The 144,179-nt window shown below is 42.7% G+C and overlaps 4 protein-coding genes and 1 non-coding gene across 7 annotated transcripts; 4 read left to right on the top strand and 1 right to left on the bottom strand.

The window, feature by feature from the left end:
* The first annotated feature begins 9,007 nt into the window (after nt 1–9,007).
* On the top strand, nt 9,008–10,911 carry LOC117754254 (uncharacterized protein C11orf65-like). Its single transcript, XM_034573081.1, has 7 exons — nt 9,008–9,169; nt 9,265–9,357; nt 9,428–9,481; nt 9,558–9,767; nt 10,021–10,151; nt 10,526–10,690; nt 10,851–10,911. Exons 1-7 carry the CDS (start codon nt 9,008–9,010, stop codon nt 10,909–10,911), a joined length of 876 nt encoding a protein of 291 aa, XP_034428972.1.
* A 1,370-nt stretch (nt 10,912–12,281) lies between these two features.
* trnac-gca lies at nt 12,282–12,353 on the bottom strand. The gene has a single exon. It is a non-coding gene; the product is annotated as a tRNA-Cys (tRNA).
* A 184-nt stretch (nt 12,354–12,537) lies between these two features.
* On the top strand, nt 12,538–15,854 carry pomp (proteasome maturation protein). Its single transcript, XM_034572792.1, has 6 exons — nt 12,538–12,632; nt 12,924–13,021; nt 13,869–13,929; nt 15,150–15,251; nt 15,342–15,435; nt 15,529–15,854. The coding sequence occupies exons 1-6, from the start codon at nt 12,630–12,632 to the stop codon at nt 15,594–15,596; spliced, it is 426 nt and encodes a 141-aa protein (XP_034428683.1). The 5' UTR covers nt 12,538–12,629; the 3' UTR covers nt 15,597–15,854.
* A 978-nt stretch (nt 15,855–16,832) lies between these two features.
* LOC117754253 (homeodomain-interacting protein kinase 1-like) lies at nt 16,833–18,416 on the top strand. Its single transcript, XM_034573080.1, has 6 exons — nt 16,833–17,048; nt 17,226–17,417; nt 17,499–17,680; nt 17,847–17,970; nt 18,095–18,211; nt 18,300–18,416. Exons 1-6 carry the CDS (start codon nt 16,833–16,835, stop codon nt 18,414–18,416), a joined length of 948 nt encoding a protein of 315 aa, XP_034428971.1.
* Nucleotides 18,417–64,567: 46,151 nt separating this feature from the next.
* LOC117753898 (matrix metalloproteinase-16-like) lies at nt 64,568–133,677 on the top strand. 3 transcript variants are annotated; one of them, XM_034572399.1, is made up of 11 exons: nt 64,605–65,042; nt 83,966–84,114; nt 85,009–85,023; nt 85,296–85,418; nt 89,386–89,690; nt 109,872–110,033; nt 112,688–112,905; nt 121,986–122,124; nt 126,810–126,960; nt 127,234–127,349; nt 131,461–133,674. In XM_034572399.1, exons 1-11 carry the CDS (start codon nt 64,929–64,931, stop codon nt 131,793–131,795), a joined length of 1,827 nt encoding a protein of 608 aa, XP_034428290.1. In that variant the 5' UTR covers nt 64,605–64,928; the 3' UTR covers nt 131,796–133,674. The 3 variants fall into 3 exon arrangements, with proteins under 3 accessions (XP_034428291.1, XP_034428290.1, XP_034428289.1); XM_034572398.1 differs by having other exon boundaries at nt 64,606–65,042; nt 85,006–85,023; nt 131,461–133,677; XM_034572400.1 differs by lacking the exon at nt 85,009–85,023 and having other exon boundaries at nt 64,568–65,042; nt 131,461–132,865.
* Nucleotides 133,678–144,179: the final 10,502 nt, after the last annotated feature.

Here is a 144,179-nt window from a genome sequence, read left to right as displayed (position 1 = left end):
TATTGTGCACAATGCTGGTGAACTACCACTTGTACAATCTTTAAGTAGCACTTCCCACCTTGTTCATATCTATTAGGAGCTCCTCTCTTTGCCGTCTCCCCGCTGACACAGATACAGCGGAAGTTTCTAATAGACGGTGACTCATGGCAGACACGTGCAGTGCAGCACTCTTTGTGAAGTCTGGTAATGGATTTTGAGTCTGTCCACGACTTCCCGGAGAGCTGCTCACTCCAGCGGAGAGAGGAAGGGAAGACGAGTGTGAGCGGCGGGAGGCTAATATTAAAGGAAACAGGAACACATGTTAGTAAAGCTCCAGGTGTTGCTGACATGTTGATGCTTCAGTTTAGTCTGAGCACAGTTCACAGACCGAGCCACGTCCTCTATATGAAGGAAGAGGAAGCTTTTTAACTGGTGCTAAGTCATTTATGAGCAGGGTCGCAGAGGTTATGTTGGGGTCCATCATCAGCTGCTTCCCGTGTGAGAGCGTGTGACTGAGCAGCTGAGTGAGCGTCAGCAGAACTGTCACTGTTCTGGACGGCATAATACTAAGGTTTATACAGCTGTTTCTAATATTAACAGACAAAGGTCAGAGTATTAGGAACACCTCTGAATATAATGAATATCGAGGACATGACGTCTCCCAAAAAGTGAAGCCAAAAAATAGGGTTTCTGTCATTTTAGGTAGTTCTCATCAAACTGCTCAAAAGATTGGTTTTAATTATTTATTAGATGCTCTAAAAACAGGATGAAACGTTTTGATTGACAGCTGAGACTGACCTGCAATTGGACATGTGTATCAGCAGTGACCCAGAAACTGCAGGTCGGACTCTGGTGAATCAGACTCTGGCAACCATATCCAGGATATTCTGCAAACAGAAGGAAATGGTGTCTTTATAAACAGTCTATGCACCAAACAAATACCTGTATACAAGCAGTTTCTATTTATAATAAATCAGTTTATAAGATACTACAGCAACCATCAGTGAATAGCCCCAAAACATAATGAAACAAACATAATGAGTTGTCACTAAAGCTGCTTTCAGACATGCACTGTTTCTCCGTATTTTCTCGGGAGGAGGTGCATGTGTGAACACAGCAGGGGATCCCCCCCGCTGGACTCAGATGTCAAGAGAGTTTGTGGTGATAAGAGCTGACGATGGTGTCGGGGTGATGTAAAGAAAATCGCGTGATTTCGGGTTAATGCTTCACTTCCTGCCTCTGTCTGCTGCACCCGGCTGCTCCACCTGTCACCTGAATAATGCAGAGGATTTGATGCTGCTGTAAACGCGTCTGTGCAGAGAACCTCCCGCTGTGTTGTGCAACTACTGATTTCACCCGTAGGTCATGTCTAAAAAAACGCTTAATTATTAAGGAAGTGGTAATGAAGACCCTTAGAGGCTGCTTTGTTGAGCAGAGGATATTTGTTTTCATACAATTACATTGTGGTGGAAAACAGGAAGCTTCGTCTAATAAAGCCTTGAGTACTGTCAGGCTTCTGCCAAATGAATTCTAATAAGGAGACAAACAGGCAGCAGCCTCAGACTGGCTTCATGTGTTTGTGTTACTGTGTGTGAGCGTACGCACAGTATTCATGTGGACAATTTAAAACCAAGAACACTTGCCATCACCATCACAAGCTTCTTCAAATAGTTTTGTAGTTATTACATCTCTATACAAACTTATTTTTCATTTGAAGGAGACGACAGTGGAAGCATCACTACACCTCAGCAGGAACCGAGCGCTGAACTCGTGCCTCGCTCTCTGATTAACGTCTCCTCCTAGAGTGTTAGTTCTCAGTGGAGCTGTTTGGCAAATTTAAATGTGGTTACGTAAGAGTGTTGGACCTTGGAGGTATACACTCTGCTCAGCGTCATTGTAGTTGGCAATGCCGTGTCTTGAATTGAGCATTTCCTATAGATAATTAATACCTATGCAGTCTGTGCTTTGGCTGTTTGGGCTGAATAAACACAGAGTAGAAAAACACTCCAGAGATCACACTCGCACAAATAACAAGGTAAGAATTTACTCTGTATTCAGTTTGAATGTACCCTTATCTTCACAGTAGATGTACTATTAAAACACAAGAGGCAGTATGTGTTAGGCAGTAAGTATTAGGAGTAAAGTGTAATTTAGTTGTTATTGTAATTCAGAGTTGGTATTATTGAACTCTTACAGGGACTATTCCTCTTTCTTGGTGAAGAACCACAAACATGTCATCAGACTACAGCTGCTTTTAAAACCAGACATTACCACTGATACAGCCCAACTCATCGTAGAGGAGCGGTACACTGTTTGTTTGGCTCTGGTTTCACTGGGTTACAAACTTCCACAACAACAAGAGCTACTGTTCTCAGTATCTACGTGGCAACAACAAGATTAGAGCTAATTAACCAGCTGGAATAATGTGACGGAGCTCTGTTTTCCTTGTTCTTCACATTCCACTGACACTGTTTGAATGCGCCAAAAGTCCAGCATTAATTAATGAGTGGAAAAAAGAAGTGATCAAAACAAACGAGCCGGTTTAGGCCGACATTACTATTCAGCTCATGTGAAGAAAACAATGTTCGATCTTTTATTCAGTTGATGTTTTACGCAGAAGCGTCTGCACATGGAAACACAGCTGGGAGGAAAGAAGAATGCCTGGGTTACCATGCAGACAGACGGAGAGCTGGAAGAAGGCAAAGAAGGCAGATAACAGGCCCGGCAGAGAGCAAACAGACAGATGGAGGAGGATGAGATACAGCAGGTAGAGAGAATGAAGAAGGGAAAAAGAAAAGGTGCCGGGTTCGATCATTGATGGAGCAAAAGCAGAGAGACGGTGAGAAAACACTGGTTGCCCTCAGAAAGATGCTGCACCCGCAGCACCGATTATAGTCATCGGAGAGAGTCTTGATATACCACACGATCCTCCCGACCAATCACTGTTTGCCGTCTTTTACAACGTGCGTGACATCACCAGAAAGGAAGCGGCTATTTCTGTGGCAGCACTTTCACTCAATCATGATAATCCCTTGAAGGGTGTCACATCTCAACGAACCTGTCGTACCGTTCCACATTTTCCACCTTGTGTAAAGAGATGCAGGATCCATATTTTAACATCACAAGTGTGGACATTAATTCAAATGAGGGGTGGGGGGGTTGACGTGGCAGCTTTTTCTTCTCCATTATCTCCTCCTGTCCAACCTCAGCACGAGACCTTGAAGCCTTACTGCTGCTTCTTTGTTTGCTTCTGACTTGGTTATTTTGTTCTCCTTTCTGTCATTCTGTCCAACCTGCAGCCTCCTCCTCTACGATGCTACTTTGTAACTGCTCCACCTCCAGAAGCTTTGTATCTTCCTTTCACCTTTCATGATCACATCGTCCTTCTCTGGAACCTCCTCTTGCAGCCGACTCACCGTCCTCTGAGAATCAGTTTGCATTTACTGCAGGTCAGTGCTCAGCTGGGTTGTCGCACATTGATTTGGCCATTTTTTGTTTGTCCTTCGGAGGCAGCCTGAGCCTTCATCTTGCCATGTTCTTCCATCCAGAAATGTGTCCCCTCTCTTTGCACCGAAGCCGTCTCAAAAACACTTCCTTCTCTGCTCTCCCTCTCAGCCTCCTCCTCCCTGAACTTTTCATCCAGAGCAATTCACCTGTTCATGGTCTGTTCAGTCTTTTTGCAGCTGAGGCCAGGACTCCATCACTGACCTGAGTGTTGTGATCATGTCCTCAATGAAGGCTCAAGCGGATGGTGGTCATACTTTCACCTCTCTCATTTTTCCTTTGCTTGGTCTTTCCGCCGACCTCACAAGCAACTCTATCACTGTGGGATGACAGATACCATATCCACTTTAAACCCACACCACATATTTGAAAGCTGTTTGGAGAAGGGCACGTACTTTCAATAAATTCTTGGCAGGTGATTAGGATGAACCATTTGTATTTTACTGCTGCTGAGACCAGTCAGGAGGTGAGTAAAAACGTCTTTTCCTCTACACTTCTGCAATATTGCCTTGTGATGTTGAAAAAAGGACCCAGCCAAAGATGGATGAGGACAAAAGTATGATGGATGAACTGTTGTGGACTAAATGTTGTAATATCTGCACAGACAATATTCCAACCCTCACCTTTGGTCTCAAGCTCTTGGAGGTGACAGAAAAAACAAGATTGCAGATAGCAGCGGCTAAAATTAGTTTTCTCCCTTGGGTAGAAGAGAGCACAGAGTAGAGCCGCTGCTCTTTCATGTCGAAAGGGGACAGATGAAAGGGTCTGTCAAGCCTCCTGGAGAAGACCAGGGAGAAACTCGCTAAAGGGACTACATATCCCATATGGCCTGAGAATGTGTCAGGAGGTCTAGAATAGCCCACTTGGCCGACTACCTCCACGACTCGTGCCTGTTTAAGTGGAAGATATGGAAGGATGGACGGTGACGTGCAAATGTGTTAAGCTTGAACAAAAATGAAATTCATTTGTTTTATTTAATTTGAAAAACTGCCGTTGATGTATGTTTTTAAGCTTGTAAACAATTTTCTTTTTTCAAAGTGTGAAAGAATTCAGACCTTTGTTCGATTGTGTGAACTCCATAAAGTGATGGTGTGCTTGTGTCATTTCCATGCTGATGAGGGTTGATGGTTCCATGCTAGGGAGAAAATCAACCTGACTCTACTGGATCCAAGAATAATCATTATGTGAGCAAAGGAGGAAACTACACAGCGACAGAATGAGGCTAATGAGGAGGGAGGAGAAGAATCATTCACAGACACATAGACTCTGACTCTGGCACATCAAGTTAAAATGAACGGCTGATATATAAAATTTGAATACTGGTGGTAATGGTATGGATATGACATTTGTGTCATAGAAAGACACGATTTATGGATGGCTGGGTGGGTGATTGGCTGGATGGATGGATGGTTGGATGGATGGATGGGTGGGTGAGTGGGTGAAGGGGTGGGTGGGTGGATGGATGGGTGGATGGATGGATGGATGGACAGATGGGTGGGTTGGTGGGCTGTTGTGCTGTTAATAGGGAATATTTGCACAGGTAAAAGAAACTTGTTTACCTACGTAAAAATATCACTTCAATTGGTGACACACAAAGAAATTAACTTTGCTCAAATTAATACGTTATATTAACGCAATTAATATCAATTTAATATAATGATATTGAGTCAACAGTTTTTATTGATCACACACAAAAGTTATTTCAGGTACAAGCCTCTTTCCGCTCTGTCTGTACTAGATGTTTGTGATCAGGCCTTCTGTTGACTTGGCGGACAAACTCTAAGCTCATTGAAATACTAAATCAACAGATCATTGCTGAGCTGTTTTTCTCATAATCATACAATCCAGACAAAATCCTAAACCAACTTAATTTTACCACAAAACTGATCTAGAGCCCTCGTTTAGAAATGTTGACTTTTCTCTCCTGTCTGAGCATCACACATTTCAGTGTTACACCCGGGGGCCATATTTAGTAGGAGAATGAGTTGCTAAAAGATTTTTCACTGCATGTTCCGATGATGGGAACCAGTCTGATATAAAAAACCTCTCCTTGTTAGGACTCAAAAAGATAGAGAAACCCAAACCCCCCCTAACCCCCACCACCACCAGCCCGTTAAAACAAACAAGTCTGAAATACGAGGGAGACCTCTGCTTTGAATAAACATGAATTGAGTTATGCTACATACCCTCAGGCTCTGGTGAGGAAAATACATGGTTGGCATTTGCATAATGGACATTCTGTCTATATTCATATCAGTAAGTTTCCTGGTTTTTAATCAAACAGGATATGGGCCTCTGTTCTCTGCAAACCATATATATCCAGCAAGAAACACAGAGGAACTGAGACATTTTTAAAGAGAATGTTTAATCTTTAACTTGTAACTTTCTCCTTAAAGGCTCAGTTTGTAGTATTTTAGTGACATCTAGTGGTGAAGTTGCATGTTACAGCTCAATACCCTTCACCCCAGCCTCTCCTTCCAAACACGAAAGAGAACCTGTGGTAGCCTTCAGTTATCACAAAAGGTGATAAAAAGGTGTTTAGTCTGTCCTGTCTGGACTACTGTCAAAAACATGGCGGCCTCTGTAGAGAGGACCCACTCCCAATGTAAATATAAAGTATTTAAAAATAAAGGGCTCATTCTTGGGTAAAGAAAACTACAATTCGTACAATTGAGATGAAACACATGGGTGAAAACATCACTATAATTATTTTATATTAAATTTCCCAAATCTTACACACTGGACCTTTTAAATACACTTGTGAGTTTTTCCTTTGTTGAATGAGCAGAGACTGAAATTGTCAGCTCTGTTTGTCTTTTTCACCGGTGTATTTGTATTTAGACTGACTTCTCTCTCTCTCTCTCTCTCTCTCTCTCTCTCTCTCTCTCTCTCTCTCTCTCATACCATTATCGTAATCATTATTCACCCTATGTTTTACTTTTACAGCACCACCCATCAAACCTGATAAAGACAGACTCACAGAATGTGTTGCTTTAGTCTCAGTTGCATATAAAATATGACTGTGACTGGATTCCAATGTAACTGGGCTGATTAAGTTGTTTGGTCTTGTAAAATGAAACTGGACTTTGGCCTGAACTGACCTAAGCTGTGTTTTACCCGTGAAGTTTATTTTCTTTAGCATATGAATCACTGTAGCAACCAATACAGAATCTTCTTGCTGTGAGGCAACAGTGCTAACATGCCTCCCACCTACAATTATTTTCTTATTGACATTAGAAATATTAACTCTAAATATAAAATTGATCAAAACAGATATAAAATTCATGACAATGGTTGTCGGATGTTTTAAGCTGCAGACTAATTTAAGCCTTTCACACTTTCAGCCTCATACAGACACACAGTTTAAAGTTATTTTAACTACAGCAGCAACTCTGATGTGTGTTTTTGTTCTATACCAGAAAGAGTTCACACAACCTGCTAGAGACCCGGCTTCAATGTCTGACCATAGACTGTTCTGAGAGCATGGACTGTGTGTGTGTGTGTGTGTGTGTGTGTGTGTGTGTGTGTGTGTGTGTGTGTGTGTGTGTGTGTGTGTGTGTGTGTGTGTGTGTGTGTGTGTGTGTCTGTGTGTGTCCCCTGTGCATTGTTACTGTGAATTGTGTGAGTGATGGCAAGCAGAAGGAGCTGCTTGGTAAACAGCTCCCTCCAATGGCCGACAGGCAGAACAGTTCTGTTCACCTTTAAACTACAGGCAACAGGACTGAGGCTCAGATCAACTGCCTGTAAACCAAACAAAGAGGTGGTTTTATTCCAGGAGCCATCGCATTGTGAAAAATGTGCAGCAGAAGAAATTCTCTGTTTACCTGATACATGCACCTGTACCTGTTAAAACTGTTATGAGCATTTGTGCCGGTCTGGTCACTGTTATATAGCTCTTACATTTTCTAAGCTTTGTATCATTAGATTTTTAAAAGCATAATCTCTGTTTGCTTTTCTTGGCTTCCTTGAGGGAGGAATGAATAATTTTCAACTGAAGTCACTCCACCTTCAGAATAAAAGCACACCTGCTGTATGATATTCCAGTTTCCTGAGGCCAGAGAGTGACGCTGCCTTCATGAACAAGTTTGTGGTCAAATATCTCTGCATCTGTAGATCGTGTTTTCTGAGAGTGTCTCTGGAACTATACAGTTGTCTTTGATAACCTTGACAACTAAGGTTTTATTTCGAAGGCATCGTATTTTATTGTGGCTAGTTGCTAGGTAACCTAATGTGCCACCTGCTGTGATTTGGTAGATTGAATTATTAACAAAGGAAATCAAAAGGCCATGAGGTAATGTGTTCTTTTCTTTTTGTTATGTATTAACTCAAGGTTAAGTTTCACAGAGGTTAGTGTACGTTTGTGCAATTGGCTCTATTGTGTATTTAGTGGTGTTTTCTGTAACTCCCTCCGCTCTCCTGCCTACAACAAGAGCGCAGCAGCTTCTTACTGGTTTTAACAGACGACCTCACATCACCCCCACCCATGCTTCTCTTCATCGGCTCCCTGTTGGTTTTAGAATTGATTTTAAGATTTAACTGATCACGTTTAAAGCACGCTGGAGCCCGGCCCCAAGCTACATCACAGAAATGTTGTCCCCTTATGTGCCTGTTCGCAGCCTTAGATCCTCGGGTGGATCACTGCTGGCTGTTCCAAAGGCGAGTCTGAAAACTAAAGATGCCATCAGGGCCCCTCTGTGACTTCTTTTAAATCACTTCTTAAACCCCTTTTTTTCTAATCGTCTTTTCTAATTTAACTTTTTTTATTTATTTAATTATTTTATTGTCCCTCTACTGCTTTTATGTGATCAACTTTGTATGTGACATAGTTTTGACCACCTCAATGTTGATGTGTTGATTCCTGTCACATTGTTTCCTGCTGAATCTCTGGTATTTACCTTTTGCTTTGTTATCAAAGCACTTTGTAAACTCTGTTTTTAAGGGGCAACATAAATAAGTTTATTACTATTATTAATATTTTCTCGTAGCGGTAACATGGTGTTTTCTTTGAAAGTATTTATTTCCATAATAAATGTGGGCCAGGTTAAAATTCAACAAAATGTGTATTTCTTTTTCTTTGCTGCTACTTAGCATTTAACTCCCTGACAAAGTACAATTATTTAAATCATCATTATGGACTTCAGGTTCATGTTTCCATCAGGAAGCTTTCAATGTAATTTGTTATGTTATTTTATATTGCTGACGACACTGTTGACATTCAAATAATATAAACTTTTCCATCATCAGACTCAGACATCTCTTCTGAGCCTGTCAAGTCAAGGAAGTCAATTTTAACAATTTTATATTCAGGTTAAAACTTTATATTCAGGTTAAAATTGTATAAAATAAATGTAAACCCGTCATCAGTAAATCAGATAATAACTGTCACTGTTCAATACAGTAGGTAAGTATAAAGCTGCAGAAAATGAAAATAGTAGGTAAAGTATAGCTCAAAATTATACTCAAATACAGTACTCGAGTAAATTTAATTAAATTCCACATCATAAAACAAGGCTTCTCACAAAATATGCTGTTCAGAATTTTAAAATTAAAAGAAGGCAATCTTTTACACCTCCTCCTTTTCTTCTCCTCATCCTCCAGCTTCCAGGAAGGGGGCCCTGAGGAGCCCCAGCAGCCACTGCAGGAGACAGCAGCCACAATAATTCAGAGGGCCTGGAGAAGATATGTGGTGGGTGATCTTCTGCTGCTGCTGTGTTTATATACTCTTGTACTGACGACACAGGCATGCATCTTATACGACTCTATTTCCCCTCCCACATGTAGCACAGAGAAGTCTTCAGGTATTTCAAGCAGCTGATCAACCGTTGCAACCAGCGGGATCCACAGTCCATCCTGAAAACTGTCAATCCTCGAGAGGTAACCAACAATGCTTATCAATAAAAACAGGAATTAAAATAGATAGTGAGATGAGACTTTCCTGTTGCAGGCGGAGCTGCTGGATGCTGCTGCTGGGGTGTTCATCAGATTTCGACTCGGAGGGGTAAGCGTGTTGAATTCCTCCGCAGCGATGAGAACATGATGACAAACACATATACAAGCTCACATCTTGTCTTCAGATCACCTTTCCTCCCAGCATCTACTACAAGATCTTCACCCACCGGCCCATCGCAGATGTGTGCGCCAACAGCCCAAAGAACTACACCCAGCTGGGCCTTAAGAAGCCTGAGGCCCGGCAGAGCAACACTGGCTGGCCCCTGATGCAGGAGGAACGTACAGGGTGGTACCAGCGTATGGAAAACAACAGCTGGAGGGTGTTCTGCAAGACGGTGAATAACATGTCAACATATCTGCATATAGTCCTGACAAGATGAGGTTCGGTGTGTCGGAAATGACCCAGACAGCCTTGAAATAAAACAGCTACAACAGACATTAGGAAATAGCTGATAATACCAAGCAGTGTAATGCACATGTCCTATGAAACTGGTGATTTAATCCCGAACAGGATCAGATCAGACCTTTTGCCACGAAGAGCAAACGTTGTAAAGTCTGTGTTCTCAGGCTGCGTCTTCTCTCTGAAAGGTGCTTCCCATCGCTGAGCCCACGGAGTTCGGAGCAGACAAGAAGATGGACTTTCACTTCTCCAGGTTGCAGCGGCAGCAGGATGTGGAAAGGTGGAGGAAAAGGAGGAAAATTCAATGGCTGAGGCAAATGTGAGTTGTGGAAGCTAGTGTTAGCTAATATTAGACAGTTGGTGCCATCAGAGTGAGTTGGAGTGAATGTTCAGGAGGTTTTCTTTTGATCTGGCAGCCGTACCACCTCCTATCCCTCCCTCCATATAATACCAAGCAGTGTTACCAATAACTTACCTAGACAGTGGCACCCAACCACATTTTAATTTGAACTGCCACAATTTCATAATGAACCAAAACATTTTTTACACTCCTTCTGAGATCTCTAACCTGGTGTATGCAGCGCTATTTGCAGCTAATCTGCCACGTGCTTCCTTATGCTGTCATCCTACCACATGCTATGGTCCATAATGTTTGATAACTGAGAACAAGTTAGCTCTCTCCCATACACACAGGTATAACCATGGTCGGACTCATCCAGTGCATGGACACATGGTGAGCCGGGTGGGGAACTCAGCCCAGGAAGCAATGGACACCGCTGGAGAGAAGGGGGACAATGATGCGGAGGAGTGGGAGTTGGATGAGCTCCTGTCCTGGACCACCACTCTCAGCTTTGAGGAGTAAGACCCTCTGCTCACTGTCACAGGCACATGAGGATCAGATTCGTTTAACGTTTGTTAAAACTGGGTCAGACATGATGTGATTGTGCTGAATGGTTAATTCCTTCTCTGGATACATCCTATTCCTTATCATTCTAGCATGTTTTCATTGTTTGATTAGGTATATGAAGGACTGGAGTTGTTTGGCATGCAGTCACTCGTCTGAGCGGAGCAAAGGTTAAACTATTTCTGTATTACACAATTTCCTTCTTACAATCTGCAGTTCTGACAGCTTGTTGCTATTGCCACGGGTGTGACTAATATCTGTCACTTATTTATTGCTGTGTTGTACCTGCTGTACTACAGGCTGCTCATTGGATTAGAACTAACAAAGCATTGGTGTGTATTTTATCTCCTGTGAAAATCACCACGCCTTTGTTTACGTCTCATTTTATTTTGTTTTAACTTCTCCTTCTTTGTCGTTTTTTTCCCTCAAATTCTACATTTCTACAGATCTCCAGCCACATGAGTTTGCTGGTGTGTCTGATGATGAAAGTTCGACAGAGGAGAGTAAAATCATCAACATGTGTCATGCATGATCAATTCATGTCTTTGTCGTTGTTGTGTATTTCTGCTGTGTTCGCTGTGTCTGCACCTTTAATTACACTTAAACACTCGTCAAATCACTTTTTTGTGCACCTGTTTCTGCTCCTATGCCAATTGAAATTGACAAATTAAAAGACAAATTCAACAAATCATTTCATCTTGAAATAACTTTCATTGATGTTCAAAATCTTTTTCAATAAATAAAGTGATAGTGTGTCTCTGACAAACTAAGTGACAACTGAAGCAAACCCAGGCAGTTTTGCCTGAGCTGGAGGAAGTTACAGCCTCGAGTCCTAAAGGAGAAGTGAAACTTTGACTCAAGTCATTCAGGAAGAGAAAGAGAAAAAAACATCTAATGAAATAAATGAAAAGCACAATCTTATTTGTGGGGTTTTCTTTGGGCTGATCCCAAACTTTATAGACGCAACTGTACAACATTACATGGTTAGCATATATCACAGCGCCCAATTCCATTATCTCATAAAAAATTTACAGTTTGCATCCACTAATGATTGAGTTATGTTTTTCATGTAGCTTATTATGCAGTAGCTTCATAAATAATTCAGTTCCAGATTCTCGGTTGAAGACTTAGGAGGACAGAGCTTTTGAAACAAGCGCTCTGAGGCCCTGCCCGAGGAAGTGCAGCAGACTGACCTAATACTTTCCTTTAAAAGCTTAAAATTTACTTTTGTTGTACCACATTCCCTGATTTTACCTAAATCTAGTTCGTATTGTGTTGGGAGGTCATGCTCAAATTTCTGGCACAGGTTTAGTGTTTGTATTCCTTTATTTATTATTCTATAACTGAGTTTTTATTTGTATTTATGCTCTATATTATAACTAAAAAAGCCTCAGGATCATAAGATGTGACCTGTGCCAGAGATCCTATCATATCTATCAGGATCCATCACATCTTGACGAGTCAAATCATAATTTAAAGTGAATGTAGGATTATTTACATCAATACCATTAAAAGTAGAATGTTTAGAAAAATAATGTCAAAAGAAGGGGGCACCCGGATTTGAACCGGGGACCTCTTGATCTGCAGTCAAATGCTCTACCACTGAGCTATACCCCCACATAGAAACGAAAGTGGAACTTGGTTAATTTAACATTACCACAAATATATTTTATTGTATGTATGGACGTGATGTATCATAATTTGTGTTTAGGAAAACTACACACACATGCGCCTCAGTAGTAATGAACCGTGATCCCAGTTATCTCCCAGTAACACGGTTCTACACGCACACATTAAAGCGCTACCGGCCGAGAGCGGAAGTGTCGCACTTGATACGCGACTCGACCGGAAGCCGCAGCGGATTGAACAGAAAGTGGAAGAGACTCAATCACAATGGTAATGATGCTACATATATTGTACTTTTCTTCTTTTCTGCCCAACCTGAGCGTGTAGCTCACACTGCTGATGTTTTCTGTGGATGTTGGTTTTTATCTCAGTCCTCCGGCTCTTTGTCTGCGTCGGCGGAGGATGTTAGCGCTGGATTTGATTAGTCACTGCAGCTAATGCTAGCTAGCTAGCGCCGCTGGTAGTCGGTCAGACTCATGGCTTGTGTGCGTGGTGCTGTGTTAATGTGAGTGTGTGTTTGTTTCTGTGTTAATCATGTCTGTCTGTGTTTGTATCTGACAGAATACCCGAGGACTCCGATCTCAGCTGAAGGACAGTGTCCCGGTGGCAGGCCTCCATCCACAGGGACAGTATGGAATCCAGGACTCTCTGCGGAGCGGGTGAGTCTTAAACATTAATGAACTAATCTGGACACGAATAAGTTCAAATATATAAATCTACTAATGTGTAATTCATCGCAAGGCCCACCGTGGGCTGCACAGTCACGTGTCTGATTGTACTGCTGGCTAAACTGACACAGATACATGTCAATATATATCTCTTTGACTTTCAGTGTGCACATACTTTTATTATACTTTTGATTTATAAAGGTAATCTGTAGCAAACACACAGATTCTGTATGTTTGAGTTCATTTAGAATAGGTCTGAGCAATATAAAATACAAAATAACTATGATCCTAGTATAATTTGCCTCAATAGAAATATAACAAGGTTCAATATTTCAACCTTGTATATATATATTCCTTATCAATTGTGTAAGCCCAATTTCTGTCAAATTCCCCAATAACCATATTTACTGGATTTCTCATCTGTAACCGCTTATTTGTGATGTGTTTGATTTTTAAAAAATTTTTTTTATTGTGCCATGTACATTGTGCCAATATTATAACGGTAATGCAAGACACGATTATTTAGCAAAAGCACAAAAAATTTGATGTTTTGAAATAGGTTATGTGCTAGATGTTTGATTTGATAATAACCTCTCGATAGAAGACCTGTACACACACACAATGATTAAATGGATCAGGTGAAAGCTAATGCAACAGAGCTCCTATGTTAAAGGAATACATATTTTTTTTGTAACTCTTAAATCCAGTGTTAATGATGAAGTATTACACCTGCATGCAAAGAGTACCATCACAAATGTTAAGTTTATCATCCCATAATATTTCTGAAGCACATCAAACCTGCATGGTACCTGATTTTTGTTCTTCTGTGTCTGAGCAGATTTACCAGCGTAAAGAATGAGCTCCTGCCCAGCCACCCTCTGGAGCTGTCAGAAAAGAACGTGAGTCATTCTGAGCTGTGAGAAATGAATGAATCAATGAGCCAAATGTTTTCACTCATTCTGCCTGATCAGACCTCTAATGGTGGCTTCGATGCACACACTGGGACCATAATATTAATGTCTGTAAGTGCAGTGAGGTCAGTGACATGCTCACCTTCTACCTGCCCTGAACATCTATAAACACACCTTGAGATTCTGGGCCTTTAATAGTAATTACAATGGTAAGAATAGCATCCAGTTGGTTCAAGAGTCCATTAAACACTGTTGGCTTGTTTTCATGGCACATTCACAACAAGACTACCAGCAGCTCCCTCCTAACTGCAATGCAGCTACGATTAATGTTGTACTTGTTACTTACCATTTTTTATCTCGCATGACATGTCAGAATATGTCTTCATAGTACTGCAATCAGGGATGTTCCCATACCAGCACCATACAGGCCTCTGATTCAGCTGGAAAATGTTGGGGTCAGGGATTGGATTACACAAATATGCACTGATCTAATGCCAAGTCTTTAAAGTTTAAGTTTCACCTAGATATGGCTGCAGTTTTGTTTTTTTGCTGCTCCCAAACCGCAGTTGTGCTGTACTGCCACTCACAAGTACAGTTTTTTTTGTTTATGTTTTTTGGAGCGATAAAAAATAAGTGATTTTCGGTGCTGTAGTGTTAGCCAGAGCTAGCTAAAATGTCAGCGATTTGGAAGTGCACTATATGAACAAAAGTATTGGGACACACCTCTTAATCATTGAATTCAGGTGTTCAGTCTCATTGCCACAAGTGTATAAAATCAAGCACCTAGCCATGCAGTCTGCCTTTACAAACATTTGTGAAAGAATGGGTCGTTCTAAAGAGCTCAGTGAATTCGACGCTCTGCTGACTCAATAACTGCAGAGTTTCAAAACCTCCTCTGGCATTAACATCAGCACACAAACTGTGGGCCCGGAGCTTGATGAGCTTTATGGTTTCCATGGCCGAGTAGCGGCATGCAAGCTTTACATGACGAGCACATGCTGCTGTAATATATGTAAGCTGCTCGGGTGTTTCTAAACTCCAGCAAAAGCCATTTATATTCAGAAAACGTGCATTCATTTATGTGGCTTTTCACAGATACAACACAGGTTCGTGAAATTGCCAATCAGTACCCCAGCTCTCAGAGAACCTAATTTAAGGATATTAATGGGGTGGATGGTTACTGACAGTTGTGTTTTTGTCGTGTGCAGTTCCAGCTGAACCAGGACAAGTTGAATTTCTCGACTCTGAGAAACATCCAGGGTCTTCATGCTCCACTCAAACTGCAGATGGAGTACAGGGCAGCCAGACAGGTACTGCTTTTTACTCCTCTTCCTGCTCTTGTGTTTATTCATCAAACCTGGCCCTATGTCCTCATGTCTCTCCTTCTTTCCTCCTTCCAGATCCAGCGCCTGCCGTTCTTACAGAGCTCAAACCTCGCTCTAGATACGCTGCGAGGCAGCGACGAGTCCATCGGCTTCGAGGACATCCTCAACGGTCAGAACCTCATCCTGTCTGCACTGTCCCTCTCCGCAGTGATGTCTCTGAGAGTGAATTCTAACCTGTGTTTGTGTGTCTGTCACCTTTCAGATCCAGCCCAGAGTGAAATGATGGGAGAGCCTCACATGATGGTGGAATACAAACTGGGAATGTTGTGAAAAAGAAAAGAGACACAGATCCACACACACACATACACACACATATAGTTCATTATTTGTTTTAGTGGTTCATAAACAACAAGTCACCAACTCAGGCTCTGTGGAACTGTCATCATCTGGGAAGGACAGGGGATAAATGAGGGTGTGGGCGGGGTGGGGGCATATATCTGAAGATTTCCTGATCAGACACATTCAGTGCTGCTTTTGTATGATTCCAACCTGACAGTTATTTCTAATAAACTTCATAACTCTTCCTCTTGCTTTGGTCTCATTTGGCAAATGATTTAAGTGTTGTGGTGGAACCTGTTGGGGCTCAGATCATATTCTTGTGTCTTTAAAGGGATAGTTCACCCAGAAATGAAAATGCACTCATTATTTACTCACCCCTGTGCCGATGGAGGGGTGGGTGAAGTGTTTGTGTCCACATCAACTTTTGTTAGAGTCTCAGGGGTAAACGGTAGCAGCCGAATCCAATACAATTGAAGGCATTAGAGACTTATCTTCAGATGTAATAAAACAACAGAAAAAACATAACATGCCTTTCGACTCAAAACGAGGTCATTTACTCCGTGTATTAAGTCTAAAAAGTGGCTAAACTGGCAGACGTTAGCATTTCCAACGGTCCCTGAATACACCTCCTCGGAAGATATCAGCTGACATTTAGGCTTGAAACACTTTGAAATGATGCCATTTCGAGTCGAATTTGAATGTCGGGGCTCGCGGACACTTGTCCATGTCATTTTTACATTAAAGTCTTGCTGTTCAAATTCTTCTTAGCTCGGTTTATTGGTGAACGCCAAGGTGCATTACTGCCAAGGAATTGAACAAAGAAGAAGGTTAAAGACTTATTCTGAACCTTCACTTCTAAAATCTTCAAAGCCACTCCTAGAAATCTAAAATCTTCAAAGCCATTCAAGACATTTTTCATATTCAATATTCAAAGCCAATCCTATAAATCCTAAAAACTAATGCTATAGTTATTAGATCCTAAAAACGAATCCTATAATTGTAGAATTCATCCTATTGTTTAATTTCCTAATTTAGCAGATGACCAGTGTTTTTTAACATAACGGAGTGACGATCTTTGAATTTCACAAGTGCACCAGGATTGTATTCGTCTCAAGCTTTTCTTTTACATCCGGTGGAAACGTTTTTTGAGGAGAAACCTCAGAACAATTCCAAGCAAATTTCTCTCAGCTTTGAGCTCCAATGCAGGAGCAGATTTCCCATCTTACGATGGCTACCCAGATGTTGTCCATACAACCTGACAAGGATGAGCAGCTGGTCCTGGGCAGCCTCACCTCTGGATCCTCCACCTACCAAGTACAGTCCCTCATTGGGAAGGGGGCCTTTGGCAAAGTTGCCAAATGCTTGAGAATGGAGGACAAGAAGATAGTGGCCATAAAGATGATAAAGAAGCAAGGCTGTAATGAGAAACAGACAAACAGAGAGGTATGCTTATGATGATACTGTTTTAAAAATGCTAAAGTGGTACCATTTTTGTGATTTATCTTTGTAGTTTCCATCAATATTTTTTGAGAAACAATCAGTATTTGGAAAAATACATTAATGTGTGTCAATATAAACTAAAAATGTAAAATCTGTCTCTGATCTGTCATCTATATCCAGGTGGCTGCTCTGAAGAGCCTGAAATCTCTGGACCCAGACAAGTGCAACCTTGTCCGATGGTACCAGGAGTTCACGGACAAAGAACATGTCTGCCTGGTGTTTGAGTACCTGGAAAAAAGTCTGTATGATTTCATCAAGGAAAGAAATTCCAAACCTCTCCTTCTGATGGAGATCAGACCGATTGTCCAGCAGGTAGAACATCTCCCACTGCTTTTCTTTCAGCACGACTGAAAGAAACAACTGTCTAAATTAATGACTTTAAAATCTTTTCAGCTTGCCACCGCTCTCTATCACTTGAAGGCTGCTGGGCTGATACATGCAGACCTCAAGCCGGAAAATGTGATGCTGGTCAACCATCTACAGGAGCCCTTTAGAGTCAAAATTATTGACTTTGGCCTGGCCTGTAACATCTCAGCTGCCAGGACGGGCTCATATATTCAGAGCCTTTTTTTCCGGTGAGTAACTGGAACCATATTCGATCTCTTGGAATACAGACAGCTCCTCCTCAAGTGTTCACACAAATCACCAATCTCTTTTCGAGGAGTTTTAACTGAGGAATAAGAATGTCTGTCCAAATGTTTGAAATCCCTTTCATGGTTGATGATGTTTGTCCTCCGTCAGATCTCCAGAGATCATTTTGGGGTATCCATTCACAGAGGCCATAGACATGTGGTCACTGGGCTGCATCGCTGCCAGCATGTACCTCGGCACCTGGCTCTACCCTGGTAGAAGTGAATACGATATGGTACGTAATCTAGCATTTGAAGCTTACTCTTGAGAATCTGGTTTCATGTTTTGATTTAGGATGTAAAGTGTTCATATTATAGAAATGAATCCCAGCGTGACTTTATGCTGTTATGTATCTTCAGATCAGGTTCATATCGGCGACTCAGGGTCAGCCACCTCACAACCTTCTCTCCCTTGGGTCCAAAACTAGCCATTTTTTCCAGAGATTCAAAAACTCTACCACCTTGTGGCAACTGAAGGTACCAGAACACTATAAACAATTCACATGTGTACATGTTAGTCATGATAGGTACTTATCATTAGTAACACGTACACTGTCTACCACAGACCCCAGAGCAGATTCATAAGCAGACAGGGGTTCAGCCAAAAGAGACAAGGAGGATAAAGCTCAGCTCACTGGATGGCCTCCTGCACGTAGGTCTTCTCTTTGACTACTCAACATGAGCATATTTCTAAAGCGTGCATTCAATACACTAACAGACCTCCAGGAGAGGTGAGTGAAGATGCCTCAGACCTTAAACGTTTTTCATGTTTAAGATCCGGACCATTGACAGTAGAGGAGCAGATCTGATTGCGGAGAAAAGTGACTTGCGGATGTTTGTGGACTTGCTAAAGGAGATGCTTCAACTTGATGCCGCCAATCGGATGCCACCCCATCAGGTGCTGGAGCATCAGTTCACCTGCATGGTCCACTTGGTCAACCGGTACTCTCAAAGCTGCTAGTAAGTGATGGAACATTTTGAACATGTAAATTATTTTTCTCCATGAGGTCTCCACTTGTACCTTTGTTACACTATAGTACATTGACAATATATCTTTACCTATCTCACATGCATGATAAAATAAGCTGATGAAAGGATTCATTGTCTTGCAGTGTTAGGTCCTGCTATTCTGTGATGAAGATCTTCCAAAAATGATACAGCACCTCCTGACAGTGAAGCAGCTGCCCAGAGATCAGCGCCGGAGCCCTGCTCCATGACCACCAACCCTGAGCCCCACCACATTAAACCACATCCCTGCACCAGTCCTCAGACCTCAGATGTGGATGGGAATATGGGCACCACTACTGCTGCTCAGAAGAGCCATACGTACGTGACCTGCCCCAAATGCGTCAATGAGCATCCTGCCAGAAGCGCCAACCCCCCCCTTAAAGAGGACAATGACATGTCCAATCATGAGAAAAGTCATTTCCACAAAAGCTCTGCAGGACCACCCACACCAGCCTGCAGCAGCGGCAGCCATGGTTGCACGCAATCTCAACATAAACAATCTGACTGGAGAAGTCAAAGTCCTTCTCCTGGCTATGACACTGTGTTGCCGAGACAAACAGGACGGCGGAAGAAGAGACGAGCCAAAGGGTGATACTTCTGTGTAGCGCCATATAAACGTTCTATCTACCTATCTGTAGCAACTAGTGGACTTTCATTTCATTTATGTAAATGGTTTCACCTTTAACACCTGCTACTATCTCAGGCTACATAACGTTTTTGAAAATGGGATTTCAAATATGAAATAGCCTTTCTTCTAATACTCATTCCTGTCCTGCTCCACCCACTTATATACTGTTGTTGATGCATTGTCTATTTTCAATCCATCTTTTCCACATAAGATGCCGTATTAATAACTAATCCATATCCCAAATAGACTTCATTAGCTCATTGCTACACGATCCAAATTGTGTAGCAACTCTAGTGTGCATGTTTAACACAAACAAACTTGTCTTAATCAAGAGGACTTCTAACTTAGCTGGGTTACTGTCTTTTAAGTTTGGTTTTCAAGTTAAGTTCATATCTGAATAGATGCTGCTCCTCGTTGAAAACATGACCCCGTGTCGGGGAGTAAAAGGCTAGTCATGGCCGGCAGTGAGGGAGGGGAGAGAAGAAACGTAGAGGTTCTGTAACTCACTGTAGCAATCAATTGAAATCTCACCACCATCGGACCAACCGACAGATAGTAGGTTGTTGTCTGGTATTTATAGGGCAGCTCACAGAAAAGTGTATAAGTCAGGGTGTTGGGTCAAGGGTGGAGATGGCAAAGCAAATATACTTGTACTTGATAACATCTAGTACTAGTTGAAGTATCCAGTTCTGTCTGTATCGATGTTTAATACCGTGATTTACCACTGATTATGATTCGAGTGCAGCAGCAAAGGATTCTGGGATGTTTACACGAAACCGGAAGTACGTTGGTATAGAACCCGGGAAGGACTAAAGGCGAACATTACGTATTTATGTTGTTTTTTGGGAACACTCTTGGTCGCGGGTCAGACTTCACTCTCTGGGAAACTCGTTGTGTGTGAGACGGTTTTGAAAAATGTGCGAGTCAAAGACGAAATGCACGTCAAGAGAGAAATCCGCTTTCATCCACATTTAGATCCAGAAACCCCATACGCTGGGACAATACCGTCCCACAATTCTCTGCGGCAGTACCTTTTAAACTGTTGTGTTTGCACAAAGTGTATAATTTTTTCCCCAATTATTTTATTTATCAAAGACAGAATCTAAAACATCCAACATATCGACACATAAAATACATTATAAAGGATTGAAAAATGTAAACTCGTTGAAACTGAATTATAAAACAATGAATAAAAATAAAAAAAACGTAAGTGTTCTCTGAGCCTGTGATGATATGAAATAATGAATAAATGAAATGAAAATAAGTGTAAATACAGTTTGGTTGCAATGTATCCAACCAGGTGAATATCTGTCTTCAGAAGGTATTTTGTCTTCTTACCTTCTATTCAGTCCTGCTCTTCCTAAAAAAAAAATTAAAAATCCTTCTGCACCATAGACTGTATATAAAAGATATTACCCATCATGCACCTATGCCTGTGTCAGGCTCACAGGTGCTGCATGAAACCTGATGAAACACATTGTGAAATGTAATTGTTAAATGTCAGACATCAGGTGGAAGAGGCCGATCATATCAACACTAGCACATTGGTCATTCTACTGTATTACATTCTCTAAATGTTATACATGAAATAATGTGATCTGTGTAAATCATGCCTCCTGCTTTTGCATCTGTTTGAATATGTGTGTGAATGTGACTTGTACTGTAGACTAGAAAAGTGCTTTATAAATAGCTACAGTCCATTTACTCTCTGTGTCTTTTTGTGTCCATATCACTGTCACTGTTTGTCTCTATATATGTCTCTTTATTGCCTTTTCGTCCCCATCTGTCTCTTAATAGTCTTTCTCTCCATATGTCTTTGTCTCATGTCTTTGCTGGAACCTGTCTTCTCCTTTGTCCACTGAGGCTTGGATTAAACCTCCTGTATGTTCATTTGGACAAGGTGGACGTAGTCATCCTGGTTCAAATCCACACTTCAACCACAAGATGGCAGTGTCAGTCCACACTGGGACATTTAAATTAGTGATCCACCAGATTACCAGGGCCAGCTCTGGACAGTTCACTCTCAGCTCTTGGAGACAGGGGGGGGGGGGGGCTGATGTCTCTTTTCGTACATGGCGGGAAAGCAGCTTAGCACAAGGCCGTTAAAGACTCATGATGCCGTCTTTTGACAACAGATAACTCCCCCTGTGGGTCAGCTCAGGGCAGCTGCTGAACATAATGCATACTAATACAAACACAACATCCCCCAGTGACCTGTACACTCATATTACACAGAGGGAAATGGAGCAAATCCAGTGCCTCAAAGTACACAACAGGCAAAACGCTGCAGCTCAAAGCAGTGCATTGGACTAATCTGTTTATTTATGCATCGTGTCGTTAGGAACGAAAAGAAAACAGGAGAATAACATTAAAAACAAAGTCCTGAAGCTGAGAAGTCATCAACACCAGGAGGTTTTCCAGACTGAAAACAGTAAAAAGTCATATGTGCTCTTATTTCTGAACTGGAATGGCGTTCAGAGAGCGCATACCTCCGCCAAGGCTCAACTGTCCCCTTATGAAACCACATTTAATTTCTCTAAATCCAGATTTTTATTTGGATCTGCACGAAATCGCACACACTCAAATAAATATCAGTCCTGATTCTCTTTCATCAAGATCAATTCATTATTTTCTGAGGCGTCAATGAAAATGTTGAGAAAATAAAATGAAATTAAATTCCTGATCCCACTGATCCGGATCCACACCAAAATTGAATGGCTTTTTTTTCTCATATCACATCCTTCCATCATGATTCCGCTCCTGTCATGAACATCTGGAGAGACTGTTATGGATCATTTTAAAAGACCTTAGATGTTTTGAGGGGATTTGTATTGATTTAATTGTAATCTTCTTGTGTTTGGACTTTGGTTTTGTATATTTGTATGTTTGGACTTGTTTTTGTATTTATATCTCAATTGTTTGCACTTTGACATCATTATTTCCTGTTTCACTTTCCTTGTGTGTTTGTGTGACTTTCTTTACTTCCTGTCTTCGTCTCATTTTCCCGCTCCTGTCTGCACCTGAGTTCATTTATCTCCGCACCTTTATAAAGTCGCTGCTCCTCAGTGTCCTCGGTCAGTTTGTCTGTTAACAGCCTGGTTTTTCCTTGTGCTTCACCTTTGCTGGATTCTTTCTTGTTTGCTGTAGTTTTTTTTTTTACTTCTGACCTTTAAGCTTATTTCAGACACTACAAGTAGGACATTTTCCAGAGGTGCTGTATATGAAAAGAAGTCAGTAGTTCTGGACATTTTCCAAAACTTTTCCTGTCAGGGCCGTATGTCTGAGGCCTCCCATGTGAGAGTACAGCAATAAATTGTCCAGAAAATGCACAGAGAGTGAGTGGACATGTCGATGATGGTTCTAATAAACAACGAGCGGGTACAGGAAGTGTTTGAAATATTCTTCTGGTGAACCCCTGAACTTTCCTCTTGCAGGAGGCAGGATCACTTGAGAACACAGATCAGTTTTAGCTCTGGGACTCGGTGTCGCCCCCCCTCAGCTACTCATGTGTTCGTTCAGATGCACCGATCCTGGGAAACATTCACAGAACCACAGTGTGATTTTTCAACCTCAGCATTTCTTTCACTCTGTGTCTCAGTTTTTGGTCTCCAGCGCCAGCAGACACATAACATGCGCTTTAATTCCCACTCCAGACTCCAGGTCCTTGAGCGCTCGCAGAGCCCGTGAGGATGTCACGCGTTAGACAGGACACAGACGCTCCTCGCTGAAGTGCTCCCTAGCGTGGTAATTGCTCCACAAATCACAATGACTGCCGGGAGGAGAGGGGGGGGGGGGGGGGACTCTCACCTCCACTCACTGATGAGAGGGGGTTGCCATGGTCACATGCACTTCAACTTGCCGAGAAGGAGATTAGTCTTAATTAATGCTCATGATCAGCCATGTGTTTCACTTGAATGAACACAGCTTCAAACACCATCTTTTCCTCCATCACAACATGTCGTTGGCCTCCTCCTACTGTACGCTAAATGATTTCCTAACAGTGGAGTTTATTTCTATTTAAATCCGTGGTTAAGACTCGCTCCTCCTTCTTTTATTTACCTCGACAGGCCTCCACTGTCTTACTCTGACAACTTCCCATGCAGAGAGCGTCTCCCGGCCTTGAACCCACGTTCTCCACGCCGCCGTCTTTAAATAGCTGCTGATTGGAGCACTCAAATAGCTGCGTTCCTGCTGAGCGTTGGTGGGTGGTAGATGCTATTCATCACGTCGTTTCCCTCAGCCTCTTTATTGACGGTGTGCGCCTCAGCAGCACCCACTGACAACAACACTGGAGGCTCCGCTCCTCGCTCTTTCAGGCAGTTTGATTACATAAAGGCTGCTGGAGGTTTTGACCATTTTGAAGCAGTTAAACCCCAACAAGCTGAAAAACACGGGTCACAAGGGCAAATGCTTGGAAATGAGACAGAATGATATGAGCAGTCAAAACAGAAAACGTCTCCTCAGTTTGTTGTTGGTGCTAATCTCTCCCTCCGCCTCTCTCTTCATCCCTGCTTCTCAGTGGGTGGTGGATGTCTCTCCATCAATCATGGTGCAGTATCTAAGTCTGAGCCTGCACCCACACCCGGGAGACGACCAGCCCCCCTCCAACTCTTATCTAAGGTTTCCGCTTTACTTCTGCCCACTGCTGAACAACTATCAGACCAATCATAGGCTTTCATCTGAAAAGAGGCAGATTTGATAGGATGACTGACTGAGGAACAACGCTAAAGCCTTTTTCTTTAGCAAGCGAGATGATGCTGATGTGGAGACGTCTGTTGAATTCTCTATGGTGACAATATTAAATGAATTGGATGAAATATTTTCTGTAGCTACGTCACATTTTCCGATTCTCTGCTTGTTTGTACAAGCATTCACATAGACACCAATATTATGATTATTGACCTTATTTAGAAAAGGACATTGTCAATTCAAGGTAAAAGATGATTTACAGCGTTTTTGTTTGTTAATGTGGTTTAGTAATCTGGTCACGTATAAGTACAGGAAACATACTAAACATGTTGAAACCGTAGATTGCTTATAAAGAGGGATGAGATGAAAGCTCTAGCTGAAGTGGAGCCTAAACATCTTGATCACCCCCTGGTGGCTGGCTGCAGTATAGGTTATGAACTCCATCCCCTCCATTGTTGCATGGACTGAACTAAAAAAAAGTGTGCATCAAATAAGTTTTCTTCATGATGGTCCAAGTGCTTGTGCTTTTTTGTTTGGTTTTAGTTGTTTGATGCTATGAATACAGGGTGAAATGTCATGATAGCAGAGACTGGTTGTGTATTGACTTTGATACCACGGCTCCACTCCACGATCAATACTGTTCAGCGCAAGATGGTGCCACCCAGAATATTTTGGAGGCCTGTGGATGGACGACATATATTTATCTTTATTTGCAGTCTGTGATCCAGACATATTTGCAAAACTCCCTCTTTCCCATCTGCTATCGATGTCTGAGTGATGCTGTGAGATGTGTGAACGTTCAGAGGTAACATTTATAAAACAAGTTTATAAAAGTTTATTTCAAGTTTGACAAGAAAATACAAGAATAACAAAGCAGCTTATTTTTTTATTGGAGATACCACATTACTGCATTCTGCAGTATCAGAATTCTTTGGACATTATATGGGTTATATACTTTTTACTCAGTAAACTCGTGAATTTTATGAGTATCGTTTCATTGGGCAGAATAAGCAAAAACAATGTCACTTCTCATTATTATTATTATTATTATATTATTATTATTCCAACTATATCCTAAACACTGCAGCACTTCTTTAGGTCTGACTGTCATCTCGGTCACATGGCAGCCAAACCCTTTTCAGCAGTGCTGTGAAGTCTCCTTCATTCATCATGACAGATATTGCTCTGCTGCACTTTGCTGACTCTTACACGTGGACTTGTCCTTCAAATAAAACATATTCAGAGAAATTCATTCGGAGCAGCAGCAGCACTGTGACTCATGCGCTTTTGGTATAAAACACAGTTCAGAGATGAGTAACCCACCATAATTCCTCCCTGACACTGGGGGAGGCTCCTGTTCTCATCAAGAGTTGCCTTTTTAATGAGATGGAAAAGAGAGCCGCTCCGGCTAATGCGATGCGCTGATCCATCTTTATCAAGCACAACATCGAAAAGCCACGGCGGCATCCTCCGCAGCTGAACCGCCGCCAATAAAACCAATCAGAGCGTGGAGAGACCCCCCTGCGGCCACCGAGGGATGGTGGGAGGAGGAGAGAAGACAGGAGGGAGAAAGAGAGAGGGAGCAGGATCACACAAAGAGAGGAGGAGGAGGAAGAAGAAGAAGCCTTCCGTGATGCCTCTCAAGGACACAGGGGGAAGTCCTCCAAGGCACAGAAACTTGTCTTTACTGTCGCTCTCACATAAACGCAGCTCGGCCAATTACAGTGAGCCATAATATAAAAAGCATGGAGGGGGGAGTGATCCTGAATTCATTAAAAACATCTGTTGATTTATAGTGTTCACTTCTGAGGAGGTTCTAGGATGAACTGGAGTGACCCAATCCCAATGTCTGCACATTTTAAAACTCAACTTAAGTCAGTGATCTTGTAATTTTAACACCAAGGCCTGTCTCACAAATCACTGACCAATATTTAACATTAAAATGCATTACACAATAAACAAAATCATTTCTTTTATATTGTTTAGACCAGAGGTTTTCACTGCCTGTATATAAAGAAGAACGACAGGGCAGCTCCCCAAGAGTGAACCCAAAGCATCTTGATCACTACCTGGCTCCCGCCTCCTCCATGTTAATGGATGGGACATGGGCAAAACTTAAGATCCTTTCTTTAACCTTCTGCTAATAACACCTCACCAACCTGATTAAACTCATAACATGAGTCACCTCCAACTGTTCATATCCTTTATATTAATATGATTATGTAATTCCCTTGCTCAGCTGTCAATGAGATACTGTATATTTACTGCTGAGTTAATTGACCGACTATATTTACCTACTTAGTTCACATAAATATGCAAATCAAGGAGGTGAACATTCATTAAAATTAAAATGTTCTTATGTTTAGGTTTCAAATGTCTTTTTCTGCTTTTGAGCTTTGGTCGATTTGTTTGAGTTTAATCTTTGCAGCAACTGAATTATAGACTGTAAATAAAGGTGGATGACATCACAGCTTCAAAAGGTGAAGCCAAATCCTCTCAATCGCCACTAGAATAGGTTGCAACCCCCCCTCCTCCATGTTAGTGGATGGTACATGAACAAAACTAAAAAGTCAAAGTACACATCAAGTTAATTTTACTCAAAGATGGTTTCTGTCATTTTAGGGAATGTTCACACCACACTTTTTTTTCCATTTCGTTTGGTTTTAATTAGTTATTTGATGCCATAAAAATGGGGTAAAAAGTCCTGATTGACAGCTGAGACTGCCCATATATTAGTAGACACTCGCTCCTAATTTTGTCAAAAGCGTTATGGCGGCACCATAGCGGCACCCATTGGATATTTTGGCTTCGTTTTAGTAGACCGGGAAGAAGTGGAGACGTGTCGGCCGTCTTTATTTTCAGTCAATGCTCTGAATCAATGTGATGATTCACTCAAACAAACAGAGACACGCATTCCTCTGAGGTTCTGTTTGTCTCTGGGCAGAAACGTTGTCTGGAGGTTGGCACATTAACATTAACCCGGCTGAATTACTTTTTAAACCTCATCTAGAAAAAAACAGCTGCTGTGACAAGTGCGGCCGACATCTCGACCGGCGGGACCGTTAAGATCGACCGGTCCCTCGGTTCTGTGGGTAATTAATGAACCTCTTGTGAATTGTGGAAGGAGTTTCTCACGGTGCAGATGCACAGCGAGGGTTTAATGATTTGTCCGTCCCGTTTGAATCAATGCTTCCTCTGCACACCCGTCCAGCATCATCCCTCTCCTTCCTCCTCACGGGTACAGGTTCTGAGGCCGTGGGTGGCGAAAAAGTTATTCTTATCATACTCTCGCTCTGAAGTCGTCCCCCCCCACCCCCCCAAACCTCCGCTCCAAAACCCCCCAATGTGTCGAGGCCCTGCAGGCTGTCCTAACCCAATTTTACACCGGCCCACAATGTGTGGAGCTCTGCTGGGTCAACTCTTTATATTTTGTCTCTTTGTGGCTACTGTCCGTCATCACACAACACACAGTGCTGGATGACACAGAGGGTCTTCACATATCACACAGCGAGCTGGTTAGAAAGTGAAGTTTGAATCTTTAAGGCTGACTCATACATAAATGAGAATCCTTGTCTGAATTATACAAATAATGTGGCCAAATGCATCCCACCAGCTGATTATCCATATTGGACATGCTCTTAGTGAGTCCTGGTTTTACAGTGAAGTATTATAATAAAGTGTGATTAGTTGCATTAATAGCTCTCAGATGGATGAGATGCCTTTGTAAAATGTACCTGGATTAGAGGGTGGTTAGATCTTTTCTTCAGTTTTCATATTTTCAGACAGCTACATTTGATGCATGTACAAAGTGTTCAGACAGGCCTCGTGCAGAGCTGCTATATGAGGTTCCTGATAAATGTGACCACTGTATATCCTTGAATAAAAGTAAGTTTATGGACTCAACTAAATGCCAGGACTCTACAGTATGAAGCTGTGCATCTTCTGGTTCTGCAATAACAATAAAAATCGTTCTAAAAACAAATCTCTCCCGGTGAAAAAGGGGTGACACACACATAGATGACACAGGTGAAGATGTCAAGAGAGTTTGTGTTGCAGAGCAGACGCCAGAGTCGATGTGTTGTAAATAAAATCACACAATCCCCGCAGCAGAATTAATATGTCACTTCCTGCCTCTGCCTGCTGCACCACCCCTCACCTGAATCCTGCGGAGGATTTGTTGTTGTCGAGAATGTGTCTGTGCAGAAAACCTCCTGCTGTGTTGTTCAAGTGTAAAAGGCAAACTGCGGATTAAGTCTGGGCCAAATTCTCCGGACTTTATCCGCACGTCATGTCTGAAAACGGCTATAGAGCCAGAACAGATATTCAGGGTGAAGACTGGGAATGAAAACAGCCCCATTCTCCCTGCTCCAAGTCAGTGAACCATCAAACTCATTTTAAAGCTGATATTGTAAGTAAAAAAAAAGTTACATGTGTTGCTTTAATGTAATCAGTCACACCAGTGTGGCCTGACAGGCCAATTTATTCTGTTATGGATATTTATCATTATGTATTATGTTACGTCACCAGTGCTGGTTTTGATGTGGCTAATGTATTTGACAACACGAGCCAATTCCTTTAGCGTCATCATCCTTTAACAACCTGCTATGCTGAACCCTCTCCGCATCTATTAATGGACCGGTCTGATGACGAGGCCCCCTACTGGAAACTTTAGTGACTCGCTGTCACCCTGACCTTTATGCTAATGTGTAATGAACTCATGAAAGACTTGGAGAACAACATTTTGAGTCAGTGTATCAGTAACTGTCCAAACGACAGGGGGACAGGAACGAGCTGGAAATAGCAGCATGTAGCTGCAAGTGTGGAGGAAAAATATTGAACTACAAGACTGATTTGATTTGATATCAAGTCTTCCTGTACCAGTAGATTTAAACCATCGTAAGTGCTGTAGCTGATAATCCTACTTTAATCAATTCATCGTAATTTACAGATTCAGTGTCTAAGATTTGACAAAGTACCAGAAGCAGCAGAAGAACTAGTAGCAGCGGCGATATTGTTGTAATAATGATTATCAGCAGTAGTGATAGTAACAGCAGCAGCATTAGTTTTAATTGTAGTAGTTTTCAGGGCCAGATGTGGCCCCCGGGTTAATAATTAGTTTGACCCGAGAAGACGACTGCATGCTGGGAAACATGTAAGTAATGCAGGACTGGAAATGAGTAACTTTAAATATTTAATCAGGACAGGAAGTGTTAGACCTCACAGTGTTGTTTACGTGAGAATAAAAACTCCATGTGAACATTTAGCAACACTCCACAGGTACCGTTTAATTACAGTGCTACAGTCATGCCGAGGGCCGAGCTTCAAGGTGTAATGGAACATCTGAGACCAGCACAGCTGCTGCTTGGCTCTAAAATGTGACATTTATTCTGAAATATGTTGAGAGAGGATCTGATCAGATGTGGAAAATTGCAGCTTGTGTAGTAAGTATTTGGAACAGGGTCAAACAGCTTCCCTGCTCTGTCTACAGGTAAAGTAATCCCTCTCCCAGCTCCTCTAAAGCTCATGACTGAAGAATATCTTGTTTGTTTAATCCACATAAGACCAGTGTTCCTGTAGCTCCATCTGTAGCAGAAACAACAGTCAGCAACAAAGGGAACAACCATGCGTTTCTCAAAAATGATGAACCTGTTATGTAAGTCACAAACACACAAAAAATACTGAAATCATTTAGGAAAATCCCCCAATGCACCACAGCTATTCCACTCCACCCTCGTGAAACAGTCTGTCCCCTCTTAAGCTCCAGCGCTGGGTCATGTCAACCATTTGTTTCTGTTTAACCTTTCACATGAATGTGATGTACAGGAGCTGGAACCGATGCTGGCAGGTAGTTTGTGTTTTTGGAAGGTGTTTGTATTGTGTGTACGTATAGGTGTGTGTGTAGTGACTGTTCCACTGTGTAGTGCTCTACTCCTCCAACCCTGTTCCTGTAATGCAATGAGCTCCCCGGCCCATCGGTCTATGGCTAGAGGCTGCAGAGCGGCATCAGGCCTCCCATCACTCTCTGTCCCATCCACCCTCGCTGTGCTAACAACTGGGGCATGCGATCACGTTTGGAGATGTTGTGCTTCTCTCAAGAAGTTGCTCATTTGTCTCCCGACATTTGAAACGACTCGCAACATGTTGATTTTATACACACTTTATGAGCCGGTGCGGCAGGCAGGGGGGAAAGAAGGTTTTTGGAAAGAAATGAGCACACTGGCAGTCCAGTTCAATAAAACACAGCTCACAAGAAAGAGAGAGATCGTAAAAAGCTTCTGTCCATCTCTGAAATGTGTGTGGCTTCTTGTTTTGTTTCCTTCTGATTTTACGTTCTGGGTTTGCCACTTCACACACGTGCAGCAAAGGGCCAGCACCTGCGGATGTAAACTGCATCTGTCCATTCTTAGTTTCTACAGAATGGCAGCAAACATTGCAAGACCTGTTTCTCTTCTCCTCTCCCAGATAGCAAACAGATGTGGTCCACTTCAGACAATGATGTGACACTTCTGGCTTTGTTGCACAAAATGGATGTGAGCGCGAAGTGACCCAACTGGAAAATAGCAAATATGGCCCAAATATCCCAAAACAAATCTGAGTCTTTTTTGGCAAACATGCAGATGTCAAGGCAAAGTGTAATCTGGATGTGAACCTAAAGCGGTCCCATGTGGTAAAAAGAATGAACATGGCATCAGGACAGGCGGCTTCCATCTGTGGTCGTGGAGTTAATCACTGGGAAGTTGGATGACCCTGTAATAAGCAAACATCAAATGCAACTATGAATAAAGAGCACCACAGCAGAGGAACGATGGTTCGATGGCTGAGACTAAAAGACAGCATTTATACTCACACACACACGTGTCCCTGACGGTGTCTTTCACCATGTGGGCACAAGTGTGTGGGCCCAGTCACAGGCATAATGAAAGTTTTGGAAAATGCGCGGCAGACAGCGTCTTGACAAGCTGACAGCCTGCACATTAAGCAGCTCTGACAGGAATTCAATTACAAGACACATCACTTGTCGCCGCGTTGCTAACGGGTGTCACTCTCTCCTCTGAGCGACAGCGGTAAAAGCCCTATTTTGGGCTGTTAGATGTCTTTTTCACCATTTTTGTGTTTTCCATTAGTTGAAGAAGTCTGAGGAAAAAGCGGCAGCTTCGCCTCTTTGAGAAGATTAGAGTGAGTCCTCACTTAGCATGGCACATTTCGACTCCCGCTCCTCTCTGATTCGAATCCAAACATGTGCAAGTGGTTGTGCGTAAAAGAGGCAGGGGGGAGCAGGGAGTAATAAAAGCCTACCCGCTTTAAAGCTCATTGTTTTCATCTGCTGCTGTTGCTCCTTTGACATGCAAAGTGAGCATGCTGCTGATGTTTAAGTCACGTGTGAATCACGTCACACGACCGTGGCGTAGATCCGAGCTCTTACAGATGCTTGGCCTGTCGGAAACAACACACGTCTTAAAGGTATTCTTTAAATCGGATGAAGGGTTTTTAATCCTGGATGTTCAGTGATGGAGGCCAGAATATCATAAATCGAGTTGATTAGATCTCAAAAGTAAAAACAAAGAAACACCATCTTTGATCTCTTCCCTTTATTAAAGCCAAATAAGGTTGAGTAACGTGAGGTTTTCTTCAGGCACAGGGTGTTAGGAGGGTAAATGTGATATTTGGGGTGAAATCAGGTCACACACTTGATTGTGTCTGTCCTAATGACGCAGACTGTAGGTCGGCGTCCGCACCGCAGGCTGTTCAGGGATCAGCCTTCCACCCCCAGAGAGTTAAACTTAATCTCCCCCTGGAAGTCCTGATGAGATTTAAGTCGTCACTCTTCAAAACACCGCCAGCAGCGGCTCTGAGGGAGAAGTCAGGGGGAAAAAGTAAAAGTGTCTCCACATGAAGAGATTTCAAATCAGACGGGGATTAAAGGCCATGAAAACCTGAGGCTGACTGATGACATTACCCCTTAATCCGTTGGTGGCAGTATTGTCCTATTCTCCTTTGTTCTTGTTTGGGGAGGTGATTTGTGGTCGCTGTCGTCTGCTAAAGCAGTTTTTTCTTCACTGTTTGTTACAGCTTTTTTCAGGAGACTGACGTGGATTTGGAAGCTTAAATACTGTAGACTGACCACAGTCCCATCCCTTTTTTAACTTGATGTTTAAGATGATGGAAAACACACATGTATTATCAAGAAACAGCAGAAGTCTAAGGCCTGTGATTTACTTGCTGTTCAACCACGTGTATGTGAAGGCAACCAGCTGCATCGTGCACCTGCAATTGTTGACTTACTTGCTTAGGTACTACACTCACACTAAAGATTGTACAGCACTCCCCTCTAAACTCTTTGACTCAGACAGATCTCTCTAATTTTAAAATCAAGACAGAAAAAGCGACAATCCCACATAGGTAGCAGGTCACACCTAAGACTTTCAAAAGGATCTGCCATTTGTTGTCGCTGATGACGTGCCCACTCAGACGTGTCAGTCTCAGTTGTCAATCACGTGTCTGTTTTTATGGCATTAAAAACTGTATCTTATCAAAACCAAACTTACCGTGATTACAGTTGTTCCCCATCCTCATAGAGACAAAGTTTTTAAAAATGTAATCAGACTGTGTGTGTGTGTGTGTGTGTGTGTGTGTGTGTGTGAGAGAGGACGCCTGTGTACCTGCATTTATTCCTCTAGGGGGGAGGTGTCATGTTCTTATGACTCTACCTTTACTGACATCATTACTGGATCTCTTGTTACATCATTCAATAGACAAACCTGATTGGTTGTGTGTTTCCAGTAAAGCTACACGCCGACGCTCACATGTGACCATTAGTGGATGTGTCTTGAGGGAAGGTGGGATGACGCCGAGTTAACAGATGATGGTAAAAGGAAGGAATGAAGGTGAATTTAATTATAACAGCACTTAAGGCTGCTGCCCATTTTGGTGCTCTAAGTTTCTCTGACTGAGAGGGTGTAATGAAAGGTTTAAGTCATTGGGGACCATGTGATTAAATTCACGTCACGCTGACGGAAGACACACAGAGCCTTGTGTTGTAAATCTGCTGCACACAGCTCATGAAGAATTCAAAACTCTTATCCCCGAAAACGAGGCTGATATTCAGATTTCAAATGTATTACCTCAGCCAATGAGGTCGTGTTTTCATACCGTTTGTTTGTTGGTTTATTTGTTGTAATCAAGATTACACAAAAACTACAGGATAGATTTCTAGGAAACTAGGTGGAAGAATGTTTGTTGGTCAGGGAGGAACCCAATAAAGTTTGGTGCGGATCCAGATTCTTTAACATTATGAGATGCTTGAGATGCTTGAGATGCTTGTGCAACGTTTTTTGACTTTTCAATAATTCATGGATCTAGATCCGTCACATTTAGGGAATTGATATAGATGAGTTTGTGAAATTCGGTGCAGCTTGAACTAGTTGGCTACCTTGGTGAGGTATGTGTTCCGATTTTTACAATCAAAAACTTGCATATTATCAAATCATTAAGAGAAAAAGAGGCCATCTTGGAAATATGAGGGGGTGTTCCAGTTGCAACTTCCTAATCCAGTCGGAAATTCCGAACTCCGAGGTGTAATGGAACACGGCATAAGCCATGAACATCTGGAGTTTATGAGTAGTGGTGTTTCCTTAACAGCAGAAATATTGAAAAAACAACAGTATTATCTTTTTTAAAGACAACAACAGGACTGCTGTGGACTTTTATTTTGGTTATTAAATATCAGCGTGATGGTGACTGAGCTTTTCTTTCTTATTCTGGTGTCACTCCTCCGATCATGTCTTCAGCTCTGTTGAAGAAGACTGATAACCAGTGTCCCTCACATGTTGCTGAACAGTCGGACTCAGATTAACTTGTCACTCGCATGGCGTGTCTCTGCCGCCAGCTGATAACAGCAGGAAACAATAACCGTAAACACATCATACAAATAAAAAGATCGCCGCAGCAAATGCCCCACTCCATCATCTTAAAGTGCACGGCCCAGTCGGGCGTGAGCAGATCCTGGGGAGAAACACAGACGATAAAAACCAGAGCGATGTGCTTTTACAGATAAACACGCGGACTATGCGGAAGCAAAGCAGCTTTGGGCGCCTCCAGGGGATTTATATAAAAAAAAGAGGAAAAAATAAGGGTCTTCCAGTACGGAGTGAAGGGTTTGTTGTGAGCTGTTGGACGTCCACTTTACTGAAGTAAACAGCATCGTAAAATCAACCCATCCACAAAAAAAACAACTCCATGAAACAAATGAGCGGTGCAGATGAGGAAGCTGATTGCTGTGGGGTAAAATCATAAAGCTCCAGTGTTGCTGAAGTTTCACTTGTGCTCCACAGGAAGGTGACTGTTGATTTAATGTGGCCCCACAGTTGTTTACGCACACGCTCCCACCCACTTTATCCTCTGAAGATAAGCATGGATTATTGCCAGCTAATCTGATCAATATTAATTACAGCAGAATGAAGGCCGCTCGTCATCGGCAGCTTTCTGTCGCTTTCCAGCATCAGAGACGACAAACACTTTGATACAGGGACAGGCCAGTTTTAAACTCACATCCCCTCAGTCCTGCTCCTCACACTGGATGTCCAGTTGAGCCGACCTTTTTCAGCTGATGACTCATTCTCTCTCTCTCTCTCTCTCTCTCTCTCTCTCTCTCTCTCTCTCTCTCTCTCTCTCTCTCTCTCTCTCTCTCTCTCCCTCTCTCCCTGTTGTTGTGAGTCAGCAGACAATCACCACAGATCGCTCCAAATATTACATCCTGTCACCTGCGATAGAAACAGAAGCTCCGCTAGCGTCTGTTTTTATCAATCAATCACATTTTATTTGTCTAGCCCATATTCAGAAATCACAATTTGTCTCATAGGGCTTTGTAAGGGAAGGTGATTTTTTTTTTTTATAGTTTCATTATTTAGATTTTCATTTTGTTCTTAAAAAAAAATTACAATTTCAAAGTGCATTTATTTGCCACATGTCGCTGATTAGAAAAAACACTTCTTGGCTCTAATGCAGCGTTTTGCCTCTTAAACTTACTGTGGGTTAGAGTTTTAACAAGTCGTATATAAATAATGTTGACATGAGTCATAACCAGCCTCTGTAACACTGTGTCACCGTGGTTAACATAATGAGGTGCCAAAAGGTCAAAGTCACTTCAGCGCGGCTTTAATATGTAGCAGAGACGACCTTAACCTGTCCATTCTCCTCTATCTGCCCCTCACTCACAAGCAGAGGGTCGGAGAGGACCCGGCATCCTAACACACTGTGAGCTGTCTGATTCCTGCCTGACAAAAGCCGAAGTTTTTAAGTGTCTAAGTGGGGAAATTACAGCCTTCACGATCTCCTGACTGAAATATTCAAACGCCCTTCCAGGGCTTCTGCTGGATTTCTTTGAATTGTGTCTGTCTATGTTTTTCTCTCACGCGGGTGGCGTTCGTCACAGTCTTCCTGGAACATGGACGCTCTTCCTCGTACACTTTCTGTTGTCGTGCAGTCTTCTATTCTTCACTTGTCGCCGATTTCACACCTGTCTCCATGCAGCTCGCACCGACGTCACTCGGACTTTTTTTATCAAAGAATAAATTCAGTTAGAGTCCTTAGGGGACCTGAACTGCAACTCGGGCGAAGGCTTCATGTTTCCCTCCGTCACTGCTCGTTGACTTGATTGTTTTCTTTATTAGTTTCTTTCTTTGCTCGACATGTGTTTTCAATACTTATCATGTTGCTTCCATTTTTATTTGAAAAACAGTTGATTTTACATCTGTTTAATGTACATTGCATCTTTCATGAACAAGGGTAGAACAAGGTTTAAGATTAATATCAGTATAAAAGCCAGTTCAAAGTCTGGACAATCATGAGAAGCCAGAGAAAAAAGTTTAATGTTGGAAACATTAATGACTGCTCTCACTTCATCTGGGGTTCTGTCCAGAGAGGGAGTGAAGGTTCCCTCTGTAGACGTGGATCTTGTTCTGGGTGCAGTTAGGGACATCGAGTTTTTATCAGCGGAATTTTACCCTCTCGCCGACAGTTGTCGCAGCGAGCAGGAGAAAAACAACAAGATGATGATGATAGAAGGCGTGACTCATGTGACATTTAGAGTTAAAGTCATTGCCCGCTGAGATACATGCAGCTGCTGACTGTGATCTCATGTTACTGTGAGTCAGACCTGGATGCGTCTCATCCTCGGAGAGGTAAAGTGATACCCTCCAGTCCGCTCCTACACCTCTGATGAGCCCCGAGCTAGGAACCAGGAAATTACTGTGACATGAGAATTCTGGGTGCTTAGGACTGTCACAACATCAGCCCTGTCTATCCCTGTAATGAACAAAACATACATGGTTGGTGTATAACTGAGCGCAGATCAGATGACACACTGACTTTATTAATAATTCATATTCATATTATGCAACATCCACCTCATTAGTAGGGGACTCTACCATGGATGTAGCAGGTTGTAATCAGTGTGACGTTATGGGAAGTCATGTGTCTTGAGTTGGGATGTTTATATTTCAGAATCTTGATCTGTTAACCTGTTAAAGAAACCCTTGGACATCTTTACCAGCTGAACAGGTATTCTACGCCACGGGTCTCACAGTTAAAAGACTGACCCCTCAACATGTGGACATGTTGCTATTTCTTAAATAAAAACCAGTAGAAAAGCTTTCTGCTACTGAGTAGATCTGGCTTGTTAATGAGAGTTCATTACTGGGATTGCCCACTGCCCACAGTTACTCTCCTACACATAGGAGTGGCTGCAGAAGTCTGCCGGCACAAGGTGCTGTACGTTTGGAACAATGGATGTTATGATGGTCCAGCACGCCACCAAAGCAAATGGATCCTGACTGTGACAGGTGTGTGTGTATGTGTGTGTGTGTGAGGGAGAAAAGGTACAGGTGTGTGATGATGACTGAATGTCAGAAAATGTTCCATTGGAATTTTGTTGTGTCAGACACTTGTGGGTTATGTAACATTTGAATCTCATTGGGTAGAGGTTGATAATCTGTGCTCAAGTGTTGGTTATCTGTCTGAAAAAAATGTCAATAAATCCTAGTCTTGAATGATTTCATCAACATCCATTGTGAGGAGAAGCTGCAGTGGTCAGGCTCATCTCATACGTACTTTGACTAGCTTCCATTCCCAGCAGGCAGTGGGTGAGAGGCGGGGTACACCCTGGACAGGTCACCAGCCTATCACAACGCCAACATTCAGAGACAAACAACCAATCACACTCATATTCACACCTTTCTGGACACTTTCCTGCTGTATTCTCACATGGGCTCAATAGGACATTCTTTCGAACTGATTGGAAAAGTTCCAGAAAATGTCCGGAGCAACTGACTCGGACATTTTTTCGTTCTCACAGACAGCCCCTCCAGAAAACTTCAGGAAGGTGTCCATACTTAAGACCCTATCTGACAGCAGCTCTAGTTTGATATGAAGCGGGACAACGAGTCCTTGATTTGGACTAGCACCAACTTAAAGATATCCTTCTTTCTGGCTGTGGACCAAACAGAGAACCACAACATCTGGAGCAATGGCTTTATATGAAGATGAATGATGCGTCTCCACAACCCACAAAACACACATAAAAGAGTCAATAAATAATAGACTAACATCTATTATAATACTGCAAGGCCAACTTTCAAAGCTCTGGTCTGAACTTCCTAAATACATTTTAAACTTACAGATGTTGTTGACAAAGTTATTTGCCATCGATCTCATATTTTCAATCCCTCAGTCAACATCGAAACACAAGTCTTCACCTCCCTGACTCCTTCGGAGCAAACTGAATTCCTCCCCCCCGCCATACATATTTAATATCGGAGCATATGGTTGTCATCAGAGGAGGTCAGTGCTGGAGGCAAAGCTGCGGCGTGGCCTGTTGGCTATACATCTGCCCTCCGCCTGCTTGGACGGGGCGAAAGGAGGAGGGATAAGAGCTGAGGAAGGAGGACTGACACACAAAACTTTATGTAACTGTGTTGTAATGCTAAAGGGACACTCCACCCTTTTTAAGGTCGGTGCTCAGCCTGTAATGTTAACTGGATCCATACCACTATGTTAAAAATGAAATGATCTCTGTCCACATAAGCTTTTTGGCTGTGTGTCAGTTTTAATCCCTCATCTATACTAACACGCCTAAAAATGCACATCATGTGACCACTCACGTACACTGGGCATGTGCGTGTGTACACAGGAAGCACTTGGTTGTTAGTTGCAGAATTGTCGCAAATTGATCGAAGAATATCTTGTCTCCTAAATTGTATCATTGTAAAATGAAGAATTTAACTGCACATCAACGCTTGTGATTGATTGTCCATGTTGCGTTCTTCACTGGTAGCCGAGGCTAATGAAGGTTGTTGTCTTCAGGAAGGGGGTCATGTGACCGAACCTGACAAATCAGCACAGTCTACATCGTGACCAAAAAGAGCCAATCAGCAAGAGGTTGTGAGTGTCTACTTTGTAGTTTCCAAACATCTCTGTTTTTGCCCTCCCAGCCTAAAACACAGCCTGCGAGTTTTCAAACTAAAACGGGGCCAGCAACTTTCCTTACTTCTACATATTAGAGAGTAGTGTGGACAGCAGGTGTGTCTGTAGAAGAGTTAATGTGTTTTCAAACAGAAACATAGTTTTGTGACTGTAGCCTGAGGTTTTCATCTGACGTTTCCCTGATGATCCATCACCAACACCTCATCTCACTCTGCTGTTCACATCAAATCTGCATTTCACACTCAAAGCCTTGTAAAGATGTTGTGGGTCTTGTTTTAATAGTTAAAACTTTTTTTCTCCCAGAAATCAGGTTTCAATTTTTGATTGACGAGTGCACACAGGCTCATGAGCCTCATGAGCCTCGGCTGCTGTAACCATGGAGAAGGAGTCAGTCAGGGCAGTAGTAACGGTTGTAAGAGGGATTTTGGAACTTGACCAATGCTGAGCCAAAAAAATCTGAAAGTCCAGTCTCATCCACTTTGCTTTGATTTCATTTCAGCTTCGATTGAATGTCCACACACACACACACACACACACACGCTCACGCTCGTGGCCAGTGGTTGCAGCGTGGCAGGGGTTGATGTGACTGATCGTCCTAATGCACCCTCCTCTGCAGAGGTCATAAATAAGCGTGAGATACGGAGCAAGCCGCCGCTGCCAACCTCATCTGCAAAGTGAGCGAAGAGAAGCAGCGAGGTGCGGCCCTGGGATGCAGCGTCAGGCTGTTCTCGGCACGGACGTCTGGTTTCGTCTGCAGCTCGGTCTCGGAAATGAGATATTACATTCTGTCATCTCGGGAGTCCTCGCTTTCCTCCACAGATACGACAGCATCCAGCTCCCGCGGCAGATAGTGTTGACTGATTGGCCTCATTTTATATTAATTAGAATTTCTATGAGTAATAACATTTATTGGATTCCCATTATGACGGAGAGAGGGAGATAAGGAGCTCTTTTGTCTGAGAGGATTTTCTTGGCTTTACGCTGCTTAAAGCACCAGTGACTCTTAAAATGTGGAGAATGAAAAAGAGATAAGACTTGAAGGAGCTTTCTCCTAATTTTTCAATTGTAATTTCATTTCCCTAACCTTTTAAACCACTACAGAAATTCCAGGGAAATTACTCATTTCATTTTTATCTTCTGTCTTCCTATTTTGTTGCCAAAATGTCTCTTTGTTTGGTTTAATTGGAAGGTAATTGAGCGCTGACTGATGTAAACTCAACAAATGTAGCGTTTTTGGTCCCCGATGTCTGTTCATGTAATTGTTTACCATCAACTCTAATAATTAACGGGGAGAAGATTAAATGAATTTCTCTGCCCACTGTGCATATCACTGTTTGAGGTGATTTGTGTGTAAATCAGGACATTGGGGAGATTAAAATAATCTGTGTTTATTCAACAGAAAAGAGACCTCCCATATATGACTGGGGACCTGAATCACAATTTGTTTTGATGATGTGTAGAAATTAAAGATTACGTGTCGTCTCCCCTCAAACACACACTCGCCGTAATTAACAGTGAACCTGTCACACAGTAAAACATCTACACCTCACTTAACCTTTGCTGATTTCCTGGTATCACAAATGCTGAAAAGTAAACATTTTCTGAGCTGAATTGTTCTAAAACTTTTCACATTAACATTTAAACTCAATGCTGCATCTCTGTGAATAGACTGATAGTGTTTCATAATGAAACACAGTCTTTTCTTACTTACTTTTCTTTCATTACATTTCTTTCATTTCCAGTCCACAGTCAAAGAAATGCTTAGGTTCAGACAATAAATACTTTGTTCCAGTGTTCAATGTAAAGAGGCTGAATAATGCCGTTTAAAACAATTAGAATTGTTGTCTTTTTGTCCACATGATTTCAACTCAGTGCATAAACAGACTTTAAAGCTGTTCGGTTGTTAAGATGTGTTGAATTTGTTAGAAAATGAGACTGTTGAGAGCACGAAAAAGAGAAACTAAATTTCCACATTTTATTGCACAATAAAAAAAATACTTTGGCAGGGGCCTTTCTGTTTGGAGTTTTTCTGTGGGTACGCCCGCTTCCTCCCACAGTCCAAAAACATGCAGATTTGGGTTAGGTTGATAGGAGACTCTATTTGAACCACAGGTGTGAATGTGAGTGTGAATTCTTCAGATGTTTATTGAGGATGATATGAATAAATTCTGAAAGGTGAATGTAAACTGGACTGCCGTTCAGGTGACTAGTTAATAATAAGTGAAGTCATCTGCATGTGATTAATCAGCCCCTGCCTGCTCCTCTTCCTGGATCATTACAGCTACGACACTAATGGTCTGATGAGTATCAACAGTTTGAGCAGATCAGGAAGTCCACATTTTACACTTCATCTGTGTTAGAAACTTCAAGCTGCACTAGGACATCATCCAGAGCATATCTCCGGACATCTCCGACCCTCAGTCTCTACTGTGTGCAGCGACTCTCACCAAAGGTGTCAAGTGTCTGACCGAGTCACAGGTAGCTGTTTCAGATGCGTCCAGATGAAGTGGCTCGTGCTGCATCTCAGGCAACTCCCAGCAAATCTTATGAGTAAAGAGAATCAGACTTTAACATGAGGACAAAGTAAACCATCTTTCTCTGGACGAACCTAGCAACAAGCTCAACACGTGCATCCTAATCACATCCTCTCATTAACTAACAGCGTCCTGTGAGATGTTTCCCTTTCGAAAAGCTCACTTCAGCAGTCCTTCCCATCATGCATCTGAGCACTCCCCGCTCACTGTCTGCCGCAGACACACTTAAGATAATGAATAGCTGGAGGAGGCTGGCGTTCTTTACTGCAGCCCAGTAAAAGGCCACTAAGTCTGGATCCACCAGGCAAAAAAAAAAAAAGAGAAACATATCCTGCAGCATCTGGTTGGACTGTGCTAAATCATCACTCTGAATCTGTGGTTGTGTTAAAGATGCTCTTGTGTCACATCGTTGAAAGCAAAGAATTTCTAAAGGCCAGCTGAGGGCAGACGAAAATGTCTTAATTCACGTCTCCTCCTGTAACTGAGACTCCACAAGAAGGTCACAGCTTCTTAGAACCGCACTGGAGCTGGTTGTGCTCGTCGCAAGGAACTGGGATAGGTAAATGTCGAGCGGAGACGGACTGGGGCTGCGGAGGAGCTTTGGAACAGGGCTGATGAAACCCTGGGCGTTTGACTGTCATCGCATTCATCTGCCAAGGTTCTGCTGGCATCATCTTGTCTTCTATTTGAACATTTCGTAATTAATTCATCCAAGCTCAGCCAAATAGTGGCTATTGGCATTTTAATTAGGCCTTTTTGAGCTACAAGAAAAACACATTTGCGACATACTGGGGGCAAAGAAATGTGCATATTAAGACCTATTTGGCATTTTTGGTTTTCTTTGATCACAAGTTCTTAGAGTCTCATTAGTGGCGAAGGATATGACCACAGAAAATCATGACTCTCAAAGCCTGATTTACCAAAATGCCATATGCTATATTTAGTACCTCATGTCCATGTTTGGACTTTAAGTGCCTAACTTGGGTGCAACTATTAACACATTCAGTCCTACATTTCCCATAATGCAGCTGGAATGTAAAGCTAAAGCACCTCAAAGACGCCTTTTCTCAAACTTTGGAAAGTTCCCTTGACAGGCACAGAAGCTGTTTGTCCAACATGACTGACGCTCTCAGCTTGAATATGTCATCAAACCAACTGTCGACATATCAGTGAAGCATTACAACCTCAAACAAACTCTACAACAACTTTCTGCTTTAATCAGTGCAGGAGGCAGCGCTTTGATTTAAGGCAGCTCAGTACATGGTGTGGGGACTTCAGGGAACAGAGGGAACGTGTCATGTAACGTCTCTTTAACTTATTTTTTTTAAACTGAAGCCTCTAGTGTAAACTAGTCTTGTAAAAACACCACATGTGTTGTTGTTTGTGTTGCGTGTCTATACAGCAGACTGCACATAAAATGGACGACATGGCAGCTCTCCAAAAGTGAAGCCAAAATATTTTGATTGCCCCCTGGGGGCTGGCGGAAGTATAGGTCATAAGTCTTGCCTCATCCATGTAAGCAAATGGGTCTTGGGCCAAAATAAAAAGTCAAAACACGTCAAATATATTTTTCTCAAAGATGCTTCCTGTATGTTCAAGTGTTGAACAAGTAAAACTAAACGATTGACAGCTGAGACTAACCAATAGCTACTGCGCAGAACCAAAAAGACGTCATCGGTGCAAGATGGCAGTATTGGTATCTGGGATATACTGTATGGCTTCATTTCTGAATAGTGGGAGGAAGTGAAGACATTCCGTCCATCTTCATATAAAGTCTATGGTCTTCAGACTCTTTTCTGCCATGTAGCATGCTACATAGTTTCATCCACAGACCAAAAGATTTTGTCCATTTACAATTCTCCTGGTTGTAGAATTGTTACAGTTGTGGAAACACTACAGTCTCACACACATCTCCTCAGTGTCTGTCCATACTGTCACTCAAACTGTCCGGCCTGATCCCGCCGTCGCGCAAACATGTGGTCGTGGTAACGTGCTAGTTCCTGGCAAGGTGCAGTAAATCACCTCTTTCTGAGGTGAGCTATTTTTCCCTGCTGCCCGGCTACACCGGATCTCAGGGCTCCGCCACCCAAAGACTGTGTCCTGCGCTCTGCGGCGTTAAAGGTGTTCAACCCTGGAAAAGTCTACATGTTTGAAATACCGGATACACCCAGAGGTCCAGACCCAGCGAATACCGAGGGAGAATAACACTTGAGAAAAGAAATAACAGAAAACTGAGGTGAACCTTTAGCCTGCGGGGAGGGGAACTTATCTAAATCTAAAACAGACCGGAGCTTTCAGCCACAGATGCCAGGGAACCTCTGCACATTAAATTCATCACTTCATTATGTGTTTTAAATAGAATTTCTCCTCATTTTGACGGATACGTTTTTATGTGGATGCACTTAGATTCAGGCATCCTGTTAAGTGTGATATGGACAAACAGCAGGTCCTCCATGCTGAGTGACTCCTGTGATGAACCATATAACTCAGTCTAAGGACCCTTTTTGAACCAATGCAACAAAAGAGACAGCATTAAACGAATGAAGAAGAAAAATAGGACTATCAGGATTACGTGCAGTCTTCGTCTCCAACAATATAATGTTTGAATGACAAGGACTTTCATTTGCTGTTAATGTTGGTGATGCTGGTAGTCATACAATAATGATATAACAGTGGCAATGAAAGCAGCAAAATGGCCTTGTTCATTAATCTTCTCCATTCAAACTGAGGGACCAATAATCCGCCGAATTGACAGCACACCAATGTCAGATGCCCATCTACAAACCAATCATTGTCATGTATAGGTAGATGCAGCGCGATGACAGGATGCACATATGTCATATACGAAAGTCTTTATCGCGCTCTCTAAATTGCAATGTGAAACCAAAACTGAAGGGATCATATATAGACAATGTAACAAAGGCATGAACCTTGGTTCGGACTTTCGTGTGTCAGAGATCAGTGTGTACTGTTATGGCAAGAGACATTTAAACTTACATAAAACTTCCTCTTCTCTGTTCTTTGAGTGACTGAATCCTCTTCTTCTTCTTTTGTTGAACAATCGTTGTTGTACAGTTCTCTTCATGTTTCTATAGACACAGCTGTCGTGGATCAGCCCCTCAGACTGTTGACACTATTACGACGAATAACCCAGACTGCGCCGCGCAAACCGTCTCCAGCGAAAGCCTGAAATGGGTCAGGGGATATTCGGGGACAAGGCAGAGCTCTGGGGGCGAAGGAGGGAGGATTCAGAGGGATTTGAAGAAGCCGTGTATTTCATCATCATTTATTATTGAAGCTTGGGGGATTATGGTGCTTTTATCAAAATCAAAGATTTTTTATCACTGTTTCCAGCTTTATGGAGCGTGGATGTTTAGTATCAAAGGGCAAATTAGGCCAAAAGGGCAAATTAGGCCAAAAGGGCAAATTAGGCCAAAAGGGCAAAGAGCTGTAACTTGCAAGAGGTTCGTTTAAGGACGCCAACTCACTGTGTGTTATGAGCTCCCTGGTTAGTCAGTGTTCCCAGAGTTGTTTCTGGAGACTGAACATGCACTGTGCATTGCTGAAAACCCACCATGTTATCATGAAAACTGTTGACATGTGTCTGTAATCTCATGGGTTTCCTCTGCTTCTCTTTCTTGTTCATTTCTGTATTCTTGTTAAATGTAGAATTTCAGAGCAATGTGAAGAAGGTGTGTTCTTTTCATCTTGATTAGTGAGACAGTTCATCACCGAGGTGACAAATAGTAAAACTCTGGTTCATGAACAAATACATAAACTGTCCACATACTGATCCGCTCATTAGATTTCAGAAAAACAAAACACACATTACATCTTGACAACAAAGTGATATGAGAGTTGTTGTTGGTTTTATAAGATGTCAGTCAGTTTTCCAAAAGAAAAATTGGGAGTATTCGCGGATAAATTTTGTCAGTGCACATGTGCAGCGTTAAAGTACCATTATCCTTTACTTATATCATGATGTACAAAGGTGACAAAGAGGGAAAAGTGTTCATGTTGTCAATATCAGGCTCAGTTTACGCTCTTGTTGCCGTCAACATGTTTGTTATTACGAGCTCATTACAATCAACATTTCCCATGAAATAAGATGAACACAAATAGAAGAAGAACAAGATACAGAATATACAGAATGACTTTTCTTGACTTTTCTTACCTGCGCAATGGAGGCTATGTTTTCACCTCTGAGAATCTGTCTGTCGGTTGGTTAGATTTTTAGCTGGATTACACAAAAACTACAGAACAGATTTTTATGGAACTGGGTAAAAAGATGGCACATGGGCCAAGTAAGAATCCATTACATTTTGTTCTAGGTCTGGAGAAAGGGGGGAATTCAGGCTGTTTTTAACCCTAAAAAACAACCAAAAACAAATCTAACCCTTTTTCACGCTATTGTATTCAAGGAGACTGTTGGGCCTTGACAGAGATACGGGCTAGAAATGCGTGTCACACTCTCTTATTCACGTTCCTGGGCGTGTACAATGTTCATACAGGGCAGTTTCTGTGAATGGAAAGAATTGACACATGCCCCTTAAATTAATCCAAAGTCAAGTATTTCAAGAAAAGGTTCAGATACATAAAATCGGACAATTAGACATCAGGACACACTGTCTGACTTACATCAGTCCCTCTCGGCAGGTCAGGCTGTGACACAGTTTCCGTCCACACAGTGCGCTGCTGGATATGAACAATACATCATGCACACAAACACACACACGTTCACTTACACAGACACAAACAAAGGGGTTGTTTCTCGCTCTGGCGCTTCTCCACCGCCGAAACGCACACACACGCTGAGTGAGAGGCCAGATGGAGGCTCAGTGTGGGCTGCTGGCCTTTCACACTCTCTGTTTCTTCTCCTTCACTGACCCTTTTCCCTCTCTCTCGCTCTCGCTCTCTCTCTCTCCTCGTCCCACTTACCTCGTTCCTCCGCTCCCTTTCTTCTTTGTCAGCGCATCCTCATCTCCACCTTTTGTGTCTGACCTTTTTATTTGTTGTCTCTGCGATTGGGGGCCTTTTCATTGTGCGAACGATATGTGACAATGGTCGGTTGTGTTGCGCAGAATGTTCGCTGCACAATGAGGTGAGATTTTTTGTGAAGACTGTTTGACTCGTACAGTGGAAGGTCAGGAGGGGGGGGGGGGGTCGCACATTGATCTAGGGACTACAAAATCTATTCTTCTTCTTCTTCTTCTTATGATTACTATTGTGAACAGAAAAGAAGTGCTGGGTTCTGTTCCATCCACCGTTGTCATCAATCATTTCTGTTTTCTTTTGTTTTCCGAAGATTTTACCATTTTCCAAACAGTTTCTTCCAGCACTTTGATAGATACAAACTCTGAGTTGTAACTGGGACGAGCTCTCTCACTCTGGCTCTCGTCTTCCTTAATCAAATAAGAGGCAAAGAGAAAAAGGAGAAATGCTTAGTCCTCCACCTTCGCATTGCCTGTGCTGTAAATATTGATCCCAGGTCAAAGCCAATTAGAATAATGGAGCAAAAACCGTGCAGGCTCGGCCACAATGTTCTTGGCTTGGGTATTGGGCTCGTAGAATAACGATGGTGGAGAAAGCTTCTGATTTAAAGAGCTGGAGCGTCTGACCGAAATAAGCCCTTAATACATCTTACGGAGGATAATGCACGTTAAACACCATCGATCAGTGTCCTGAGCAAGGGGAAATCTCCTCCAGAGCAAAAACCATACATGGATGCGTTTCAGGAAATCAGCTGCGAGAAAACCGAGAGGATTTGATTAGTGGAGACAAGAGAAGGAGTTTAAGGTCTCAGTCGTCTCTATGTAGAAGAAGCAGAAGACAGACAGATACAGACTATAGACTTTAGAGATGGACGGCGACAAATTCAACCAAAATATCCCAGATGCAAGCACTTTTGCAGTCGCATTCAGGGGATGTAGCCGCGGTAGCAAAGTCCTGCTAATACACATCCTCGACCAGTCAGGCTCAGCCCCATTTTTATATTATTTAATAACTAATGAAAAACAAATTAACACTTGAAAAATGAAAAATCATAATTACGATAAGGACTGACTGAAATCACAGAAACCATACGTTTAAGTCTGGTCCACGCATGTCCCATCCACTAACATGGAGGAGGCAGGGTTTTTTACCTGTACTGCAGCCAGCCGCCAGGTGGCGATCGATAGGATTTGGCTTTACTTTGGGGGAGCTGTCATGTCGTCCAAACGTACCCATGAGGGTGGGATGGCAGCCGCATCCATGACGGCATATCATGACATAATCTCTAATGGAGGCCAGGCTGCAGATGGCAGACACCCCAGGGTCCAGATTCAAAGCAGAGCACGGCGAGCAATGCGCCCCTGTCTTGTGACGTGCCATAAAGCTCAGGGCAAAGTCTGTGTCACCCACACACTCGCTCGCTCGCTTGCTCTCTACACACAGGCGCTGTGTCTAAATGTCGTATAAATATTTAAAGTCTGATCAGGGGACACTCAGAGGCTCCCAGCTCCACTTTCTAGCTCTCAGTGAATCCACATTCCCTCAGATCAGAGTGCGATCGAGTCACTTTCTCTATCAATGCAACCATTCAATCAGCAGCACAGTGGGAGGGCTCTGTGCCACAGGCTTCGAAACCCACACTGGGCTGAGCAAAGTACTAGATTTTATTTCTTAAAATGGAAACTTGTCAAAATTGTCTGGACCAGCTCGGCATCTATAGCACCTATACGATTTCCTTGGTCACAGCAACCTTGGCATGTAAATAAGTGACACAGGTCCACCTCCTGTAACAAGTGTGGGACTGTGAGTGGCTGCGATGTTATTTTTCACACTCAGACCTCAGGATGATCGACTCTCTGTATCTGTGAACGTCTTATTGCTCAGCTCGGCTCAGCTCTGGTTGTAAAAACAAATCTGTCCTGCTTGTCCATTCAGCCCCAGCACAGGCAGGAATGTAAACTCACCTTAAATAAACAGGGGAACCCTTATATACAGTCTATGGTGGGGCCCCCCCAGTGCCTCCCCAAACCACCACCCCTTGTATCATGGCTGCGCTCAGACTGACTCAAATAGTGCAGCCATGTGGGGGTGTACATATTAGCTTACATTAGTGTCAACGTGTCCATGATTTACCTTTGTGTGTGTGTGTGTGTGTGTGTGTCATACTAACTTCTGTTGCATATTAACACATGTAATATCTTAGATTTTTGTTTAATATATAACACATTGGTTCGTTATTAAATATAATTGTTATATTTATTGCATATCACACGTTTTTTATATTATTGGATAATTGTTAATTTGTATTTAGGTGTCTGATTCACATTCTACCTACCAATTGTTTATGGGGGAACAATAAAAAGGTAACACTGAGATGTGAAGTTAAGAGAATAGCGTCTCTAGTGTCTCACTTCAGGGATTGAATTCTTCGGAGTCTGCATTTGAGAACCAATTGTGTCACAGTGGCCGACAAATGTGTTCTTCCATCTCCTAGAAATGAAGGCTCCAACAGGTGGATCCCTCTTGGGCCGTCCTATCCCAGGATTTTTTGCACAGTAATGTTATTTTAAGAGACAATAAAAGTGATGTCCAAAGCTTGGGTATCACACTTTAACTTAACCAATCAGTGGTCAACAGTATATTATGTTAAAAAAACGTTCTCATAGTGCTCAACTTCAGCTCTGTTGCTAGGTAACAGCGGTAAGGGCGGGATGAGCTGGATGCCGATCACGGAAACCAAACTATTTCAATTTGGTGTGGCCTTCGCAGAAGACCGCCTACTTCGTGGGCCGCATATATTGCATCCTCCGAGGGATGCAGCACCTGAATTGAGACACAGCAAATAGGTTGGGTGGAAAAGTTGAGCGTTAAAGAGAGTGCAAGTGAAACTGCAAACTAAACCCAGAAAGATCACACTTCCATTAGGGCTCATTATACAGTGTAATTCAATGACCTTTAAATGCAGAGTTTGACAATTTTGCTCATTTTCTGTCTTGTGAATGTGAAGCTACACGCAGGATAGCTTAGCTTAGCATAGAGACTGGAAATAAGGGGAAACAGGTAGCCTGGCTCTGTTCTATGTTAAGCCCCTAATGATCACAGTGTATGTACATGTATAATCAGCTGCCACAGACAACCATGAAGTGTAACACAACCCTCCTCTGTGCAGAGAGGAGGCCAGAGCGTCCAGCAGAAACTGGGCTGACTGTGTTTCACCAGGAATCAATGGAGCACAATGTAGTAGTGAAATATTCAGGGTCAGTCCTCTCCTGACGCTGAATAAAGCAAAAGCCGTTGGTATTTAGCAGAAGTGTTTCGCAGACTGAAGCAGCTTGTTGCTGCTGCCAAGGAGGTTATGATTTCAAAGTTATTTTGCCCATTTGTCTGTCTGTGAGCAGGATTACGCAAAAAACTACTAAATTGATTTTCTTGCAATTGGTTGGAAGGGTGGGAAATGGGCCAAGAACAAACCTTTGGCTCAGATCCGAACAAAGGGGCAGATTTTCTTTTTAAAACAAAACACTTTCACCAATTTCCAAGGGAATAATTAAAATATTTGATGAGAAAAACAGGCATATTTAAGGAACTGATATCTATGAGTGTGTGCAATTTTTATTCGGCTTGATTGAATTTAAAGGGACTCTCGGACCGTGGCAGAAGTTTGCACCCTGTGTGCCAGTCTTGAGCGTGCGCTGCAGCCAGAACCTTCAACAGTTAACCACCCATCTCAAGGCTGCTTAACAGCTGTGCTGTTTGTACAGCTGGATGTGGAGAGGTGGACATTCAACACACTTATATAATGCACAACTGCTGAGCCACTTCCTCACTGCTGCTGCACAAAAACGTCCGACCTCAGCTTCTTTCAACAGACCCCTTCAACACACACAGTCACAGCGGGGGTCAATTTAGCTCCGTCTTGAAGAGTATGGAAAGGGATGGATGTCAGCAGACTGAAATAAAAACATAAACAAATAGACAAATAAACTAATGTAAATGTCAACAAATCGTAAAACTAAATACAAGAATAACGATAAAAAATTAACAAATGTAAACAAAACCATGAATGTGAACATAAATATAAGGCTAAACAAACATAAACACACACATGCAGCATGGTGAGGCTGTGGACAGATGGAAATCACATGATAACGTTTAGTCACTCATGTCTCATGTGTCTGTTATGTAATGGCCTCACAGCCATGTTTTTGTTCGTTAGTTTGTTTACTTAGATAAATTTCACTGTCAAGGGGCTAGCCTTTTTGTTTACATGCACATATTTCATAAAATTCATTCTCAAAGACGAGGCCTATAATTACTTTGAAAAATTCAACTGAAACCTAATTAATTCTCCTTTGTATCACGGAACCAAAGTTAATTTTGACTTATTTGAATAAAAGTATTTGTTTCACCTAAGAGTAGCCACTTTACTTAGGATGGTAAAGTATTTTACTGTCAAATGGTTCTGTAGTTAATTACACTGCGGAACACAGCTGATATGAGTCCCATATGTTCCTCAATCGAATTAAAAGACAGTGTTTTCATCTGTCTTCCACCTGCATCCAGGCAACACTAACTAGTATAAGTGATCAGATTGTATAAATGGTTAATCCTTTATTAGAGCAAATAAACAAAAGAAAAGTAGAACTAAACTAAAAATAATCTGTTCCATTGCAAAAAAAAGAGTTCCATGTAGGACTCAGCACATCTGTGTTTTGGCTGTGGCTATGCACACATGGAATTGGAAAACCTTGGACAGATTTGTAGAAGCTGCCCCGTCCAGAATGTGCAGACGGATCCAAGTACAAATGCATATTTGTGGGGGAACATATAGAAAGCAGCTGAAAGACGGATCCCACTCGATCGCTGCATGTAAGCCAAGAAAGAACAGTGAGAAGATATTTCCTGACAAAAAGACACTTGTTGCTGTTTATACGGCAGTGTCTTATTCAGACTATTGTCTTAACATCAGATTATTGGCATCCATGTAAACCTGCTACTGAGCCAAAACCATCTGGGACAAATGTTTTGTCTCTGATCAGTGGACAGGCTGAGATGCCTTGTGCAGAGGACAGAGTTCGCTCTCCCACCTGGTCGTGTGCACGATTCTCCTCCCTCTCTCTCACCAGACTGCAGCACCAGATGGATAAAACAGGAACCTTTAAGACAGCGGAGGAAAAAAGGGACACATTCAAGATAAAGAGGCAGATAACTACTTCCAAACCTAATGTGCTTTTATACAACCAGCCTCACTGATCATTAAATATTCAGTGTTAGTCAAAGGTAGACTTCGAGGAGCAAGGTTATCCGGGGTGATACTGTGTTGGATAAAATGAATCTCTCCAAATGTGTGAGAGGATCCTAATAGCATAGATTAAGGAGTGATGGTACTTTCACAACAGCTGCAGGTGCTGTGAGGAAGACTATTCACCTTCACCAAGAAGGTTATGTGTACGCCCTTGTCCATTGGTTTGTTTGCCTGTCTCCAAGCAGAGTAACAAAAAAAAATACTGAATCGATTTCCATGACATTTTGTGGAGGGGTGGGGCACGACCGTAAGAAGAACCCACACCATTTTGGAGTGGATCCAGGATTTATTTTTCACTTTCTTTAACATGGTGAGATAGGGCATGAGCCCTGGTGGAGGTATGCACTTGACTTACTGTTAGACTGCTTTCAGACGTGCACTGAAGTCAAAGTTAAGAAAGACAATGAGAGTCAAGAGCTTTTGGTGATGAGGGCCAAACGGTTTCGATGTCCTGTGATTTCCACAGCTAAATTTATATGTCATGTCCCACCATGAGTATTTTAGACATTTTCCTGACAACCTGGTGTTGCCTTCCTCATATGAAAATGCTGCAATGCTTTTTTCAAATTAAAACGCAGTAGTATGGATGAAGCCAAAGTCAGGCCAGGGCTGATACACGCTATCCACCCTCCCCTGACCCATACTTAGATTTATAGACCACTCGTCCTTGACTAACAGGCCTTGAGACACACAGACGATTGAGCAGAGTTTGAGTTTGCCTCGTAATGGCAATGCAGCTGCAGTGAAGACCCCTCGACGAAACAAATACTGAGACATTCACACTCTCAGCGGAGGTGCACATAGCCTTCCTCCCGCTGAGACACACAGTAGCGGTCCCCACCCGGTGAATGCCACGTTTGTCGAATCAAATTCTCCTCAATTACGTCCTCCTGTAAGTGCACCGCGGGCCTGGTGAAAGTATCCAGGACACTGCGGGGCTCGTAGGGGGGTTAGAGGAAGATGGGACTGCATCTGACAGTCTCCAGCAGAGTGTCTGGGCCTGATAACACCCACAGCCTCCTCAGTGTGTCCGATTGTTCAAGGTTTCCCCGGGTTTGGACATAAAAAAGCCAGTCCCTGAATGCAGCAGCTTGATTTTTATGCCACAGTGTTCTCTGACTCTATAAAATCCCTGTGTCCTCCCATAACGGGCAGCGCCACACAAGCAGCAGTGTGTTAGGGTTTTATTGATGATGATTAGGTGCTTTTCTTCCTCCTCCTGCCTTCCTGCCTGCAGCCAGCGACACAAACTATAGGAGGTTAATGTCTTTTCATAATGGTGGCTCCATAACTCCTCTCTGCGTATTAAGATTAGGTTTATTATTATTGCTCTCGTAGGTGCACTGTCATCGTAAAAGTTTCCCCCAATTCAGTGATGCACAAGCAGCAGGCTTTCGGGGAGTGCTCAAACTGTTTGCCTAAAGGGGAGATAAATAAAAAAAAATCACTGAAGAGCAACCTGTTGTTTTATGATGCTTTTTATATTTGTCCGAAAAGAAACTTTGGATGACTTTCAGCTCTCACTTAAAAAATAAAATTTTCCATTGAACACTACATAACAGCCATCACTGCTGCTTCATTGGATCTAACGTTTAACTTGGGACTTTTTTTGGGGGAGAGTTCTTCTGACATCTTGAAGATATAAAGCTAATTGGCAATCGTCCACTTAAAGAGGCAAATCACAAAGCGTGGTAATGTGGTTGTAAAAAGCCATCGGCACATCTCCCACTTACGTCCAGGACTCCTTTGTTGTTAGAGCTGACGACGATCAGTAGCTATCCTTTGTCTTTGTGGTTCTTTAGAAAGTCCACGTCTCAGGAGGAACTACCATGGCACAGAGTGTACCTCTGCTAAGCCCCCTATCTTGCGATGTTAAAGAAAGTGATAACACATTTGTGGATTTGCCCTTTCACCACAGCAGCTGAACCCAACACCCGATGCAAACACAGGATTTTTATTTGGATCTGCACCAAATTGCACACAACCACGGAAATCTCTCCCCTAAGTACAGCTTATCTTTTAAATCAAGATCCATATATTATTACCTGCGGGGGAATTGGTGAAGATTAAAAAAGAAAAGAAAACAGCTATCTCGCAATCTCAAATCGCTCTCTGGTTCAGAGACGAGTCCTGACAGTTTCAAATATTTTCTTATAAATTACATAAATATCTCACAGGTTTGGCCGCTTGATTAATATCTGACATTTCCAGTAAGACAAGTCTTCCTCCAGACGGGTTTTGATTACAGGAAATAAAACAGGGCAGAATTCAAGCCAAGAACTTTCTTGTCAATTTTGATTTTAGTCTTGTAATATTATGACATTATTCTATTATTATCATCAAAATTTCATATCTTCCCCTCAGTATTGCCCCAATACTCTGTCATATTATAATTATTAACATCCAAATATGTTTTATATGATTCTTGCCCTGCTTTCATTGTACATGTATTTATCACCTCCTCCAGTTTTTCCATTATTTCTCTTGATAAAATATGTATTCCAGGAGAAATGTTCAGGAGGTCCCGAGGCACCTCTCCATCCGCCCAGGTGCTGGCTGAGCTGTGCTCTTTGGAGGACAGATGTCTGGCCTTGCTTTAAGGCAGCATGTTGTTGAGTGAGAAGAAGCTGTAAGACCGTTCCCCCCACAGGAGTCTGAGAGGTGCGGCTGATGTTTGTGCACTGTGTGAGGAAGGAGGGGAGGGGGTTGTCTTTAAAATGACCTGTGTTTCAGAACAAGCTCCCAGCGTCCTCCCTGATGGGGTTCCCTGTGTTGTTTTCACTCTGGACAACATGCTGGAGCACATCTCATCTGCGCAGCAACCGCATCCTCCACAGCATCCTCCAGTCCATGACACTGGGTCCAAGAGTCCAAGATATGCAGGTCAGACATTTTCACAACAAGAGGAAACAAGTAAGCAAGAGGTAGCGTCTGTGTAGAGCCTGCAAGAGGCAGGACATGATGTATAAATTCCACTGTAGAAATCTCCCTTGTGTACAGCACATTAACACCAGTGTCGGCACGTTTACCAGAGTGTGATAAAACATTAAACCTTATTTACTAACACGCAAAATTATATTTCTCCATAGAAAGTGTTAAATTATTTTGATGAAATAGTCCCAGCTTTCATTCATTCTGTAGTTCTGTGAAACTATAGCATCTTTAAAATTAAATGTGACCCTGAAGAAAAACATGTAAACAGATCAGATAAAACTCTGATGACATCACTAAAGAGAAAACCTGTCGATGATGAAGTCAGGAAAATAAACCTCTTTGCACTGACTGCTGGAAATGAAGGATTGACCCAGAAGGCTCGGTTTAGTGTTATAAGTGTTAACACGTATAATAAACACATAATGTACATGAATATCAGCTGCAGAGGTCAGGCCTGTGCCTGTCTGCTCACTCCACTGGAGACAGATTACAGCCGATGGTGTTCATTGATATTTCTTTCCTCTTTTTACCCTGAAGCTAATTTTTTCTGCAAAAAGTCCAGCTCACTGCTTAATCCCCGTCTGCCTGCGACGGCTCCATCTGGACACCGAGTGACGGGTGAGAGGAGAGAGAGAGGGATGGAGGGAGAGAGAGGTGTGCAAAGCGACCAGAGTCCCTCTCCAATGTCAACTCTGTAACAGAGACAGATTGCAGTGGGAGGGACACGTCCCATTTCTGAGAATGAGTAACGCTGAAAGCAGATGACAGCGTGATCTCAATCAAAGAAGCTGCAGGGATGGACACAGAGAGATAGAGATGCAGGGCCAAAAATTCAGATGTAGGATGCACACACACACACACACACACACACACACACACACACACACACACACACGCGCACACACACACACACACACACACACACACACACACACACACACACACACACACACACACACACACACACACACACTGTCAAATATATTGATGGACGCATTACAAATGTGCGACCAAGTTAAACTCCAAACCGATTTACAATAAACATCTTGAATCTTGTTACCATGCAGTGGCTTCCAAAACACACTCCTATGGAACCACATTTTAAGCCACTCAAACAGACACTAATCGATACCAACCCACTAAATATGATTATCATATATTATCATATATATAACCATTACCGCATCCTTCCACCAAGTTTCATGGTAATCAGTCTAATAGTTGTTGCATGCTGAGTAGCCTATGTGAGTAACAGGAAAAACAAACAAACAAATGCAGACGACCTCCTTGGAGCTAACTATCTCCACATGAGTCCATGTTGAGATGATTGTGAACATGTGACCCTTTCTGACCTCTGACCTCTCATTAATCCACCACTCTGGCACCCGTGTGGTTCCGTGGCACCAGCAGAGAGATTATGATATCCCCACCTGCAACGTCTCCCCTGTTGCACGACCACACAAATCATAAAGGACCCAATGAGATAATTCAGTTCGTGGCGGTCCAAACGTCTGGGTGGTTATTGATCATTGATTACAGGTCCATTGATTGAAGCTATAGGCATGCTGCATGTCCATTCACTGTCTGATAATTATGAAGCAGGTTTGCATGTGCAGCATTAAACAGTGCGATGGCAAAGTCAGAAATTGCAGCTGAGGAATGTAGCAACAACTTCTCCCCCACAAACAGACATTAACTCTGATTATCTGCATGTGTTGACCTTCTCGGTTTTCACCCCTCATATATTTCTGTTCCATAAAAAAGAAACAAATAAAACGATAGTGGAAAACCTCAGGCCTCCATTTGCATGCCGATGCCTGTCTGTTGATTGTTTGTTCCCCCCACCTTCAAAAGGTTCAATACACAGATAATGTAATATCGGCAAACATCTCCAGCTGTCTGTTTCAGACAAGTCTGACCTTTCAAATGAATACATCTTCTTATCGTGGACACACTTTTGATGGATTTCTCAGAACCTGAGCCGCTGCCTCCCTGAATACAAACAACAGCGCTCCCCTCGGCCGTGGCATTCACGTCGTGAGCTGTTGATCAGAGACTGCTGACCTCAGTCACACGCTGCAGAACTCAACTCAACTTTATATATACACAAATATGTAGCCCCCGAGTTCTTCACTTAGCAGGATAGGTCAATAAAACCATATAAATAAAAGTCAACACAATAAAAGAAAGGATGGAAATAATTATGAAAACCACTGATTAAAACATAAAGACTGAGGCTGTAACATTTCCCAATAGTAAAAGCCGAATTAAAACAAAACAGGCCTCTAGTTTGTTTTTAAAAATACTGATGGAGGTCGGCGTTGGATATCCAGAGGCAGAGTGCTCCTCAGTTTAGAGGCATTAAAAACGGAAGGAGGCCTCAGTTGCACTTTTATAGTACACAGATAGAAAATTTTTAGTGATCTGGCTGAAACATAAAGTGAAGGAAGATCTCTGATGTAGGGAGGAGAGAGGTCATTTAAATATTTGCAGACAAGTACAAGAACGTTAAAATCAAGATACAGGTAGTCAGTGCAGAATCTCCTCCAGAGGGGAGATATGATTGAAATCAAATTCAGCGTTTGGATTCTTGCTGCTGCATTTTGTATTTGATTTCGTTTTCTTGTCGACTTTATTTTAGTAAAAAATGTGATACAATAGTTTAAAAAACTGGTGGTGAAAGCGTGAATGAGCTGTCAGCATCTTTCTTAGTTAAAGCAATTTTTCCAGTGGTTCCCACTAACTTACCTTACACACACAAAAAACCCATGACCATGAGCTTCATTTAAAAGTGTAATTTCACCACTACGTTTGGGCTGAATTAGCTGGTTAAAGCTAAGTTATAGGTTGTGTAGCTATGAGCTGCGACTCCAGTAGCAGCTCATACACTTTAGCCAATGTCATGTAAAGTCTTCTCGCCTCCAGAGTTTCCCTGAGGATCAAGACCACCGTCGTCCTGAGTCGTTCGAACCTGCGGCACAGACGGCTGTCTCAGGGGCAGGAGGGGGTGGGGGACGTCTCTGAATGGTGGACAGCTCTCCAGAGCAGTCCTCCATTACCACTGTCCTGACGTAGCGACTTCCAAACAGTCTACGTAAGAATTGGCCCTGCAAGATCGAAGTCGAACAGTGTGTAACGTTATGAGTCATGTCCAACCCATAAATATAGAACTTTAAAAAAAATTCTGTTAAAAATGTGATATTAGAATGGATTATACTCTATATGCACATGTACTGTATCTATGACCTGTATACATCTATCTATTGCTATCACCATACACTGAGCCGCCACAACGGTAAAACCAGCTATCAGATTTAATGTTGTAGCTGATCCACCAACACACAATATTATACTGACTCTACTTTCTGCACGGTCACTGCAATGTCACAGCAGCTGCAGCACCTCCCCACAGATCTGATAAGACCAGAAACTGTAAGCTTTAAAGTCAAAGCAAAGGAAGCTAATTCACTACACACACACACACACACACACACACACACACACACACACACACACACACACACACACACACACACACACACACACACACACACACACACATGGACAGCTTGGGGGAGATTTCCCCCTGTGATTGCATGTGGTTACAGCAGCTCTCCCTAAAAATGCTTCCACCCTTCCTGTACGGGATAAACATTCGTAGCATGCAGCCACCCACCGGCCAAAAACCTGAAACTGATCCTCGCCGGAAGTAGGTCGATTGGCGCTGTTGGCAAACTCTGCCTCTGTCTCTCCCCCCCCCCCCCCCCCCCCCCCCCCCCCCCCTCTCTCTGGCTCCGTGTGGCCAACAGATTCTTCTTCAAACTTGTGCTAGTGGGACTAAGGCAGACTGATGCTGCTAATAACTTCAGTGGGAGACACTTGGCCACGTCCCATCTCGTGCACTCAATGACAAATATAAAGAGTTTCGCAGTTTGTGTGGAGACACAGTGTCTGTGTTTTTTTTTCAAAAGGAAGAGAAACTCCCAGAAAGCTCCAAGAAACAGTTCTGAGAAAATTCTGGGAAATCTTTAGAGTTAGATGAAAGGACTGATACCAATCCAATATCGGTACAGTTAATATCGTGTCACATCCAGTCGCCTGAGCTGAATCCTAAAGACTGGAGACGGGAGGATTCACCGTGCACGGCCAGGAAACAGTTAGACGTCTCACTAGTCTGTGGTTTGAGGGGAGACTTGAGTTGGTCGTCCGCAAACCAGAAGGTTGGTGGTTCAATCCCTGGCTCCTTTAGTCTGTAAGAACTAGTGAATCACCAGTTTGCCTCCCAAGTGTATGTGTGTGAATGGATGAATTAACTGCTTTGAGTGGTTAAAAGGAAAAGAGAGGTGCTAAATAAATGCAGTACAAATGTTTACAAATGCCAGCAGAAAAAATGGCATCATATTGGACCTATGAGTATGGAAAGAATGAGATCACCCAGAACGGGCTGTGAGAACACATAAAATATGTCTTCTGAATTTAGAAGCTCTCAAAATCCTCCAGGAGGAGCTGGAAAACTTTGGTGGGGAGAGGCCATAACGAGAATCTCTTCTACTTTGGTTGACATGTAGCCACAATGACCCTTCTCTGGATAAGAGGCAGAGAATGAGGTTGGATAAAGAAATCCATAACTTGTTAATCACTGAGCTGTAGAGTTGCTTGTTTGTTGCTTTTGAACCATGCACGATGTAACCCTCAAATCGAGTTAAAACGGCATATACAAATATGCAGTAGAAATTGAATGTAAACTGCAGATGTCATTTATTGGTCGTTTAATTCGGCCCCAACAATGTTTCAGCTTCGTTGCATTTGAGCAGATGTGAGTTTTGAATGGGGTTGTTGGTAGATTTCAGCTGATTTGCAGGGGCGAGCATCTTGACAGCAGCTGACAGGGTTGGACTGAACCAGGATCTTACACAGTTCATTTCCCACTGTGGAGTTTTCATGGTGTAACTGAAACAGGTTTGTGAGGCTTGTTGACAACAGCTGGGAGAGCAGGTTTTTATTTTTCTGACAGCCCCACTGAAGGCTGGAAATGATCGACCACAAAGTTTGAATAGACAGACTCGAGGAGTGGGTGAGTCTCTCTGACCATCTGTGTGTTTGGTCTCAATCTTAATTTAGGAGCTAGACAGTTGTTTGTCAGCCTGTGCTCATGTATCTGAAGACCAGTTTATTTTCATTAAATATGCTGCCGCTGGAAAATAATCAATAGGTCAATAAACATTTTTATTTATCCGATGATATACTATTGTACATCTCTGTTTTCTCATTTGACCTCAGTGCACTCTCGTTGTATGTCTCGTGTATAAATCATTGAAGGCTAAATAAATAATTGGGCCGAAAAGCAGCAAGAGAAAAACAGCGCTATTGCTGTTCTCAGACATGAACTCCACAATAAGTCTGGAAAATGGGGTTCAGACTTTGTCTGGAGTTTGCCTTTCACATATGAAGACTGCAGCAGGGTGCTCTGCGCTCAGGAGCATTCAGAACAAGAGAAAAAACTCATATTGGCCTCTGAATTCTCTCCATATTGGACTATTTTGCAGATTTACATCCAGTGCCAACACCGACGCAGCAGACAGGAGGCCGTGTGTCCATCAGTTTGTACAGCAACATTCAATTTGTGTCCCATGTCAGACCAAGAACTCAAGTTGTTAGTAAATCTTCTTGTCTTTCATATATTTCTGTTCTTATTTGGCTAAGTCAATCAGTTGTGGTTTGTTTTTGGTACCTTTATGTTTCTCTCTCTGTCCCGGAAACAGGAACCCAGTGAATCTGCTTGTTTTTAATTCCTGCACCACTAAGCTCGTTATGTAAATGTCTGGTTTGTTCGCAGCAGAGTGTGGGTTATGATGGCTTCTTTTTTTTAATACATATATACAGACCTATTTCTGCTGTTTTTCTGAATGCAGATCTCAAACATGCCGGTGCCCGACTCTGACATCGTGGCTGGGGTTGATAGAGATCAGCTTTTTGCTTCAGGTTAAAACTTCATGGAAGGAGGTGTAGTCACATGACTGACGGAGTCAGAGACCCAGATGTGCTGGTTTCCTGCATCACTTATTTCCGAGAGAGAGCCGAGCCAAGTCATGACTCAAAATGGCAAAAATGAAAGGGTTTTACCTCAGCGCACATGCGGTGCCATGCTCTGTTTGGTGAAATGACTTCACATGTGGGAACTTTCTGCAACGACTGGCAGCGAGAAAGGATATAATACAAGCTGAGAGACACTGGGCCAACACTTTTCATGTTTTATTGAACTGAATGAATAAATGTCTACTGGCGGACTTGATATACAGACTCCATAAATCCTCCAAAAAATGAAAAGTCAGCCATCCAACTGAACTTGCTGGTCCGTCGGGCAGAACCACTTTGGTTGTTGTGGTCTTTTATTTTTTTTGTAGTCTTGGGTACTTTTCTTTAGCTGTTCCCGGCACTGGTTCCCGGTGGATGTTCAGCTCGCTCAGGTTGCTCGAGATCGTAGCACACAGGTTTATAATTTTGTGATTCCAGTTTGCGCTGGATGTCGTGCTCAATAAAAATACTAAACACAGCCTGGACTTCCATGTCACTCCATTGGTCATACGTTTTCATAGTTTCAGGTTGCTCAGAACTTTAAACTCAAAGCTGGGAACAGTTGGTTTGCCACTTCAGGTTTTTAAATTGGTGAGTGAAATCAAGTGGCAAGGAAAGGAATTCCTGCAATGGTTCCTAGTTCCCGCAGAAAAGTTCCTGCGATCGAAACACGGCTCAAGAAACTCTTTAAATGGAAATATCTTTATGTAAAATGTTGTAAGACGCAAAATGAACACAGAGCCTGCATGAAATAATCAAAAAGTAATTGCTTACATCAGCAAACAGTTCAAGGTTTGGAAGAATTTCCATGTGAAAGAAAAGAAAGTTGTCAGAGTGAAAAACACAAGTAAGTGGTCCAACTGTGAAAAAGGCTCCCGTTGGACAGCAGCAGAGTGGATTTTCCTTTTCGTCGACTGTGGCAGGTCACAGGATAACACATCAATTTGAGACCTGTAATCAATCTGAGAGGGCGGCTTCTTGCTGTGCTTCCAACCCGACCCTGGAGCTTCATGTGGGCTGAGAACGTGAATGTGATGACCCCATCCAACCTCAGGAAGAGTATAAGCAGTTATACACACTATGACATGAGGTTTTACTCCCTGAGAAGTGGAGGAAAATCCCGGGCAAATCTTCCAAAATAAACTAGCTTTAAATAATACAAACATCTAATCTTTTCTTTATTACTCAGAGAAAAAAAAGGCAGATGGATGGGAGGCTTTGGATTCGTGCTGCCAAGAGGTCCAGGAGGTCTGACTGGGAGCAGATGCAGCACTTATCAGACAGTCATGTTTGGAAAGGGAAGCTTTGACGAGCCTGGCAAAAAAATCTGCACTGGTGGGAGGACCAGTTGGAAAGGGCCAGAACGCTTCAGAAAGGCTATTCAGGATTATCGATTGAGAGAGGAAATCTTTAAGAGGAGGAGGAGAGGAAGCGGGAACTGGAAAACGAGAGAGGAAGCCAGGATGAGAAAATGTTTTCAGCGGCCAACAAACTTCTAAATGAGCGCGAGGAGAACAAAGAGAGGAAGAGAAACTTTCACACGTTGATCACAGATCAGTGAAGTGAATTCAGTGCAGAGGACAAAGACTCAGGGACACGACTTCTGTGCCACTGCTTCTGTTTTAGCTGTGTTGTCGAATACGATGCAGTTAATGGTTAAGGTTTTGTTTTGAGAGATTAAATAAATCTGCATTTCAAGTGAAATGACTATAAAATAAATGAAAGTGGCGAAAAATAAAACTGTCTCCTGAATTTTAACAAGCAACAAACCCTTCCCGTAAACTCTCATAAACACAGGAAACACAAAACTCTTAAACCTAACATTCAGGAAATGACACGATTCAATAATAATCAGTGAGCATTCTCCAGACAGGTTGGTGAGGTGTTTGGGTGTGTACACTTGTTTGTTTAGGACCTTTTCCAGCATAAATACTGACCTTGTCAGGACAAGTAGACATCATGGGGACCAAAGCCTGGTCCTTAATGAGACAAAACATAATTTCTTAAAGTCCTGATTGAGGATAGGGGTAAGATGAGATGTGTGGTTAGGTTTAGGTTAGGGATGAGGTTTTGGTAAGGCTGTTCACAATAAGTGGAAATCAATGTAAGGTCTTTACTAGAATGTAATTACTCAGTCGATCCTGAATCCGGATTGGCACCGAAGTTTATTGAGTTCTTCCCTGACCCACACAGCATCCTTCCACCAAGTTTTGTGTCCTGTAGTTTTGGCGTAATCCTTCTATGTTTGAACAACATGCAGTCGAAAACAAAAAACTCCTTGGCGGAGGTAAAAGGGATAACTGCACAAACCTGTGCGTGTGTGCATGTGTATGTTGAGGGGGTGCAAATTGAAATCTCAGCAATGGGCTAATTGCTGTTGCATTCACACACACACAGGCACACACAGGCACACACACACACACACACACACACACACACACACACACACACACACACACACACACACACACACACACACACACACACACACACACACACAAACTCCATCCCTTGGTGTTAGTCTAAGTGGAAAATCATTGATCAGGCTCTCCTCTATTATGTGAAGAGATCAGAAAAAAGTTTTTTCATCAGACACACATTTCTTTGTGTGCTGTTGCGACACGTCAGTAAATATTTCTAAACCTTTCTTTACTGAAGAATGTAATATTCTGTAGATTTCCTGCTGCATGACACAATAAGAGTCAGCTCCATGTTTGTAAAGGCACTTGATGAGAGGTGTTCCTGTAAAATCAGGTCCCACATCAGTTTGTCTACAGGAATTAGTGACGGTCCCAACGGTCATCCTCTGACTGGAGGCTGAGCCACAGCAGGATTACTCAGCCACATTTACTGAAGGGAGCGCTGAGCCTTTCATCGCCCTCTGGTGGAGCTAAATGATGTATAAAACGAATTCAGTAAATAACACCCCCACACACTTTGTATCAGAAGAGAAAAAACACAAAAACAACCACCAACACAAAGAACCAGTGTAAAAACAAAGCCTCTGCTGTATCCTCACATAAACCTGACGGGGTTTTGAACTCACTGACAGCTGATCCTGAAGCAGTGCTTTATCCTGCTTGTTATAAGTTATGAGGGACTTTCCTTAATGATGTATTTGTAATTCATAAATATGAATAACCAGCAAAACAACCTGCAGCCTGATGTTGAAGCTGTGTTGGGAATATGTTTCAAATTTGGACCTGGTGACTTGAAGCTGTTCATGCTTTTATTTTGGTAAATACATGGAAATACAGCTGTTGTCATGTGGAAAACTCCAAATATGTTGTATTTGGTTTATTTACATTAATTTGCTGACATATGAGGACAGACTGGTTTATATGAGGACAATGGTTTATATAAGGACAGCATGGTTTACAAAAGGATAGACTGGTTTTACAGGAGGATGGACTGGTTTTAGGAAGACAGAGTGGATTTTAAGGAGGACAGACTGGTTTACAAAAGGATAGACTGGTGTTACACGAGGACCGACTGGTCTTATAAGGTCAGGCTGGTTTTAAATAAAAACAGACTGATTTTATTTAAGGACAGACTGGTTTTATATGAGGTCAGACTGGTTTTATATGAGGACAGACTGGTTTTATATGAGGAAAGACTGGTTTAATATTAGAACAGACTGGTTTTATATGAGGACAGACTTGTTTTATATGAGGTCAGACTGGTTTTATATGAGGACAGACTGGTTTCATATGATAACAGACTGGTCTGATATGAGGACAGACAGATTTTGTATGAGGACAGACTGGTTTATTTAAGGTCCGACTGGTTTTAGATAAAAACAGACTGGTTTTAGATAAGGTCAGACTGGTTTTAGATAAAAACAGACTGGTTTTATATGAGGACAGACTGGTTTAATATAAAAACAGACGGGTTTTATATGAGGACAGACTGGTGGAGGACACAATGTTTTAAGGAGGACAGACTGGTTTTAGATTAAAACAGACTGGTTTTATAGGAGGAAAAACTGTTTTAAGGGGGACAGGCTGGTTTTAGATCAAACCAGACTGGTTTTATATGAGGACAGACTGGTTCTAGATAAAAACAGACTGGTTTTATATGAGAACAGACTGTTTTAAGGAGGACAGACTGGTTCTAGATGAAAACAGACTGGTTTAACATGTGGAGACACTGGTTTTAGATCAAAACAGGCTGGTTCTGTTGGACCCTCTGGAGGAGCAGTGGGATGGGGCGCTCGGTTCACGCATGCGCACTCGGTGGGAAACACGATAGAAAACGGGCAGCTATGCCGCGCGGAGCAGAAAACGGGCTGGACTCGTCCGCTTGGAACAACGGCCGCTGCACCGGAGGACCGACCCGGGGACTGCGGGACCGGGAGGCTGCTGACAGGCGTTAACAGCTCATCTTTCCCCGGGGACAACCTCCTCCTGATAACCGCGGCGGAAGCAGCCGACCCCCAGCTCCTCTCGTCCGCGGCTCGACGTCTAGGATTTTTTTGTTCGTTTCGTCTGAGAGGAAGCGACTGTAAATACAAAGCGACCCGAGGAGCAGAGCGTCCGCGGCGGCTCCACCATGGCTCCTCCGGCGCTGCGTGTGCACGGCTGCTGTGCGAGGACGCTGTGTTTGCAGCTGCTGCTGTGGATTTTATGTTCCGTGAACGGAGAGGAGCAGCCGTTCAGCGTGGAGGTAAGACCCGGGGAGAGCAGCGGCCTGCGGGGCTCCGCATCACCGCCGTGTGTCGTTGGTTCCCCAGCAGCGAGGCGTCCTCCTCCTCCTCCTCTTCCTCCTCACAGCGGTCCTCTCATGTCCCCCTCTTCCCTCCCGGGCCTGTCTGTGTCTGCTCCACTTCAACATAGCACCGTTAGAAATGAAACATGCATGTTTTATCTGTACACTGGTTTTAAACAGAGTCAGGGAACTTCAGAGTTCATGTGTGTCCACTTCACAGCAGCCTGGCAGATCCAGATGTGCCAGCCGAGGAGCACATGGTCCCACAGACTGGTCTTATAGGAGGGCAGACTGGTTTTACATGAAGACACACTGGTCTTATAGGAGGACAGACTAGTTTGAATGGGGACAGATTGGTTTATATGAGGAAAGACTGGTCTTGGAGTAGGACAGACTGGTCTTAGAGGAGGACACACTGGTTTTAATGGGGACAGATTGGTTTATATGAGGAAAGACTGGTTTTAGAGGAGGACAGACTGGTTTATATGGCAACAGACTGGTTTATTTGAGGACATACAGGGCTCATAGGAGGACAAAGTAATTTGTGTGAGGACAGACTGGTTTTAGAGAAGAGCCGATACGTTTTACTGGGGGACAGACTGGTTTATATAAGGATATGTTTGTTAGGACATACTGGTTTTAGACGAGGCAGACTGGTTTAGAGTAGACAGACTGGCTCGGACAGACTTTATTGTGTGAGGACAGACTGTGGACAGTCAGTTTAGACTCTGAAATCTTCAGTGTTCTCTGGTTATTGCCTCCCTGCACCTTCCAGGCCTCACACACTGTTATGGACTAACACAGACACCACACAGGAACATCCTGGCACGTCTGCTGACAGACATCCATGTCCTGCATCCACGTATCCACATGATTTGCGAGCTTTGGCGTGGTGCACCGTTTCCTCTGGAAGGCAGAGAGGCAGCAGATTTGGTCCAGATGCTGCAGGTCGGTCAGCTCACATGACAGAAAGAGGAAGAAAGTCAAAATTGCTGAGTGTGTGAGGACATCTTTTCCTTGTAGTCCAAAGTTATACTGTATGTCATTTCACTCTGGAACATATTGGTCCACTTTGGCTGTTCCCTCTAAGGACCATCATCATCACCACCAGCGTACTACACCACTTTATTGTAAGTTCCTGAGTTGATTACACACTCCTCTCTCTCTGTGTACCCAGGTTATTATCCTCCCCCAGTCCTGGTGTCTCTCGTCTCTGTCTCAGCGTAGACGTGGTCACAGCAATCTGATCCCTGTCCCTACTTGTTCTTTACACACCTTGGGATTGTAGTAAATCCGTCTGTGGCGTGCAAGTCACTTGAAAGTTTATAAGTGAGACATGTGTATTATGAGGTTGAAGTGATGTGGATGGGGCAGCGTCCTGTTCAGAGTCAAGACTCCGCTGTGGTCACACTTATCAGAGCTTTATGAGTTTCAAGTGTGTGAGCCTCACATGAGGAATCAAACCATCCTCGTCCGGAGGAGAGAGAGACTGAGAGAGCTCCTGGAGAGACCGTTAGTCTGACTCACAGCTGTTGAGGCTGGAGCTTTAAACTGAGCACTTGTTCCAGAAGGAGACGTTGCTGGGGAAGAGTGACAGTAAACCTTGAAGGTGTGTGTGCATATCAGCGGCGGCTGAAGCAGGGCGCAGTCACAGCCTGAAACACGTCTCATATAGTCAGTGCAGTGTAAACACTGTTGCTGCCACATGGACAAGTACAGTAGAGTTGTGCTGCCGTTACAGAGCGTTACAGAGCCACGTTGTTAACGGCTGCTGCTCTGAAAACATGTTGAGGTTGGAGGGATTCCCCTGGAGACACTTACTGGACTGACTCTGACTGTGTGTGTGTGTTTGTCTCATAAACCACAGGTTACAGATGTAGTAATGAAGACAGATGTGTATTACTGAGGTGGGAGGTATCAGAACTTCAGAACTTGCCCTGTACTTGCAGATCTGACTTAAGGGATTTCATATTGATTCATCCCAAATAACGTAAACCCCTTTTCCACTGGTCAAAAAACCCTACTAAAGGGTAATTTATGCCGCCTTTACCTACGAATAGAGATACGTCTGTTTCAAAAGATATCACCATCACTGCCTGCCTACTTCCATGTGTCTTTTACATTGACATGGTTCTTGAGCACTACATCCATTAGAGGGCAGCACAGAGTGGAGAGTTTCTGACATCTACAAACGTGTCATAAACGGGCGAGGTAACTTCAATAGAATCATATTTCGCTTCAACAGTTGGCTACACTGCCCCCAATGATCTCTGGTGGTACTGCATCTGTTTTGTTCATATCCGTAAGGAAATAGACGCAGAGTATGGAGAGAGGGCTCCGTCCGTTTTCATATACGTATCTAACGTTGAGAATAAATTAGCCTTAATACCCACTAACATCTGAATTCGACATTCAATCCCAGGTCAAATTTTGTTTTTGTTTTTATCGGCTCTGGCTCAGATCGTCAGCTGTTTGTTTTTCTTTCTCCGCATCGAGCAATATGCACTAGCAAGACAGCAAGGTTTCTGACACGCTGTTATCGCGGGTGTTCGTGACATCGAACATGACTCATAAAAAATACTGAAAAGACAATTATGGAGCTAAATTAATGCCAAAACTTAAAAAACGAATTGCCTACCATTGCAAATACATAACACCATTAACAAACACATACATTTTGTTTTTGTTTGACAAAATACAAATGACAAACAAATACACAACATATTTCTAATAAATGATGATTCGGAAACAAATAGCTTTTCTGTATTTCATTCAAGTAAAAAAAAAAATCTTACATGTACAAAAATGTATTTTTAACCACACTGTGTTTTTGTTTGTATGTTAAGATTTGGCATGAATTTAGCTCCATAGAAACTCCTATATTGACAGTGGGAAAGGAGTCAATCGCTTTTTATTTTTTAAACTGCGTATACCCACTAATTTTGGTGTAAAAGACTTATAATGTAACATTTAATGCTCCTTAATGCAAGGCCACACAGTGTGGGTGGCCTCGACTCATTATTATCATTATTTGGTTATGTAACACAGAGTAATTAAGAGATAATGGATGTTTAATCTGTTTTTCCTGTCTGTGTTTGAGGATGAAATTACACTTCATAATAAAGCACATCCTGATCCGTGCTCGGCTCTCCTCTTGTTTCGTGGACGGTGGAGGTTCTCCGCTCTCTGGTGCTTTGAGGTTTTCACTTTTATGATGTGTGTGTAGCAGTTAACAGGTTTCAGGCCCAGTGAGCTGCTGAAACTCTTGGTCCTGTGCAGTGGGCTGATTCTTCGCCTGCAGTTTAAGCGTTGAGTGCAGGCACCATGTGACTCATGCTGCATGTACCGTACATTAGGTGTAATTGGAGTGAAATGGGGACATACTCATCCTGAACGCCGCTGCGGCTCTGCTGTTTTTGTTGCCCGAGCCCCCTACTCTTTCCACTGCTGGATTTCAGATATTTAGATCTGTCTACCCACAGTAACCTTCTCCAGAAAACACAGCAGCACTATCAGCAGCAGCAGCAGCACTGACGGCACTGAGGCCTTGTGAGCGTGTCACTGCCTCACTCAGTACTGGACGGAGACTTCAGGTGTCACACTCACTGTTTGAGTCATTGTACCGAGCTCAGCAGGGACAAGGCTCAGATAATCTGCTGCACAACAGAGGGGGGGACAAAGCTTCTGCCGCGTCCCTGTCTGTGGACATACATCTGTCTGTCTGTCTTTGGATAGACGTCTGTCTGTTTATCTGTCTCTCTCCTTGTCTGTCTTTCTCTATCTCTCTCTGTCTCTGCCTCTTGTCTTTCTCTTTGTCTGTCTGTCTCTCTCGATCTGCTCTTGTCTCTTTGTCTTTTCTCTCCCTGTCTCTCTCCATCTCTCTGTTTGTCTTTTGGCTGTTTTTTTCTGGCTCCTAGTCCATTTGTATTTCTGTCTGTCTTTTTGTCTAATTATTTTCGTTATCAATGTGCTCATTATTCTTTCAGTTAATTGATTGGTTGTTTGGAATAGTAAACAACCAAAATGAACATGATTTATTCTGCAGAGCTTTTTGTAGCTTTTTGACATGGTCACCATTGATTGATCAATAATCAATTTGTGGTGGATCATTTTTCTTTCAGTTGACCAAAGGTTTCAGCACGACACAAAGACTTTGGTCCAGATGTAGAAATACACACCTCTGTTTTTGACTTGTAGTCCTAAGTATTCAGACACAGTCATAATAACAGTTAAACCTGGTAATGAGAAATGATTGAAGCCGTTAAACTGTGTGTTTTGTGTATTAGTGCAGATATACATAACACACTCATTAATATAAATGTATTAGTGTTGGCCACACCATTGTAAATACTGAGTCGGTGCAGATCACTCAGTGCTGTTGTCACTATGTGGAGAATGTCGGAGCTTCCTTCCTGTCACAGCTCAGGTTACCAGCCGCCACGTTCAGCCTCTGAGTGGCATCTGGGTAATAACACCTGGAGTGAATATTGGTGTGTATGTGTACTCGTTTTCGTTATCTCTTTAGGACTTATTCCAGCATAAAGTGTGAGTGTAGACAGCTTCTCTCACTTCCAGGGATGTTTGTTCTCACGTCTCAGTCTTCGTGCATGTGTGTGTGTGTGTTTATATGTCTTTATATATGTTGATCTGTGTTTGTGTCTCCCTCTTCCCTGTCATATTTGACATGAACCAGCGTCTTCGCGGTCCTCCCTGTCCTCGTCTCTGTCTCCGGTTACCACTGTCCTGTGTGTCACTAAAGACTTTGAATGAGGCTGAAACTTAACTGTACATTATTCACAGTGATCGTATTTGCTGCTTTTGTGCTGCATTTCCCACAAGTGTCTTGGCAGTCAGTCAGCGCACACAGTGCTGCTGCGTTATTCCTTGAATTATCTCTTAATGTAGTTTGAATGCTCCTTTTCTTTCCTGTGTCACACTCTCTGGCTCCATATGCATTTGTCTTTTATTCAGATAGATGACAGGGTGTCTAACTGTTGTTGATCTTGAAGATTGCCTGAGGGCCATAGCGTCATCTATCTTTGATGAAAGGAAAATGCATATGAAGCCAGAGCGTGCTCTCAAGTCTATACTCAGCCGTCAGCACCTCAAAACAACACTTGTGGTGTGTTACTATACCTTTTCTTTCCTCTCCCAGTGTTTATCAGCACTTGTGTTTACTGCTCAACTATGCTCACATTCATTATGCAATGCTTCTTCTGCAGCAGCACTTTTGGCATAATTATAAAGTGTAGAAGTGTTAAATCTATCATTCTCAGCCTCTTTTATTTACATGAGAATATTAGTCTCTTTTTGTGTGCACTGTTCAGCATATATGGATTTTTGGGGGCTGATGCTAATGTTGATATTAGGGTGTAAAACTGCGTTACAGCTTAGTCAGCAGATATAAAACAAAATAGACTTTATTGTCTTAGTGGAAAATTTGCCTGGACATCACAGTGTTGACAGTATGACAAACACAAATGCATTTATTTATCACACATTCATCCAAATAAATACAATTTTTTTTGCAATATAACAGTGATAAACAACAATATATACATTATTTATTCATCCACTAGATACTGCTTATCCTTTGAGGGAAGCGGGGGGAGCAGGAGCCAATCCCAGCTGACAAGTGGGCAAGACATGGACATGGCTTTTTTGGGCCAATGCTGATGCTGATATTATATATATTATAGTTTGCGAGAGTGATGCTGATAGGTTTAGGGTTGATGCTGATATATATATATCAGCATCAGTATCGCAGTTCTCATGTCTACAAACATAACAACAATACCGATATGCCCATTAAAAGGCTCACATAGGGTGATTTCGATTTATTTATGAAATAACTTGCACAGTTCAAGCCTTTTATTCTGGAAATAATCACACTCTTATTTTGAACAAAGGAGAAATGTATTTGTTGCAGCCACGTTTTGTTTTCCTCCATGAACTGCATGAGTTCTCTTCCTGTGTCGGACTGCATGCAGGTGCATTTATACAGTGTGTTTATACTTGTGTGCTCCATTCTCGTTTCTTACTCAGCAATCATGGATTGCACACACACACACACACACACACACACACACACACACACACACACACACACACACACACACACACACACACACACACACACACACACACACACACACACACACACACACACACACACACACACACACAGCGCTCTTGACGTCATTTGGCTTTGGTAGGAGAGCAGATTTGTGAGCCACCGGGGTGTCTGTGTCAGTCTGTTCACCCAATCCTAGAGAAATACAACAACACCTGCACTGACCTAAATGATTCATGATCACACACAAGCAGACGCACACAGATCTGTGTCATTGGTCACAGCTTACTGAGCTGTTAAATCTTTAATGTGACTGACAACTGCAGCATTACATGCTGTCAATTAAGCTGTTGACAGAAATATACGTGTGTGTGCGCATATTTATGCAGTTTTGTGATTCATGGAAACTGTTGCAGTCTATAATTGCAATCTTTGAACCTTGTGTTTGCAGCAGTGTGAATATGTAATTGTGGAAACCTGAACCCCTCATGGAAGTTTTGTGTGGCTGAGATCGTACTGCAGAGGGAGTCGGCTCTGAGAACGTCGGCCGGTGTCAGACATCACGATCCAGACATTTCTTTTTTAACATCTGAAGTCGTGGAAATGCTGTGCACCGTCCCTGCAGAGGGTTTAGTGTCAGAGGTTCGGTTCGGATCAGTATGTGTGATCAGGCTGTGACATTTTTGGGTGACATTTTTGTGACCTTTTGTCCTAATGGAGCCACTCAGATGCTGAACATCGCATGCATAAAGCATTTCTTCAGTGTGTGTGTCAGTGTGTGTAGGCTTAATAAGAAGCAATGCATTGTTCAGCCTCTGCAATAATCACATTGCATCTGAGTCAGCTGACGGCTTTGGTGTCATTAGAAGTGATGTTGAGTCTTATGCAAATTCAAAATTTTACAGCATGAATCTCGGGTCCAGCAGTTTAAAGTTTGTGTGTGGGTTTGTGGTTACTGGTGTGGGCAGAATGGCTATGGTTGCCTTGACGACCCTGGCACGATTGCCAGTGGTTCAGCGTGTAACCGTTGAATAATTCACGGCGGTCTGATGCTGCAGGCTTTCCCGAGAGGCCGGGATCACATTCCCACGAGTCACCTGTACCCCCACACCTCTCTCTTTTACTGCATGGATGGGTTAAAGTAATATCTCTGCTGTCCTGAATACTTAAAAAGCTAGCTGCTTTTAAATTCTTTATTCAGATGGTGTTGAACTAGTGGCAACTGCTCCTTTTTTATCTTCTGTAGTGTAACCTCTGACTGGTTGAACTCAGAAATACTATCACAATGCAAGAAATATTTGTCTTGATAGTCTCGATATATACCAATATAATTTCTTCTTCATCCTCCTCCTAAAGTCAATAATAATAATATGGGCTGTAATTTGTGGTGGGGGCCAAATCAAATCAAGATCTTTTCAACACACAATTATGATCCATGATCCGAATTATGATCTCTCTTCCTCAGTTTGAAATGTACTGTTGAGGATATTTAGACTCCAGCCTCTAGACTAACCCATTTACGCTCTTTTTTAAAACAGACACTATAAAATCACATGTTCATCCAAAGTAGCATCTCTGTTTTTAAATCCCACGTTGTCCACAGCTTTGAATGGCTCTATATCCTCAGTTCAGATGCCCTGATTCACTTCTTTCCATCTTTTTCTGCTTTTATGGTATTGTTTCGATGCCCTAATGTGTCGGTCAGAGGAAAGAGTTAATGCTCTGGGTTCTTGTGAGATAAAGATGAGTGGGGTTGTACGGATGTTAGTGTAAGACTTTCTGCATGTTCCCTTTGGACGCTGTCTGGTGGTTAAATTGTCATATCAGCTTCAGAAGCGTCAACCGTTGGCCAACAAAGTTAAGAGATAACTTTGCCTCGAGAAAAACTACTGATGTCAAGTCCAGCTCCTAATTGACCATGCTGCTAGTTCACTTTTAACTATTTTTCAAATGCGACACTCAGTAAAGACACCCCTATGATAGTGACATGGATATAGTTTGAATCAGCACAGCCATCCAGTAAGTGGTCATTTCTTTGGTTTGTGAGTGTAGCCTTGGTCTACGTTAAGGTAGGCCCAGTGTGAATGTCATAAAATGTCATGATCGTACTGAGTAGTGAACGACACCCGGATCTTCTGAATTATAAAGGAATGTATGTAGAGACAAGAACTAGCATGACCTGCACAAAGTGAAGAAATCTGCTTAATCTTAAAGATACATGTGATATAATGGGAGCTGTATTTGACAGATTTCAGGACAAAGAGACTGGAGCAACTAGATTAAAAACCAAAACCAAAGCCAAACGTGTTTTTGGCTAACTAATTCATATATACAATACAGTCTGTATGTAAACAGCCTCAGTATATATTATATGGAAAATTTAAGTTTTACATAAAGGAGGAATGGGAAATGTTAAAACAGTCCTTCAGCATTATGACGGTCTTCCTATTTTATCTATAACAACTCTGACTGCAGGCTGTTTAAAAACATGAAATACAAGCCTAGTTAAATGTAAGATACATTATAAGCCTCTTCATGGGTCCAAGAAGAGCTGACTCCTGCTCTAATTCAACTTTTGTATGTATATTTAAAGTCGTATAAACCTGCAGGATATTAATACTGTTAAATATACGAGGTAATAAACCTCTAGAGCAGCTTAGGCCTGTCAACACCCTTCACTCCCTGGTTGAAACATTCATTGCTGGGCTGTGACAAACCTGCTCTGATTACCTCCAGTATTTTCTGTGTGCGCCACAGATGCAAGGTGTTATGTGAAGTGTTGTCACCGAAATGGACGTGTGAACTCAACTCGTACAGCAGAGCGACAACGTGTCCCCTGGACACACTTCTGCAGTGTGTTTTCTTAAAATACAGTGTGTTGAGCTCTTTGGGACACTGCATGAATCACCTGCTGTAATGTTGTAGTCTTGCGTCAAACAAACAAACCTTCAGACAACATGTCGTTGCTTCCTGGACCGGTAAATAACCCTGTATTTAATTCAGTGTAACTCCTGACTATAGATGCACCCAACCAATCTTATTTCCAATAGTGATACCGTGGCTTAGTTTTTTCCTAAGTTCAATCAGTGTTGCAAATATTTTGAAAAGAAAACTTAGGGCTCCACATGTTCTACGTATTGAACTATCCATACCTATTCAGCATGACTCTTTCATGGATTCTCAGTCCAATTGAAGGGCAGAATTGAAGTTTTTTTCACAATTGGTTGCATGTGAACAAGGTTCCTTTTAGGCAACATTTTAAATGAGACCTGTAGGATAAAGTGATTTGGATGAAAATGATATTTCTAATGGAAGCAAACTTGACAACACAATTCATTCAAGGACAGTTACAAATACTCTTACAGATTGTGGCTGTGATAAACAGGGTAATCTCAGTGAATTGTTTTTCTTTCACACTCAATTGATAAAGTCACTCTAAAGTCAAACTTCATCTCTGTGTCCACCACTGTCCATCAAAAGTTAATGCACTTGTGATCTGTAACCTGAGGAGACCGAGCTCCCGTCAGCTGTTCAGCCACCGCGCGCTATCAGCACGTTGTCATGCCGACCGGGTTCCCTGAGGCGCGCCTCATCCATAATAGAGTGACTCCACCACCTCGCAGCTTTGTCCTTTTGATGGCTCCCATTGGGCAATCAGCCCGCCTCCTGCTCATCAGGTGGTGGGCAAAGCTGGTTGAGGTGGTCCGGGGACACAAGCGCTGCCAGTTCACCTCAGTTCAGTGCTCGTGTGAGGCATCTGCAACAAGACAAGGCCTGTGAGTCACTCCAGTACACTGCTGTCCCTTTCACTGAGCAAGACGCATGTTACAGGATGAACCCTAAAACCTGGTTCCAAACTGGAACTGGTTCTAAAATATTAACAAAGCACTTGCTACTTTTGTCATTCCTAGAAGAAGTGAGCAAACACACACACAGAGCGGAGATGCCCCAGAAAAGGAAAATGACAACAGGTTCAAGTGAGCTAAGTTACATCTGTGTTCATTACATTGAGTGCAATAAAACCATTTTGAGTTAAAAGCTAATGAGAGTAATTTATGTGAGCACCTGTTCAACAAACACACATCTGAAGAAAATCAATGTTTCCAGCTTTGCCCACAGTCTCCATCCACCACAGAACGTTTTACCCATAATGAGCTTGTTAGGCTAAAAGCAAATTGTTATGACCAAGCTAGAACTAAATCTGCCCATCTGCATTCTAACTGTCTGACCTAATTAGCATCGTTTATTAACTTCTGGCAAAATTCTTCACTCAGTTGGGTAATTTCAGGCCTACAACTGTTTTTTTTTGTAAGGATTACAGTTTTACAGTAGTTTCCAGGGAGATGCCTTCAACTTTTATTGACTTGGCTTTTCTAAACATGATTGTTAATGTTCGCGGAACAACACTTGTTGTGTGTGTAGCTCAAAGTATATATGTAGTTGGATGAGAGCCTTAATGAAAACACGTGGTCGTGTAAATGCACTCAAGTGTCCTTTCTATAGAGCGACTATGAGGACCAAGAATTAAAACAAGTTGTGCACTGTGTGCGAAAGGTTGAGGAAGAAATGTAGCCTGTGAAGCAGTGTAGAGCAGTGAGTTCAGGCTCTTCCAACATCACATGCATGGGAGAGCTGTACTTCAGAGTGAAGTGAAATCAAGTGTGGAGAAGCCAGAAATAGACGCATTTTAGCCTCCTTATCTTTCCCTGATTTCTGAAAAACTTTAACCTCATTCTAGCTCTACTCCTTCAGGAAGTGCTGGGTATTTTTCTAAACACATCATTATCAGATTATACAGGAGGAACCGGTTTAAATCAGTAGAGTCCTGGTTGGGCTGAATGGTACAAACAAACAACGCCAACATTTTTCAATAATTTCTGCTTTATTCAATCAGAAGCTTTTTTATCATGACAGAACCACATCAATATACTCAACATATAATCTCTGTCAGAACTGTAGCTGCATTTCGGTCTTTGAGATACGTGCTAACACCAGATGTTTTTCACCTGTCGACAGAGCCAATTTTGGACAGAGCCAGGCTGCCTGTTTCCAAGCGATGCTAAGCTAAGATACAACCAGCTGCTTCTCGTAGCTACACATTTTACAGATGAGACTTGTTCTCATCTGTTTTCCAGTGTTTCTTTGGATTTCTTTTGGTTTGCTTTCAGACTGTTTTGGCAAAGAACATCATTTTCTGCTTTGATCCAGGAAACTGAATTACAGATGTGAACATACTGTGAGGCACTTGTAATGCAGCACTATGGTTACCCATAGGGATGTTCATTTTGAAGTCTTAGTGACACTTGTTAAACCACCAACCATTAAACAACAACATAAAAAAGTTATATTTAGAAAGAATGAGTGTCTACGCAACATTTCAAGCAGTCAAGCAGACAAACAGGCCCACACAGTGTTCTCTGCTGCCATTGTTAGTTTCATAATTATTGATAACGTTTTTTGTACACTTCTGATAAGGACATAAAAGATCCACCCCCTCTCTTTCTGTAACAAACCCATCGTCACGTCTCTTATTGTTGGACTGTCAATTGGCAGGACCAGGAGAAATCTTGCTGCATCTGTGGCCCCGGTGGACTGTCAAAACATCTGTCAAGTTTTTACCATCCTCAGCAAGCAGGCAGACCTCTTCATTACACCTGCCCTCTCTTCACTCTGGGGCTCAGAAGAGTGAACTGTGCAAATGTTTATTAGGCAATCACAAAAATCTACCTGAATAAACAGGCAGGTCTACCTCAGTCCTCAGCATTGCAACATGTCCACAAGCTGGGGGGTTAGTCTGGTTACAGTGTGACAGAGAATATCCACTCCTAAGGTACCATTGCCCCACACGACCTATGTGTCATTGTCAGGATGGCTGTGGCTTAGGGGGTAGAGCGGGTAGTCCTCTAACCAGAAGGTCGGGCAAGTGTCCTTGGTCAAGATACTAAACCCCAAATTGCCCCTGACAGCGGTGCCACTCTCATACATGAACTGTATGAATGTGTGTGTGTGAATGGGTGGTCATAAAGACTAGAAAAGCGCCATATAAATACAGACTATTTACCATTGTTATTAGACCAACGAGTCCATAGTTGCCGTACTGGTCGGCACTGTCTTCTCTGACAAGCTCCCTCATTACCCTGTTGTTGAGTAAGGTCTGTCTTATGTGCAGCTGTGGCTGAGGGGGTAGAGCAGTCGTCCTCCAACCAGAAGGTCGGTGTACAGAATCCCAGCCCATGATGACGTTACCTTGGGCAAGATGCTGAACCCTGAATGGCCCCTCATAGATGTTGAATTCTTTAGATAAAAGCATCAGCTAAATGACATGTAATGTTATGTAATGTAAAAAGGAGGCTGTCAAGCTGCAGCCTCCTGCTCCTTACATTGGCAGAACACAGAGAACCACAGATCACAGAGCAAGAGAGTGGATCAATGAAGAAGAGAGGAGAGCAGTTGAGAGGGAGGGTCAGGAAAGAGCAAAGAGTGAAACCCAGTTTCAGAAAAAAATATTTAAGATCCATTGTTCTCTCTGAAGGATTAAAAGAAGATCGAAGCGGCGAAACACCCAGATGCACCTGAGCAGCCAGCTGTGGACTGTAGTTCAGGTAGTTGTTATTATCTGCTGTGGTGTTTCAGCTCTGTTTTTGTGTATGATAGTACCGACCCTCTGCTCTAACTTGAGCTCCCTCTAGTGTCTCTGCCTCTCACCAATAAGAAGTCAGAAGTCAAACTTTGAAAGTTTCTGCAATACTAATAGATTTGTGCTTTGTGTGTTTTGATGCAATGGCAGCCGTTTTGACCGTCTGACATTTCTAGGTTTTCTCTGTCATGGTTGTGTAAAGATTGCATTTACATCTTGCCAACTTTTGACATTTCTTTTAACGTTTGCTCACTTGTAAATGTTAACAGGAGTTGTTACATTTTTAGGTCAGGATTCCCTCATTGTTCATAGTTTCTGAGGTTTTTACTAGGAGCTGAATTATCCTCAAAGGTATTCTCCTCTCCAAGACAATCGTAAACTCTGATTGGTAAAACCACGGATTGAAGCAGCTTCAAGTCTAAAATCTGTGCTTCTCTTACAGTCCTGGTCGCACATAGGTCAGTGTTAAGTTAGCGAAAGTTAAGCTCAAGAAGTTAATTGACTGCAGTCTTGGTTGAAATATTCATGAGGTTAAAAAAAAGTGTTGCTTCTGGTAGTGAGTTAAGGAGCCAATTTCCCTGGGCCCTAATGCCAGGTTACTGAAGTTCAGTTCCGAGTCAAAGCTGACATTGAGGGTTCCTGCCCACTGGCTCAGGTCAATTCCCGGGGAAATTTATCTTATGGGTTGTTTCTCTCTCTGAGCCTTAAGACCTATTACAACAATGTTTTTTTAATCCTGGTTGAGCTTTAAAAAGTTTTAATAAATCTAAAATACATATAAAAGATAGTCCATGTGTCATCAAGTTTACGAAGGCATAAAGCAGAACTGGGAATCTGATGACACAGCAATGGGCTAAAAAGTAGTAGCACTAAATTTGAACCCTGGGGAACCCCACAAGTTGGCAGATTTCGCATAAATGATCATTAATTTCTACAAGGAACACAAAGCAGTGAATTGCACTGATTCAGCCCTAGTAGGACATTGCTCAGTATATATTTTATATCCATATCTCCATGAAAAATGCTCAGAAACAGTTTTGAGGATAAATAGCTGCATTCTGATTAATCTGAGAGAGAGTAAGCAGAACAGTTATATTGAAATCAGTTTCTGCTGTCTTCTCCGAGAGTAGTTTTTGTGCTGTCTTGCTGTTTCCAGTGCAGACCTGTATATAAAGAACCTGTGTGACAGCGACACCCTCCTGCCGGCCTCCATCTCTTACACTGAATAGCCCCTCACTAATGTCCAGTGTCCTGATGACAACAGCCTCTGCTTCTTCCTCCTCTCATGGCTCCAATTCATATCTGTATGTGATAGTGGGTGCATTGTCTGGGAGCACAAACACGACATACAGCCCCACTTACTGCCCCATTATATTAAAGACATCTCTCTGTTTCCTCTCATCCCTTTGTGGGCCGCAAGATGTTTTGCAGAAATTCAATACATTTTTAAAACAATTACAAATGTTGTACTATAACCATAATCATTAATATACAACATGTCATTAGGCTTTCGATTTTCTTTGTCCCCACGTGACCCCTGTGATGATAATGACGGATTAGCGACACAATCAGTTGCAGCAGGTTAATTGACAGCACCACAGGAAACATTGTGGCATGTCCATGCGGGTGATTTCTTTTGCAAACTAGCTCAAATCAATACCCTTTATATGCTTCATCCACCTCTGGGGATAATGGAGGTCCCATATGGAGTTTATTTTCTATCTTTATTCAGGAGCGCAGTCTTTTATTTTGAGAGAGCTATTGCTTCATTTCACGCTCATATTTTTAAAGCATTCCATCAAAGCCTTGCCCTCTCTCTCTCTCAAAGAGTCCCTGCTCACTTGCAAATTTGCTCTGCTCCTGCTCAAAACAGTTTGTCTGCACTCAGACATACAGTTGCTGCACAGGCAGCAGTGACAGTATTACTGTTTGGCTCAATATGCAGTGCCACGTCTAAAGTGTGTACGTGTTTTTTGCCTAGAAGCAGCAGGAAATTCACCAGGGCAGAGCCAAATGTGGAAACAACATGAAAGCCCCAGTGTCAGAGAGGAGACACGAGGGAGGGACATGTGAGATGTGAGCAGAGATGATTACAGGACAGGGAAGAGGAACAGGGAGATCTGAGATGGCTGAAAAATACCAAGGGTCAGTTATGTCAAGCTTACATCGTGGCCTATAGTCTTACACATAGGAAAAGTGTGGATGTGTGTGGTCCATGTCTAGGGCCATATCTGTTTACACATTTATATTATGTGTAAACAAACCTTATGGGGACAAAAAGCAAGTCCCCACAAGGAAGAAAAGTTTAGAGTAGGATCTGGTGAGAGTAAGGTTAGGTTTAGGTTAAAGATACGTTTTGGTAGAAGTTAGTTAATTAGTTTATGGCTAGGTTAAAATTATGTTAGGTTTAGGTTAAGTTTTGGTTATAGTTGGATTTAGATTTAGGTTAAAACTAGGTAAAGTTATGGTAGGTTTAGGGTTAGGTACTTTTTTAGATTAGGTTAAAGTTAGATTTAGGTTAGGGGTTAAAATTATGTTTGGTTTAGTTAAGGGTTAGGATTAGGTTATGGTTAAAGTTAAAGTTATAAGTAGGTTATGGCTAGGTTTAAAATTATGCTAAATTAGGTCTAGATCAAGGTGTGGTCAGGTTTAGATTAGGGTTAGTATTGTGAATCTGTGATCAATTTGGACATTCACCAGGAAGAATTCAGTTGCCGCTTAGCAGCTTTCATACCCAGAGGTGAACAGTGTAAAAACCTGACACACATCATAAAGTTATTAACACTCACCGAGCACAAAGTAGAGATACAAACATGGAGGCTGTTGGTGATTCATGAAAGATAAAAAGTCTAGACAGTGAAGGAGGGAAAAGGTGCAGGACAGAATGATGAGGAACTCCGGGCATGAAGGGAGGTGTGAGGAAATGTGATGGAAATTGGACGTGATAAGTCACCGCTCCACAGTGTGTTAGGGTGACGGTCACAACACAGGTAAACTGCAGAGCTTCCTGTCTTCCTCTCTACTCAAACAGCAGCAGAGACTGGATGCACAAAGAAAAGTCTTTTTTATCTGACTCTTGGAGACAAAAGCAAGTTTTTATTCTGAAATGCATATATATATATAGGTAACATTTGTAATATAGATGATTTTTACTTCATAAAGATGTTCCTTGGATATAGTTTTGCTACTCATAAAAACTCAGAGGTAACATTTGGTCTGTGTCTGTTTTGCTGAGTTAGTAAGCAGATGTTGATCATTTCACTAAAAGAACTCTAATGAACTCTAATCCAAGTAAATACTGTATTCATGAAGTATTCATTTTCCAAATTCAAGTGAAAACTGTCTTCATTAATTATTCATTTTCTAAATCCAAGTAAATACTGTGTTCATTAATAATTCATTTTCTAAAAAAACAACAAAAAACTATGTTGAATTGATTGCTGACATGTAGACATGTTGAGCTGTCTTGAACTTAGCCTGTAGACTGGAGGCAGCTTGTTGGATCGGCTCACTTTATGGAGTATGGAGACTGTACGATACTTGTTAGGTTAGCTTAGCATGAAGATTGGAGGCAATTGATTAGGTTAGCTTAGCTTAGCATAAAGTTAAATTAATCTTCAGACAGAGAAAAACAAGCTCTTTCAGTAAGCTCCCAGTCTTATGCTAAGCTATGCTAGCCAAAGCATATTTCTCAAAGTACACACACATACAGTCTAATACATATACATTATATATATGATATCACAGTTTTTAGGTTTTCCTTTATTGGAATTTAACTTATTTAATTTAAATTTGTGCTAATCATGCTAATTCTCTTATTTTATCAATAAGTGGTGTACATTTGCTGTTCAACCACTATCCTCTCTGGTATCAGTGTATTAACAGTGTATATAGGCCTGGGCTTCCCTCTTCTACATAGACACAACCAGAAGGGAAACGTATTTGCTTTACTTCTAAATTTGAATGTTAGCCGACCCCACGGTGAGTTTGCCATGTTGGCATCCAGAATCAAATATCACAAAGGTCTTCTTGTTCAGATGTACCAGACCTCTTTTTTAAAATAGCAGGTTTCTACAGAGCTGATTGTTGCTTGTGTTCCGACACGAGGCTCAGATGGAAGCTGCAGTTTCACATTTGTTCCAGTGCTGGGTAATGGTTTGTCTTTTATTGCGTTCTCGCCATGCCACCCTCGCTGTTTAGTGAATTTCATTCTCAGTGTGTGTGCGCTATCCGGAGCAGCAGGCCTCCATCATGACAGTAGCAGCTCGACAAGACTCTGGACAAGAATAGCGCTCAGATTTCACAGCACAGTGCTGCTAAATGGAGAATAAGGAAGGTTTGAGGCAAACACATCCTGGCAGCTTTGAGTTCATCAGCTCTTTGAGAATATAGACCACTATTTTTGCATCCTTCCTCTGCACTTGAACCAATACAATTTAGCTGCTGTCTTATGGTTTTTAAATGGTTGGCACTGTGTTGCGACATTCAACAGTTGGTGAATCTGTTGACCATTTCTATGATGACGACTGGGAGAATATATGGAAGGACTGGGTCTTTTCCAATTTGTGTTGTATGTAAAAACCCAGATGATCCCTCGTGTCCCGCCTGGTCCCAAGACCTGAGCTGTGATTCCCCCCTGGCAGGATTTTACAGGGACTCTGAAAGCTCCATTACACTAAAGCTCTTTTCCCTGACAAGCCAAATGACATGATAACAGATGACATTCTGCTCTATAAACTGGTAAAGAGATTTCTCACTATCTGCTCGTGCCCTTTCCCTTACACAAATGTCCCTGGGAATAAAGTGTCTTTAGATCTGTTACTTTTTTCTTCATATATCTCCATCTCTCTCATATCAAGTCATATCTTGATGACATTTAAAATGCTGTTGCACAGAACGGGGAGTAGTTCTTACCTTTCATTGAGTCAGGGAAATTCATGATGACTGCAAATTCACACCTGGAAACCTGCAGACTCATACTTTTGCACTGAGCCGCCCCACAGGTGTGGTGAAGTGCCTTGCTATAGAGCACTTTGGTGGCAAAACTCATTTTTAATCAGCATGTTTGTCAGAATCAAACTTGTGACTGATTTCCCACCTTTCACCTCATTCGTTAGAGGACTACTTTTTGGAAAATTGGCTTCTTTCCTTTTTTTGGTGATTTAGATGAGACAGATGTCTGGCTCTGTGAAGTACGGGTGAAATACAAAAGTCTTTATTAACATATTAAATCTTGTTTGTTTATTTGACAAAACCTGTGTAAAAATGTCATCACTGTGGAGCAGCAGAGGCTGTTAACAGGTGTGAGGAGTTACTCCAGACGCTGCTGCTTCTCGTTCATTTTTCCCCATTGACAATGTTGGTGACTCACAGTCTGGATCAACATGAATCTCTCCTGCTTCAATCAACAGAATAAATGATCAATGGCTGCAGGAACAAATATCTGCTCCGTAGATAGAAACTAGGCAAGAGACATCCGATCACAGAGCTTAGAATTGTGTCACACGAGCCGCCAACGCCTGGAGACAACTGAGGAACAGAATATGCAGCTTAAATCAGTTAACTGTTAAATCTGGTTCAGTTTGACAAATCTCCGCAGCTGTGGATCCACATTTTATGAAAATCTGTAACAATGAAATTTTTTAAAATCACAGATGCTACCATTTACACTTCTGACTGGCTGCATGACAAGAGCAGCTCAGGCTAATGGGTATTGTGGGATTTAGAGCCTGATGTCTCAGCAGCAAAGTTGAAATATTTCAAACTTGAGGCCACAGCATAAACCTACAGGATGTTTGATGTGTAAATTATTTATTGTTCAATCCTCTAAAGAATGGAAAAACTGAACTTGGACTATTTGGGAATCACTCCAGGAACAAGTGACTCCTACCATTTCCTATGAATGCACGCAGCTATGAAGAAAGATTTTACTAATTTAAGAAAAGATCATGATGTGGTGATCTGCGTTGATATTGTGGCGGCCATCGACGTCAGCTGAGTCAGTACCACCCCCACCTAATTTTCAGCCAGGAAAAACCCTGACTAAGCTAATGGTTTCAACTTGGACTCCTCCTTTTACCTGTAACTTACCTCACCCTCCTGTTGTCTGACCTGTAAATCCTTTGCCACAGTGTCTCACTGTTCCCTCTCTGTCTTCATATTTCTTTGTAGGCATGGCTCCAGAGGTATGGCTACCTCCCTGCAGCAGACCCCAGAATGTCAGTGCTGCGTTCTGCCCGAGTCATGCAGTCCGCTATCGCTGCCATGCAGCGCCGCTACGGCCTCAACATCACAGGGACTCTGGACAGCCACACTGTAGAGTGAGTCACGCTGCTTTAAAAATACCTTTGAAGATGTTACTGTGTAACTTACCAGTTATTGAGTGAATCCGCATAAATAGACACATATTTCAGCAGTTAAATGTAAATGTACACAGATGCCACAGAGTTCGAGTCATCAGTCTTAGTGCTTGTGTCTTATCTCAGCTTGCATGTCGGTATAGACTTTCAAACAAATGATTATTTCATTGGTAGGATGATGGGTTGAACCATCAAAACATCAGCCCAAAGAGGCAAAGAAGGGATCCTGAAGTGAAATGTGCAGTGAACTGAGTAATAGTGATTAAGAGAAATAGCTTATGCAGTATAGTCATTTATTGAGTTTGTGTTATTTAGAGGTAAAAATTGGTCAGATGATGTAAGGTTAGATGAGTCATTCAGCACCTGTTTTGCTTTCTGAAGATTAAATCACAGGACAGCCATCGTGTTAAACTCATGTGTCTGGTGATTCTGCCAGACGACGTCGAGGTTATGAAATTACTGTTTTAGTCACTTGTTCCATCGTCTAACAACGGAAGCAGGAAAACATGTAAATGAGAAGCTTCATTTATTATTCAAGTACCGTACATGTGAGGAGTCTTAATACACCAAATGGAGCCCAGGCCTCACTCTGTTTTAACCCTGGGGTCTCTTACCCAGATGTCCTGTTACCTATTCACTGACATTTATCTGCAGCAACACTGAAATATCATCCGAGCTACAAGTGGCGCCGAGTTGAAATTGGCCACTGAACTGTAACATGACAATGTGGTGGCTGATGGTGTGAACACAGACGAACATCTGTCCAACCACTGGGCTGAAACTGAGTGAATGTGATAATAACTGTGCACCTGTTTGCTTTTTCTGTTTCCCCTCTGCTTCTCTTTGTCGAAGTAGCGATACCACGATAAGGTGAGGCGTCTTTTCTCTACATGAATTCATCAATGTGTACGTGTGTGCAGTGTGGGAGTTATGTGAAACGGCATGTTTTGTGTTTAGCCTTCGGAAGAGCTTAAGTGCAGATGTACAGAGAGATTTAAATGAATGATCACGGTCTGCATCTGTTCATAAATGGCAGCAGATTAGATCTTTTCATTTGGTCTCATCACTGCTGCTGATGATACCTGAAGCACAATGGATTTACACTCAGTGCTGAACAAGGCCTCCTCTCCGCTCTCCTCTAGGTGGATGAAGAAGCCCAGATGTGGCGTTCCCGACCAGATAGGGGGTGCGTCCAGATTCAGTGTCAGGAAACGGCGGTACGCCCTCACAGGACAGAAGTGGCAGCACAAACATATCACATACAGGTGGGTTTATTACGATTTTTGCTGTCACAGCTACAATGGCACTCAATAGAGCACATACCTCCGCCAAGGCCCAGCAGTCCCCTTAAATTCAGTCCAGCTGATATATTAATATTTGTTATATATGCCGTTTCTGTGGATTTACGTGTTTTCCCAGAGAACAGCTTCTGAACACACAGTCATCAAGCTTCAGTCTTATATGATGAACAGAAAGCTACACAAGCAAATGTTCAACTAAACCTTATAACTTATAACACGCAGCACAGACCATGTTCTTTAAACCCTGCGACTGCAGCATTATCCCCAACAAAACATGTCGCACAAATGGGGAAAGAGCGTACGTGCACCAGAGACATCATCGCCAATTTCATGACTCACATGCATAATTTGTGGCATGCAGCTCCATGATTAATAATGTATAGGACAACATGCTGCAGTTATATAATATTTTGTGAGGTCAGTAGCCCAACGTGTGTAATATTTTATACCTACTATGCTGTCGCCTGCCCCCAGCTCCATGTTTCATGGGATAATCCTTAAGAAGTGGAACTGTTTTTTTAAAATTTCTGCTCTGCCTTGAGGATAAATGTGTAAGCAGCATTACATATAATCTAGTGGATCAGTGACCTACAGCTGAAGTAGGACTGTATACCACTGCATTTTTCTCTGTAAAATATTACACTGGGTTTCGGCTTGGAAGCAGTTTCGTGAGTGCCTGGTTCATCAGTGACGACAAAGGTCTGAAGAAAAGAGGAAAACGAGCTGAGCAACGCGATGAAGAGCGGAAGAGGAGATTGGTGGAAATGAAGAGTTGTGGAAGAGAAGCAGCTGCAGAGAAAGAGATGAGCTGAGAGGAGGAAACCCCAGTGGAGGGCACAGGGTGCTCTCTGACAGATTAGGGTTATGTAATAGGATGTGTGTGTGTGTGTGTGTGTGTGTGTGTGTGTGTGTGTGTGTGTGTGTGTGTGTGTGTGTGTGTGTGTGTGTGTGTGTGTGTGTGTGTGTGTGTGTGTGTGTGTGTGTGTGTGTGTTGGACATGGATGTGTGCCTGGCCTCCAGTCAGCAGTCAGATGTGCCTACAGCTGCTCCTTTTTATCTCGGCGCAGAGCAGTGGAGGTAGAGAATGCAGCACGTTTATATTACAGTTCCTGTGTTTTCCTTCTAATTTCCTGGAAACATTCCTCAAAAGTGTTTCTCTTGATTTATCTGTTGATTGCTGGGATGTTTCCAAGAAAGGCCGACATGCTATGTTACAAAGGGAAATGAAAAAAGTGTGAGTTGTTGCAGTGCCCATCTGTCACATATGGCAGCCTTGAAGAATCCAAATGAAAAACTTTTGTCTTTCGAGGAATATGAAGTTTCATTTCCCACCACACTACATCATTACACTGTATTATACTCTTCAGGTTTTTCTTTTTCCATCACAGTGGAAGAGTGTTTTTTTCTCCATCTATAATATTTGCTAAGTTCCTCTGACCCACAGAAAACTCTGGATCCTGAAAAAGATTTGTTTGCATCTCTGGACTTCTTTCGGCGTTAATGTCAGAACACGGTTTTAGACTCACTAGTTGACTGTGCAGAGAAATGCCCCATTAGTGAAAAGACACTTTCTAGCCTTTAATATTTCAGAGGGGGGGTAATAGAATGGCAGCCAGTACTGTTAACATTTCTCTCTTTCAGTGTCTGTGGAGGGGCTTAAATGGGCTTAAATAGACTCAGGATAATTACACTTGATACTGTAATTAGCTGGTTTTATTATTAGTTTTAATTGACTTTGTTAAAAGTCTTAAACTTTCCACTAGCTGCTCCTTTACTTTGAGCAGCAACACTTATGCTTCTGTTTACTGTGATTCAGTCATTTCCCTCCTGGTGACTGCGTTGGCTGAGGTAAACCTCTAAAACTGAATCCAGGTCAGAGGCTTTGCCTCTGTCTACTTCTCAAACTTTTTACAAACAATATTCTTTGAAAAAAACAATGCTGGCATTTGGAAAGAATAACAAATGCATGGTCTCCCAGGCGTGTGCTTGTTTCTATGCAGCCACATACAGTGCCTGCTGTTGGGAGGCACTAATTAGCTCGGGCATGTCTCCTGTTCTCGCTGCATGCAGGTACTACAATGAGCTGCATCTGGAATCACTGTCACCTCATAAACATGAAGTACAATATTTTCTGTGGTCCATTTGTCTTTAAGCAGCTTCTCCCTGCATGTGTTTTTGTCGAGTAAGGTAATAACAGGACATATATTCACAGAGACCCTTCTCTATTTTTGTCTCAATAATCTCAATCATTTGGACTCTCTCTCTCTGGCTCAGCTGATGTCCATTTGAAGACAGCCTCATACTTTGTGTGTCTCCGTCGACTTCAAAACACAGAAGGACTGTTTGGTGTTGCCTCAATCAGGCAGCACCAGTTTACCCAACAGCCAATCACCATATTCAGACAGCACTTAAGCTGACTCCTTTGATTTAAGGGTTTGACGGTGCCCATCACGATTTTTTGCTCACATTTATTGTTGTCATCACCAGTCGAGGACACACAGTTTAAATCACTTACAGCAAATTATTTTATTTGAAGTTAACAACAAGCCGGCAAAAACTGGACGTTGTTGTTTGGCTAGACCACAGACTGTACATAAATATGAAATGAAGCTAAACTATCCTGGAAAACTAATGCTGCCATCTTGCGCTTTTGGAGTCAGAGTTTATTGGAGAAGTAGTAGAGCGGGTCGTCCTCTAACCAGAACGTTGGCGGTTCAATCCCAGTCTTCCCCATTCCCAGAGTAGAAAAAACTGCCATATAAATACAATCCATTTACGATGCAGACCATGTTGTGCTGTAGTTCAAGGGATGGAGCCACTGTAGCAAGTCCCAGCAATACATGCGTTTGACTAATTATGAGTCAATCTCATTTGTCAATGATGTTTTAACTGGTTTTAGGGCATCAAATAACTAATTAAAACCAAACACACTGGTAAAATGATGACCTGATACAATAATGTGTTAAGAACTAGCTAAAATGACAGAAACCATCTTTCGAGAAAAAATTGTTTGACTTTTTGGTTTGGCCAATGTCCCATCCATTAACATGTAGGCGGCAGGGTTTATGGTCTCTACTGCAGGCTACATAAAGCAAAATTATCTTTGCTAACATGGTCCTTAACTTTAGTCAAATCAGACAGATTTGGGGTTTTGGTTAAGGCAACTAGGATATCTTAAACAAACGTTGCAGCCGATTTAGTAGCACTATATTTATATTTGTTAAGTTAAAACTCCTGAGAAGGAAGGGAAGAAAAAAATATATTAGAAGTCAGATTTCACACACTGCACTTATGAACCAAACATCAGCCAACCAACTCTCCTCCAAGGTCAGACTCTGAGCTACCAGCACAACAACACGCAGCAAATTGTGAATTTGCGAGTGTCTGAGCTGCAGGATGTAAACTAGACCTCTACCTCTATCCCGTAGAGAACGCGAGAGCGTGACACTGAGATATTTTTGGAGTGAATAAAATGGAGAGAGGCTTTCCTGATTGCCCAAAACCAGACTGGGGCTCTCAGCAGGCGCTGGGCTGTTGATAATCCTTAATTAGAAAATACATTCCAGAGGCAAATTCCTCCCCACACCTGCAGCAAGTCGACCGGCGGGGAAGGACTCAGCTGTTTTTCTCTCACAAATCGCTCCATTTAGCTCTCAGCTGGCAAACAGGCTGAGCGTGAAATGGCAGTGTGGAGAGAAAACAGCGATCGTGACAAACTTTCTTTCTTTCTGGCGCGGTGTGAGGTTGTAGATTGGCATGCAGCAGTATTGCCCTTTTCAGCCAGTGTGTACAGTTATGGGAGTTAGAACTAACATATCTTCAGTGTACAAGTCACGTTATCCTGGTGGTAAAAGGAGAAAACTAAATTCAGATCCCACTGGATGGGGTAGTGTTGGACCAGAATAACTTCTCCATCCTCTTCTCCCTGCAGTATAAAGAACGTGACGCCCAAGGTGGGTGCTGAGGAGACTCACGATGCCATTCGACGAGCCTTTGACGTTTGGCAAAACGTGACGCCGCTGCGCTTTGAGGCTGTGGCCTACAGCGAACTGGAGAGGACCAAGAAAGACGTAGACATCACCATCATGTTCGCTTCAGGTTTCCATGGGGACAGCTCTCCCTTTGATGGCGAAGGTGGCTTCCTTGCTCATGCCTACTTCCCTGGACCGGGAATAGGAGGCGACACGCACTTTGACTCAGATGAGCCGTGGACGCTGGGAAACCCCAACCATGACGGTAAGCACTGGCTATTTTTGTATTATTATCAGTGTCGCTGTGGCTGCACATAGGACGCTGCTCAACATGTTTGTAAATGAAGGTCGGCGAAGAATGGAACTTCTGACAATTTAGAATAGATACTATAATTATATTTTGCATCAAGGCCATGATTAGAGGTTTGGACTGCCTGAAACAGACCTGCCTGAATCTGACTTGAAAATAACCTGAACCCGACATGAGCCCGATCTGAACCCAACATGAAAACAACCAGAACCCAACGTGTACTTGACACAAACCCTTACATGAATCTGACCTGAACCCGATATCCCCCCAAAAAACGAACTTAACATGAAAACAACCTTATCCCAATGTGTACCCGACTTTAACCCAACCCAAAAATAATCTGAACTCAACATGAACCTGAACTAAAAACAACCTGAACTTGACATGAAAATGAAGTGTCCGACATAAATCTTACCTGAACCTGATTTGATCCTGGAATTAAAATCACCTGAAAACAATTTGATCTCGACTTGAACCTGAAAACAACCCAAACCCAACATGTTGTAGACTTGAACCAGACCTGAGAAGAACCTGGATCTGACCTGAACCTGACATACATTTTACCTGAAAACTCTCTGAACCTGACCTGATCCTGACTTGATCCTGACTTGATCCTGGCATGAACCCAACCTGAAAACAACCTGAAAACAACCTGAACCCGACATGAAAACAGTGTGAACCCATCATGTACCCGACTTGAATCTGACCTGAAAAGAACCTGGATCTGGCACGAACCTGACAGAAATCTGACCTCAAAACAAACTGAACCCGACCACAACCTTATCTGAACCCAATGTGCATAAATTAGATGTTGTAGACAAATGTTTTTCCTAAAATAAACTCTGCCTCAGTTCCCTGTCTTCTGAATGAACCCATGTCTGATGCGGTTCATTTCCATTTCAAATAAAAAAACAACGTTTGAATGAAATGTGTCATGAGTTCAGTGCGATGAGCTGTGTTAGTTGTGATGGAAACTGGGAGAGACGTACAAACCCTGGCTCACAGCTGACCAATCTCTGAGGGAGCTGGCTGCGATGTCAGATTTATAATTCGGGTTTTGAAAAGAACTGCATAAGAAACCGTATAGTATATAAACATCTAGACCATATATCCCCTCAGGTGTCTGTCTCAGTTCTGTCAACAAAGTCAATCGTACCCTCACGAACAGTAAAACTGTGGTAAATGTGGCAGGAGAGGATGTGTTATAAATACAACAGTGCATCAACCCTCGCTGAACTGCAGACTGTGATGCTGTGGGCACGTCTGATGAACTGTGGTGTAACGCTGGAGTTTTAAAGTGAGCAGCAGCAGCAGCAGCAGCAGCACTGCTCTGGTAGAGGCGTTCAGGTACAGCCATGAGATGTACAGTAAGCCACCTGCCTTTTGTCAGCATGCAGTTAAGCGTAAACTTGTGTGTTTAGTGTGAAAAACCGTGAGGCGTCACACAGAGTCTATCTGCAGCATCCCACACATGAGAGACAGGCGACTGAAAACCACTGCTGGAACACTCGCTGCTGCAATGCCTGCTGGTTATTGGGTCTGCTGGTAGAGCTCTGTGTATGATTCCTGCTCAGTCCTGGTGTTGTATGTTGCTCAGGCCTTTCTCTCTCTCTCTCTCTCTCTGTGCTGCTGATCTGCCGTGTAGTAATCATATCAGTTGTGGCCGAGCTGAGTGATTACCCCCTGAGCTCTGCAGCTTGTCAGGCTGTGTGTAAGCATTCAGCAGGCTCTGTATAGCTGCTTTCAGACATACACTGGACTCCGCAGCCTTTCCGGACTTTATCCGCCTGGCCTCCTAGTTTTAACGTCCGTAGAAATTCAGGAGAAGTCGATGTGTAAACACAGCAGGGGATCCCCGCTGGATTCACTGCGAGCGAGTGAGGGGGTTGATGACGCTTCTAAAACGCGACAGACACAAAAATGAAAAAAAAAACTAAAAGAAAACAAATATCTCCCGGTTTAACAAGTCAACAAAATATAACATAGGTCTAGTCTTTATGGACATTTTAATGAAGATTTGTCACATATTAAATTCTTAATGCAGCTCTAGTTCAATAATTGATTAATAAATTGATGCCTGGCTCATTGTTTTGACTGGACACAAGATCTTTGAGATTCTAAACGATGTTTTTTTTCAAAATCCCTGACAAAGAGAGAGAGGATAAGAGAGAATGGCAGAGCGTCTCTAGACAAATATTGGAGGTTGAAGAGCTCACGGGAGAGGGAGTGAGCTGGAGAGGGAGCGAGTGAGAGAGCAGCGTATGGTGAGGAGAGAAGGGAGAGAGGAGATGAGTGGGAGCTGTCGAAAACAGTTCTTTGGAAATAGACATGAGGAAAATTCAGTGTAAGGCTGAGTTTTGAGTAGGAGCAGAGGGACTTTTGTTGGCTCAGATAACATGTTGTGAACAACTTCTGAACGCATGTTGTGGGATCGAACTGATCAAACCTGCAGCTTGAATTACACGATAAGCAAAGTAAACTAATGATGCATCATACGTTTGCACACGTGCAGGTGAAGATGCACACACGGCTTGTGTTGTTGTGCCTCGGAGGACTGAGAAGCGGCTGTCACTTCAACCCAAACAGGCAGTGTGATGGTTTTATAGAGCTACAACAAAAAATCAGTGTGCTAAAGTATTACTCCTTATATTAAACAAAGTCATGTGTCAGTGTGTGGCAACCCATGTCGGTAGTTGAAAATAATACATATACAAAGTTACAGTACCTTGCTCATTGTACTGGTGAGACAGTAAAATCTGGTCCGTTTTGACAAACACATCTACAAGTCAGCTGCACAGCTTTATTTTCATTGTCAACATTGTCAACTCTGGGAACTGCAGCAGTCATTAAAACTCTAAAATAAGCAGAAAATGGTTTAAAAAAACAAAAACTAAGCTGCAGAAGAGCTGACACGGCAAACTTATTATCCTACAGTCTGCTTGGTGCAGTGGTTCATTGGTGTGTGTGTGTGTGTGTGTGTGTGTGTGTGTGTGTGTGTGTGTGTGTGTGTGTGTGTGTGTGTGTGTGTGTGTGTGTGTGTGTGTGTGTGTGTGTGTGTGTGTGTGTGTGTGTGTGTGTGTGTGTGTGTGTGTGTGTGAGAGATGTTCTGGGCCTTCTTTCAGAATAGAGAAAGACAAACTAGTGATGTCCACACTGTTTCTTTGAAGATGTTACCAGCCCCTGTTATCTCTGTCCGGATTATGGTGCTGTGTCCTGATCACTCTTGGTGCCGTGCAGGTCCCTGTACCATAGACTCTGGATGATTGTTGAGGTGGCATAATGAACTGCGGTTTTTATGGAGCTTTCTGTGTTTTAACCACCAAATGGTGTGTGTGGATCTGATGGAGTTTAAGACTGAGCCCTATCAAATGTATCTACCCACACAAAATCATTCTCACTCGTATCCCTTAAAATTGCTTTGTAAATCCTTCTTTTAAAGCCACACCCAAATTACATTTTCTTTAAATTTATTTGAGCATTGTTCAAGAAGTTCACGCCATCAATTGACAAACATCTCCCTTTAATCTCTTTCTGTACAACAAACTTACATCTTCGATCATATTTTTCTCTCTTGCATTAATCTAGTCTGGGAATTTATTCGATTTTTTTCTGAACATTATTTACATTATTTCATAATGGACTGAATCATAAAATTTCATAGCATGGTCATATAGAAACAATGACATTTCTGTGATGATAGTAGCCAGCCTCATTATATTACGTATTACTGCTATTTTTAAGGTCGACCCTCACAATTCCAAACAATCGGGTATGCAGGAAAGTATAAGTCGGCTGTAAAGTCAGCTGTATGTTTTACTCAAGGCCTTACAATTTTGTATATCCCTAGAGTTATATAGGATTGCATTGACTTTTAGATTTGTTTCAAAATATTTACCAAGAGAGGTAGTTAGAGATCACGTACATATCCAGTGCACCTTGTTTTCGGGATTTGTAATCCATCTGTGACTGGCCCTGTGTCTCTGTGCATGTAACAGCTGGGAATCATGTAACATTCCCAGAACAGCATCTTGTCTCTGTGTCTGTTTTTTCTTTCCATCTTCTCATCTGTCCTTCTTTTTGTCTCCTCGGCCTCCTTTTAATGGATTTTAAAAAGTTACGCACACCGGAGATGAGCTCCTGTCCGATAAGCTGCCCGTCCCTGTCAAACCTAATCCCCCAACGCTGTTGTCGGGAAGGATCAGTCGTCACGGCGACTGTTGCCAGCATCGTGCCAAAGATGTTATTGTTATTGTTTTGGATGGTGACATCACTGATGCACGCTGGAGGATTAATCGCTTACTGCATGGACTCCTACACTTACATACACTTGTTAAAGGGCTCACACATAAATTTACACACACACACACACTGAGACATTTGAGGACAGTGGATTACTCCACAGTTATTTTAGCCCACGCAGCAGAGTGAGGCTCTTATTAGGATTAGCTAATGGCATTTTAAGAGACTTGGATATATGATATTCAGCAGCTGCTTTCTGTGTGTTTTGATGTTTTTATCATATACAGGAGAAAGTGCTGTGATGTCTGCACAGCCAACATCTGTAGAGATGCATCTCATCAGAGGAACTCTTTGAAAAATGTGGATGTAAACAACTTGCATCTCAGGATTCGCCTTTTGGCTGCTTTGAAAGACCTGAGTGTATTTGACTGTAGGCATCATGATCATAGCAAAGTGATCACAATCTCAGTCTCCATTAGTCGTCTGAACATCCTCAGTTTACAGGCACAGGTATTTCGCTACTTAATGCCAGGGCAGCTGAAATCATCATAAATAACAAAAATTCTCTGGTTCCAGCTTCTCAAATGTGAGAATCTTTTGCTGTTTTCTGGTTTAAATCATTTTAAATTGAATATCTGACATTTGAATACATAATCTAGGGTTTGTCAAAGATAATATATGAAGTCAGGTCTGGATCGACTGAGAAAATAATCTGCAGATTAATTAACAAAAACACTGTGGCTGTGGCAGATTATCTGTGGAGACTCAGTTTTCATTCACTTGTTATTCTCAGGTCATATTATCTCAGGTTTTGAGTAGAGCCCAACAGATTTTTGGGGTCGATACCCTTGATAAATGTGATTTGAGGTTTGATATTTGACAGTTTAACCATAAACTGTATTTAAAAAAATTGTGAATTAAATAAAATGCAACCCCAAGACTGTAACATGGTTATTTATTCTGTAAAATTAGTTTTTATATTGGTGCATATCAGCAAACACAAAGGTCTGCTTATTTCTTCTTAAAGCTCACATTGGCCAATTTTCCTCGACTAAAGGACCAATCGGTCGGGCTCTAGTCTTGAGAAAAACAAGAAGCTTCAGTAAGCTTAGGAAAAGTTTAGAGAAGAGCAAACTACTAGTCACCTACAGATGGATGACAAGTTAAAATAAAAGTCTCCATATGATTGTGTAAAGAAAAATATTGACCACAGTTGTCTTGGTCTTTAAGTGGTTGGATGAGGATGAAGTCAGTCGTGTCAAACCTTTGGGGAGTTGTGGCTCTTTGCCCCTCCACCACCGACACTCCTCCAAAAGAGAGAATATAGTGTTCATTCCTTCAGTATAGTTTCACACGTTCATCCTCTGTCCAGCCGGTGTTAACGCCTCTGTTTCACACTCTCCTCCGTGTTGTGATTAGTCATGCGTACGGCAGTTGACAATAGACTCCCATTATCACAGCACACATGACAAACATGTACAACATATCATGCCTGGAAAGAGCTCAGAGCACCAACAGGTGAAGAGTGTTTAAGATGTCTTTTATAATAGATTTGCCTGTTTCTCTTTCCCAGCGGCCTCCTCTCTCTTGTTCCCTACAAAGTGCGTGTCAGCGTTTGATGCTGTTTTTAAAACAATAGTGTTTCCAGTGTTTCCAGTGCAAGGAAAGGACTTGTTCAATCATTGTTTAAATGAAACAATGGCTTTGAGGGGTTTCTTTTTGCTTAAGGGAGCTGTTTTCATGATTTATTCCATGGTAATCAAACAATGTTGGTATCAGATAGGTCTTTGCCAACATAGCGGAATACATTTCCAGAAGAAGACAGAATCTCATCTGTCTTCAGAACTTTAAGTGTTTGTAATTCTCATTTTGCCTCATCTTACTGTGAGAAGACAGACATTGTTGTGTTTTGGATTGCACAGTGATATTAGCCAGAATGCCCAAGACGACAGGGAATGAGCTTATTGGGTTGGGTGGTCAGCCAATATCCTCTACTGCGGATTATAGTGTAGACACCCAACCTGAGCCCTGATGGGTCCCAATGGGTTTGGACAAAAATGTTTATTTTATGTCTGGGTTTGGGTTGGGTTCAGTCACGTTGGCTTGGTTATGTAGTCGATTTTTCACGCTGCACGTGCCTGTAATTGGTGAAAACATTGGGCTCGGGTTGGGTTCAAGCACAAAAACGAAATGCCTGTCAGGCTCCATTTCTCTTGGGCTTGGAAATATTCAGACAGAAAATTGCAGCCACATTATATAAATGACCTGGTTTCCTCAGATCTTATGGTGCTTGTACATTTCATTTGTCTCCTCCCACTATGACAACTCAAAAGAAAGGGACGGTGATACTGTGATGTTAGCCAGGATGATGCACCCTGAGAGACGACAGGGACGGAGTGTGAAGGGATGGGTGATCAGCCAATATCCCGTTGGATGGATGGATGGATGTTTGAAGGGATGGATAAAAACACCTGGATTCAGAGTGCTGGAGAACAGACAGAGGAGGATTGTGGAGGGGTTTGGTGTGAATGCTAATGGAGAGGAAAAAGACTGTAACTGTCTTTTCATCAGATCTCAATGTGAAGCGACCACTTCTGAAAGGGAGCAGATTAGCAGAAAGGGGATTTCTCTTTTGTTGTTGACAGTTTTCCATTTCTGCACAACAGAAGAAGCGAACGAGCAGACGCTCACGGGTGCCTTATCACAAGGTCATCTTTGTGGGCTGCCGCCGCTGTGTTTTCTTTTGTGAAAAATCAAAGTGCTGCACGCAGGAACAGATAAGACGGGTTCCATTTTGACTTTCACACACACACACACACACACACACACACACACACACACACACACACACACACACACACACACACACACACACACACACACACACACTGAGGCTCAATGGATTTCTAGGGGAAAAAACCATCACCACTACATACCGTGACTGTACACAAACACCCCGTCGCACCCGAGGGTGACTTATAAGGCCTGGTATGCCTTCAAGGACCTCCAGCCTCCAGTAGTATCAGTGAAAACTACGTAACATAACACAGTATGCAGGCCAGACCTATACACAGGAAATGAAAGATTCCAGGGCTTTATTATTTCCCTCACCCTTTCTCCCAGAATGAACCAAAGAGGTTAGAAAAACACACTGTCACCGGGAGGAAAAAAATACTCCAAGAATTTATGTTTCCAGGGATTGGGTAGATAACGGTGGATAGGGTGCTCAATAACGGAGTGATGATTGGCTGAGGGAGAGGATGTCAGGACAGGCTGGACATTGATCGGCTGATTGATTGATGGTCGTATAAGAGAAAGCCCGGCTCCCTAGCATCGATCTGCAGAGCGGTTTATCATCGACATCCAATCCTGTAACGATTGTACATTTAAAGCTACCATCGTTTCAGCCGTTTCCTTTTTATTTTTTTTACCAGCAGATAATAAAAGGACATCAATCCTCTGCTCTGTAGCGGTGGAAGTCGACTGTCAAGTGTGGGTAGCGTAACAAGAGAGAAAACAGAGGATGGAAGAGATGGAAAAAAGAGAGGAGAAAATCAGAGACGTTAGAGTCGGGGAGAGGGAAGGGAGGCTGAGGGGTTGAGCATATGGTGTCCTTGCAGTTTTATTTTTAGGCTACTACTCCTACTGGGTGATGAGGAGGAAGCAGTTGTCGTCTCTCCCTGGTCTCTCTCTCACGCTCACTCTCAGTCAAGTTCAGTGGGTTTAGGTGGCACAAGACTCGGTTTGTTTTCAAAGCCCCATTCAAGAAAAAGAAAATAAAGTTCCTTTACAAAGCAGATTCAAAGACAAGTGCAGTTGACTGAAATGCTTTTGAATAAAAGAAGACATAATGCGAAATACAACAATGACGAAAATATCATAAAATAAGAAATAAAACGCAATGATGTAAATAATAACAACTCAAGTAGGCAGTTCCAATGCTTTGAAGTAGCTACAGTGAATGCACCATCACCTTTCCCCTTTAGCCTCGACCAAGGAACAGCATGGAGCAACTGATCAGAGGATCTGAGAGATTGGGAGTGGAAAGAGGGCAGAGAAGTTCAGATGTGTCTTTAGGGGCCAATAACCCTTAATTCAAACCGGAAGTCAATGCAAGTTTAGGTAAAATGCTACTTCTCCTCCTGGTACCAGGTATCAGTCAAACGGCAGCATTCTGCAAAAGCTGCAGATGTGACATGGATGACGAAAGAAGAGCATTACATAAATCATTTTTTTTACTGTAGTTGTAATTTGGTCTAATTGTCGACAGTCTCCTCTGTGTTCTGTTGCTGGCTCAGTGTTGTGTTGTTGATTGGGGGGGGGGGTACACCAGGGGTTTGGTAATGTTATGGAATGAAGTCCCCGCTCCACAGAAGCGTGAGCTCCTGCCTTTTAAGTGTGAGCTTTACTTTGGAGCTTTAGAGCACTTCTGTGGGGATTTTACACGCAGCCCCGCGTCTTGCTGCAGCTGCACACACTACATCTTGCAGCTGCTTCTCAAAGCCCTTTGCCAGGTAGCGTTGCTGTGTGATCCAGTAAATGTGCATTTAATCTCAGTGTTCCTGCAATGCATTTTCCACTGGCTTGTTTTTACAAGATGTGGCTCTGATATTCTTAGGAAACCATGTGTTGTTTGTGAATAAATGGTTTTAAGGATGAATATAGATTTGGATTTAATCCTCAGTTTTCAGAATTTCAGTGTACTTGTGATTCTTTGAATGACCCCAGAGATGTTACAATCATATTTATCCCTCCCCCATGATTCTGACACCTGGACTTTGCATATCGTTCAATACTAAGTACCGATCCAATATCAGTGCATTAAAAAAATAACATACACTATTTGAACTGCTGTCTGCGACTAACCCTGTATGTAAGTGATGCTTGCTGTCATTGTTGCATGGCCTGGCTCAGGTTAAACCCTTTGAAATATAAATACACACAGAGAATGAATGCCATAGAACTTCTTTTATTATCTAGTTTGACAAATAAATTAATCTATGGATCCACAACAATGAACCTAACAAGTCTGTCAGTTACCTGACAGTGAAACCGCTGTTTTGGAGGCAGTGAAGAAGTGATTTCCGGTAAAAGAAAATTGCAGTTTTATCTTGGTGAAACTAATATACTTTGAAGATGTGGTATTTGATTGGTACATTGATTCACAAATTTGCCAATGCCCGCCCACAAATGTTTGGGCATATTGGAGGTCTTTTCAATGCTGCTATCAGCATCGAAACATCTCTGTCTGATCGCTATCTTCATGAGCTCATACATCATGTCTGTTTAGCCTAGATCTTTTTTGAGAGTGACTTTGTGTGGTTTAGTTGATGGTCAGGGAGCAGGTCTGATAAGTGGCAAAGTCCAAGCCTCGTTCAAGCTCTTCTTTAGTGAAGCTGCATAAAGGAGGATTTTCCCTCAGTATCTGTTATTGTCTGTATAAAGTGACAAAGCCATTGACCTGAACGCTGACTGCGATTAAGACTGGAATCTGATCGTGGGTTTATGTCTCCAAGCTGCTTCTCAGTTAGAGGTCAATCCAAGAAAGTAACACGTTCCATCTGTTTCATGTTGTTCAGCTTCTCTCTGTCCTCCTGACTCTGTCGCTATCCTCCTTTATCTTTGTCCTTCTGTCTCCTCTGCTTCTACCCCTACCTCTCTCATATCTCCCAAAGAAAATAAATGGGCACAATCAGGTGATCTTTATCTTTAACTGGAAGCAGCATGAGGACGTGTGCAGCATGGCTCCATTCGAGCAGCGGTAGGAACAGTATTGATGGTTGAGTTACTGTAGTAAAATAATTTGTGGGAGGACACAGGCGGTAAAACAGCAAAGAAAACATAGACACACACACACACACACACACACACACACACACACACACACACACACTCACACTCTACCTTGGGCAGCTTATCTCAGGGATGCAGGGTGACAGTGGACAACACATGATGCAACACCATAATATGATAGAGTGCTCCATAATAGATAAGATACTACACAATGCCATGATATATTAATTAATATATCAATATATATTATTCTGTACAATGTATGTCTGAGTGATATGATCTAATACATAGTCAGTTTAAGTAGTTATATTTTCTCTTAGGTAACATACAGGCTGTCATAGATTAAAATAATCATTATTGTAATCTGTTTTCCATTTTATATATATATATCCCAGACTTCAATATGTTCATGGCCCCTTTCTGAGCCAAGCCTGTGCTCCTGTAAACATCAGCATTATTAGACAGCGGCAGAGAAAGGAAAAATCTGGTGATTAATAAAAACAACTTCATCATGGTACAAAACATGAGCTGAAGTAGTCAGATGCTGCAGCAGTAGCAGGTGGTGACGCCACTAACGGGGATGGGAGGCAGGAATCAACACAGTCTTTATGGAAACAAACAGCAGGGTTGATGGGAAATGTACCCTTAAATATCTGCTAGCTGTGAAAACACATAACACTTAGATAAAGGCGTATACCTGACTTGACTGTGTGTACAGGGTCTCCTACTCAGCTACTTCACCTTATCTTCAATTATGGGGAAGTGTAAGTAATTCTGGGAACCTGATTCCCCTTTATATCTGAGATATATATATATATATATACACACGACATTGGTCCTACTTTTTTTTCATTATGATATTAAGAAGATATAAAAAAGGCTTAAAAATGTAACCTGCCAAAGCCTTGTGTTTAATTTGTTTAATTTGTTAAACAAAGCACCTTTAACAACTTGTTTATTGTACGTGAAAATATCTTTTATGGTGACATAACCATTCACTTTGAATTCACTGTGGAGAAAGATAAGGCTTATAAATCCCTGCCTTCAGACTGAAGGGCTGAAATGAAGAGAAACAAAGCGGAGATATCACTGTGTGTTCCTGCCCACCAGGCTGACACTAGAAATAGACGGCTGCCTACTGACGGCAGCATCAACCTCCACGTGGGCGGCAGTGCTCTCTTCCGCCCCCACACATGAATACACACGCGCGAAAACAAATCGAGCACCTGGGGAGGCCTGCCCTCCCACCGGTCAGTCAGATGCTCTCATAACCCTGTACCCATAATCCTTAGCAAACAAAAAGTGTACACAACTCTGCTGAGGGTACATCTCACACACTTTAACAGTTTTCAAGAAATATGACTAGTGTAACTTGTGCCTACTTTGTATCTAAAGGTAGAGGTAGGCATGTTGGCATCAGTGTTGTACATGTCACCTCAGTGACCAGTCATCTCTGTTTGGAAAATGAAAGGTAATTGTGTTTTCTATAAACTCTGACAAGCTCATTCTAAAGACCTCAGGCAAGAAGCTATGAAACACACGACTGTGTATAAATATCTGAGGTGTCGTTCTGCATCCTGGAAGAACGTCTCACATCAAAAATCTTCTGTTGATCCAGTTAAAAAGCAAGATGGATTTTGATTTGAAAACAAAAGGAAAAATCTAGAAAAGGCTAAAATTATTGGAGGCAGTCAATATGAGAAATTGAAACAGTGGAAGTTGTAGCTGAAGCTAAAGTGTCTGTTGCATTTTTATTGAAACTCTTTCAAATATCAAAACGACAAACGGTAACAAACCCAATGGGCAGAAAAAATGATTACTTTACAAACATGAAACACACTCATTCATGTCCCAATTGTCTCCTCGCCCACAGCTGAACGTTTAGCTGATGTGGAAGTGCTTCAGCTTCTGTGTTGTATTGGGTGCGGACAGGTGACGTGGTGACATTTATCTCATCCAGAGGATAGAAAAATGTGGCCAACGAGCAAGAAGTAACCAACCAAAGCCATTTCTAATCCTGAAATTGGGTCTGTACATTATCTGTAGTTTGCCTGTCAAATATGAAGAGATAACAGGAACAGGACAAATTTCACTGCCGAAATCACGTGTCTTTGTTTAAAGCACATCAACACCTGCGTCAGCCGCTATCACCAAAAGCTCTAGAATCTTGTTGTCTTTCCAAGTTGACATCTTCGTCACTGCCCTCTATGTGCATGACTGACAAATTGGACTGAACAGAACATCTTTTATTACAATCGATTCTTCATTATTCCATGGACTTTTTTGTGAAGCACTTTGTAACCTCGTTTAGATAAGTGCTATACAAATGAAGTTATTATTATTTTCATTATTATGACAAATTGCTCTTTTTCATCCTGAGATATTTGTATTGTTAAAAAAATGTTTTGTCTGTTGCGGACTTTAAAACTTAACACGCCTGATCCGTACAATGTTTTTCCCGCAAAGAATATTCATTTTACATCCTCTGGTTTACTGGAACAAGCTGAGTTTACAAATGGATGCAGCTGCAGGAGTGTGAGTGTTTGTATGCGTGTGTATGTGTGAACTGCTGAACGCACACTTGCACACAACAACTCTTGCAAATGCATTATTAATGATAAATGATCACAATAAGATGTACACACACCCTGGCTCGCTTCCAGGTGCTGCGCAGAGATAAACACGACAAGAATAAAGGATGCCATGTCTGGATCCCTGGCTACGTCTGTAGCAGTCTCAGTAAATAATCTCTCCAGTGTACATATGTTGCTCCCATCAGCTGTGGTTTTGTACCCTGAGAAGCTGGGAGAGTTCCGTGTGATAGATTCAACGGGACAAGTGTTGCTGAACCAGTGTCAACAGCCTGGAGCGAGGGCACAGAGAGAAGGGATGGAAGTGGTGAGGAGGGAGCAAAGCAAGTGGAACAACAGACTGGAGAAGATGATGAACCTCAGTGGGAAGTGGATGGTGCTGACTCTGACACTGCAGAGTTAAGGCTTAACCACACAAACGGCGGCTTAGTCAAAATTTCTGCTAGAGTGATAGAGGAAAAATCCTGAGTCACAAAATTTGAGCTGATTTCACTCACACTTTCTTGTAGCTTCCCTCACATGAGACAGGTTGTAAAAAAAGAACCATAAGCTTGACAACCTTAATCTGACCAAACCAAACTATCTCTGTGATGGAAGTCGAGACAGTCGAACTGGGCTTTTGTTCTGATGCACCCAGTTCGTCTACGCCAGGAAGTTTTTACATAGTTGCTGTGTACTTGAAGTTTCTGGTTAACAAATTGTCAGACTGTTGGGTGCAGAAAGTCACTAGTTCGATCCCAGTCGCCCCTGTTCTGCATGCCAAAGTGTCCTTGGACAAGAACCACAAATTGCCCCAGACAACTGTGCCGCTAGTCTGTGATAGATACATAGATGCACTGTATGAATTTGTGTGTGAATGGCTGAATGGTAAAACTGTGCTGTAAAGCTATTGAGTCATTGAGGTCATCAAGACTAGAAAACCTCCATATGAATAAAGACAATTTACATTTTACAACAAGTGGTAGTTAGCTGTTAGCAGTTAGCAGAAAGCCAAACCATTGCAGACATAACTGTTTAACTTGAGGATTTTTTTTCATTGTGACTGTGACAAACTTGACAAACTTTCTTTTTCACAAACAAAGATGAAACTACGTTTTACGGTCCAGCTTGGTCATGAAAATTCCCGGAATCGGCACCTTGGTGTCTGGAAATTACTGTGGTGAAATGTACCAAATGGTTTGCTGTGTTTGGACGCCGTTGTACTTTGGCTGCTGTCTTCACAGTGGACGCTCTGTCGAGCACGGCTACACAGCTCTGGAGTGACAGCCAGCAGAGCTCCTTAAATGTGTGTGTGTGTGTGTGGGTGTGGGTGGGTGGGTGGGTGACTGTGGGTGTGGGTGTGGGTGGGTGGGTGACTGTGTGTGTGTGCATGCGTGCCTGGGGCCCTCTGAACCAGGCACTGAACCACTGGGCCGAGATCCAGTGCAGCACAGCTCTCATTGACTCACACCGTTTCACTGTGTGCACTGCCTCTCTGGACTTCACATACTGAATCTGCAACTTCCCTCAGGGCCGAGGGCTGGTCTGATTTCTGACGACGTACCGGCTCAGAGAAAAAACTGTGTCAGTGTTGTGAAGGTCTCCTCGGCTTCCTTCTCTTCACCGCTGAGCTCAGTCAGTGACGGTAAAACACCTTACAGTAGTGGCACTGGCTTACGTTGCATAATAGCTCATTGCAAAACCAATACCGTTTTTTTCATTTCACTGTAGCTGTTCAATTACTTTTCATGTTTCAGTTGTTTTAGATTGGGACTGATCAGCTGCCCCCCCCTTCCAATTTCTCTTTAATCACACTGAGACTCTACATGAACTGTAACAAAAGAGTTTCTTAGTAAAATAAGATTATTTCCTCTCTCTCTTCCTGAACTTCATGTGTGCAGAGTGGAGGCTCATGAGACATTACATCTTACATCAGTGGCTCCAAGCCAGGGGAAATATTAGCCCATCTGATTTACGAACAAGAGCAGAAAGTATCCACATATGCCCACATGTTGCATTTGAGAGGGGGTGAGCAAAGAAGTGTTAAGTAATGTTTAAATGGTCAAAAAAGTAAAAAATACACCATTAAAAGAAAATTTTTGAAAAATGCCTAATTAATTTTGAACTTGGTGCTACGAACTAACCAGTAACCGTTCACCTTTTATAAAAACGATGACTTTAACAATATCCATAAAATCATCCGTAATATATTTAATAGTTTTGTTGTATAATCATTTAGCACCCAGTGTAAGTTAGAGTAAAAGGGTGCTGTACTTGCTGTGACAGGGCCGTATGGGCTTTACATGTTGCCGATTCTCTACCTAACTACCAGGAACATTCATGAAATTACCACAAAGACCTTCTGTGAATGTTTGGCGCTAGACTCTTGGGGAGCCGAACAGTGGGAAACATGTTCAGCGCAACTGGGACAAAGAGAGCGGCTATGCCTGCTTACACTTGGACACAAAACAACCGCGATGGCGTAAGAGCAGTAACAGTTGGAGCTCTGAAGAAAGGCTGTAGGAGTCTCTGAGGAGTAGGAGTAGTTCAACTCTGCTGGGCGTCCTTGTCAGTATAAAAAGCCCAGCAGACGTTTCAAAGTTATAAAGTATTTGAAGTGACGTCCCAACGAACGTAAGTAATATATAGCCAAATTAAGAATTACCGACCGAAATCAGGTCGCAATTTTTACATTAGCTTAATGTGCATTGAATTTCGGCAATAATTCCAATGCTTATTATTCAATCATTGTGCAAGGGTAAGAGTTCACAACACCATGAAACCTCATGGTGTTGTTTACACATGAGAGCATGAGAGCACAAATAGTCCTACAGTCAATGCCCAGTTCTATGAAAAAGGAGTGAGGGTTGTTATAGTGTTGTTTGAGGGCTTCTGATGTTGATGTAGCGAACTAACCAACCGTACCAACAATCATTGCATCCCTTCACTGGTTGCCAGTTAAATTCTGGATTGATTTCAAGATTCTTTCAATAACTTTCAAAGTTTTAATTCCTTTTATATCTTTTAATCTTACTTTTATTGCAACTATATTTTATGTAGTTTCTTAAATGGGACAGCTTTTGACTCTGCTGCCTATGACAGTATAGGTGTTTAGTTTAAAAAGGCATAGAGGTAATGATGTCTGATCTACATGGCATAGCACTGCCATACAAGCCAGTAGCCAGTCAGATTCACCTTTAGCCTCAGCATGCCCTCAGGTTCAGATTTTTATCATTATTGCGATTAAAAGGCCGAAACACCTGATGACGCCAAGGCACAACTGAAGATTATTATTTTCAATATAACAACCAGTCTAACAGAGCTTAAATGGTTACACAACGTTTCCTGGTCTCTCTCTCCCCCTCTCCCCCTCTGTCTCTTCTCTTCCCCATTTTTCTCCGTTCACCCCAACCGGTCAAGGCAAATGACCGCCCACACCGAGTCTGGTTCTGCAAGAGGTTTCTTCCAGTGGATGAGCGGGTTTTTTCTCTCCACAGTCACCAAAGTGCTTGCTCATTGTGGGAAATGTACAAATTTTAAGGTCTCGACCTTAGTATGTTATGATTTGGCACCTAAGATTGAACTGAATATCTTTTATTTCTATTCATTCACTTTTGCCATGGATTTTGTGAAGCACTTTGTAACCTTGTTAAGATAAGTGCTATACAAAAAAAGGTATTATTATTATTATTATTATTATTATTATCATTATTATTAATGTTTATGGGGATGTTGAGCTTTCAAAAGCCTCTGACTGGAGAGAGGCCTCTTGCTAGTGTTGCTGGTTCGTATACTCTGGACGACAAAAGACACAAGGGATAAAAAAAAAAAAACATCAGAAAGATGAGGGAAGCCTTTTTAAAGGCAACAGGTGGACGGCCTGCTGGTCACCCTGGCTTGTATCTGACATCTTGTATTGAGCGAACCACGGGCGCTTAGTTAAACACTGAGGAAGCAGAGAGGTTTACAGGCCCCTGGAGGCCTGCGCTGACAACCCAAGCTATTACTGCAATTGAACAGCCATGTCCAGGGACCCTTTTCTGATTTGTGGGCCAGTGTGTGTGTGTGTGAGAGTTTATGTCCGAAACCTCCGTCTTCCCCATGTCACGTGTGCCCCCAGCCGACAGACGGACCGCAGTGGCGTGTGCCGGGAGCTGGTAAATTACGGATGAAGAGCAGGTAGAGTTTTCTGGTTTCTAATCACAACCACTGTTTACTTTACTGCAACGCCCTGTGGGGAAAGACAGAGAGAGGTATGTCTGGTCATAAATCTCCAGCGACTCTCCTCCTCCACCTTCCCCACTCCATCTTTCTTCTTCTTTTTTTTCTTTCATCGCTGCTACACTATCTCATTAGCTGCAACCTTGACCTGTCCTGAGGAGAGTGTCGGCAAGCCTGCTGCTGCCGTGGGCTGCTGCTGTGATCGTTGCAAATACTTTACAATCATGTAACAGTGCTGGAACTGTGTGTTGTGATACTACTAAATAAAGTTATCGTATCACTGAATTACTGCTGAAACCAGTAGAAACACTATATTGTGAAAAATACAGGACTCACTGTCACAAAAACTTGTTGCCCTTCAACTGTGAACCACCTCCCACCTAATCTGCTGCATTTTTGTGTGTCTGGGGCTGAGATATGGCCACTGACAGGAGATTGCTGTAACAAATGCCGAGGTCAAAGGTTGCGGTTGTATAATTCATCATCTCCATCTTTTGTGCTGGCAAGTACACTGGAGCAACTTACAAGATAACAAGTAGACCTGAGTCTTATCGCTTTCCTAGCCTCAGTTTCCCCTTTCTCTTTATCATCCTGTATTTTTTCCCCTTTTCCTCCTGCAGCTATCGCACCAAACGCCCTTTCTCCTCCGTTTACTGCACCTTCTTTAATCTCTGTATTTACCTACTCTTTTAAATTCCTCCTCCCACTCCTCTTTCCCTCCCTCTCCCGTTGCTTTATTTCTCGACTGCATCTCACTTCTTTCCCTCTCTTGTACACCATCACCTCTTTGTCTCTTTCACCCTTAGCTGTCTGCCTGCACATCCTCCCCGTCTCGTTCCACTCTCTTCCCTGTTTCCCTTGTAGCCTCTGTTTACCTTCCAGCTGATAATAAGCCAGGCAGTACACATGGATGTGTTTTTGGCCCCGGGGGCCGGCAGGACGTCCCTGTCTATCACAGTGTGACTTACATAAGCAACTGAAAGAAAGTGACAACAATGACCTCAAATGGCCCCAGGAGGCTGCCTCGAGATTGAGGGAGGGAGACAGTCGTTCGTTTTACTCACACAGCTGATGTGAATGCAGCATCTGCAGCATCAGGACATGGACACGTTCATGCCTCTGTGCCAGCAATAGCCATTTGTGGGAGGCCTTATGTTTTCGGGTTGTTTGTCTGTCATATTCCTGTGAACACAATACCTCAAGAATGCCTCGAAGAAAACGTTCAGTTGGATTCAAGGATGATTTGATTAGATATTGCAACGTCAATGTTGCTGTGACCTCACAAAACACATTTGTCACCTTGTGAACACGATGTCTCGGTAACACCTCAAGGGAATCCTTTCAAATTTACTAGAAGTGTTAACTTGGACACACGGATGCATCAAATAGAGCTCGGTGGTCAAAGGTCAAGGTCACTGTGACCTTATGTTGTGGTGAATATGATATTTCAGGGAAACTGTGTCAATATAGGGATATTTCACATTTCGCCAATGAATACACTGATAGCTTTTATTAAATTTCTTTTAAGTTGAGCACTAGATGGTGGAGGCATACAACCACAGTGTGGTTATTGAAGTTATAAAATAACTTTTCACATATTTACATTTGACAAATTAAATTGAAATCCATACCAGGTGTTACCAACCATATGTGTGTTTACTAACTACACAATGAATTATTAATTTAAACTTTATCAAGCACTTTGGATTGTGCTGATGAAGCGTTTTGTGCTGCAAAGGGTGAAACCCTGTTTTTCTTCACAAGTGGATCCTAAATCACTGAGCTGTTTCTTCTCCGTATCTCCTTTCTTTTCTTTGCCTCACCTTATTTTCTATGAAGTTTCTCTTCACACACTTGTTCAATCTTACAAACTTTGCATTCATTGTGCCTGTGAGTGTCTGTATTTCTGCAGACTTTTCGTAGCAGCCGATTTTCATCGGAAGGATGTTGCTGAAATGTGAAGTGTTCTCCACAAAGCGCTGGTTTGTTAATGCTGTTTGTGATTCTCTCTACACCTGTGACTTTACATCAGCCTTGTAAAGACTCATTGATAATTACAAAGTCAAATATCCTTCACAAGGACCAATTAAAACAGTTTCTCAGTGGTACATTTTTAAGTATTGTACAGTGGTAGCTAAGAAAGGACCTGATCCACCGTCACTATCTGCTGATGTGTTATTCATGTGACAGATTTGCTGCAGATAAGTGCGCCCCTTTAGCAGGAATCACAATGAATAAGTGATGCTCTTTTTCATTCCTGACGCATCTCTCGCTGTGATGAGAACAGCAGGGAAGGGTAAAACTGAAGAGAGATGACAGCGGGGAGAGCATCAGAGGGACAACCTTCAAATTCAAATTTTTCTGTCCTATTTTTAGCCGTTGACCACCACAAGTTATAACTCTAACTGAAAAATATTTTTTGTCTTTAAATGTTGTAATGCCAAAAAACCAGCGACCACTGTTTGTCAAAGTTTTTATTTATGATGGGGAAAGAAAATTTGAATGAATCACAGCAGTGACATTTTTCACATGTCGCAGTGGAGTCAGCTTCCCAGCTTCCCACAGACAGCCAGTGTGCCATTATAAATAAGACCAGACGTAGTTGTCTAACCCTAATTGTACACCAACGTGTTTCTCCACAATGATAATGAGCTTCTTCATGGATTGGATTTGACAGTTTGGCCAAACATTATAAAGGAGCTTGAGGAGGAGGGGTTTCTGTTGTTGTTTTGGTTGCTGGTGAAGCTAGCTGAGGAATGTCTTTAAAAGCCCAGATATCTCAGTGCAGTACAACCGGAGTCTGGCTGTTGGGTCTGCAGAGAGTTTCTGGGTCATAAGGTCAACCTGGTACATTCACTGTCATACGACGACTCAAGATTAATCACAGAGAGTAGGGGTTTCCCTGCTCTGTCAGGGAATTCACATGCTATGTAACCCACTGCGTAAATTATTATTGGATTATCTACACTCACACACGCACATTCACATATGTCTGGATTCATTGTGGGGATTGTACACAGACCATTTAATGTTCTAAACATGAACTAGACTGGAACTTTTTCTCACAAAGGCTCCTGCTTATTTAAATCACCCAGAACAAAACTCAGCAGACTTGGCTTTATTGTGAAGGAACCACTGTTGCACTGCCAACTTGAACAGGTGCAACCTGACAAGCTGCGAGGTGACAGAAAATAACCCAGAACTGACCAACACTTTGACTCATCTGTTCATGCTGCAAAACACATTTTTGCTGTTGAGCACTGCACTGACGGACCTGCTGTATCTTTTCTTTTTTTCCTTTGTCTGTTTCTAGGTAACGATTTGTTCCTGGTAGCGGTCCACGAGCTCGGTCACGCTTTGGGCCTCGAGCACTCCAATGATCCCACGGCCATCATGGCTCCTTTCTACCAGTACATGGACACTGACAACTTCAAACTGCCCATGGACGACCTGCAGGGCATCCAGAAGATTTATGGTACGGCTTTCTGGCTTTATGCAGATGTCAGGACCCAGCTCGTAAGAGCGGAGGGAAGCAAACTTAAAACCACATGTTTTTGGTCAAATAAACATATACATTTTTAGTACTAAACAAACTAGCTAAAGTAAAAGAGGAAACAGATGTGGTTTAAAACAATGAAACACATATGACCAGCCTTGGCCTGCAGCAATGACGGTGGTGTGATTATCAGTCTGGTCACGGTCCTCTCCAGAGTAATCTGTATTAACATTAACAGTGGACATTAACACACTGGGACGACCTGCTGATCCCACAGTGACTGCTGGAAATAAGACAATGTTTGCATGCTTCAGTAACTCTCACACCAGGTACACTCATTATTAACCATTAACCAACAATAAGAATTTTGACTTATTAATCAGTTGAACAGTTAGAATATGTGTACATATTGTCAAGCTGTCTGCTATGCTGAGGACTAAGGTAGGCCTGGCCACTAAACATGCACACAGTACACCCTCATGCTCACTGGAGTGACAAGATTGTGTTATGATGAGGTCTACCTGCCTGCTTGGGATGGTCAAAACTTTATGGATGTTTTCATGGTTCAGTGTGGTTTCTTCTGGTACTGCTGACTGCACAGTCTGACCTTGACCAACAGATCAATATTTTTGCAAGAGAAAGTGAGAGAGAGGGGCCAAGTGCACTGCACACAGCTTACAACGACGTAACAGTGCAAAATACTATCGTCAAAAATATAATCTAAAACGTTTATGTTATAAAAGAATAGTAAAAAACAATTTCAGATCATTATGAAACTGTGGCAGGTCAAATGAGGCTATGGCATGCCGCCACAATCTAGGTAATTAATAGAAAAACCTGTGTACACATGTGCTGCTTGATATGGTGTTCCAGTTTTGTTTGTGTGTTGTGAAGATACCCATCAGTTTCCCATTAATATACACATTTCCACACGGTGGTCTCAACCTCAGTTTGACATTTAAGTTTGGAAACAGTGACAGTGTTGCCCATTACAGCTGCAGGGCTGTAAAACAGTCGCACTCTGCTGAGATGACTCTGGTCTACATTAGCACATTAACACAAGAGGCTGCCATCTGCTTACATGGTCAGGGTTTGTCCCTCTGGGAGTGGCAGACCTGGGCGAACTATCAAGTCGCTCCTTCCTCCCTCCCTCTTCCAGAGTTGAAGGACAGGATAAGCGGTGGCAGCTCTTCGCTCAGACAGGGAAGTCTTTTCACATTAAAGTTTGAATCTACATGAAGGACCTCCTTCCCACCTGGACACACAGACATAAGACAGGTGTTGATATGATTTCATTATCTCTGATGTCTAATATAAATAAATAAAATAAAATCCACTTGGAAACTAGAGAAACAAAAAGCTGCAGGCCTTCATTTGATTCGCAACGTATTTATTCGGCCAGATACTGATTCACTGCTGTGTGTATATATTTATATGAAGAGTTGGGTCACCGGTTCTTTGATCCTAGCTTCAAGTCTGCATCACCAAATCCTTTTAAAGACAAAAGAAAAACTGTGAGCAATGGTGAAAGACAAATATATTAAATAAACCAACAAATAAACTTTATATCAGACTGGATAGAGTAGGAAATAGTTTTTTGTTCTACTTCCACAGCTTCAAAATGAGTTGTTGTCAACAACATGCATTCTGATTGGTCAGATGTATATTGAAACCTTGGATCGACCTTGGTTCCCAAAAAATAATATCCCAAGTATCTTTTAGTGAAATTCCGTCACTGATGTGAAAGCTCGCATTAACTGGAAACAGGTCTGAAATAATGTGCAAACTCATCACATGAAAAAAGGCCTTCAGTCTGTTGTCATGGTTTCTCATCATGTTGTTGTTTGTGTGAGTGTGCGAGTGCATGTTTGCTACATGTCCAGCTGACTGTGGGTCTGATTACATAACTGCAATCTGGGGCGCATTTCAGGGGATTTAGTTCCCTCTCATGTAGCCCCCCCGATCGACTTGTTCAACTAATATGTTGGTTTATCTTTTGATTGCTCACTATAGATCTACTCCACTGGAGCCTCATTCAGTTCTTTTATCCTCTTCGTTCGCTGGCATGTGAAATCATTTATCACATCTGGTTACAGCAGACTTTTATTTACTGTCTGTACCCCATCGTTACTCATTGATCCTTTAATAAGGGTATGTGGGGGGCTTGTTTGTCACATTTTCATCTTTCAAACTGCAGTCTTGTAGTCCTGCATCTGTAGGCCCCAGTCAGCACATGGCAGCTCACATCCTCGTCTTCACACTTTCTCTGTCATATTCACGCGTCGTCAATTATTCATACGCACAACACGCTCGCTCGCCCTGCCTCTCGCTCTCCTTCTCTCATGTAATTCATGAATGTTAAATGACACCAGGGCATGTCTACTCAGAACACTTTATTTTTACCTCACTGTGTACATTTAGCACATTATTAATACCTTTCTGTTCATCTCAACGTATTGTTTTCTGCTGAGCTGCTGATATACATGTAGTGAATCAGGGTTTGTTTCAATGTGTACACAGTTATTTATGATAAGTCCTCCCATGAGAGTCAGAAATGTGGTGCTGGTAGCAGATACAAAGTATGTATCACATATACTGACTTTTTGTTTCTTTTTTTATCTCACTTCCTCCAGGGCCTCCCGATAAGATTCTCCAGCCCACTAAGCCTTTGCCGACAGCGCCCCCACCCCGCTCTCATCTTCCCTCAGACCCCCGTAAGCCAGACAGGCAGACGCGACCTCCGAGGCTGCCCCCAGGGGACAGGCCGTCCCACCCCAATGCTAAACCCAACATCTGCGATGGCGGCTTCAACACGCTGGCCATCCTCAGGAGAGAGATGTTCGTCTTCAAGGTGAGAGCCTGTGATTTGGAACAAACACATTTACTTCTGGAGCTTTTAAACCCTGGAGCCCGTTTTACCAACAGCCAGAATCTCTGAGAAGTGTGACTCCACATGCCAGAGCTACTCTGGAGAACTGTGGGTACTTTCATAATATTTCCAAACCAACAACATATACCTGAGGAGATTTCTGGCTATAGAATAAAACTAATCTGCAGATGAAAGCAACAAAAGAACATCCCATCCCTGGATTCAGACCAGTGCAAATGGTCTGTAGGTCTGAAAACACCCTGTGGAGAGAGCTGCAGCTGACAGTAGTTGAATGTGGTATAAGTTTATTCAGAACTTGGAGGATTACCTAAATATACAGAGAATGGGAGCTTTTCTGATAATCTGCTTCATGTTTATTGCGGTATGTGCATAGTGTGGAAAAGCTTACTTGGATGAAATGTAAGCCATTACACCTTAGTAGAAAAGTTGGCTGGAGAGAAAACTGATAGTCTGGTTATAGCTTGTAGAAATATTATCTTAAATATTTATTATCCCCGTGTATTTTATTGCATAATTATAGAAACCATTATGTCTAAAAGGAGCTTTTTCCAGGTTACTTGAGGCCAATTTAGAAGGAATTTTGGACAAAGCGGGTGTTTTACTAAGTATGAGTGCGGTGCAGCACAGTTTTCCTTTCTTCCAACATACTGCCTGGTTTTCAGAACAAGAGAAAAAGCACACATGTCCCTTAATGCATCTTTATCCTTGGTCTAAGCTTGTGAGCACAAGACCTTGGCAACATGCAGAAAGGAACAGAGAGAAACCTGGGGGCAGCACAAAGCGATCCTATGTTCTCCACAGAGAGGGGAAAGAGTGCCTCTGATGCTTCATGTGAGTGTGGCTGTATTTTCTCTAAGGAGATATAAATAGACGGTTTTCATTGGTTAAATAAGAAGCTTGTGGAGCTCGGGGGGGAAAAACCCTTTCTGTCCTCTCTGCCCCCGCCACCGCCTCCACCAGCACCGCCACCAGTGTGCTGGGAGCCAGAGCTGCTACCTGTGAAGGTACTTAACTAAAGCTTCTTTCAGACATGAAGTATGGAAAATCGCATCTGGGCTTTGCCTTTCACACATGACGAACGCAGCAGAAGAACAGGAAAATGTTCACTCGCTGTGAATTTTCCGGGCATTTTCTTGCTGTATTCTCACATGGACTCACTCAGGAAAAGCTCCCGATAATATCCGGAGCAACTGACTCAGACATTTGCGGTTGCCCCTCTGGATCATTTCAGGGGAGAGTCTAGAGTTCAGTGCATGTCTGGAAGCAACGTCAATGTTGCCGCTGTGTCCGTTTTGTGGTGGAACTAATATCCACTTGTTCCAATGTTCCAATGTCCTGTCCTGAAGACCATGAGATTTCTGCAGATCTCAGAGGAAGCTCTGGCTTTTTATAGACGGGGACTGTGCATCTACTGTAACACTCGCTTTTAGAAAATTTAATTTGCATGTGTCAGTGCACTAATGAAATGTCTTGCCACTACTTTTAAAAGAATGACTAGTCAAAGTGGGCCAGTGCCTCTACTTTAATGTGTCATAACTGATTACTTTAATGTAATAACTACAAAAACAGCAGCTGTTGCACAGATAACCATTTATGTTGAGGGAACTGTAGTATTAAAAATGGATTATTCCGCTGTCCACGCTGCAACCTTGAGAAAAGACATACAGTACCTGAAACCTCCAAACCAACAAATATTAAAAGTGTTAGTATTGATATGAAACAACAAAGATAAAACCGTAGAGGTTCTGATAGGAGGCTAAATGAGTAGGAGTGCGTGTAATAGCCCATGGCTCCATCAGTTTGGAGGCTTTGATGAAAGTTGGTCTCTTCTGGCCGTTTTGTAGAAGCTTCGTCTCCCACTCTGCCAAAGGTGTAGGTGGGTGGATGCGAGGGAACACATCTAAGTGCTGCTGTAAATCCACTGCGTTCACATCATTAGGACCACCAGTAACATCAGGACTCTGATGATTTCCTCCCTTTAGCATAATCCACGTCTCAGCTAGGGAATCAAGTGTGGCTGGGGGAGTGAAATCAAGAAGGGAGCACAGGTTTGACTTGGATTTACTCAGTGAGTGTGTTTCACAGGAGGAGCAGGTGGTCCTAATATTTCTTGCCTCGCAGTGTGAGTTGTGCCAGTTTTCTCCACAACACCGAGGTTTCGTCTTGATGCGTTCGTCCCTGGAATCACAATGAGTGACACAGAGCTTGATTTACGTCCTTTGGAGCTCAGCAAGGTCAATGCACGATTGAGAGGACTGGTTAAATGATGGCTGCCTGAAGGATTTACAGCTCCTTGTTTAAAATTTATTTTAGTTTTTGTCTCTTGTTACTGTTGTTTATGAGGCTGATTTCCTCTTTGCTTTATTGTTGGATTAATTGTCGGCTTGGTTACTTCAGCTGCAGGTCTTTTTGTCCTGCACGGCTTGGCTACACTCACCATCCCCACTTAATTGTTTTGGAAGAGTCAAGTGATTACAGCAGACATCTCAGCAGTCAGAGAGCCCTAAGGTCCACAGGTGGTCCAGCAATGTAAAGTAGGGGGGTTTAGAGTAAAGACTGCAGGAGGGTTTATCTGGTCGAACACACTGAGAGCGCAGAGGCCAGGCTTGTTGAACCTGTCTGAGGTTTGTTTGGCTGGGATTTTACTCATGTTACTTAGATTTTCATAGAATCATTTGAGTGAAGTCAATATTTTTGGTCCGTTCCTGTTAATTGTAACAGAAGAGGAACCATTCACACCACATCTCAAACAATTACCTCTGTTCAGTTTTCTGCCATTGAAAGTACAGAGTGTGTTTGTCCGAACCCGTGCAAGGCCAGGAGAAGACTAACAGAGCCCGATCTCGACAGGTATTCTGTTTTTTGTGTGTCCGAACCCAACCTGAGCCTGATGCAGTAAGTATCAGCTGAGTTTGTGTTATGTTGAAGCACATGGTTATTGCTTGTTTTCCCTGATTACAGACATATGCAGTCAAGTAAATCAAGATAGCCCAGCCAACTTGACTGAACCCAAACCAAATATAATTTGAACATTTTTGTCCAAACCCAGTCTAGCATGTAGGGTCCCAACTGGTTCCAATGGGCATCAACTCTCTAGTATTGATGTATGTCTTCACAACAGTTTACATCCAAGTAAATCTCAATCTACTGGGAACATCAAGGATGTCAGTAAGGTCTTTCCAGACTGTCAGAGCTGACGTTAGTAACATTAATGGTGTGCACAACCCCTGCAACAGAGGAGACTGTCTTCAAAACCTTCCACTTCTTAAAGCTTTTTATTATGTAATATAGTTGGATTTAAAGGTTTCAGTCAATGCATTAACGAGAAGGAAAGTTACACGGGACCCTGTACAATTAACTTCAGTGATTAATCCCAGTAAAGGAGGTAAAAGGTTAATGCTTTACGCTTTATTACTTAGGTTGAATAGGCAATGAATGACTAATTTAGAATTATTCAGGCTACTTTAACTCAATCAAGTATAAAAATGGCATCCGAGCCACGCCGTCTGATCAGAGCCACCACAGAAGTTGGCGTCACGAGGTCAACACTGAGAAGAGCCTGACTTATACGAGGCAGTTGATCTAAAGAGCTGGGCAGGGAGTCACGCTGCTGAAGGTGGTGGTTTTTAAAGCGGCTCGTTTTTCTCCCTCACTGAGGCAACGGAGGGTCAGTGAAAGTTCACAGAGGACCGTGTGCAGCTGTTTGGATCCAGTGTCACCAGTAAATGTCCCACTAAAATTACACAGCTACCAATTTTACGATTGTGGCCACATCATGTTCAACCTTCTGTCAACCCACAAACCAAATTATATACATGTGTGGATAACCAGGTTTCCCCAGTATATAACTAGACAGCAAATCGCCAAGGATCTACTCATTTCCCATCAGGCTCTGAGTACTGTACAATATGGAAGCAGAGTTTGTTGCAATTTGTCAGTTTACAGAGTTGGAAAATTCAAATAGGACCAAGCCCTAATATTTTCTTCATGGGGGAATTTACTCAAATTTGGTCCAAATGTTCACTTGAACTCAAAGTTGAACTGACTGGTCTTCGGTGGACGCAGTGCTTAGTGACTTCATTTTCTTTTGAATGTGATATTTCACGAACACCCATGACATCTTGCAGAAAAATTCACTTGAACTTAAGGATGACCTGATTAGAATTTAGTCGTCAACGATACTGTCAGGATGAGTGATTAAAAGTAAGAGTTCACCGCAGCTGTCATGTAACGGTGACTAATTATGATGCATGGCTCTCCTGCTCCGAGCTGCACAGCCTCTTGAACTGCAGTCGGGTCCTCCCCCTCATCAGTCCATGACCGGCGCTCATCCTGAGACAGCCCATGAAAAAGGAAAGTTCCAGCCTCCAGCCCCACGTTCACTCACTGAGAGACACGTCCTTCCTTCGTGTGGACAAATTTAGAGCAGGGGACTGTGGGACGCCGCAGGGTCCCTTACTGTTCAGGATCGACCACTTGGTCACCGATGTCGGAGACGCACTTTTGATTTCAACATCCCTTAATGAGAACACAGTGGTCAAGGGAGCAGTAAGCTGTCCACCCTTCTTAGTGTCTCTGTCCCAGCGAAGAGCGAGATGGACATGATATATATTGGAGCACGTTCAACGGCACAAGTTTGTAACTTTCAAAAAAAGTCAACTTCACCTGAGAAATAAGTTTGCAAACTTTGAAATTGAGAGAAAGAAACGGTGAATGATGGTAGATGGAAAGATCAATACCACTCTAATGTCTAAAAGCCACAGTCAGGAGGTGATTAGCATAGCTTAGCATAGGCAAGGCCTCTAAATTTGAATAACAAGCCAGTTTTATATGTCATTTCTTATAATCCTGCACACAAAGTTAACATCTCACAGATGCCTTGGTATTGATATTTTCCTCTAACTCTCAGAAACCGTTGTGTGAAATAAAGGAGCCATGAGGAAACTGTGCCTCATTCTCTCTGTGGACACATCTTTCAAATCCACTCTGCTACACATCTTCACTTTAAAGTTTTCTTGTATCTCTGCAGTTAATACCACCCAGGACCATGTGACTAATGACTGTACGACAGATAATCAATCACAATGTGCACAGTTCTCAGTTGTCTCCCTCAAGATTCATTTGACTGCTTTTATTGGCGCTCTGAGGCATTTAGTGTGAATTGTGTTTTAATTGCAGCACCATTGTTATACAGTGTTTTGTAATTTATCAAAATTCGACACATCATGACACAAAAGTGAAGAAACGTCTCAATTGACTTCTCGATATGTTCTGTGTGGTCTATATATATATATCATCTACTTTTTTATAGTTACCGTATTTATAGCATAACAAGGGTGGCTTGGTTGGTTGTGCACAAAACCAGAGGGTCCGTGGTTTAATCCCCAACACTGCCAGTCTGCATTCCGAAGAGTCCTTGGGCAAGATACACTGCTGACAAAAAGCACTGTGTATAGAAGTGCTGTATAAATGTGTGTGTAAATGGGTAAAGCGATTTGAGCAGTTGATAAGACTAGAAAAACGCTTTATAAATACTGTCCATTTACAACAGAGATCAACAGCCATCTATAGTCAATGGTACATACTTTGTTCTGCAGAGGACTCTCTCGCTTTTATTGTACAAGAGATTCTCCTGGGAGTGACACTAAACACAGCGGCAGAGGCGTTGCCAGCACACATCCATGCTCCACCTGCATGGAAGTGAACAATGATTTATAACAGAAAGAAACAGCTGAAGCTTCAGAAGCTGCATCACTGTTCATTACTGTAGTGGCTGGATTTCAAGGGTCGTGCCTGATTTAGTTTGGGTGAGTTTAGTTGCAGGTGCTTGTGCAAAGACATCACTACACAACTGGGCACGTGCTAAAAGATAAAAAATAGATATTCTGCAGTTATTTTTCTCAGCGGAAAAAAGGGACCTTTTTGGCCAGAAATGCTGGTAAACTCTGATCTCAGGATTCTGGCTGTGAATTATTTACACCTGCGCTCTGCCCTCAGTCCGGCCAATTGTGTCCACGGCATTAACCCAGTGAGAGGTCAGCAGCACGGTCAGCCTGACACCACTGTCATATCCACAGCAGCAGATGCTTGCACAGGGCTGACCTGGACACTGCTGATTACAACGCTTTAGATATAACCTCAGAGCTACAGCCTAAACAAAAGGCACCCGTTTTTAGTTGTCTCGGTTGTGTTTAAGTATCATAAATAATATAAGAGTTTTTGAAAGTAAAAGGTAACAGATGTCTGGTAAACTGGTCTGTGAACAGCCCTGTGCTGCTTAATAACAGGAGCGTTTCATAGAAAGTCTTTGCTCTTTGATTCACCAAACAAACGCTTTGCTCAATTGGCTTCTTGTTTGTAGTTTGAAGTGGAATTCGCAGAGGGCCACGAGTCTGGGTCCCAGCCTTGTAAAGCTTTTTACTTCATTCAGGTGATGAGAAGACACCACATCATCTGTCCTTTATTCAGTTTGGAGCTGTGAAGGACATAACAGAAAGTCAGTGTGCGGAGGGTAAAGACATTGTAGCTCACCCTGAAGTAGTTTTAAAGATGCTCAGTCTGTAGGAACATACTGTCTGACAATGATCAGTAATAAAATATCAAGGTCAGATTATGAGACAATGGCAGGGAGGTCAAAAAACCCTGCTGTTTTCTGAGGACATAGAAGAAGACGTTCAACTCTGTTTAGTTTATCGATATTGAAAGCATCGCACCAAATTCAAGACTCCACTTCCTCCGACTCTTAACAATACGCATGCCAAGTGGGATTCTTGAGATTTGCGAGACTGAGATTTCTGGAATTGGTAGATAGAGGAACACTAAGAATTGTTTCTTTCTTCCTGCGGCCCCGTGGGCCCGTGCACCTGTGCCTGGTTTGTTTGTTCGGTGATCCATCTGTTGCCTTTATGTCTGTTTAAAGGGTTTTGCAATATATTTCTGCAGTAATCTTTGCGTGGCGCTGCCGTGTTCTCACGTCTTGATCCATGTACGTGTTTATTAAAATATAGGTGAAGCGTTGCCTTCCCATAATTCATCTGTTGCTTATCAGCTCAGCAGGCCTTTGCCGCTGCAGTCATGTGTCGCACAGCATTAACACAACTCTCAGCTCAGGTCAGCCGGGCAGCTCCTGCAGTTTGTGGCTGCACATTCCTTTAGAGAGTGTGGTAATTTAGCCACATTGCTCTGGGTGCATTATCATACACCATAAGACAGCATGCGTGACAGACCCAGCACCGCCCGTTCTCTCAGAGCAGAGAACATGAACAAGCTGAGTATAGTATTTACAGCTTCAGCTAAGACCCAATCCATTGTGCTTATTCTAGACGTTCCTGCGTCTGCACAGCGGCGGCTGAAATGTTCCTCTAGTCAAGCCTGCCCGCCCGAGCTTTATTTTCAGAGTGGGAGTGGGACGGCAGGGCGGGAGAGGGAACATTTTCTCTTATATAAAGTCAAAGGGATTTTGAATGGGTTGGTTTTCACAGCTTGATCTGTTTTCAATTACTGAGCCAGGCCTTGTACAGGAGAAAATGCTGAACAACTGAAATCTATGGGGGCAGCATGTATAGAGTGAGTGAGGGAGCGCAAGAGAGGAGGAATTGGTATGAAAGACGAGGGGAAATGAAAAGAAAGAGGATGACGAGTCCAGGGAGAGTGAGGAGTCCCAGAGAAACAATTGGATTAGACAGAGAGAGAACGAGGGCAGTTTGATAAATGGGCTGTTTATTTAGCTTTCACAGTGAATGAGGCAGCGTGTGATGATGTGTTGTCTCCCCCTCTCTCCGGCCCTGCATCCCTGGCTACGAGCTCAGGCTTTTTGGCCACGGACGTTCTGTGCGCTCAATTGACCGTCCATTGCCAAAGGGTGGGACATCTCTCTGAGTCCTAATGGCTTTCACAGCTGGGTCTCCCCCCAGCCCCCCTATGTCATCAAGTTTCATCCAACATCAAAAAGGCACACCTTCCACTTGGCCGCGCTCACGCTTGCCCTCGCCCCACCCTGAAGGAAATAAGAGACTCTTGGCTTCTCATAAAGCTCCTGGCTATCACTTTGCCCCTGTCACTTGATGGCTTTCCTAGCTTACACGTTCTGTGACGGTCGCCCAGGCTTTCAAGGCAACCCGAGAAAGAATCTGCGGATCTTAAAGGCATCCCGGCTGTCAAAGCAGCGGCCAGGGTTGATCATCGCCTGCAGGTTTTTGTTGAGAGCCGCAGAGCAAGAAGCTGGCCTGAGTTCACCGGTATCAGATGTTATAAGCTGCTGCCAACTGTGCTACATCGTGCAGAGTTCATTATATGTGTTCCTCTGCCTCAGGGCTGTGTGTTGTTTGGTGTAAGGAAACTCTGAACTAATTAAAACTCTACCGTAAGGAACTTTATCTAAGAACTAATGTAATTTACCGATCCTCTGACACACTGACTGTATAGTCGATGTAAATTTGTGCGGAATAACTCTTAATCCTTAAATATTGAGGTACATGTACTTTATACTGCCTTGTACTTCTACTTCCCTACATTTATTTGCAGCTTTAATTACAAGTTACTTTGCATACATATCCCCTACATGGACTGTTTATAAAGATAGAGGAGGCGTCTCCATCTTCCTCCCGCTATCCAGAAATGAAGCCATAACATCCTGGATACGAACACTGCCATCTTGCTCATTTGGAGCCAGAGTCTGCACTGTAGCAATTGGGCGATGGAGCCACAGTAGGGAGGTCCCTCTGGTATGCGCGACCAATCGTGAGTCAGTCTCAGCTGTCAATCATGATGTTTCCCCCTATTTTTATAACCTCAAATAACTATTTAGCCAAAAAATAAATATATATACACTCTGTACATGAGTTACTCTTAAATACTACCTTGTACTTATACTCCACTACATTTACTAGTTACTTTGCCTCTACGTCCCACACAGTAGAGACAATCCTGCACTACTACTAGACTACGTCCCACACATTAGAGACGGTCAAATGTGAAGAAAACTATAAATGACAGGCACTAGTTTTTAAGTGTCTTTCTGTGCTTCCTGTGTTCTCTTCCAGGACCACTGGTTTTGGCGGGTGAGAGATAACTCTGTGATGACGGGGTACCCCATGCTCATCAGTTTCTTCTGGAGGGGCCTGCCGCCCAAGATAGACGCCGTCTACGAGAACAGCGAGGGCAAGTTCGTCTTCTTCAAAGGTAAGATCACGTCAATAGGCTTTGATTCGTCGTCATCCCGCAGATTTGTAATCCCAAACCAAATACGCGGCCGCACCATCCTGGTTTCCATTAGCCTCTCAGCTCATTCAGCTCGTATATTATTCATCCACAGGAATTCCTCGATATGGCCTGTTCACATGGCTGCGGTTTTGTCAGCTTGTATGGCACATGCCCTTTTAGTATTCCACACACATTTTCCATATGTGTGTCTGACCTCAGAAACAGAGGGTTTTCATCTTGAATGTATGTAACCGTGCTCACTCACACAGAGGCCTTGATCTTATTTGGGCGAGTTCAGTGTAAATCTGTGAAAGATTACAGTGTTGTACTGCAACAGTCTGATATTTCATAATACTGATGTCAACGTGCCTGCTGCAGGTAATTATATTACATTTTATTTTGTCCATAACTGTAGCTAAACATAATGAACATGCATAGCTAGAACCAGCACTAAATTGGTACCAGTTCCTCGTTGATCGGTACAGAAATATTCATAAGCTTCTAAACAAACAGTGCTGTTATTAGTACGTCAATTAATTTCCTGATTCCCTGATGACAAAGTTGCCAGTGTCAGGTGATTAGGTTTGACAATGTGCCGTGTTCAACACTCTGCCGTGTGAGATTACTTCAAGTTGCTCCCTCCTTCATATACAGGAAACTCAGGAAACAATTCAACTTCTGAAAAACGGTAGTAAAATAACTGTTCTTTCTTTTTACATCTTAACAAGTCATGTCTTTATATTTGCACCAAATTATAAAGTAGTATTATTAAGAGTATCGATAAGATGTTGATATTGGTATGGATAAAATCCTAACAATACCCATCCCTCTGTATATATTTTAGAAATGTTTTCACCCCTTACAGTCTGTGCTTCTGATTTCTCTACCATTTGTGAAATGATTTGTCCGCACATTCAAATTTAGACTAAACTGGCCCCAAAACACAGAGATTTAAAGCTAATTGTGTCTTAAGTCACTTGAAAGAGGCAGCACACAAACATCTCAGTCTTGTAAACTCCTTTGCCTACACTCCAGAGGAGGAAGCAGACAGAGATAAAGAGTTAATGTGTTAGTGAAAGTAGACGTAGGTAAGCAAACAAAGTCTGCTGGGACATAAACTACAAATCTTCACTCAAACAAGTTTCTATTTTCATCTCCAAACAATTCCTGGAAACGCAGACTATTGGTCCCAGTGCGCGCCACCAGCTCGCATTACTCCACCCTGCTCTCTCTTCCCGGGCTGGGGTGGCACAGATCTAGAAAAAAACTGAAACAACAGAATGCCATTCCTCATCGCGCCACTGATTTCCCAGAAGGCCTAATTCTGTCCCCATTTGGAGTAAAAAATTAGGAAGAAAATCGGTCAGGAGACAAAATGCAGCAACGCCGAAGGTCCTTGTTCAAGCAGGCGTTTTGCGTACGGACTAACAGCTCCTGGTCTGACGACTGCTCCTCAAATACAGGCACAGAAGGAGGCTTTAGAGTCTTGAAGTCACAGCTGAGACTCTGACTGACTTTGTGCTGTTCAGGCTTCAGGTCAGTGAGCAGACGCAACGGCTGTACATTAGAAATAGTTTCAGCATGTGTTCCTCATTCCTCCGGTGCAGCCTGGTGCCAGTGTTCAGTCAGTCCTTTTTCCATCAGGAGTTAACAGGGGAATTCAGCACAGAAAAGCAAAAGTATGCTAATTCATACAGTGTCAGTACTGTACAGTGAAACAAGTGTGAAAGTACGGTCGCTAATCCGCTGCTTCAAAAACATCACTGACATTTGTTATAGTTGAGTTGAGTATGGATACCTGGCCCGGTGTGCCTCACAATGATATTCCCGTCCGGTCTTGCATCGGGTTCAGACACAAAATGCAGAAGAATACCTGCATGTTCGGTTCTGTTTGGGTTCAGTTAGTTTTCTCCCAGGCTTGTTCGGGTTCGGACAGAAAATTGTGGCCCGAGCGTTACTTATTTGAAATTGCTTTGGCCCGGACTGAATTGTCAGCAAGAGGCTGTTTAAATACCACAGGGAGCTGGGTTTGCGTTGTTGATTTTCAAATCTAGTGCCGCATACACGAAAATGCACACATGCAGTGAATTCATTCAATTGGAACGAAAGGCCCATAACCAAACTTTTAGATACAAATGCTTCTACCATTACATTTTACATTACATACCCTTGTATGTATCTTTTTCAATGTGTCTGAAAGCTCTAATACTTCAACTGTAATGTGTTGACAATGTTTTCTTTCATAAAAGATAAGAGTAACATTTGCACAAAGTACAGCTCTGCATAGATAAAAAAGTTATAATATGTACTATGCTTTAATAAGTTGATGTAATTTCAGCCCCAAGTGGTTGACATCAAAGTCAGGAGCAAAGAAATCATACATCATAATCATTTAACATGTGCATTTGTTGTATTTTCCAAAAACACTTGTAATTTTTCCCATTACAACATTACTGTAACTCAATATTATAGTGCAGTTAGCTAATGATCCGCTTGATGCCTTTGGAAATCAAACCACTTTTCCCCTGCAGGTAGTGACCTAGTTTATTAACTGCACATCCTCACACTCTGTTTCGAGCGTAACTGTGTGAGGCTGTGGGACAAAACTTATGAGTGAGTATCACTGATCTCGGAGCAGCACAAGCAGCGTTTTAGCGCAGGAGGTCAGCAGCAGGGATGAACGTTGCAGAATTTCTGTGTGTCTGTGTGTGTGTGTATCTGTGGTTATATAAGGAGGAGGAGCCTCTTTTCGGAACAAATCTTCACCCTATACAACGCTCTTTATACACTCATCATGGATTAGTCGTTACACTGCAGCAGATGCAGGAGCCGTTGCTACATCAAAGCAGCCCTCACAGCTCTGAAGATGAAGCCAGACTCTTATGGGGGAGGGGGGGTGTGGGGGTCTGCAGAGTTAACTCTAACTGAATAAAAAGGAGAATCTAATTTAATGTCGAAGAGAGGGAGGGAGGAAGGAAGGAGCAGAGGATGATTCTACTTTGTGAATCAGGTTGAACTGTTCTTTGTGGGGATGGGAGTCTCTTTGAATGTCAGGGTGTGGTGTGTTTGCATGTGAGTGTCTGTGTCAGGGTCAGAGGAAGTGCGACCCAGAATGAGTGCAGCATTGTAAGAGAAAGAGGCGAAATGACGGGAGTTTCCTCTCCAACAAGAGGCCACTGCAGGTCTGTCCTCTCCCCGTACACTCAGCCAACATCCTGTCCTACTGTTCCTCCATCGCTCCATTCACTGGAACTACTTTTTTGGGGTTAAAAGTCACATATGCTGGCTTCATATCCATGATTCATAATATGAAATGACGCTAGAATATCGTATGCAGCATGAGTCAGAAAAGGAATATTTAATATCCTCTTCCTTTCCTCTCCCTACCTTCGTCATCTCCGTCTTTCTTTTACGTTTTTCTCAAGGAAACCTCCAACGCTTCCTCCCTTCCCGCTCTTCGTCACAAGTGATGAAGACAAACACTTCCTGAGGTCCCTCTGTTTCAGGAACGTGTCGTGTAAACTGCATACGGCACAGGAAGCAGGGGAGGAGGTGCAAAAAAGGAAAACTCACAAACTCTATTGAAGAGATGCTGCAAATTCAAATGTGTTTTATGAGCTGTAATCTAAATTATACTGTGCTCACCTTTATTATTATTTATTTTAAAAAGTCTAGAAAGCTGCTTTCATTTTTAAATTTATGCTGAAACTAAACCACCACATTGTGCATCATTCAGAGACACCCCCCCACCCCCATCCTCTCCTGCTCTTCCATGTCCTCAAACAAGGTTGCTGCTGCTCCGGCCGTCTCACACACACACACACACACACTATTGCAACATAAATATGGTATGGAGTAGAGGGCTTGGTGCCTTCGAAGTTTCCTGGCAGCCAAAACCACGGCCGCCTGTGACAGCGGTTCAAACAGCTCAGGACCACCATGCTCCTCAGACATGGTCTCCTCAGCCGATCGTGACGAGCGTGGTCTCGCCTCTCAGAAAAATAACCAGACGGGAGAAGCCTCTATTTCATACAACAGTTGTGTTCACTCATAACTAGACAACCTAGCTAATAATAGCAAGCTTATTGGTGTGTCAGTCATATGTGTGTGTGGGAGGGGGAGAGAGAGATGGGGGCGGGGTGTTAGGCACATCGTGGCCCCACTTCAGGCAAAACTGAGGGGTGAAGTTACACTTTAAGGTGAAGAAATTAAAAAAAATGACATTTCATAGTTTCGAACATTTCACCAACATTCTCACAAAGCTTCTGAATATCCTGTTGTTCAGGTACGTGCTTGGCTTCCTTTGACATGTAAACTTTAAATAAATAAATAATAAATGAAAGGTTTCAATGTGACTCTTTGGTCGCCAACAGTCCCTGCTGTTTCATTTTATCTCAGCTGAGCAGCCACCGGCTCGGTCTCCTGCACCGAGAAGCTCCCAGAGCCTCTAAGCAAGGGCAAGGAGAACTCGCCACATGTCCCAGTCCTATTTTAAATGAGGCAAACGTCAACATCAAACACCGTAATACAAGGCAACGGGTTATTGCCTGCTGTTTGTTGCCCTTGTCATGTTTTCGGCTCCTGGAGGGTAATCCCTGCTGTACCTTGTCCTTCTCCACTTAATTTATTCCCAACCCCTCTCTTTCTCTTTTCTCGGCATGCAGGAAAGCAGTTCTGGGTGTTTAAGGACACCGTCTTGCAGGCTGGATACCCGAAGGACATCACCCAGTTTGGCCACGGCATGCCGGCCCAGAGCATCGATACGGCCGTGTGGTGGGAGGACGTGGCCAAGACCTACTTCTTTAAAGGGGACAGGTGGGTGCAAACTGAGACACTTTTTAAAAACAGATAATTTGTGAATGTTGATGCTTCAGATCCTTAAAAATTGGGCCTGAGTTTCAAGGTGTAGGACCATGTTTTCATCGTGTTTCTAAACCTTTAGAAACCTTAAATCTTACGTGTGTGAGACACTAGATATAAACACAAACTGACGCCGTCTGCTGTCAGCTTCAACCTATTTAGTCCAGCCTTCATATACACACAGTTCTTGCTCTGTCTTCCTGCGGCTCATCTTTTGTTGTGGTTCAGGTACTGGCGCTACAACGAGGAGATGAGAACCATGGACCCCGGCTATCCTAAACCTGTCACAGTGTGGAGAGGTGTGCCTGACTCGCCACAGGGGGCCTTCGTCGACAAAGCCAATGGTACGATTTGTCCTGTCCAATACTCTGATTTGGCAAAACAGCGCGGTTCACGTGCCAGGCAGAATTGATTTCAGCTGGTCACTGGCGTACCCTGTGCAGGGGGTAAACCAGGGTGACATTGATTGAAATTTGCCCCAGTTACTACGTGGAGGTTAGTGTGTCCATACAGGCAGCACCAGGAGGAACAGACTGATAGTGTATATTAGAAACAAAAGAAAAAAGAGGTGATTATGTCCAGAAAGGCCTTCTTTTTATTTGTTTCATAATCATAATGTTCCAGAGTAAGTCCATCCTGCTCAGTCAGCCATAAGACCCAGTTGGAGCAGGATTGTGGAAAGTAGAAAGTACAAGACCACCGCTGGGCGCTCATTCCGGTCAGAGCCAGTTGGGCCTCGACACCGGTGGGGGAGGTGGGATTGAAACATGTCGGAATAGCTCACCCATTGGCCACTGAAATGGTGTGAAGACGAAAGCAGCTCTTCCCATTGGATGTGTCGTGCCAGGTGGGTTTGGACCTGGTCTTGGCAGCTCCCAGGTTGGAAAAAGCAGGACAGGTGGTGCTCAACGCTCAGGCCATCTGCACCGTGTATCCGCTGCCAGATCCGTAGCCGGGCGGTTCTGCTGGCGAGGCCAGGTGGAGCTGGCATCACTCAGAGCATGAAGGGTGGATCGATATCCGAGGGGATGGTGGGCGTTTGTGTGCATCACGTGTTTTCCCTCTCGCGTGTGTGTCGGCCAGTGTTGGTTCGGTGGCTGTTCGCAGACAGCGTGTCAAGTGGCTCTCCTCATCACACTGACCCAGATACGCAGACATGAACCGGGTACCATAACAGTGTGTGTGTGAGGCAACACGTTGCAGAGCCGAGTGGGGGGGGGCCTCAGGGTCATGTTGACCCAACGCTAACCCACAACAGCTCAGCCCGTCTCACCTCTCGCCCAAAATGTCAAACTGTATTTCGTAAAATGTTGAATAATGTGTATAAGGGTCTGTGTGATTTGCTCCAGCTCATGACTTAGATTTCGGCTGTGAAGGGACACAGTCTGCTGAGGAACAAAAACACAGTTTGAGATTTGGTTGAGTTTGCTGCCATCAGACGTCTCATTTAGTTTAAAACAGAGAATCTGAGGATGTTTTACAGACAGAAACTTACATTGGATAAAAGTTACCTATAGTATTACAGTTCAATCCTATAGAGCGTAACAGTGACTGCCCACTTTTAGAACGGCTCTGGTTCCAGAAGTAAATTTCCTATTTTCTCCATTGATGACTAGAAAAAAAAAAGTATACTGGAAATGAAGTGAAGGAACTACGATCCGATCGTTTTCATGGTTGTGGTGAACATTTCCATGGTAACAGCGAGCTCCACCAATCAGACATTGCCATTACACCTGACGATTGTTGGTAGTACTTCTACTTAACATGTTTTTCTTTGAAAGCAGTTGATATCTTAGGGACTTGTGGCTTCTACAGAAGAATATATAATTGTTTCACAATCTCGTAGCTTGTAGTAAGTCTACATTGGATGGTGGAAATATTTGGCTGATAATCAAAATCTCTATTCAGAAAATGTATAGGATTTTAACTTATGGAACCAGGCTTTCGAGCTCTATAAACACCACTGTATATAAGCAGAGGCCAGTCATTTCTGAGCTTCTGCTTTGTGCTGTTGGATATTTCCCTCTCCTTCTAGATGAATCTTTTAAAACTTTGTCCTTTGCTTCCTCACATCCGTCACCACCAACCTCCCCTGACTGATTTCAGAGGCGATGACCTTGTTTCACTTCATCTGTTTCACCATCTGACTCCAAGTTCGGAGCGTTTCTCCATCACTTGCCCCAAAAAGAATGCATGAATAATAAATAACAGCGAGCAAGGTGTAAATGTGGCAAGCGAGGAAGAGGAGAGCCTGAGGATAGTGCCCGGCTGTTAGACCCACTTTTACACACTGTACCTTGTCTTTTCCCAGCATGCCTTTCTGGGTCAGTGACATTTAGGAGGCAGCAGAGTTGATTGCCAAACCTTTAATTCAACAAAGTTATGATCATGGTTCAAGAAAACAATTTGTTATCTTAATCAGTTTTTTATTCTTTTTCTAGAACCGTACCTTCATTTTCAACATGTTTGTATTTACTATGGATGCCACTGAGTATTTCTTTCATTACTGATACATTTACTGATTATTATGTCATTAAATGTTTGGTCCGTCAGGGTTTCAACAAGGTCCTGAGAGGTAATGTGTGAGTCTGGGCTTTGTTCTATTGAGCTGCGGTGGCTCATCCACGGACTCTCTCTGTGCTGTTTAGCACGAGTCTTGTGTCGGTGTGTAGAAGAGGTCAGGGGTGTTTTCAGTCTGCCGTGGGGACCGGTCTGTGGTTGTTGGCTGCTTTTCAGACCCAGACCACGCAGGTACGAATTCCTGGTTTTGTCTCGGTCGAGTCCTTCCCCTGTTCTGTGTCACGTTCACTCTCCTCAGTGTTTCTTTGTGATGTCTTCATTAAGATTACCTGCCTGGATATGAATCATGTGGGAAATTATGTAAATGTTAAAGGTTATTATTTTAAAAAGTGATTTGTGAGGCAATGACATAAACAACAGACCTGAAAATAAAGCAACAGACATTTTCGCTTTGCCATTTGATGTGTATATCACCAGATTACTGAGCTCTCTGCAGCTCTAGTGTGTATGAATTTAATAAAGTGATATTTTCTAGCTTCTCTCACCATTTTCTCTCGGAGCGATGCGAGAAATAACCTGACTTTTCCTCCAGAGGGGGGGCATCAGCACATGAAGAGTGACTCACTCTGTAGGTAGATTCATTCATTTGACACTGGGACACTTGCCCCGTCACTCCTGTGATTTGAAAAGCAGCCGGAGCTTCTCGCCTCTGGATGACATCTGTTGTGCTGTTGTGTGATACGAGCTGTGGGCCTTGGCTCCCGGGTCGTTGTGTTTTCTCTCCTATGACCAGATATAATTAGTCCCGAGGGACGAGTCGTCGGAAACAGCGGCTCAGACGGCAGACACTCATTCATTGTTTGTCAACTGGTTTGAGGGGGGAGTCTGTTTTTCACCCTGTCGTTAGGCAGAAGTTTATTCAGGGTTTTAAATAGAAAGAAAATTATCTCCCTGAGTTTGCAGCGCGTCGTGCTCCACCCAGTTTGCAAACACGTGAACAAACACAGACAAACACATTTTAAATGTTGTTCCTCTGTCGGGTTGAAGCTGCTGCGTCAGTATCGAATCGTCTTTCACAACTGTCTGTGATATTCATTCAGTGCACAAGGCACTTTTCCATCCCAGAGTTAAAGCGTCCAGTTTGTTCACAGCACAGTAACCCTCACCCCTCAATTTGGTTTTTACTTTAAAAGAGCAACTTAACGCCCCTTTTCCCCTGGTCAAATAACCCACTATCAGCCACTAACATCTGTCTTTTGTCTGCAATGGGAATGGTTACAATCAGCATTCACTCCTGGGTACTGTAGACGTTGGATTTTATCATCTCTGGTTTCGTTTAGCTGTGATGGAAACATGACACTTGGGAGAACGTGTTACTTTGGCAAGACAGCGAGGTGAGAGAGTGACTCAGTTGTCAGTGCGTTGTGATGTCGAACATGGCAGCGCCAGTACAAAAAAGCAGATGGGTCAAACTCCTCGACTGGCAATGGGAAAAGACATTACCCACATTTTATAAAAAAAAGATACGTATAACCGCCACATTTTGTGTAAAGGAAGCAGGAGTTTTTAAGGCGGGGTGGAGAAATTTGGAAATGCCCTTGGCTTCATTTTTGTTTGAAAACTGCAGGGATGCATTTTTATGTGGACAGACAAAAAGTGAGGCGTTTGACACAGTCACTAACTTTCTGTTCCTGATTCTGTATCAGTTAAGAATCAACTACCAGCCGTGAATGCAAAACATTGGTGACACTTACTCGCAGTCAGTGCAAGAAAAGAAATGCTCTTACTTTTTCACCATTGCTGGTTTTCAGTAGTAGAATGTTCTGCAACCCTGTCCAGACTCTAACCACTACCATCACTGATGTCGGCTGTAATCAGTGACTGTGTTGAGTTACGTGCTCAGTGAATCACTTTGCTCTGTTTCTGTCGCCTCAGGTTTTACCTACTTCTACAAGGGGAAGGAGTACTGGAAGTTCAACAACCAGTTCCTCCGGGTGGAGCCGGGCTACCCACGCTCCATCCTCAAGGAATTCATGGGCTGCGACCAGATGCCCATCGACCCCGGCCGTCCGCCGGCTGACGACGGCAACACAGACGTCGTGATCGAGCTGGACAACGAGGCCAACACGGTGAAGGCCGTCGCCATCGTCATCCCCTGCGTGCTTGCGCTTTGCCTGCTGGTGCTGGTGTACACCGTGGTGCAGTTCAAGAGGAAGGGCACGCCGCGTCACATACTTTACTGTAAGCGCTCCATGCAGGAGTGGGTCTGAGACAAACGGACGGACGAGCGGGTTGGGCAAGGGGGCGTGAGAGGAGAGACTGGTGAAAACAGGACGGCAAGCCCCCACTTTCACAAAGACAAGGACGGTGGACTTCTATTGTACGACGCTCAGCCACGCCGCCTCGGTTTGGGTGATCTGTTGCTTCGCTCTGACCCGCAGAAGCCGCCCCTCTGGACTTAAAGTTGACTCCTCTAACCCCGGCCTTTTTACAAACAAAGGGGGCAGGGGGCACTTTGTGGGGGGGAGGGGTGGTCTTTACCTGAATGACCTTGAGTCCCAGTCCCAAAAAAAAAACAAAAAAAACAGGAGGGTCGGCATCACTTTGTATCTCAGACTTCCTGTCCCCCTCCCTCTTTTCTTCGTGTGGCCGACTGCTCGTACTCAGAGGTGGGACGTTCAAGGGGGACGCTGCATCTGCATCTGTCATATCAGGTCGTTGATTAAACAGCAGTTTTATATTTTCTGATCTCTGTGCCCCCCCCCCAAACCACCCCACCCACACACCCACTAACTTCATTGTGCGCTCAGAAGATGAAGAATCTCAGATAAACACCACATTAACAATCTTCAGTCCTCCTTATATTTTATTTTTTAAAACGTCAGTTGTTTTATTTGCGAGGTCCTCACTGTTCCCTTTAACACGCTCCTGAGGAAGAGACCAAACGAAACCAAATAAAATCAATTTCTCTCCAAAGAGGATCACATTTTTTCCTTTCCTTTTTGTTCCTTTTTTATCTTTTGGATTCATCCTTTCTTCCCTTCTCTGGATCATTGTGGAGATTTAAGAGTCGGGGAGCTCTTGACTGTTGTGGCAGTCTGTTTGAGACACAGGGGCCAAATTATTCTGCAATATTTTAACTCGCCTTAATTATAGATCATACTTGTGCTTGGTTTTCGCTGTTCTTGGTGTTATTTTATGTTTTTTTTTTTTGTATACCACTGTTTGTTTGTTTGTTTGTTTGTAAAGGAGCTAATTCAGAGCTTCCTGTGATTAGTATTTCTGTATTTTATTACATTACCCAGAGGCCTCAGCACTGGTTTGCTGAGAGTTCTGGACATAAAAAACTAGGGTCAGCCTGTATTGAGAGAAACGTACTGTATTGTAACAAGATGATGGAAGGTTCTGGAGTAAAGCCACTATTTTTATGTATTACTTTTATTATTTCAACATGACACAAGTTCATCAAGAGTTTGACAGTCTTATTATTGCATTTGCTGATTTTATTTTTGTCCATGGCCCATAATTCCCCTCAGTTTGTTCATCCAAACTGGTCATTGTGTATGGTTGTATGTGATTGGACAGACTTTTTTTTTTTTTTTTTTCAAAGACGGCCTGTTGACTGCCTTGTCTGAGAGAGCTCACAGTTCCCAGAATGCTCTTTGTCTCCTGACTGAGGACCCACTTAAGTGAGGCACCAAGTCGAGATCAGTGCCTGTGTCAACGTGCATGCAAGCATTAACTGTACGACCGGTTCTGCTCAACGTGGCTTTGGTTATTCTTTTCTTGAAAATACTGTTTGCATTTATTTTTGTACATTTCAAGTGTAACCACCCCCCCCTACCTCCAGGTACTAAGAATAAAAAAAGATAAGTCAGGTGGTATATCTTTGTGAGATCTGATGGATGACTGGCGAAGGAAATTGGCCTCAAGACACAAAAAACGACCTTTAGGAAACACATCGTGTCCTCGCAGCCTTTGAATGTGTCTGTTTTCATGATCAAATACTGCTTTTTGTTTTTATTCTTTTCTTCTTCCTGTTTTCTGGTTCAAACTAATCGGACATCTCACAGTGACTTCTTTGTGTAAGACTTTGGGACAACGGAGAAATGTGTCCCGACAGAATGAATAAAATGATCACAACATGAATAACAGCTGCTTCCCAGTTATCTGCTCGTCTTTTCACTTGTATGTAGACCACGTGGGATACGTTCTGCTCGTCTGCCGCTCTACTGAGTGTTGGACTGTGCCGCTCAGTCTGGTTTGAACTCGGGTAAAGAGGAAGTCGTTCTCTGTAACTCTTCATGTAACGAGCCTGAAGTGGCAGCAAGAGGCAACATGAACACACAGAATATCCTCAGGTTATGTCAGAGTAAAGCAAACGGCAAAGTATTCTTTTCAATAATTCATACCCGAGGATATCAAGGTAAAACCAGTTGAATTTTATCAACTGAGCATCTGCCACAACATAAAAAGAAAAGAAAACTTAACTTTGTGTTTCATGTCAAGAAAATAATTTTAAAAGAACAGTTTTGAAAGGTAGAAAAACTTTCAGCAACTTGAAATTTGCTTTAAAGGAAAAAGTTTGACATCTTGGGAAATATGTTTAGAAATGTTTGGCAATTTCAGAGCTGTGGCACCACACATGTCTGTGTGAATCAGAAATAGGAAGAAAAAAGTGGCAACTGGTTAGCTTAGCTTAGCTTAATTTAGAGATTGGAAACAGGGGGAAACGGTTAGCCTGGCTCTGTCCAAAGGAAACAACATCCACCACCTGGAAAAGCTAATTGACTGACATCATTCTGTGTAAGTGTGAACCCTTCAGTTCTCTGGTTTCAGCCACAGACTGTGTATAAAGATGGACGACATGACAGCTCCCCAAAGGTGAAGCCAGAGTGTCTCAATAACCCCCTGGTGGCTGGCTGCAGTATAAGCCATGAACTCCACCTCCTCCATGTATATGGTTGGGACAGACCAAACAAAAAAGTGCAAGTCAAATACTTTTTCTCACAGATAGATTCTGTCATTTTAGGAAGTTATTTCGTTAAGTGTTTGGTTTTTATTAGTTATTTGTCGTGATAAAAACATGGTGAAATATCTTGATCGACAGCTGAGACTAACTTGTGATTGGTCGAGGGCAAACTAAGTCTAGTCGTCAGCATGACGTGACATCATCCGCACAAGATGGCAGCGTTCACATTGGGGATATTTTGGCTTCATTTGTGGATAGTGGAAGGAAATGATGAAGCGTCGTCCATCTTTATTTACAGTCTGTGGTTTCAACACTCTTGTCATCACTGTGAAGTAGCAAGGTAACCAGACAAGACTCCAGGAACACAGTCAGCTAAGATCTGCTACAACCTCCGGAGGTGACAAGTATCCCAGGAAGCAACTTTCAACTTTATTTGTCCCCAAAGGGCAATTTGTGTTAACAGCAAGGAAGTACAACACATAAGACATAAAAGAAGACTGACATAAGGGAATAGGGAGGAACGTTAAGCATCATTAACATCTAAAGGTTTCAAGATAAATATAAATAATAACATGTAAATAGCATCAAAATACTTGAGAAGGAAAAAATACCTGAATAAATAAGATCAATTGCAAGAGGCATTTCACAACCAGTAGTGTTGGTGGACTTTATATTTGTTAGATATTTTTTGTCAGCTAAGACAGTGATGTTTAGGTTTACAGTTTGTTACTGAAATATTTGAATTCCTTCTGGAAAATAAAGTTTGGCATCAAAGTTTAGATCTTATTAGAGTTGAGGAGCTTTTGGCTTCTCATATCAACGCATGTAACCACGTGTCAATCCAAATAAAGACATGTATAAAATGCACATAAGCAGTGCAGGCTATAAAATGAATTTTGATCCCTCTCATGTTTGGATAAGCTGCATATCTTTTGACTATGTCAGTCAAATACCTGTCAGAGCATCGTCAGGTTCAGTTGAGTTGACGTCTAATCGGTCCTCCAGTCCTCGGGATACCTGAGGTGAACTCGGCCTGAAGTCCTGCACATGACCCAACCACATTTGAACAAACGAGACAGAACGTGTCCATCAGTGAGCTTTAGAGCTGCTGGACTTTGTTAACATTAGTCCAAGCATAGGGTGATAACAATCAGTGTGTCAGATGTTCGATCCCAGCGGTGCAGCGCTGGCATTTATTGTGGCGTGGATGTGAAACAGGAGCCGTCCAGTGTTTATCCGAGCTTTGCTGGGATACATTTTACACACAGTTACTGACAAGAGAGCCGGTGAGGTCAAGCCAGTTTACCGACCGCGGCCACTCCGTCTGTGTATGTGTGTGAGTGTGTGAGTGTGTGATGAAATGAAATTACACTCTTAGGGATAACACTTCATTGGTTCTCATCACAGTACTGTTCAGTGGTGAAATTGCCTCTCTGCTTTTAGACAAAGGCATTATATGTCCAGCTATGTTTAGACTGGTGCTTTTTTCCTCGGGCTCTTACTCATTATCTTCTCCCTCCATCTCTGTAAATATAGACCCAGTGTGTGGGACTGTTCTCGCTCACAACTCCCGGCCCTTTGTGCACTGCATGTACCCGTCCTCCGGCGGTGATACGAGCAGTTTAGTTCAGTTTGTGTGTACACGTGTTGTTGTGCACTGAGCAGAGTGCAGTGTGGGTGTTAAAGTGAAAAAGTATTTGGTCCACAAACCCCACGTTGCTTCGCCTGCCCTGGTCTGTATGTGTCTCAGGATCTGTCTAGGTTATAATGAGGGAATGGCTCTCCACTTCCTAACCCAGTGCATGTTTGCTGGAGTGTGTGTGTGTGTGTGTGTGTTTGTGTTTGTGCAAGAAATTGTGGAATCCTCCAGTAACACGCGTAGTAACCCAGCAGGTAATGAACAATAAAGTGTTACCGTAGGTCAAACAGCATGTATAGAGTTGGTATGGAATTGGTCATGGTTAAGAAGAGCCTGTGCATGTGTGTGTGTGAGCATGTCAACTTCACAACCCCTTTGGGCCCAGCAGCCTCCTCTGGTAAGCTGCCCTACACGGCCAGGTGCCCTCCTCCTCCTCCTGCTGTCGTTAGCTCAGAACGTGAGTAATTACAACATGAACCAGAGTAATACATTTTCATTTAACCTGCGCTGCCTAATGGCCCCTCTCAGGTTAAGGCCCATATATCCTGCACTGTTATTAGCGCAGCACAGTGCAGCAGCTGAAAGCAGCTGAAAGCAGCTTGTTTGGGGTCAGCAGAGGTCAAGCTGTTGCCTTGGCCCCAGTGAAACACATAAAGGAGACTCTCACAGAGATTAATGGTTGTTTACCTGTGCTCCTCTGCAGCAGGAGGCCAGTATGACACACATGGCCAGTGTTGCACCACTTTCTGTTGGAATGCTACATGAGTCTGAGGTATTTTAATGTATGTACTGTGTGATAATAACTACGCAAATGACAGAAACCATCTTTGAGAAAGATTTATCTGACATGTACATTGACGTTTTAGATTGGTCCATATCTGTTAACATGGAGGAGACAGAATGTATTACTTATACTGCAGCTAACCACCAGGTGGCGATCAAAACGCTTTGGCTTTACTTGTTTGCTTCTCTTAAAGCATAAGGGTTGAACTTAAGCTGCAGTTTTTAGCAACAAGCTTTCTGACCACATTAGTAGTCAAGGAGTCCGAGAAGGAACTAACTAAGTAGGTGACAGTTGTTTCTGAGGTTTTAGGTTATGTTCAGTGTAAAATCCATGTCTACAAATAGCAGATCCACTGTATTTCCGGGTCCTAGATCCATGTTTATGCTAACATTAGCAGACGCTCCAACAACCCACAACCAAGCCCCCAGATCAAGATTGGCAGATCAATTAAATGTGGTCGAATGTGTTGTCTCTGCCCTGTTAACTTCTTTTTGTTGCACCACAATAGGTCAAAAGTCTCCCTTTGCTAGAAACACTACAAAGATCTACAGCACATATCTTATTAAAAAAACTCATGAAGATTACCGTAACGGTTCTATTCTGATGAAAGAAGAAACGTGACATTTTTAGTCACTTTATGTTTTATTTTGGTACTTACCCTTGTGTCTCATTTCTGTTCACTGTACTTACTGTCATTGTCCCTGCTCATTACATTCCCGGCACTGGTGCACTGCCACTTTGTCCCGTCAGTTCTCTGTCTGCGTTTCAGCATTTTCCTTGTCTTATCCCTGGTAAGTTTATTAACAAGCTTTGTTATTTGCATTTAGGTCCTCACCTTGCTTTCGTGAGAGAAAACCTGCTCTCATTAATTCAACAGACAACAGACATTATCTCGAGAAACTCTACAGAGTTCGGCGTAGACTCCAAAACAGTTCCTAGAAGGAGCAAAACTCCCTTTTAACAAATGTGTGGAATCATGGGCCGACGTGTTTCATGTGCTCTTGGATAATGACTGTCCTAACAATGTCCTAACAATGAACTGCAAACATCCACGTGTGGCAACATCCAAACTCCTTCCAGATTTTCGAAAAACTCAATTCTAAAAGTAAAAGTGAACATTTGGAAAACAAAGACATCTTACTTTGTGCATGAGCCTGCGCCAGAAACATGACAGTTTGATGACTAAAACGTTACAAATGATCAAGAAACACTGAGGTTTCAACTTCTCACTGCAGGTATTTGAATACTATCCATCAATACCTGACATCTGCTATGTAATTTTGCGTTACTTGTTATCTTGTCTGCCTTCAATGTCCTTCCCCCACATCCTTTCAGAGATGCTCTGTCCTTCCTTCAAAGAGATGAGCTGCATTGTGCCGTGATTCTTCTCTTTTCATAAAGAAATAGAATAGTTATGGTCACTGGAGTGTGACGATGAAATCCAACTCATCTCCCTCAGGTTCCTTCGGAGGGAAAAAAGCCTTTCTACTCAGACCATGTTTCTGCAGCCTTGAACAACCTCGGTAAGGACAGGAGGAATCAGAAACAGTAGAGATTTATGATATCGAATGAATGAAGCAACAACACTCCGGGCTCTACATCTACAGAGAAATAGCCTTTCTGTGTTTTCTGCTCGGACCAGACTCTCTCATAATGTGTTTCCAATTTCTATCATTTCCATCATCGGTTCCAAATGGTTTTTCGGCCGTGGATCACCTTCTCGCTGAAATCTGCTAAGAATAACACCTCTGTGCGAATGAAAACATACCCAGGGCACACTCTACATTCCAGACGCTCCAATGAGACGAGACACATTATGCTTTTGTTGAAAGTAACTCATTTTTTTTTTTTAAATAATCGCTGACATTTTGTTAGCTTTCCCACCATGTTGTGTCTGTAAGCCTCCGAGTTCCTGGTTCTCCAGCTGTCTGCGACACGGATATCATGTGAACCGTGTGTGGGGGCTGATGAACTGAGACACAAAGGGACAGAGGTTTGATGAAGGGAAGGTTTTTGCTTTACTTTCACTTCCTCCCTGTCACATCCATCTGCTGTCCCTCCTACTTCTTGTTTGGTTTATTAGTGTGGGGCTGCAGGTATTATGTTACCATGTTGAATGAAATAATACAGACTCAGGGTAAGAAAGTTCAGGGCCATCTGTTAAACACAGATTTTTGTATGACATGCATGCATCCTGTTGTCATCTCCTACGTGGGCTACAGCTGCCCATACATGACATCGATTGGTTTGTAGACAGGTGTGTGTCTGTTGGCTGTTGTATTCGCTAACTATTTTGATTAAAGTGCATAGAAAGAAAGGAGTCCTTTCATTTGAAGGGGATCAAATGAATGAACCGCTTCATTTCATTGCCCCTTTAATATGATTTTGTTTTAATACCAGCGGAATAAATGTCTTCATCATTCAAGCATCATACCATCGGCAGTGAAGACAGAAAGAAATATCCTGTGAGCCGTTTCCACTTGTTTTTCTTTTATTGTTTAATGCAACTTCATGCAATTTGTCCAAATGTCCAAACCATACTTCAGCTCGATCCGGACAGAGACCACCTCTGTTGGTCGGACTACATTTTGGTCTGGATCCTGCTCCGAGGCACCTTTCACAACTGATATTTTGGTTCAGACTAAACTGAAAACTTTGATGGTCCTGATATAAAAAAGTAGATGTAAAAAACCCTTGAGAATCAAGCCCAAATATCTGCTAATGACTGATTTCAGTGCAGAACACATTCCTGTACTGTCTCATTTCCCTTAGTCAAGCAGGTTTGTTTTGTTAACTGTCAAATCTGAAGCAGTTTTAAATAAACAAACGCCCAAAAAATCAGTTCACCCACATTAAAAGTCCTCTTTTACCTCGAGTACTTCCTGACCATGCAATTACTATTGGTTTCCTTTGTCGCCGAATCACAATGTCTGTAAAACTGCAGTATATATCACAGTATGAGGACGTGCTGGTGAAGCTACACGAAAACTAGGATAACTGACTAAAATGACTTGACAATATGTCTTTGCACTAAGTTTCTGTATAATCAACACAGTTTCCATTCTTCAGTACAATATGGAAACACTCCCGGTGAGACATTCTCCAGAGAGAGAAACACACTTTTTAAAATCTCAACTGTTAATGATTAAAGCACCTGAAGCTACATTGTATTGCGATGCTGATGGAGACAGGTGGTGTCTCACACTCTAAACCAATGCATCTCTGAATGTTTGGATTCCACTGAAAGTCATCGGTGACATACACTAAGGTAAAAATCGGTGACTATATCCAGGGGACAGTCTGTTAGTTCAGTGCTTAATGGAGTCATGGAGCTGCCCCCCTCACACATCTATTGTAAAAAGTCCCTCTGGGCCTATTTTCTCTCTATCCTTCTCCTGATCGGGTCACAAGATCAAATTTTGTGAGGTCGAACTGAGAAACGTACCCCCAGGAGGCTTCCTGTTTTCAGGTGTATTTCAAAGCACGGTCTCAGGAGAGTTCTTCACGGGCATCCTTCAGTACGACCCCCCTCCTGCTCTGAAACTGAGCTCAAAGTCAAGGTCTTTACTCTTTGTCACGGTGGGATGATGTCAGGTTTACGACTCAGAGAAACCAGCCGTGACCTTATGGTGACCTGATCCTAACCACAATGCATTGTGTCATACGAGCACAAAAGGTCTGAATGTTTTGTCAGCAGATAGAGAAACTTGTAGGTTAGAGAGTAAAATCAATATTCAAAATATATTTTTTGTGTTTCTCTGCAGTTAAAAGTGACGGGTGCAGATTTCTACCAAGAGCAGCTTTTTGAGGGCGGGCCGTTAATTTAACCACGAATACAAGAGTGTTAGCAAACGTCCGCCGATAGACTGAAAATAAAATGTTTTCTGTCAGTTTAGGATGTTCTAATCACACTGATGTTAAAGTAAAAGATTTATATTTGGTTTTAAATAATTGATGCTATAAAAATATGGTCAAATGTTCTGATTGACAGCTGAGACTGACTTATGATTGGTCCAGCAAGTGTATCCCTGGAACATCTCCACTCTGCAGACTCTAAATAAACAAGATCCGGGATGTTTTGGCTTAATTTCTGGATAGTTGGAGGGAGCAGAGACACGTCGTCCATCTTTATTTACAGTCTATGGTGAGCTATAGTCTATTTATATTTTTACTTTGCTCGGACTAAAGCTGCTTACTACCTACATTCGATTTCGATGTTTCCTTTACCCTTGTCATGGCGAAGAAGCCACTTCCTGAAAATCACCTCCCCACAGAGAGCCCGAGTCCCAGGTGACCCGTCGTCCGAGGCTTTGCCCTCCACCGTCCTCTGTCTGTCTGCGGGACTTTGATTTGTGAAGCAAGCACATTATCCACACTGGCTTCCATATAGACAGGCGGGAGGAGGAGACGGAGAGCGGGAGGTAATGATCTGCAGTGTCCCGGGGAAATTAGCTCCATTAATCACTCCATTGATTGGTCAGCTGCAGAGGCCACTGGCCGTTAGCCGTCTCTTTCACCAGAAGCAGATATGAAGTGTGGGGACTACAGCCATCTACGGTTAGACTGCAAGTGATATGTTGATGGTGGAGGTGGAGGAATATCTCCTCTCCGGCTGTTTGTGAGCAGTCGATGCCTGCAGATTAAGAAGAACTGGGTTCGAGCACTTCCTCCATCTTGTGCTCATTCGAAGACCTCACAGTCAGCAGTGATTTGCCCCCAAACCTTTACATCTCTCTCTCACTCTCACTCTGTATCGCTTCCTTAGTCCCTTCGTCCTCCTCCTCTGATGTTTTATCTGCAGCTCCGTGACCGAGCAGCCCGTTTCCAGAGGGGCAGTGTGAGAGCTCTCTCTTTGATTGATATCCACCTTTCAGAAAGATGTACGAGATTTACTAAAAGGAGAGGACATCACTATGCATCAACCATCAATTCATCAAACATACCTGCAAACATGAAAGAAACCTTATTGTTATTTCCTATAACTTTGAGATGGGCTGTATGTGACAGGGTCAGTGGAACAGGGGTCTCATGCATGTTTAGATTTCTAAGTTGCTGCATATTTAGGATTGTGTGTTTTTATATTATTTGTGTATTTTTTGCTGTTTTTAATCAATGTGATTTATCCCTGTTTGACTGCAGTTCGCAGAGTTGCTAACTGGCCCTGGCCTTTTTCGGAAGAGGACTTTGGAGGGAGCGATGGCAGGAGTACAGAAGCAGAGGAGGAGCCGCCACCGGAGCCTGAAGTGCAGTAGGCCGCGTCCAGATAATCAAGCCTGGGCCAGTAGAGTGTCATTACCGCCCAGAAAATCGGAGCAATTTTCACTTGCGACATTTTGGATCTAGTCATCGTGTTTTTTATTGATTGCTTTAATAATAAACCTTCCTAAATATACTTTTTGCTGTGATTTTAACTCTGCTTGCCCCTGATTTTTTAAAAAGAACCTGCATAGTCTTACATAAACCTCAGGGCTCTCCATATGCCTAGGTGGTGTTGACGGTTTAAATTGTTTTTAATTTCCTTAATATTTATATTTTTTAGAGGAATCCAACAACAGCAGATTATTATGCTTTTTAATCGGCTGAACGGCCGGGGGCCACTACTTCAGGTCTGTCTCAAGCTTCCATTTTAAATGAATTACAATATGAATGTGAATAACGCTGCAGTGTTTTCATTACAAGCTTAAACCAGCAACAAGCAGAGAGGACAAAAAGTTTACGTTTGCATGTTTTTATATCCACCCGGCTCACATGGCACCACTGACCATGAAGCCATTGAACAAGTGCACCCAGGGCATTGCAGTTTCTTTGTTCTCACCAATAATTAGAACAGGAGAAGGGATTTTCCTCACTGTTTCTCCTCTGGGTACTTGAAGCTGCATTTCTGGAAATCAGATGCACAAACTCACCATGTAGGTTTAAGGGAAACAAAGAGAGGGATTTTCTTTGGGCTTTGCATCAAACACCAGCCGCCACCCCCCCCCCCCCCCACACACACACACACACACACACACACACACACACTTCCCCACAGTTATTACTGTATATCCTTTAGTCGGTGCGATACAGATTTTCTGAATTTGCAAAAGGCATTCACTTCTTTTTTAATGGTTTCTGGGTCTTTTTACACAGTTATCACACAGATACTCTGCATGGTTTGCAAAACCTTTGAAACAAGGCTAAGGAAAAGTGAGTTGTAAAAGAAAGAAAAACTATAATTTAAGGTTGTGTAAAGCTTCCTGCGGAGACAACATATTTTGAAGCTTGTTTTGCCGACTGGAACAAAGTTTTTATGATTCTATGTGATTATAGATACCAACTATAGACACTAATAAATTGAAGTCCTTCTTCTGCAGGAAGTAATTGCACATCCAGTTGTTAATGTTAGCGAGGCAGTACATAATATTTCACACGAGTGGTACCAGGCTTCAATAAAAACACTTTTTGAGAGGAGGCAGGACATTCACCAATCCAGAGCCGCAGCACTGATGCCAACACAGTTCTACCAATGGAGATGTTTTTGCTGTTAAAGTGGAGAACAGTAATAAGTCATTGTTGATGTTGACCAGAGCAGTTTGAGTGCTGTGCAGAATCAGAAGTATTTTTCATGAAAGTAATGAACAATGTTAAGATTTTATTAAACTACTGGATACAAAAGGCAGCGTAGAGACTTTAGTTCTCTACAATGGTCCAGAGCAGAGAGGACTTATTTAAGTAGTAAACAGAGACATGTTTAAAGAGGGAGCAGGAAAACATCTGGGAACACCTGCAGTTCTGATCAAGATGGATTTAGCTTGGTTACATCTGAGTCAATCTGAGTTCATGTTCTAGTGATTCAATGGTCTCTTGAGGATATTTAATGACACTACAGTTATTGTAGCAAAGTATAAATGAAGCCATGGGAGGCCTTGGCTGCTAAACGTCAGCATGTTGACCTTTACAGACGTTGATACATGAGAGTGTGAGAACAACAGAGAAGCAGAAATATCTGTTTATTTTCTCCTGCTCGGAATTCAAAGCTTCCTTTGACAGTGATGAATTTTTATCAGTAGGAGACATGGGATACAATCTCTTCATGTTGTACACCTCAGCAACAAATCTGCTAAATCAACACAGCCCAGACGTTTCCCCCCCCCCCCCCCCCCCCCCCCCCCCTCTCTCTCATTTTAGTGATTATTTTTCAGTGAGTTGAAAGCTGCAGGCTTGGGAAGTGTTATGCATTTCAGACAGTCCAGAGAGGCAGGCTGCACGGCTACCCGCTG

This window comes from Hippoglossus hippoglossus, chromosome 20 (genome assembly GCF_009819705.1).
Source record: "Hippoglossus hippoglossus isolate fHipHip1 chromosome 20, fHipHip1.pri, whole genome shotgun sequence".
NCBI classification, from domain to species: domain Eukaryota; kingdom Metazoa; phylum Chordata; class Actinopteri; order Pleuronectiformes; family Pleuronectidae; genus Hippoglossus; species Hippoglossus hippoglossus.
The sequence above is the reverse complement of the archived record's forward strand: the minus strand, read 5'-3'. Positions and strand labels throughout refer to the sequence as shown.

Excerpts from the sequence above, each read along its gene's own strand:
- LOC117754254 (XM_034573081.1), top strand. The coding sequence starts at position 9,008 with ATGCTGTTCAGAATTTTAAAATTAAAAGAAGGCAATCTTTTACACCTC. Across the intron at positions 9,358-9,427 it reads AAACTGTCAATCCTCGAGAG|GCGGAGCTGCTGGATGCTGC; the intron begins GTAACCAACAAT and ends TTCCTGTTGCAG. Across the intron at positions 9,482-9,557 it reads TCAGATTTCGACTCGGAGGG|ATCACCTTTCCTCCCAGCAT; the intron begins GTAAGCGTGTTG and ends TCTTGTCTTCAG.
- LOC117753898 (XM_034572398.1), top strand. The coding sequence starts at position 64,929 with ATGGCTCCTCCGGCGCTGCGTGTGCACGGCTGCTGTGCGAGGACGCTG. Across the intron at positions 65,043-83,965 it reads AGCAGCCGTTCAGCGTGGAG|GCATGGCTCCAGAGGTATGG; the intron begins GTAAGACCCGGG and ends ATTTCTTTGTAG. Across the intron at positions 110,034-112,687 it reads GGGCATCCAGAAGATTTATG|GGCCTCCCGATAAGATTCTC; the intron begins GTACGGCTTTCT and ends CACTTCCTCCAG.
- LOC117754253 (XM_034573080.1), top strand. The coding sequence starts at position 16,833 with ATGGCTACCCAGATGTTGTCCATACAACCTGACAAGGATGAGCAGCTG. Across the intron at positions 17,681-17,846 it reads ATTCAGAGCCTTTTTTTCCG|ATCTCCAGAGATCATTTTGG; the intron begins GTGAGTAACTGG and ends GTCCTCCGTCAG. Across the intron at positions 17,971-18,094 it reads GTAGAAGTGAATACGATATG|ATCAGGTTCATATCGGCGAC; the intron begins GTACGTAATCTA and ends ATGTATCTTCAG.
- pomp (XM_034572792.1), top strand. Across the intron at positions 13,022-13,868 it reads CAGGACTCTCTGCGGAGCGG|ATTTACCAGCGTAAAGAATG; the intron begins GTGAGTCTTAAA and ends GTGTCTGAGCAG. Across the intron at positions 15,436-15,528 it reads CTTCGAGGACATCCTCAACG|ATCCAGCCCAGAGTGAAATG; the intron begins GTCAGAACCTCA and ends GTCACCTTTCAG.